Source organism: Spea bombifrons, chromosome 5, assembly GCF_027358695.1.
Source record: "Spea bombifrons isolate aSpeBom1 chromosome 5, aSpeBom1.2.pri, whole genome shotgun sequence".
Classification (NCBI taxonomy): domain Eukaryota; kingdom Metazoa; phylum Chordata; class Amphibia; order Anura; family Pelobatidae; genus Spea; species Spea bombifrons.
Genome location: NC_071091.1, coordinates 74,888,162 through 75,030,862, shown reverse-complemented (window position 1 = coordinate 75,030,862; position 142,701 = coordinate 74,888,162). Strand labels below are relative to the sequence as shown.

At 39.4% G+C, this 142,701-nt stretch overlaps 2 protein-coding genes across 4 annotated transcripts in view; one reads left to right on the top strand and one right to left on the bottom strand.

Annotated features, from left to right (window-relative positions):
• The first annotated feature begins 21,677 nt into the window (after window positions 1-21,677).
• Window positions 21,678-132,776, top strand: GNAL (G protein subunit alpha L). 3 transcript variants are annotated; one of them, XM_053466193.1, is made up of 12 exons: window positions 21,678-22,511; window positions 61,917-61,989; window positions 63,253-63,307; window positions 63,721-63,840; window positions 106,907-107,004; window positions 126,382-126,436; window positions 127,988-128,061; window positions 128,413-128,471; window positions 129,049-129,169; window positions 129,796-129,926; window positions 131,014-131,081; window positions 132,195-132,776. In XM_053466193.1, the coding sequence occupies exons 1-12, from the start codon at window positions 21,992-21,994 to the stop codon at window positions 132,339-132,341; spliced, it is 1,521 nt and encodes a 506-aa protein (XP_053322168.1). In that variant the 5' UTR covers window positions 21,678-21,991; the 3' UTR covers window positions 132,342-132,776. The 3 variants fall into 3 exon arrangements, with proteins under 3 accessions (XP_053322168.1, XP_053322170.1, XP_053322169.1); XM_053466195.1 differs by lacking the exon at window positions 21,678-22,511 and adding an exon at window positions 60,416-60,503; XM_053466194.1 differs by lacking the exon at window positions 21,678-22,511 and adding an exon at window positions 60,843-61,348.
• Window positions 132,777-136,421: 3,645 nt separating this feature from the next.
• Window positions 136,422-142,701, bottom strand: part of MPPE1 (metallophosphoesterase 1) — an 11,371-nt gene continuing 5,091 nt past the window's right edge. The window contains exons 6-10 of the mRNA XM_053466197.1: window positions 142,380-142,488; window positions 142,020-142,094; window positions 140,981-141,103; window positions 140,382-140,522; window positions 136,422-136,734 (exon numbers count right to left, since the gene is read on the bottom strand). Coding sequence (XP_053322172.1) covers window positions 136,561-136,734; window positions 140,382-140,522; window positions 140,981-141,103; window positions 142,020-142,094; window positions 142,380-142,488 — 622 coding nt within the window. The 3' untranslated portion in view covers window positions 136,422-136,560. The remainder of the gene's footprint in view (window positions 136,735-140,381; window positions 140,523-140,980; window positions 141,104-142,019; window positions 142,095-142,379; window positions 142,489-142,701) is intronic.

Genomic DNA, 142,701 nt, shown 5'->3' with positions numbered 1-142,701 from the left:
CATTTAACCAGAAGGACTCCAGGGAAAGACTAACGGGAGGAGAAAAGATACAGTCAGACTATAAATCTATATTGTGTTCTTGTTACTACAGGTACAATATATAGACAAAAACATTGAGACACCTGACCATTACACCATCAGGGACTCTTATGCCATTGCATTCTAAATACATAGACATTTATATGAAGTTGGTCCCCCCTTTGCAGCTATAACAGCTTCCCCCTCTCTTAGGGAGGCTTTCCATAAGATGTTGGAGGGTTTCTGTGGGAATTTTGCCCATTTATTCAGTAGAGCATTTGTGAGGTCAGATACTGATGTTGGACGAAAAGGTCTGGCTCGCAATCTCCGTTCCAGATCATCGTTTGAGGGGTTGAGGTCAGGGCTTTGTGCGGGACAGTCAAGTTCTTCCACACCAAAATCATCCAACTAGATGTGATTGGATAAGTCTGGTGTGGAAGAAGTTGACTGGCTACACGGAGACCCGACCTTAACCCCATCAAACACCTTTGGGATGATCTGGAACGGAGATTGCAAGCCAGACCTTCTCGTCCAACATAAGTGCCTGACCTCACAAATACTCTACTGGATGAATGGGCAAAATTCCCACAGAAACACTCCTAAATCGTGTGGAAATCCTTCCCAGAAGAGTGGAAACTGTTATTGCTGCAAAGGGGGGGATAAACTACATATTAATGTCTATGTATTTAGAATGTGATGTCATCAAAGTCCCTGTTGGTGAAATTGATTTTTTCCCATATAGGGTATATATATATATATATATACATACATACATATGTGTGTGTGTGTGTGTACACACATATATGTATATATAAATAAGTGCCATGTTAAGGTACAATGAACATTTCTTTGCACAAAATTTACTGTGATCAGTTTAACTGACAGTTCTTTCTTCGGCTTGTACAAATGCTCTGATAATTAAACATTATACATACTAACTGACCATAAATATCAGCTTTATACCACAATGACCTCTTAGAAATCATCATGCAAGATCCTGTCTCCCATGGAGGATATTACTGGGTCTGAAATCGGTAATATTTTTCTCAACCACATATAATTTAGAACTTTCTCTGCTGGTCGCTATTTCAGATACTAAATGCATCTCCATCCCACAAATGCATAGTAGATCACTGAATGCATTAAGATACTTCACCGTCATTAACATAAATCATTCTAGCATTTAATATTCATTCAGAAATGATTGACAGTACTTCTCATAACCACAACTTTACATTGACATGAAATAAATATTAACTAAAATATTTGTCACGTGCGGTTAATACCTTGCTGCTGTCACAAATGTCAACAATCTTTCCAGGGGAGTTCGGTAGGAACAGGCCTTTGTATAGATCACTTCTTCATATGCTAAAGAGACAGTCTCACCAAGGTTTGCTTTAAAAGCACCGGTAAATCAAGCTGTAAATAAATGTTAGACCAAAGGAGTTCAAAGTTGAGGAAACTAAAAGAAACGAGGTATAGCTCTTCATTGCTGTGATGATATGTCACCACAGCAAGATAGATGACATCATGAGTAGTGCAACATGTGTAATGAACCAAGCAATGCTATAGCATCCACACACAAAGCAATATATTTGATGAGGCAGCCAATGGAGAAAGCGCCTACTTTCAGTGTAAACCTAAAAGGGGGACCCTCTCTCAATGTTATTTAAAGGGGAAAGGTGACCAATGGTAGAAGTGCCTACCTTCTCCTTGTTATTCTATGGGGATTGATAGAGGTGTTGTCATTAAGTATATATATATATATATATAGAAAAAACTGCTACATTTGATTTAATCAATTTAAACTGCACTATACTGTGTTAACTGTTAATGGCAAATAGCTATGTAATTTACTCCCTCACAAAGATCCATTATTAAGATCCAAATAAATCATCATCAAAGAGATGGAGTTTTCCAACATATTTGATCTCCCATCAGTCTTTATTATGATTTCGATGCACCAATAACTTTCCAGTTCATTACTGATAAGCAAAAGGTAAAGGAGAAAGTTTTCTTAAACTCGCCTCTTCGTGGAGAACGGTCATCTAATTTGTGCTGACAGCGATACCATGGCATTGGCTTCATCTTTGAAATGTTATGTCATTCTAGAGTCAACACTTAGGTGTCAACGGTCTAATTTCTCATAAGCTTTAAAAGTTCATTTAGCTTCATTCATGGGTGTTCTACTTACATTCCCCAGTAAAACTACTCTGAGAAGTGAAAAAATATATAAAAAAATATATTAAAAAAAGGGTAAATGGTATAGGGTTACACTGACATCTTGTGGTCTAGTTGATGTGTTACAGCTGTCATGTAGTAATGCAAATGTGCAAATGCAATAATAATAATAATACACACATTTTTGCTGAGAGTGACACATATCACTAATATACTAGTATAAGTTATTTTAGAGTTGTTGGGGATACAGGAATAGACAAAAGATGTCCTTCAAAGAAACCAAACATTCCAGTTTACATTCCAGATCACCGGCTTGCCTGCTATTCTTTAACCCCTTAAGGACAATGGGCGGTCCCTAAACCCATTGAAAACAATTCATTTTGAGCCCATACATGTATGGGCTTTGTCATTAAGGGGTTAAAATGATAAGCAAGTGCTCTACAGCGGTTGCAAAAAACTTTTTTTTGATTGAAAGAACATTCGTGTACTGCGATGTGCATGGGAAGCGATCAAAAGTGTTCACGTTCTCTTTTCCCATTCCAACTATTGGAATTCTCAGCTTTAGCCAAACAAAGTGTTGTCTGAAATGATGACTCTGGTGTAAAATGAAACACTATCAAACGTATTGTGATTGTATATATAATTATAAATTATGAAAGAGTAGTGTGAAAAAACTCACAAATATTGTATTTTGGTGAAAGTGCAAATCATACATTGGATTTGGAGATTGAGTTGCTGTGTAGTTAAAACTCACTGATCATCTCTTACCTGAGAATTTCCTTTCCTTGTCACTTCCCGGTAGCATAGGAGATGGCTCCGCCTATCCGAATAGGGCAGGAAAGATTTAAACCCCCAGAACCTCACCCTTACCCACAGTGAATACAAAAGACTAAATACAAAAAAACAAAAAAGGATTTTTTTAGGGAGGGCAACAAAAGTTGCTACCCGGAAGTGACAAGGAAAATAAATTCTCAGGTAAGAATGTAATGTTTCCCTTGTCCCTCCCGGTAGCATATGAGATAAAAACAGACACTTAGGGAGGGAAAGAAACAACGGACGCCAACAGACGATAATGCTTGCTCAATAGGAACTTCGGCAGCCTCAGGCCAAGATGTTGAGACTGCTCGGGTGGAATGAGCCTTGAGACCAGAGGGAGGTTCTCTATCAACAACTTTAAAGACGTCAGAGATAAAAAGTACAAACACCTGCACACATCCAATGGAGCCGGCGTTCCTTGTCATTCATAGGGTAAGGACAAAAGACCGGAAGGACAAAGTCTTGATAAAGGTGACATGACCTTAGGAAGAAACTCTGGAGGAGTACGGAGAATGACCCTATCCTCAAAGATTTGGAGATAAGGAGATAAAATGGAGAGACTGGATCTGAGCTGTACCTCCAGCTGATGTACCTTCTAGGAGAGAAACTTGATTGGGATGTCTACGAGGGGCTCAAAATGAGGAGTAGGTAGTCTAGAGAAAACCAAATTCAGGTCCCAGGAGCAAACCAGAGGCCTCTTGAATGGACAAAGTCTAGAGATGGTTTTCATGAAACGAGAGATCCAAGGGTGCACACTAACTGTTCACTTGATAGAGCGCAAGATTCTGACTGCTGAAACGCTGACCTCAGGCACCCCCGGCATCATTAAAGTATAGGTTACATGTATGAGCTGTATTACAATTTCATTCCAACAAAGTGGCTAAGGGCAATACTTTACAGTTAGGAATGCTTGGAACATGCATAAGGCAAATGTGTAAGTAGGTATCGAGGGACAAAAACAGACGAGAATTTTTATTTTCAAATCTCCGTTTATTGAAAAAGTAACATTGCATAAGAAGGTGTACACGGCATATCAGGCGCACAACACAATCGTACGCATCGGGCAAATAGTACACAAAAGGGTGACAGTTCGAAAAGACATGTCCGGTGACAAATATACAACAAAGTAATATATAAAAATATACAGTGTGCATAACAGTAGAAGCATAATGTCACAGCGTACGGCGGCAGATGAGCTCGCAACGGAGAGTTGCCATGATGAAACAAAAAACATGCGAGAGAACAAAAGTAAAAGTAAGAAAACATAAACAATAACGAAAACCAAATTGCACGTGAATAGACGGGTGAATGGGTGGAGTGCCGTCTCTAAAAGCACATTAAAGGGACGGCGACAAAATGGAGCAAAATAAAACAAAATGAAGCAGAATGAAACAAAGCGACAGGGCCAGAGGTAGGTCGTACGCGTAGGGTCGGCGAGCAGCTCTAGTCTAAATCAGGGGGGGCTGCAATGAAGCAGCCCAAAACAGCCTGAAAAGAAGGGGAGGCCAAAAACTCCCTCCAGGGCAACCACTTCAGGCCGTTCCTATATCCAAAACCTCTAGAGGTCATGACCAAATCCTCCATCTGACATATGAAGTTAACCTTCCGCAACCACGCAGAGACAGGCGGGGGTGAAGCCTGTCGCCAAAAGCAGGGGATTGTAGCCCTGGCAGCAGTGATAAAGTGAATCGTGAGTGACCTCTTGTAAGAGCCCAGGCCAGAGGAACCGTGAAGTAAAAGCAGTGCCTCGGGGGAGGCCTGAAAGGAAGGGTCGTCAACAGCCCGTATCACCGCGACCACGGCTGTCCATAAGGGCTGCACCAGGGGACAGGACCACCACAAATGCATATAGGAGCCAACATCAGCTCCACACCTCCAACACAGGGGGGAGACCCGTGGAAGGAAGCGATGGAGATCAGCGGGCACCCTATACCACCTGGTAAGGAGTTTATAGGCAGACTCTTGCAATCTACTGGAAGTAACAAAAAATAAACGAGAATTTAAGTAAACTATTGCTTTGAACACAAGTAGTTTTAACCAGTTCCAACCATTTTTATTAAGTTGCCAGTGGAACCCCTTGCCCTCGACCCCTTGAGCTTGATAGCAATTACCTGGTTTTCTGCATTAATTCATAAGTCACAAGTATAGACGAACACAGTGTGTTTTAGCTAATAACAAACAATGACACTCTTTCATGTCTTTATAGAACACACCATTAAACATTCAGCAATGGTGGAAAAAGTAAGTGAACCCTTGGATTTAATAACTAGTTGAACCTCCTTTGGCAGCAATAACCTAGGATGTCTGGTGTGAATGGCTCTCTTGAGGTCATTACACAGCATCTCTAACGTGTTAAGGTCTGAGATCTGACTGGGCCATTCTGTAGTCGAATCATTGTCCTGCTGCATTCACAACTTTTACTGAGCTGAACCTGGTGGACAGCCATCCTGATATTATCCTGTATGATACCTTGATAAACCTGGAAATTCATTTCCCCATTGATGATGTCATGCTCTCAAGGCCCTGAGGCAGCAAAGTAGCTCTGAATTCTGATGTATGCTCCCTGCTCCATACTTCACCATGGGGATGAGGTTTCCATGTTGGTAAGCATTGCCCTTTTTACACCATATGAAGTGCTGCGTGTTCTTCCTGAACAATTCAACCTTACTTTCATCAGCCCACAAAACATTTTCCCAGTAGAGTTGTAAAGTGTCAAAATGCTCTTTGGCGAAATTCAGGCAAACGGCAATGTTAAATTGGAGTTCCAATGATTCCTTCAAACCTGTAGGAACAGGTTCTTTTTTACCTCATTGAGCATTCTGTGTTTTGCCTTTGAATTCATCTTGGCTGGGCACTCACTTCTAGGGAGAGTAGCCACAGTATTAAATGATCTCCATTTATAAACAATTTATCTAACTGCAGACTTAAGAATATGTATATTTCCATATTTCCAGCTTTATGCAAATCAACAATTGTAGAGGTTTCTTTTTTGTGAGGCATGGTTCACATCAGCGGATGCTTCTTGAGAATAGTAAACTCTAATTGTTTGAATGTTTTTATGCCAAAGTAGCTGTAAAACACCACTCCAATCCAATTTTAATGATTGTACTCCAGGTTTGCTAACTTCTAATTCTAAATAGTTTTTGTTGAAGTCATTATCCTAGAGGCTCAGATACTTTTTCCCAACCCACACTGCGAATGTTTGTATGACATATTCAATATGCAATATGGACAACAAAAATACAGTAATTTGTGTGTTATTAGTTAAAAAGATTGTGTTTGCTCATTATTGTAACTAGATGAAGATCATGTAGTTTAAGACACATTTATACATAAACTCTGGTAATTTCAAAAGGTTTACTTTTATTGCATATACCGTATTTGCTCGATTATAAGACGAGGTTTTTTCAGAGCAAATGCTCTGAAAAATACACCTCGTCTTATAATCGGGGCCGTCTTATAATCAGACCTCAAATAGGTCTGACTATGAGACGACCTGGATCCTCCTGTCTCCCCCGCCCCACTTACCGGTACTTCTGAGTCCCCGGTGTGTAGCTGGGGCAGCGTGTAGATGTCTACGCGATTCGCGTAGACAACTTCCGCTGCAGCAGGAAGGAGGTGTAGCTAGCAGCGGGGGTTGTCTGCGTCCATCGCGCAGACCTTCCCCGGCTGTCAGAGATCAGAGTTCCCCGCACCGGTGCCGGGAACTCTGATCTCTGACAGTCGGGGGAAGGTCTGCGCGATGGACGCAGACAACCCCCTCTGCTAGCCACGCCTCCTTCCGGCTGCAACGTAAGTGCGTGGGATCTACACGCTGCCCCGGCTACATGACAGTGAAGTCAGAAGCACCGGTAAGTTTGAGGGGGGGCGGGGGAGTGTTAAATGGGGGGCATAAGGCATTTCTGGAGGCAGAGTGCTCTGTGAAATGCCATTTAACCCCCTTAATGCCACTCTGCCTCCAGAAATGCCTTTTTTTAACCCTCTATACGCCACTCTGCCTCCTGAATGCCTTAATCCTCCCTATATGCCACTCTTCCCCATAATATGCCTTTTAACCCTCTAAATGCCAGAGTGGCATATAGGGGTATAAGGCATTTCTGGAGGCAGAGTGGCACATAGGGGGTCAAAAGGCATATCATGGGACACAGTGGCATATAGGGTTAAAAGGCATATCATGGAGCACAGTGGCATTTAGAGGGTTAAAAGGCATATCATGGGGCACAGTGGCATATAGGGAGTATAAGGCATTTCTGGGGCAGATGTGCATAACTGGGGGGCAGGTTGGAAAATAGAAGGAAATAAAACCAAAATATTTTTCTCAATCATAGCTTTTATTAAAAAAAAATAGTTTAGATGAATTAACATTTACTGGTAAAACTTTTTTCCTATAGGGTCGTCTTATATTCAGGCTTTTTCTTTTTTTTCCTAAATTAATATTCAGATTTGGGGGGTCGTCTTATAATCGAGCAAATACGGTAATATAAATAGTAATTGCTCATAAATATTTAACAAAGAGATTTTAAAAACTGATTTGTTGTAAAACGTCCCCGGAAGCATTTATATATAATTTAGATTACGGACTCTAAGGACGTTTTTTATTCTATTTTATTTGATTTTAACATTTGTTGTTAATTGTCTCCTGAAGAAGCCGACGTGCTATCGGCGAAACGCGTCGAGACTAATAAATTGAAGATTTTTATGGCTGTTTACCGGAGTATCCATTCGATTTAGCATTTGCACATTACTCTTTGAGTTGTGCTACTTCATCTCTGTAAGTGCAATCTGATTTACTTTTTTTGGTTTTGAAGATACTGCACCATTTTGGTTCTCCTTGGTCTTTACAGCTTTCAAGATCTTTTAATACCTGAGTCCGTTTGATGAGCCTTTTGTATCCAGCCCGTTTGTGAGTGGATCTTACACCTTATTTAACCATTTTTTATTTTACATATTACACTATTGGTATTTGTTTTTGTTCCCCCATGTATATGCGCTCCATATTTTGATGTTGGATGTCTGAGAGTATACTGGAGTTTTCTTATTTCATGAAAATTAATGTTACCTATTTTTCTACGTTGACCCATTTAAAAGGTATAACCTTCACCTAAATACTTTATTGGGCTAATACAGCTATATCTATTGTTCCTAAAATATACCCATACAAAAGAATACATCAATATAATTTATACATTAAGCCCCAGCAGGAAATAATGCTGAAAATAAAAATATAGTAGATGTGTAAATGTATAGTAGATGTGTAATGTATGGCTGTAAAACAGCCATACATTACTCTTTAAAGAATTTGAAGACCTATGGGTATGACATTTGTCCCCTTCATTACCTGACCCAGAGAACATAACAATTAATGAAGACATCTCCCAAGCTTAGTTAAAACTTCATTTTCTCCTTTGAAGTCCCACCAATTCACAATTTAGTAAATGCACCCATCTGTCAGAGGCATATATATGCGTGGCCTTGGACTCACTGAAGGTGAGAGTCAAAATGTGGAGTAACTATTCCTCATGTGATGGCCTTATCCTGCACTTTATGTATTGACCCTTTATGAGCATCGTCTACACCAACGCCAAAGTCGTAAACATTATCAGAAATTTGTTATTCCTTCCCAATTAATTCAGTTTTTTATTCTGCTTTTGTTTAGGTCAACAAAAAATCCACCCCACAAATAATTTTGTAATAACATATAGCACTGATAGACATTATCACACAAAACAGGTGTAGTGATTCCAGGAAGGCGTAACATCATTATGTGTAAATAAAGAAGCAGGATATCTATGTTTCAAAAATGTAAGTCTAAATTGAAGTAATAATTAATCAGTTCATATTAGCTAATTTAATTTTTTGCAGCCTCCTCGTCACCCATTGAAAAAGAGCAACATCATATTCTACTTCAATAGGTCACAAGGTGGCAGCGTGTGACCAGAGAGTGAGGTCTGTACGTCAGATAAACATTATTTGTAACATGTAGGGGGCAGTTTGGGAAGATCTTTGATGGCAAACACATCTATGCCTGGATATTTGTTATGAAGCTCTGATATTTTCTAATAGTCTTATAATATAGTAATTTTGCAACGACTTTTTCTGTACAAAGACAATCATTCTGTTTTGCATCTGTAAGAACACATATAATATTTTAATAAGGATTTACCAGTTATCAGTGCAACTAAATAATTCCTATAATTACATCATACAGTTAATATAATACATATGGCTAACATGCCGGTATCCGGGAATCATCGTATTAAATGTATCTGTTATTACTATGATTTAATAATTGGTTCACAGTAGCAAACAAATTTACAGTAAATAAGTATCACACAAATGGTGGTGTTTAGCAAATAAAGCTGGTTTTACTGGAAACTGAAATCCATAAGCCACAGAGAGCAACTGAATAATCCTCCATTTTGAACTCCACTCAAAGCACCAATCTTGAGCACGATGACAATTACTGATAAGCTTGACATTCAGTGCTTTACGCTAGTTGTGCTTTAGTCTTTCTAAAGGCCATGATAACCCAGCCTTCAAATTGTATTTCAATAATATTAAACGGCATCTACACAAAAAGTTAACTGAACATAGCATTGCCACATGGCGTAAAAGCTCATTTGTAGTCAGGTAGGCACAATATTTCAGTGGGTTGCGTTACCATTTGTAATTGCAGCAACTTGAACAATATATCCTTCATGCACATCTCAAGATGTATTGATGACGTACAGTGCATGGTGCAGACTATACTTCAACCAAAAGTATTATGTACCTCGTCTGATTGATTATCCAGATTTTGACCTTTGGCTTGGACTGTGACTATTCTTTGGATCATCGTTTGGGACCTTGAATTGTTTTACCTACATGCGGTCTTGGCTTGTCTGACACCATCTGCCGGCCTTTGCTGCCAGCCTCTGCTGTCGTGATATAATGTTAAAGATATTAATGAGATAAATTAGGCCAAACCAATATTCTATCATAGACACAAAATTCTGGCGCTATTAGTTATTGTAGGACCACGCTCACAATATGAATTTAAGAAGATACCTTATATTTTATCTCTGATCCTAAATTCTTTCATGTCACACCAAAATGTATAATTAAAAATTATTATTATCATCCCAATATTTAATAAAGATATTTATTGTGAAAACAAAATCTACAAAACATCTATATGATCTGTGCAGTGCAAAAGATAAAATTATCTTGAAAATGTGTCAAAATAACTCATGACAAAAAAAAAAAAACAGTGTTTTTGTCATGCACAGCAAGGTAGGAGATACCGGAGTCAGGGGTAGCAAAAACGTAGCCAGCAAGCCAAGGTCAGGATACCGGAGAGTCAACGTAGTTGAGGAGCAAGTCAAGGTCAAACACAAGAGACAACCAGAGATAAAACACAGTGAGGACTAGTACTATGAACATAGGCAACCATCAAAGGGCAATGAGTTTTGGAAAGATTAAATCGGAGCCGGAAGGAAACGGGCGTGGTTTCCCATTTGGCGCCCAAACGTCACTTCCGTGTGTCAGGACCTGCGGCCATCTTGAGTGTGGCGTAACCTTCCAGTATAAAGTCCTGTAGTTCCGGAGATGACCACCAGCGGGTACCGAATCCTCGGTCGCAGGACCAACCTGCTGACAGGAGGAGAGTCTCCCTTTCCTCCGTGGATGCTGCGGCTGGAGCAGTCATGGAGTGGAGGGGGGTCTCCCTCTTTTCTGTGGAGGTTGTGGCTAAGGCGGACCTGGAGTAGAGAGGGGTTTCCTTCTTCTTCTCTGTGGAGGTTGTGGCTGAGGCGGGCCTGGAGTGGAGATGGGACTCCCTCTTCTCTGCACCGGCACTGCTGGAGCGGTTGTGAGGTGGAGGGGGGTCTCCCCCTTTTCCGCAGCGGTTGCAGTGGCAGCGAGGAGGAATGGGGTCCCCCCCTTCCTTTAGAAGACGTTGAAGAGGAGCACCCGGATTGCAGGTATGTAACAGTGATTCATTCTTGATAACTAATGAATAATACTGACTTATGGATCCCTTATGGATCGGATAAAATCTTCTATATTGAAACAGACAAAATTAATCTCAATTCAGAATAATAAAACTGGTCCCTGTTGATATTAATCCAGGTTAAGTAGAAAAATGAAGTGGAAAGACAAATAACTTTCTTGATATTAGGCAATTGCCATTAAATTCCAATTAGCCAGGAGAAGATAGTAAATACGAATATTATTAGATAATCAAAGTCATTATGAGAGTTAAAATACAGTCTAAAATCTAGGAAGCCCAAAATCAATTATCCAGCACCCTTCTTTGTCTCATTTATAAACTTTTAAAGACAATGCTTATTGCTATTATTATCACCTATTGATTGAAATACTCCAATCAGAATTATGGATTTTGCTCATTATAATTAGAAACTTCATAGCATATTTGCACAAATTTATTTCCATGATTTACTGCTTAAAGGCGCTCCAGTCTAAGAAATTATTTTAATAAAATTATATAAAACAGCTGGTGTTTGTCCTTGACCACATAGTATATTTCTAGAAGAAAATACCTTCTGTTATAAATCTGTTTCGGTGGTCTTGCAGTTATACCTGGGGACTTTCTGTGTCTGGCCCGGAGAACTCCAGGAGAACTCCAGCTTTAAATGGCTGTGTTTACCCTGATGTCAGCAGGAATGCCCACTGATGTCCGCGGGAAAGCTCACTGATGTCAGCCAGACCACCCACCATCCTGGCCGCGTCCTGCAAGGGTAGGCTCGAGGTAGCCGGAGCCCACAAATTTCCAGGTATGCTTGCTGTGTAGCAACCTGTGAAATTCACATTCATTGAGATAAGTAGCAGTAGTAACATTTCTCATACTATTGAAACTATTCATTTATTTAATCAGGAAATACTTGCTGAATCAGCATTTTCATCAAAGTTTCTTTCTTTTCAAATAAAAAAATAAAAATTCTTGATGGCTCTGACTCAATTTTGTGTTTGTGTGCGTGCAATATGCTGTATAATGTATATGTATAATACACGTGTTCTCCTAAAATATCTGACAACAGGGGCGTACCTAGAGTATTTGGCACCTGGGGCGGATCCTGTATGTGGCACCCCTCCCCCCAAACACTTTAAAACTGCATAGCTTCTATCGTTATATACTGGCGCAGACATTGAAGGTGGTACAGCATTACTGTTATCATTATATACTGAGGCAGACATTGACGGTGGTACAGCATAACACCTACCACTATATACTGAGGCAGACATTAACGGTGGTAAAGCATAACACCTAACACTATATACTGAGGCAGACATTGACGGTGGTACAGTGTAATCCCTATCACTATACATTGAGCCAGACACTGATAATAGTGCAGCATAACTCCTATCACTATATACTAAGCCGAACATTGATGTGGTGCAGGCCTACCACTTCATTGTCTGGCTTAGGGATGCACCGAAACGAAAATTCTGGACTGAAACCGAACATCCAGCATTTACCTGTCCGAAACCAAATATGACCCCCTACCATAAAAAAAATCTCACACTTTTATTTAAAGTAAGTAACACAGCAATATATATATATATATATATATATATATATATATATATATATATATATATATATATATATATATATATTGTTAACAGCAATCACACTCCTATCATGCCCAGGCATACCCACATTCCAGCATGTACTAGCTGACTTGGCATGATAGGAGTGTGATTGCTGTTAGCAATTTATATAAATATATATATATATTGTTATTATTATTGTTCACATGTGAACTCAGCACTGGAGGCATAGAATCAGACATACAAATCCCGTATTTGCAGGTATACAATAATAATGTATGGAAACATAGCAAGAGATAAAACTACAGGCATAGATGATAGGTTGCACAACCCAAAGCCAGCCCTGGCGTCCACACTGCCCACATAGAACCTGACCAGCACTAATTCACACTTTCATTCACATAATTAATTCACACAATCATTTATTCTCTCTCATTCACACAAATTTACACATTCATTAATGCAATCTCACAAACTCATTAATTATCTCCCTCATTCAGACAATTCATCCACACATTCATTCTCTCACTCATTCTCACTATCTACCTTTCCCCCTTTTCTACCCCTTCTCGCTATCTACCCCCTCTCCCTCCCTTCTCACTATCTACCCCCTCGCCTTCTCACTATCTACCCCCCTCTCCCCGTTTGTAGAGGTTTTTTTACTTACCACCCTGCGGTGGGAGCACGACGCCTCCGTTTTCCTGCTCTGCCGCTGCTTCCTGCTGTGCTGCTTCACTGCTGAGCGCCGAAATATGACGTCATATTTCGGCGCTCAACATGACATGGCGGCACCGCGACGGAGTTAGAGGCCTCTCTCTCCTCCGTGTAAAAAAAAAAAAGACGATGCTGCCGGGGATCCGGACATGTGGTGACTCTAGCACGTGGCAACCCCCTGACGATCGGCACCCGGGGCGGACCGCCCCCCCGCCCCGCCCCGCCCTAGGTACGCTACTGTCTGACAATATTTAACCTTGGTTGCTACCCTAGGCCCAACCCAGTGGAGCTTCCCCAGCCACCCCCAGCTATCTCTTGAAGGCAGTGGGACATAGACTTGATTGCCACTGTTTGACACCACACAGGCACTCAGTTATTCTCTCCTGCCTCTTTTTTCTGTCTTTCATCCTCTCTTCATCTTCCTTTCTGTCTCTCACCCTCTCCACGTCTTCCTCTCACCTCTCTGTTTCCTTCCCTCCCCTTCTCCCATCTACAGTGCAGCCTACACAGCTTTCACTCTCCCCCTCACTCTGAGCTTTTATTTTTATCTCATTGCGAGCTGCCACTACTACCATGGTGTTACATAATTGTTAGCACCTGGGTGCCATGCACTAAATGCACCTGTGATAACGTGGGTGCATGGAATAATGCTGTCTTCGTAGTACCTTCAGCAGGAAATCTGACTTTTCACCCAGCTCTAATTCCTACATCATACCATTTTCAAAGCACTATGTATAATACATCGACACGTGGCTATAATTTAAATACAAAAAAGTCACATTTCTTGATATAAGCCACAATTAAAGTGGTTCTGTAGCAGATCATAAAACGTTTTGTATAACTTTTGTTGAAATTGTTAACTAATATAGCACTTAACACATTATTATATCCACTGGTTGTAAGGCACTTACAGTACCTAGCAAGAATGAGAGGGCAGCGGAATGCTGGGATAGGTCATCTTCAATGCAGAAAATGCAGGAAGAATAAGTGCAAGGCATTCAGCTGGGGAGAGTGTGGAAAGGGGTAAATGCATATGTGAGATTCTGCAGAACACGCTAACGATCCATTCACAAAATGGAATACACAAAAATGCAAAGAGACGCCGCAGCTATCATATGCATTAAAGTGCATATGGTGGCCGGAGTGTCCTTTTAGGTACTTTTTATTCTTGATCTAAACAGCATACTATACCACTAAATCCATAAAGGTTTAGAAGTATGCCATCAAGACAATGTAGTTCCAGGTTTTGAAAAAACAATAGGTAAAAGTGTACATGCGCTACAACACTCTGTGGGAATCCCACAGAAGTAAATATAAACGTAACTCACCCTCACCGGTTTCAAACCGACTTGAGGAAGCCCACGGGCGAAATGCCTATCGGAGGATTCACAGAGACAGGCTCTAGGCAAGGTGAGAGGCTAACTGTAGCCACCTGTTTCTGGTCCATTTTGGATGTGTTGCAATACTGCTCTATGTGATTTTATCCATTTGTAGATATCGCCATTCAAATACAGTTGGGTGTGTGATCCCTAATCACACCAGGCGTTGATGATTTGAGTCAGTCTTTGTCTGACTCATCAGAATGTGAGTTTTTTATACATTTTTTTAAAAAAAAAATTGCTATATTTTATCATACAGAGTGCACTATTATTATTATTATTATTTTTATTTTTTTCATGTCATTTATTCTATATAACCCATTGGGGTGAGGGTGAGTTACGTTTATATTTACTTCTGTCGCTCCTCTCACTGTTGGTGGGTTGCACCACTAGTTCCAGGTTTTACTTAGATGCTTTTTAACAAAGTCACGTTTTAGTCAAGCTCTGTAACTGCATTTCATACATTTATTTGACCAATTGTTATGAAAGCATAGGTCACATACCGTATTGGCTCGGATATAGGCCGCCCCTGTATATAGGCCGCACCCTAAAAGTTTGGTGCATTTTTAAAGAAAAAGTTTTTTTAATAGACATGCTGCCACTCTGTCCCCCCCCTGAGATATGCTGCCACTCTGTCCCCCCCTGAGATATGCTGCCACTCTCCCCCCCCGAGATATGCTGCCACTCTGTCCCCCCGAGATATGCTGCCACTCTGTCCTCCCCCCCGAGATATGCTGCCATTCTGCCCCCCCCCCCGAGATATGCTGCCACTGTCCTCCTCCTCCCCCGAGATATGCTGCCACTCTGCCCCCTCCTCGTCTTACCAGAGCAGACTCCTGGGTGTCTTGCGGGGCCGGCGGGGGACATCTACGCAATACGCATATTGCGTAGATGTCCCCCGCCGGCCCCGCAAGACACCTGGGAGTCTGCTCTGGTAAGTCTTGGGGCAGAGGTAAAACGCATCGTGCGGACGGTCACCGGCTGCGGCGATGCGGGTAAACAACCTCCGCTGCCGGGACATCTGCACGATGTGCTTTAACAATCTCCCTTGCCGGGACTCCCCCCGTGGAAAGTGCTGGCAGGGGAGGCTGTCTCAGCGTATCGGAGGATACGGGTCCCCTGCACCGCTGGGGGGGATCTGTATCCTAACCCTGCTGCCTGCCCGGCGCCCAGAACTGCATGTCCCGGGCATCGGGCGCTAGACCCCGAATATAGGCCGCACCCCCACTTTAAAGACTTAAAGTGGGGGGAAAAAGTGCGGCCTATATTCAAGCCAATACGGTATGTGTGTGTATTGCTTTGAGCCATACATCCGTGTTACAATAATGAAATCTTAATAAAATAAAAACAGCAAAATAATTACACAGATTTTCACTGGTGACCACTACATATCTAAATGTCTGCACTAGATTTAAGTGATGGAAAATGACATATTATGGAAGCTGTGTATATGATGGTATAAAAGAGCATAAACTTCTTAAATCAAATTATGGGATGTTACTGTGATGCTGTCTATGCACTGATTATCAGGTCAGAGATATTTTAGCTGAATGATAGTTCTGGTGGACGGATGTTGAGTCAGAGCAAGTATCAGTGGGAGGCAAATATCTTAAGTACAGTTCCCACTATGTGGCTGTGAATCCACCATAGCAACCAAAAGGCTAAAAATAAATGATCTATATAAACTCTAACTCTAGAACACAGATAAAATTGGGAACAGCTCCAAAACTACGCTGGCAGGAATACAGAAAAGTTCCTTCGGCAACCCATCTCAGGATTTTTATACACATTTGGCTCACTATGTATCACGACATCTACATGATAAAAGAAAATATCACGTCCCTTTTTATCATATAGAGTGGCCTTTTAAACTGTGCAAAATTATTCTTCACTGTTATTTGTCTTAGTTTCTATTTCAACATGCTTCCTAAAAATTGCCTTCTGAGCATTATTTATTGTTTTATACATATAAACATATTCTGCAGCTCTGTACAAAGGGGTAGGTATTAAAAAACATCACACGTACCACAAAGCAGCATACCCTTACAAACTACTAGGTGAGAGTAAATTATTAAGACTTGTTCTGGCGCAAAGTTTTAAAAGTGGTTTTATCACCGTAGCAATAAATAAAACGGCCCTATCAGTGGAAAAATGCCATTGCTTGCTATGCTGACTCTTAGAATGACCAAGACCGGGGCAGGCCAATACAAACTGATTTGGGTACATAACCTTTTGTATGCATGGGTACTGCTAGATGATGTCTGAGAAAGGGAGGAGAATACAAATTAATTATTTTTTTTGCCATAAACAGAACAAAAATGTCACAAATACATAGCCCATCTTTTTTTAAAGTTCACGTGTGGTTATCTTAGGGCAAAATGGTGGAGCTTCCGGTGATGGCGTCTCCCCGATCCTCCAGTCAGGGGGAGAGGATGTCATGGGAAGCTCCGCCATTTTGGTTGAAGTTTACACAGGGTTATCTTATGGCAAAATGGCGGAGCTCCTGGTGATGTCCTCTATCCCTCCCCAGGAGTTCACTTCAGTGGTGATGCAGATGGAGAAAGAAGAGAGAAAAGAGATGAACAAGAAGATGCAAGACACAGAAGCAGAGCCATGAAATACAGAAGAGGTCAGCAGAAAAGGTAGGGAGACATTCAGAGACTGTGAGAGATCACTCAAATTTCAGACTTCTTTTTCGTCTGTTCCGTGGAGGTCTGGCCTCGTTTTTGAAGATTTGTATGAATTACCAAAATCTGCAAATTTTATTACATTTGTAATTTGTATGAATCTGAATGCACAATTCTGTTACATACCTAATGCAGATGAGCATATTTACAATACTAGAGGATTAAGGCAGGCGTGAAGACATGCTGTAAAGTAAGAATGCTTTCAAATATGAGCTTTCATATAATGTTAACCCCTTAATGACAAAGCCCGTACATGTACGGGCTCAAAATGCATTGTTTTCAATGGGTTTAGGGACCGCCCATTGTCCTTAAGGGGTTAATAGTTTATTTTTATCATTTAACAAAATGCAAAGCAAGTGAATAGAAGAAAAATCTAAATCAAATCAATATTCCAGAGTCCAGAGAACCTGGTGCTATTTTTCCGCACCCTAGTTCCTGTGTTTTAGTGAATCGTTGGCCTTGCTTCCACGTCTGAGGGTGGCTTTTTGGCCGCAAGTCTTTCATAAAGACTTCTCCGGACAGCAGATGAGTGTAGCAGGGTTCCACTGTTCTTTGCCAATGCTGATGATGTCACTGCTGGATCTCTTATGATGGTGAAGGGAAGTAAGCATAGTGTGTCTTTGGCCGACCACTGCATCTATGGTCCTCAACATCGCATGTTTCTTTGTGCTTCTTCAAAAGAGCTTAGACAGAGCATTTACTCTTTGTACATGTGCTGCGGAATATCATGGTACTATATAAAACAATAAATAATGATAAATAATAACATCTGGAAAGCCCTGCGTGCCTTGGAATTTCTGTCAGGGAAAGACATTACAAATGTGGTATAACTGCCTTGTGTCTTGTTGCTGTGCTCAGTCTTGCCACAGTATCTAACTTTTTAACATTAAACTGCCCTTGGCAACCTCACCTTGTTAGTGAGTTTGGCTGTTCCTCACCTATTTTATTTCACCTACACAGCTGTTTCTATCTCAGTTAATGACTGTGTTTCAACCTACATATGAAATAGATGATCATTAGCACCTTTTTGGTATAATTGTTTAAATGCCTAACTATATGCCTACAAAATCCCTGACTTTGTGCAAGTGTACCTAGAAGAACTAATGCTGTTTTAAAGGCAAATGATGGCCACACCAAATATTGTTTTTACTTATAATTTTCTTCTGTTCACTCGTTGTGCATGTTGTTAACTGATTAAAACAAGCTAGAACATCTACACAATAATATATATATATATATATATATATATATATATATAAAGGAGTACAGGATCAAAATAACCTAAAACTAAACAACCAATTAGGTTGGCGCTAATGTTATTGTGAACATTTGAAAGGATCTTGTGTGATTTAATTTGATTAATAAAAATTTTAATGGTAACTCGTTTGAATCTGCCCCTCTCAATGCAAACTACTTTCTAATGCATTCATTGTCCAGGGGCCTGCTCAGACAGTAGAGTGTCCTTTTTAAGAAAACCTATGTGTCAGTTACAAAAAAGTACTGTACATTATTAAACCCTTCTACAACTACCTCTAAGAAACCCTATGATTTTGTGTCTAGGTCTTGGCTGGTGCTGGAACCACAGCTGCTAAGGGGTGAGCCTAGAGTCAGTGGCAGCTAGGTGGAGTATTTCCTCGGTACATCGCCCCCCCCCATTCTGGCTAAAGAAACACACGTACATGTAAACATACATATATACACACACTCTATCTTTCGTTTCTACTTCTCCACCATGCCATGGAACCTAGGCTCATCCCTGACACTTTACCACCATACAGACAAGCACATGCTAACATTTTACACTAACATACACACACGCTCATGCTAACACCATACATTACCACTCCTATTCTGACACCATACAGTCATACGTTAACACCATTCACTCATACCTGGTAACACTACACACTTCCACACTCATGCTAATGTCATATAGTAACACAAATGCTGACTCCATGGAGTAACACACCATACACACACACTATACACTAATACACATGCACACAAACTCACTCAATTTATCTTCCCCTTGCGCAATTGTAGCTTGCACCCTGTGCATGAGCTGGCAATACTAGACAACTGGAGGCGAGTATATCACATGTATGGAGATGTGTTCATCTAAACATTTTCTGCAGAGCATCTAGCTGGGGAGGTGAGGATATTGGTATATGCATATGGGGTTCTGCAGAATCCCTCCATGCATTTGCAAAAGGGACAACATGGAAATTTAATAGTATAAACACCTTTGCTTTAACACTACTATTTAATATTGCCCACAGCGCTAGAAAAAAACCATACCCCTGAGTGTGTGTTTTTAAGTGAGTTAGTAACACCCTTTTTTTTACTCTATTATACACTTTTCATTTTTTTCTTATCAGAATTTACATTTCCTGGTTTGGCCTGCTACCTGTTCAGGACCCGTGACCTTGGATGTGAAAAATAGAATTTGTTAATCACAATGTAAAATACTACGGTATATCTAGATATGATACCAAATACCAGATGACAAATTCCAGAATTCCATAGAGGGGAATGTATAGATGATTTCTGTACAAGAAATAGGATTACCATCAACATTATCAACATTCAAACAGTAATAAAGCAGCTTAAAAGACATCTGTATGAGAACATGCTGTGTGTGCAAGATATATTGCTAACCAAAACACACTTACAGAAACAGAATTTAAATAAAATCAACAGAACTTAGCATCAGTCACCTTCCCTGGGTTATTTAATAATTGTGGCGCAGCCCCGAGGAGCAATTGCCCCCCTGCCCCCTGGGCCAGCCCCCCTGGGGTATTTAGCACATTACTGTAGAGAAGAGAGTGATATATAAGTACTAATTATACCTTGGTATAATTTCAAAGTTCACCCCATGGAAGCTGGGATAGGTGATATATTATATCACATAATCAATTTCCTTTCACAAAGCACTCTATCCTTACAAGGAGTGCCTGAACTTCTCAATAACAATAAGCAACTTAAAAGGATGCCGCAGCCCTAACTTAAGTATTGCAGGGACTCTAAAGTAGTTAGTAAGTAATTTAATATGCATTCACTAAACTAAAAAATAAAAATGATATCTTTCTGCTTAGAATGAGGAGCGCTGCTGATCCTCAGATCCATCTGCATTATTCTGGCCTCTTGGAGAACTTCTGCAAAAGGGTGGAGCCACAGCGTGCCCCCCATGCGCCCCCCTCTCCACCGAAAAAGGGAAAGGGTCCGCGTGGAGGCTCTGCTCTTTTGCGGAAACGCTCAGGTTAACAGGACGGATAGCGGCGGGAAGCAGAGCACCGAGAGTGAGTGAAAACAAACTTCGATTCAGAATGAAAAAAGCCCTCCGAATTTCTTCTGAACCGAACGGGCAGGAAACATCAGGAAACGAAATTCGTTTTCGGAAACTAATGGACCAAACACAAAATGAAAAATTGGTCTGAATCGGCTTTGGTCCATATGCACAAGACTAGTCAGTATTTTAGATTACATTAGAATTTAAGAGCGAGAAATTGACTTTTTACATAATATAACGTATAGCAGGCAGCTGCATATTAGCCATTTGTATGTGATGTAGCTCTGTCACCTTGCTCCAGTCTTCTAGACAAACACCTTGACTCCTTATTATACCGCCCGTGGTAAACAATGCAGTGGCTCAATCGCCAAGCCGGACACAATAACTAAGAAACATACTTCATTGGCATGGAGATTGTTTTTTCTTTTTACATGGGACTTGCTCTTTAATCTCACTGTTGGCACATTGGCCAGTGACTTGCGTTATCTGCACCAGTGGCAGCATCTGGTACAGCTGATGTGCCACCATGATGCACAGCATGCGTGTTCGTCATAACACCAAATGCAGGTCATTGTAACCAAAACATGATGGTCTGGGGCATTTGCCCCCCCCCCATCTAGTCTCCACATTTTCCCTGCTGTAAAGACTATAACATTTCCCTCACTGTATTGGCCTCTACCATTTCTGCTGGGTGGCCGTGTTCTTTGAGTACAGTATTAAATGAGTAACAAGGAAATTATAGTATATAACCTGCAATCTATTAAAGCTAAATTGTGAATAGATCCTTCTCCTGAAGGAGTTAATGAGAGTAGCTCTGATTTCTGGTTCATAGCACCAGTATTATTATTGCTTAATTTGTGACAAAAAGTAAATGAAGCATGTCGTATCTCTCAGTAAAGCTGCGCCCTAGGGATGCACAGTGCCGCCAGTCCGGGTTTTGCATACGACTAGCGCTGTGATAGGCGCTCATGCTGCGGTTTTTACGGTAAGTTGGACCGGCTGGCTCAGTCCGCTAGTAGCGAGCTCTTAGTGAGTGTTGTGTGCGCTGCGGACGTCAGGTGACCCTCCAGCCGGCGGTGAAGATGCAAAATGGAACGTTGGGGATCTGAGGATCACCGTCATCTGCTGTGATTACTCCCGGGATCGCCGGTGGGAGGATGAAGAACTAAACCCACCGTGGCTCATCCTGCTTATTGATACCGGCTCTTGGTTTTTGGCACCTGGGGTGCGCCCGCCGCCTGCTCTCTGCGCGCCCCGGAGTATTGCCTTGCAAGCGGCAGCTGTTAAAGTGATATCTGGCTTTCGAACCGTTGCTATTGATTTTCGGGGCACAGCACGTGTAGGTGGCCAGCGCCATGGGGCTGTGCTACAGCCTGCGGCCGCGGCTCTTCGGCGATCCCAGCGGCTCCATCTCCAATGCAGCTACCAACTCGGACACAGAGCAGCCCCCGGAGCTGTCTGTGCCCCTGCGAGCCGGGGATTTAAGGCATGGAGATTTGCACCGACCGGGGGCATCTGCAGGGGATATGCCTTTGCAACAGCCTCATGCCCTTCTGCGGGATGGGCAGCCGCGGAGAGGGGAGATCTGCAAACCCTGCAGAGGGGACAGTCCGGATGGTCTGATGCTTTTATTGCAGAATGGAGGAGGCAGCGGCAGCAGCGGGGACAGCAAACAGCAGCACAAGCCCAGCAAAGTGCAACAAGCACAGCAGCACCCAGGGCAGCAGCAGCATCCTCTGCAGAAAGGATGGGACAAGCTCAGGCTGGAGGAGAAGGAGGCCGAGAAGGAGGCCAAAAAAGTCAGCAAAAGCATAGACAAGGTGCTAAAGGAGCAGGAACGGGAATACAAACAGACACACAGGCTGCTGCTACTAGGTAAGGCACCTGCGCTCAGGGCTGGTCCGTGTGGCAGATCTATAGCATCCCGTAAAGAACATGCTCGGGGGTAGTGTAGATGGCAGCCAACCGGGGTTTGTGTTGAGTCAGCCATTTTTAAATCCCCTTTATCATAGATCATTATTGGACGCTCTATTCTACAGAGCAATGGCTTGGTGACACATATGATGGATTGTGTGTGTGTTGGTGGCTGTGTATTGTACCCCAAGGGGGGGAGGCCCACAACTCCAACCTGGGCTAGACTTAAAGAGGCAGCACAGGGGATGTATACCTTTACTCCACCCTGCCTGTGGGTGCTTACATTACATGCCAGTCATCGCATGTGTATGTTCCCTATGCCTCTTGGACTTGTAGTACGCGATCCATCTCGCCGTGCAGATGCTGGTACCCCACCCAAGTAGCAGATATGGGGTGGGTGGATCACGGGCAGCATCAGAGGAAGGCAGGTCTTTGTATGAAAAGGCGGTGGTGCGTTAGCCATCAGTGTAGTAGAGGAGCCTGCGTGCTATTTCTAGAATGTATAAATAGATAGAAAGATACTGACACTCTGCTCTACATACTCTCTCCCTTCACTGTGTCCGCCTGTAAGAGTAAAACACCTCTACCTAAACCAAACGTGTAATTAAAGCGTCAGTTCCCCATGTGATGCATGTCTCTTAGCCACACAAGGGAAATAGGTGAGTGTGTAATTGATAAATCTCTAGTAAAGTGATCCTCTGGGACGTGTCGGTGTGCTGTGCGCTAAGATTTCAACATTGAGGACAATAACCTCAAGAGAAAGCGGCTGTGCAGTCGAGGTGTATTCAACCTACAACAACCGTAAGGGCAAGCAAGGCTGATAAATCAAGTGGCTAATCCTCAAAAGAAAATTCTGTAACAACTGAAACGTATAAACATGATCTTTCATAATCACGGCACAGCAGCATATAGTTAAGAGCAATTATATCTGTGTCAAGTTACAGCATATATTTATTCATTTTTTATGTCTGTTTATAAAGAATTGTTTGGACAGGCACTATATGGTGTACACAGTGTCGACATACGCACAAAATATTCACACAAATGTTTAGAAATGTAATAGATGCTATTGTGGCATATTTTTTATTTTGAGTTTGTCATAAGTTGTTAAACACTATCCATTTGTTTTATTTACTTTGTATATATGTATTATTTACCTCCCATGAGGCTATTTTGATACCCACAGGAAGTTCCAAATTGTAAAGCAAACCTTGTCTTTAAGGATTGTAGTTTCTTATATATGGCTGGTAATTAGCTGTATTTAATATATATATATATATATATAAATTTGTATTTGGTTGAAAATTTCAGGTTTTAGGGTGGGACACAATATTCTATGCATGAATTTTTTAAAAAAAAAATTGTTCTGCATTTACATTAATTTTATTATTGTGTATTCATCCCTTAGTCTTTTTTATTGAACATCCAACTATTAAAAGTGTAATATGTTGATGGTCTACTAAGCTCTTTCAAATCAGGCGTCCCCATACCATGTAGTAAATGGTGGATGTTGATGCTCCAGGGAGGGGCCACATGGGGGTCAATGCTGCAATTCTCGATGTTGCTGAATGCCTCGACATTGAGGTATTATAGCAGCACAGTTTAGGTTAAGAAAGCAACCTTTGATCACTTTCTAAGCTTATTTAATGTCATAAAGTGCCTGGCACGTCATTGGTCGTTAAGGGGTTAAAAAGTCATATTTGGTTGACCAGGAAAGCCATGGTGCTCCCAGAAGAAACATTCTGACCTATATTTTGGTGCAAAAGTGGAGCAATCACCATAGCACCCAATGAAATATCGCTACTAATCGCACCACCTTTGATTCTTTGCATTACAATGATTATTTATATCTCCATTGTTTTCATAGTGGAGGCCTGTGGTAGAGATCCCCCATCCTACCTAAAAAGCCTACGTATTAAACCTTTTATAGTGCCTACCCCACAAACTAAAATTGCGTGCTGCTCCCCTAACAGTTAGTAAACCCAGCCCTACAAAATAGTTTTGTGTTTAATGTTTGATCTTAATTAAGTCCATTTTTAATTTATTTTTTATTTTATTTTTGTACTGTTTGCTTATTTTGGAAACAACATAAATCTCACCGAAACACATATTAGCTGGGTTGTTTTTTGTTTTGACTCATAAGCCATTTTCTTTTTGTTATTGTTTTATATCATTACGTTATAGCTTAACGTTTTCACGTGTGGCTACATGTATACACAATAGGAAGCGTTGAAAGTGTTTTTCAATCATGACAGCGAGGCATGATGTGGTTTACTTATATATGAAACTGCAGCTTGCTAATGGAACCAAAACGAAGGAGAGTTATCCTCAGTAAGACTTGCAATCTAAGTCTTTAACGGGGTAGTTTACTTCCCTGCTAATTACTTTAGTGCAATCTATTCATTGAGAAAAGCTGCTAATTCGAGGCTGCTGGCTGTCAGTCTGTCGGTCGGCAGTGCCGGGTCACAATGCATACACACGTGTGCTCAGGTATTGGCAGGTACTGAACGTCATCTTTCCATCTAAGATCAGGTTTCAGCCAGCTGTGACTTGCTATAAAGAGCGCTAATCCATGTACATCGGAAATGTACAGTTAGTGTATTCCGTTATAAGGTATACTAATTATCATGCAACCTGTAGACGAGATCTGTGCGTGTGAATTGGGTTACAGTTACAGAACCCTGAAAGATTTGTCACATTTCCAAAGGCCTACAATTTACAGCTCTGTACTTTTAACAAATAAATAAATTCAAAGATAAACATTACATTTAAAGCCTCAGAAACCCACCAAATCTTAACCATGGGACAGGTGTCTTTTATTCCTTGTTCTCAAGATCTGCATGGTTATGCCTCCCCGTTACCTTCTCTCCCCCTTTATGTTACTGATTGTTAATTTCTACAAGTTACTTTAGTTGAAGTTGATCCCTTTTATTGATCCAATAGAAGGGGGGAAAAAGATGTGAAGTCACATAAGTTTGAAGAAGAGACTTTGAAGGTCCCAAAACCTTATGCGACTTAACTTTTATTCGACCAAAAGGAAAGATGTAATCAACTTTTAACTAAAAACACTTTTTTTTTTTTGGACTTGTATGGCTACATCCAAAGACAGATAACTTCAAGCCAGGAAATTAATTGGGTACTGTTAATTGTGTCACTTTGAATCGGCTTGCTTTAAGGTAAACTTTTAACCCTTTCACTGCCAACCACATTTTTATACATGGTTGTTAACAAGGACCCAGGATGCCGACCACAGAGACACCGATTAACTCTCAAGCCCATCACCGACCATCTCCTCCTCTCGCAGTGGAAATCTTGCATGTATAACTAAATTGCTAAGGATATACAAAAATCATTAACCCCCCCCCCCCCATAAAATCCAACAGAAGCCCAACATGGCAGCTTGCTACCATGGCAACATAAGCAGTAAAAAAAAAAATTAAAAAAAATGGCAGCATGCTTAGTTTAGTTAGGGTAAAAGTTATGAAGGAGCCAATTTTCCATTTAAGTTTCAGGATATCCTCTATTAACACTCCATTTATTATGGAAACTTACCCCATTTGCTCGATTATAAGACAGCTTTTTCTCTTGCACTCTCATTCACTCACTCTCAATGTCTCCCTACCTTCTCAGCTGACCGTTTCTGAGTCCCTGTCACCTTTTTCCGCAACTCCACTTCTTCTCTTCCGTCTTCTTGTTATCTATGTACTTCTGCAGACAGATTCACTGAGAAAGAGAAGCGTTTCTGCACCTCTTCTTCCCTGCGAATCCGTCGGCACTATTCTGGCCTCTAGAAGTACTTCCGCAAAAGAGCAAAGCCACAGGTGAGAAGGGGTTGCACGTAGGCTGCACACTTTTGCGTAAATACCTGAAAAAGTACGCGGATGACGGAGCTGATACTGGGGAGAAGCGGAAGAAGAATGAAGAATTATCAAGAAGAGGCAAGACAAGAAGCGGAGGTGCAGAAAAGGAGGCTGGGACAGGGAAGTGGTCGGCCTTGACATTGAGTGTGAGAGCACCGAAATGCTAAAATTCGGAGCTTCATTCTGCTTCATTTCGTAGGGGGTTCTCTCCTCGTATGAATTTAATTTTTTTTTAACTTCATACAAATCCAAATGCACAAACCTAGTGATCACTGTGAAAGTTAATGAGAGTGATTACATGCAACACCGAGTTCACAAAATCCTTCATCTCTTACCGACACACTTTGATCTTGTTTCAGAAAGAGAAATACTGTGTTCTTGAAAAGAAAGTAATACAACTTCAAGCTATAAAACTTTCATTTTATTGCATTTTAAACAGTAAACAAAGGGTTAAGTCTCTAAAAAAAAAAAGTCTTTAAAGAAAGCCCTATGGTTCCTTCAAAAAACCCACTTTATTACTCCCACTCCTGCACATCCTTTATGTACATAAATGTATGTATGAATGAGTGGGAGAGTGTAAGTGTACATACATACGCTATGAGTGTGTGGTAGAGTGTAGGTGTGCATATGAGTGGCAAAAAGAGTGGTTTTGATTTTTCTCTCCCTCGATAGGATCGTCTTATATAAAGATTTATAATATATATATATATATTTTTTTTATACTAAGATCCAAAGTTTAAGGAGTTGTCTTTTATAATTGAGCAAAATACCATACTAGAAGTAATCCTCCATATTTCCAGAGACCACAAAGCATATATAAGGAAATATCCTTCAAACCTGCCTAGCCTGTTTAGAACTTCATTGTCTTCTGTTTTCGTGAACTGTGGACACTCTCTTTGTTATACCTGTTGTCCTTCTATGGAAAATAAATAGTGGATCGTGTGGAAGGAGTTAATGTTTAATCTGATATCATGTAGTATAGTCCAAGACTCGGTAAAACAAAGAGAATGTTAAACATGTGGCAACCAAAGGCTCCTATATATACAAATCTGCAGGTTTGTTCAATAAAAAAGTGCCTAAATAGATGATTGCAAGAGATTTTTCTCTGCTAACGACTCCTACAGCTTCTGAAATACTCAATGCTGCCAAAGTTAAAATATTTATTTACATGTAGGTCCTATAGGTAGCTGCTTTTGTTTATTATTTTAATATCCATTAGTTTACTACTACTTTTACATAATTACAGATACATATTTTCTGAAATTGTGAAGAACATGCCCGATTGTTCATTTAAAGTCACTATTTAACGGTTTAATATAGTTAATATATGTGCATTGGCGAAAGCATTGTAATAAAAGTGAGATGATACTGGTAAGACTTCTATTTGTTTTTTTAATTAGTTACTTATTTGGTTTGAGTGCACATTGTGTTTATCTTTTTTATTTGACTGACAATAAAAAATAAATACTATGTTTTGTGATTATGTCAACTAAATTGTAAAATGTTACTCTGCTGAATTGAAATGTGCACCCGCTACCGTGATTCCTGCTCGGCCTGGACTGGATAAACTGCGTGTGAGACACATCTTTTAGTGTGCCATGCGTGCGGCTACCCTCAACACTGGGTCTCTAATGAACTGAGAATTCAAACTTTCATTTGAGGGGGTTATGAAGATTGGGAAACATTCAGGACCTGGTCTGCTAGAAGTTCCAGAATTAGAAAGCATATACTGTTTTTTTTTTTGTTTGTTTTTTTTTTCTCCATACCGTAAGGACATTGCACACCTAGAGGACATGGGTGGTGTGCAGACCGTGGGTGTACTCCGGTGTGACTGTTTTATGGCAAGAAAGATAAACATGGTGGAAGAAAAACAGTGAGTGTTTGTGAGAACAGATGGAAGGACGAGGGGTATCAGGGAAGAAACTAGGTTATTTAGTAATGTGATGTTTTAGTTTGTCTATTTTTGGCCTTCGGCTGATTAGAGTCCAGAGTTTGTTTATTTAGCAAATTACCAACAGGTGCATGTGTATGCCTTTGGATCACACTCAGTGCGCGTGTGCAATCAAAGCAGCGAAGGAGAAAATAATGACGGATTAAAGCTTTGAAAATGTAACCACCGAAATAGAATGCAAAACAATTGGTAACGTTCGGTCTTTTCAGGACCGCTATGTTATATAGATTATATTATTTGGCAGATTGGTACTGTAATGGTACATCTATCCTGTTTTATATACTAAAATAAAAAACGGACGCTCCAGCTGTTTAAAGCACTGTAATGCATATGATAGCTGTTTGGTCCCTTTAAATTTTCATGGTGTTCCCCTGCAGAATCCCACTAAATGCATTTGCTTCTTTGCCCCCCCCCCCCCGCTATTTTCCATTTAGGAGATCTAGTGTGCATATTCTGCCACACGCCGAAATGAATCGATTTTGAGTAATTTCTGTAACACCACAGAGGTTTAATCACTAAAGCTGGAGCTGGCAGGTGAGTTTGTAGGACAATTGATATTTGAGCTCCCTGGCTTCACAATGAATTGCAAAGGGCCAATCCAAGTGAACTTGTGCTGAAGAAAGTGTAAACTAATAGCGTATAGATCATTAAGTTAACTACGCATTATACAAAGCCCGCAAAGCTCTTCCTCTTGTGGATTCACGTAGCGGTTGTCTTAATGCAAACTGAAGTCAGGGAGTCGAGAGTCGCTCACCTGTCAACCTTTCCAATGAAATCAACAGCAAGAGGGGTGACATCACTTTGCCATGAAACACTTACTACATTGGAGCTCTGGATTAGCTATTTCACTCTCTGGGTGGGGTGAATGGTGTTTGGTCATTCTCACTCCCTACTTAGGTTCCACCAACCCTACCTACAACCCAGCCCTTCAAATTCTAACTGGTCCCCACCTCGATGCATGGTTAGCCCCACTCCATTCATAAAGTGTCAAGATCGGAGATTCGGGCCCATCCTGCCAAGTTCTCAAGTATGGGTATAACAAGGACAAGAAGGCAAGCAGGCTGGGAGGCCACATAATTGCTTGTTGTCAAAGTGGTGTAGAAATAATTGCATTTCGCTTTTGCAGTAATTGACCAATCGTCTCTGTCGCTGCTGTTACATTAGAGAAGACTGCTTAGTAAATGTGGTACTGTCTGGAAGTGCTGGGTGCTCCACATTTGCTCCTCTGGAGTCTATGTATTATTTATTAGGAGCCTTGAAGTAGGTTGAAGCTGTGCAGTCGTATGTTAATTCTGCTTCATGGCAGGGAAGCCTGACCCAATTACAGATGTGACAACACTGTTTATGATGGGAAGTAATATTTCTTACTGTTTAGCAGAGAAGACTTCATTAAAAATGAAATTTAATAAAAATGTTTTGCTTCCCTGTACTGATACTTGACTAGATCTGTTTACCTAGAGGTTTATACAATACAGCATACATACATACATATAGATTTTTAAACTGTTCTTATTATATAACCCCCACCCTTCAGGAGCAATAGCTGTTCAGCGCAGCTCCGCACCATGTATGTTTAGTACATGGTTTTAAGTATTTTCATGCTAGACTGCTCAGGGCTTATGCTTGTGATGACCCCATTGCTTAGTCTCAGTTAAAAGATTTTAAGAGCAGGACTGTCTGCATTTGGAATTGCCAAAAGGGTGCGTGTTATTTTTGCATAGACAGTTTGCAGTCTTTTTTGTTTATTTAAATGTCGGCATTTACAACTTTGGAGGTATGCTTAGGATCATTGTCCTGCTGGAAGACCCAGTTGCGACCAGCTTTCTAGTCATGAGCTGCAGACTGCTAGATTTTCGTCCTGGTGATCACCTACAAACCTTATTCTGGCTTTTTATACAAGAGCTCTTCCCTGGAGTGACAGCCTTTTGAGGCCATGGCGATGTAAATACTTTGGTACCTGATGCCTCCAACCCCTTCACTATCACCTTCGTTGTTGTCTTTAGGTTCTGTTGAACCTCTCGGACAAAAGTAGGCCCAGCTGGCAAAGCAGTTTGAATGTCTTTAGCCTGAGTGTATGTAAACTTTCGGCCTCTACTGTAATTCTTAGAACTGTGTAAGAAGGAAGGATCTCCATGCATTGTCATAATTTCAAAAAGTGACATCAATGTTCTCATAAGTCAAATGTAATTTAATATGTTGTCCTTTTCATTTAGAGAATCTCATGGACAGGTATATTTTCAGTAATCGGCATTGATGTTACAAGATGCACAGTGATTGGTTTTGACAATGGAAATGTGTATACCTTAATATGAAAATAAATGGTAGAGTGAAACCATAAGTTTTCCATTGTCAAACTACCTGGAGGTGGGTATTTAAATGGGTGAAGGCAGATGATTTCAGAACAGATAGGTTAATTATTTATTTATTCCTCACCAAAGTTTTAGCTGAGAAAAATTTGACAGGGAGTGCTATGGGGTTTAGAAATTACGGTAACATTAACTAATTCTAAATATGGAACTAAATTCATCATAGATGTGTATACAGACTGGCACCAGTAGGACACCCAAAATAACCTTACATTGTTCTTTACATAGAATGGTATTCCTGTATGTGTAAATTCCAGATCCCTGCTGTGTCTCATGGTATCCCTTAATTTGTCCTTAAGGAACAAAAGTTTCCTTACTTCTATTTAAGATGATGCTGTTCAATGCATTTAAAACTGGAATTCTTACTTTGTTTTTATTGCCAGTAAACTTAGATTTCAATAGACCAGACATCTTAAGCATGATGACGAGGTCCTCTTCTAGTAAAGATTACACAATTTATCTGCACATTGTGTTAGCTAGTTTGTATGCCAACTTTAATCCAGCAGTTGTTCATGTGTACACCACTCAATTGCCATATTTTCTTGGTGAGTGAACTTTCTTGTATCAAGTATAACAGTTGTCTACAAATCTGGATTTGGATCAAGGAGCGAGTCAAAAAAGTTAGAAGTTTTCTTCTCCAATCATGTTTTTATTTATTTTCCATGCACCTGGGGTTTGTCAAGCCTTGCCATACACTAACATACATTTACACAATCCACACGCTAACATTCTGCGCGCATGTACAGACATGCTAACATCACAGACTAAAACACACACTCTAACGCTATATGTTGATATACGCTCATGTTAATGCCATACTGTAGCATAAACAACACCATACACCCAAATACCAGAAACACGCACACACAGGCTAACACTATGGACACATACACACTGAATTTTGCACTACAATACAGTAGACACACTGACTCCAGCACTATACATATACACATTGACTCTGATGCTACAGTATACATACTTTTTGGCGGCGCACCATCCATCATTCTTATTGTTTTGCTGTTCTGTGTTATTATTCTCCATACTTACATTATACTACGTAACCATGTATACCGGATACTGAATTTGGTCAAAGCTATTACATAGATTGGTATTTTAGTGTACATCAATAACCAATCTGCTTTATATCATATGAGGCTTGTAGAAGTAATTTGTGCTCTAAAAACTGGGTGCGTCTTATACGGTGTTTGTAGATTGCAGTTACTACGGTACTTCCCAGTACCTCCCTGCCGATTGACCCCGCCCCTTTATGACTCACTGCTGATCGCCCCCGCCCCTTTCCTCATAGCATCCACACTGCTCAGACAGCAACTCATCTAACAGTAAGTTTAAAATTAATATTTGGGCTGCTGAAAGTTAGGGGAGGTGGGGGTTAATTTAGGGGCAGTTACGATTGATGGGGTCTTTAGGGTTAATTTAGGAGCGGTTATGGTTAATGAGGTGTTTAGGGTTAATTTAGGGGCAGTTATGGTTGATGGGGTCTTTAGGGTTAATTTAGTGGCATTTATGGTTAATGGGGTGTTTAGGGTTAATTTAGGGGCAGTTATGGTTGATGGGGCCTTTAGGGTTAATTTAGGGGCAGTTAATGGATAGGAGTGATGAGGATGACTATGAATTTTATGATACTTGTTTTTTTCAAATTTTAGGGCCCAAAATTAAGGTGCGTTTTATACATGGGAGCGTCTTATACATAGGGAAATACGGTATATGGTTTATATTTATGCTGTAATCTTACAATGACCATTGTACCACTACGTTATGATCTATATTGTAACTATATGTCATTACTCTTTTCAATAAACGGAGAATTGAGTCAGTATACATACAGTCAAAAACACTACTCCATTCTCACCATGCTGGACATCAGGAAGTGGCTTCAGGTCGCCATGGTGATGCAGCTACCTCAAGTCGAACCCTGAAGTATAACATAATTAGTAACTACTTCTAAAGCAATCGGCAGCTGAATAATAGATGTTATTATTAGCCAATCAGTGGTACTCTTTGAGCTGAGTTGACCCTGCCGGGATTTGTCCCTGCAACCCTAAGGTTTAAACAGGCGCTGCAGTCAGGGCAATTACCAAATGAGCTATCTCACCGTATTGCTTTGATGAGGAGGCACTTTTTGCTCCTTGCAAAGTTGTCAGAGGGAGCAAATGCAGTTTGGGCTGTACACACAAAATGCAGCTTTTAAATGATCATTTGATTTATTGAAGGTATAGAGTTAATCAAAACCTATATTACCCATGTGTAAAATTTGTCTCCCTAAACCCAACAATTGGTTGTGAGACCGTTGGCGGCAACAACTGCAATTAAATGTTAGCGATAACTGACAAGGAGTATGTTATTCCTTTGTAATTCAGCCACATTGGAGAGTTTGAGCATGAACTGCTTTCTTAAGGCCATGCCACAGCATCTCAATCGGATCAGGACTTTGATTAGAACCCTTAATTTTGTTTCTTTTGAGCCATTCAGAAGTGGACTTGTTTGTGTTGTTCGGATCATTGCCCTGCTACATAACCCAACTGATGGCCGGACAAACTCCTTCAGGATTTTCTGGTAGAGAGCAGAATTAATGGTTCCGTCACATATGATAAGTCACCCAAGTCGTGCAGCAACAAAGCAGCCCCAGACTAGAGCCCTGCGCGGGACTGCTTTTTGAATCCCGCTCCCGCTGTTTTGAATCCCGCTCTCGCAATGTGGGTGTTCCGCTCCCGCCACATTTGTGGCCAATCCCGCCCGCTCCCACCACATTTGTGGCCAAACACGCCTGCCTCCTTACCTGATTTCCCGGGCAGTCCCGCAAGGCTGCCCTCGAGTTGTTCCCTCACAGCGTCTCTTCTCTCGCTCCGCCCAGGAACAAGACGGAGTCACAGGAAGTGACGTCACATCACGTGTCCGCCTTGTTCATGGGCAGAGCAAGATAGGAGACACTGTAATGGAGCAGCGAGAAGGCATCCTTGCGGGACTGCGCGGGATTACCGGGACCCGCAGGTACAGTGTCTGACCACCCGCTCCGGCCTGCAGCCCCAGAAAGACCGCCCGCAAGTTTTTTGGTGCGGGACCCGCCTCCCAATGGAGTCCTCTACCCCAGACCTACCACCACCATGTTTGACTGTTGGTATGATATGCTTATTGTGGAATGCTGAGTTTTACACCAGATGTAACAGACCCATGTCTTCCAAAAAGTTGCACTTTTGACTCGTCGGTCCACAAAATATTATCCAAAAGTCTTGGATCATCAAGATGTTTTTTGGCAAATGTGAGACAAGCCTTTGTGTTCTTCTTGGTAAGCATTGGTTTTCTTCTTGCAACTCTCCCATGGATGAGATTTTTCTTATTGTGGAATCGTAAAGATTGACCTTAACCAAGGCAAGCGAGGCCTGTAGTTCTTTACAAGTTAGTCTGGGTTCACCATTGTTTTGTCCATTTGTAGATAACTACTCACGCTGTGGTTCACGGGAGTGACAGAGCCTTAGAAATGTCTTTGTAACCCTTCCCAGACTGATCAATGTCAATGACTGTTTCTCATCTGTTCTTGAATTTCTTTAGATCGTAGCTTCGTGAGCAGTTTTTTTTAAAACATTTTAGCCTACTCACTACATGAAAGCGTAATCTAAAAACTGCATTTTGTGTTAACTCTGGTTATCTTTGTATAATGTTAAAATTATTTGGATGATGTGAAACATTTAAGTGTGACAAATATACAAAAATAGAAATCAGGAAGATGTAAATACTTTTTCACAGCACTGTCTTTATTTGTCCTCATTGCGCACAAAGTTGTAAAGTATTCCTGGATATTTTACATAACGTTCCAGAACTAGCCTGCTCTTATAAGGCCAACTCTTCTCAGCTTCTGCCGGTAAGGGCTATTGCCATTATAATTGCTCTATAATTAATGTGATAAAAAAAAATAATCAGTGAAAGCCTTGTATACGTTTACGGAGTTTCAGTAAAGGCTGACATTCTTCCAGCTTCAGGGAAACATTTTGAATGTCAAACTTAACTAATTATGTTATGTAGTGAATAATTTAATGCGTTTCTGTGTTGACTCTTACCACATTCAAACTGGATCTACGCACGCATGCCCGGGCTTCCCTGAATGAAAACAAAATTAAAAAGCACATTATTCTGTCAGATACAGCCTTATCATATAGCGGTTACCTCTGTGTTTTCAAATCTAGGTTATAATGCCATTTTACTTCGTTGCGCCATGGAGGAGACTGAAGAATGTTAAGAAGGCCCTTTTATAATGACCCTGGCTCCGTCAGACCGCTTTCTTTCTCTTTGGAAGCTGTGAGAAATAAACATTGGGATAAGTATTCCATGTTAAACACACATGTGGCAAAATATATCACTACGGAACACACAACACTTTTCAGTGTTGATAATGGTTGTGGCTGTGATGACTTAACACCTTGAATGCCAGAGATATGCAGTTGTTCAATATAAATCACACCCTTCATATTATGGTGTTGTATAGGTATTGTTAAAGTAGCAGTAAATGAGGATTTGCTGTTAGTAAAATGATTAAGCAAATCTAATTATATTAAAACTAAAGGTTCTAAAGTCCTACTAAAAAAAAAAAGTGACCTTTATCTACTAATGTTCACTTCCTTTTAGCGCCCCTTCTCCCTGTTCAGTGCATTCATAGACAAGAGTACAGCAGTTGATTGTGTCCATAAAGTGATGTCACATGTAAAAATAAAGTCTTGAATAATTCAGTATCTTTAAAAGAACAGCTAAACCCCATTTTTGTTTTTTTATTTATTTAAAACATAGCCCTGCAGCATGTGCCTAACACACCAGCTCCACAGCTTATGACAACCTTCTCTTCTGTAGAGTATGTATCCCCATCATCATTTTTTTCCTTTTTTCACTCACTCTTATTCATGCTCTTTCACGTTCACTCACTCTCTCTAATTCATGGTCTCATGCTGTATCCTTTCCTGAAGATCCTCATCTTCCTCTCCTGTCTTCTTTTCTCTGGTACCCGCTCCGCTGATCTAGGTGTGTGTGTGTGTGTGTGTGTGTGTGTGTGTAAGCTCCACCCCTTTGAGGAAACGCTCCATAAGGCCTGGCCGACAGAAAGAAGATGCGCATGTGCATTTCAGATACAGCTTTACTGAGTCTTTGTGGCTCATTGAAGAGAGGCGGGAGACGCATAAACCGGGACACATGCCAGGACAAGATTCTGAGGGGACCGTGCATGAAAAATCAGGACTGTCCTGGCAAAATTGAAAGCTGGAAAATATGACTATGGGTCCCACTATACGGCTGAGTGACCTTTACTACTTTGACGTTCTATAGAGTACTACTATTAGTATTGGATATAAACAACATAACTACAAAAATGTCAGCAATTTATTTTTGCCTTTTTATTTGGCTACCGGACTTACCTAGGCTTGTCCTTGTCACGCTGTTTGGCATAAGGTGAAGCGTGTGATGTGTTATCACTGAAGTTGTCCTTCCCAGCTCAGCGCTTTATATACAAAGGAGAAGTTTGGTTTGCTACCTAGGTATTAGGCAGTAACTTTTTTTCCAGACCAAATGGATTAAACATTATCTGACAGTAATTTTGTGTATAATATCATAGTAACCATATATTGTCAGATGATTTAAACATAAATATTCGCTATTTTATGTATTGAATTGTACGTTTGACAATTAGAATTATTTGAATGTTTTTAAATCCCCATACGCTGTAGGTGTAGTATTCCAATTGTAAAAGGGATTAACACTTTTTGACAACGTCCTTTCAGCTGCGGATTTTATCCTTCAAAAGAACAGGCATAATAGGCCTCCGGGCAGGTTTACGTACATGAGGTTTTTAAAATCTTATCTTGCGCAAATACATGTTTGAATGAAAATTACAGTGGTCCGATGTCTTGCTATTTTTAGCCTGGCGCCTGTGTTTTTGCAGATCAGACAGTGAAAGGTAGTACATTATCTGAACTGTACTCGCGGATCACTGTGCCCTGATGCAGTGGCCTCATATTGTTAAAAAACACCCACAGAAAAGGTTACTTTGTGTTCACCTGCATCCAAACCATGCTGTTACTGCTGAGACAAACTGTATTTTTATATTCATACCTGGAAATGTCCTATCTATAGCCTCGAGCGGCTCCTCTCCTGCTCCCTAAAGGAGGCAAGAAGAGGGCATAACTGTGATAAGAGCCAAAGGCTATCCCCATGAATATAAAGGGAGTGGGCAAAGGTATAGATAGGGGGAATCTGGGCAAGGAGTGGGCTTGACCAAAAGCTGCTCCCTCGACTGGAGGTGGAGCCCTATGGAACTAAATGGAGAAAGTATGCTATGTAGAACCCTTGCAAAAAGCAAATGCTCTGTGTTCATAAATGCTGTTTCCTTCTGTGCTTCATTTAGACTGTTGATGGGACTTGGCAATCTGTATATTTATTTTCTTCGTACAGATTTATGTGGGGGCAACACCTAGCCTAATGGACCATTGATAAAACAAACCAAACCTTGCCCTATGCCCAACAGGTCAAAGAAACCTACATTGAAAGGGACTGGGAAAACTCTTAACACAAGAAGGAGGAAGGTAATGGTAATGACACTTGAAGAACTTATGTGCCCCTTAAGCTAAATCAGGAACGTGGGTTTCCTGCCATCATTGTTTGCCTTATGAATAATAGGAGAGTACATTGCAATATGCTGTTAAACCCTCACACACCAGGGAACATGCCTAGTTGACAAAGGACTAACTTCTTTACACAGTGTGCAAGAGAGCAGAGGGTTAAAGTTGTATATTAATAGATGTGTACCCCCATCAGTATGAAATGTAAGTACTTTCAACTGCATTTGGAAAGATAACTTATTCCCCAATTTTCAACCTGCATTGTATCGTACTGAAATGTTTCTAAAGCACTTTTAAAACTGCTGTGGTCATTTAAGGACGCACAACGCCAGATGGAAGTAAACTGTGGAGGCTGAGCCCATTTGGTGTTGATGGGCCAACTGGGCCGTTTTAACTGACCTATTGAGAAGTGGTGCTACAGGGAGCCTCATCGCGGTTGGCGCCTAGGCCAGAATAGACTATTGCTTGTAACTATATGCACGAAAAAGACACCCGACAAATGGAGAATGTACTTTAATGTGCCTTTTCCAGTGTGGATAAAATAGTCAATTGCCTGGAGGAGGTGACACAGGTCCATTGCTGAAGGTCACAGCCCCCGCTGTGGTCTTACACCACTGTTGTCTACTTAAAGCAGCTATTCAACGGCATGAAGGATCTCCAGTTGAAGTTAGTGGACGAGTGCTTTCTGTGTATAGGGTAGGAGGGGGGGTACTCATTAGGAACTTTCACGCAAGTTAGCAATGGAGCTGGCTGGTAGTGACATGAGGTTTAGCAAGCAGAAGATGCAAGCACATCTCCTCCAAGCATAGTAGCTGTAGCCAGCAAAAAAAGAGGTGAATTCATATGCATGGGGAACCAAATGTAAAGAAACTTCTCGGCTGTCATATGAGGGCCAGCGTGTACAACGCGACTGTATACTTTATTCCATTAAATGGAATGCTCTCTGCTTTTTAGATAGAAGCCCATCATTGTAAACGGCAGTTCCTTTGATCATCTGATACCAATACTTACAGCAGACACACTGCACTGTTTACTAAGGTTTTAAAATAGGACTTGGCATCATATTTTTCCAAAACAAAGTGTTACAGGAATTGAGCTAGGGAAGCATGATTTACACAAAATAAAATTAAGGAGACTAATGCTTTAGTTTTCTTGCCCAGACTATCAACACAGTGCTAGATACAATAAACGAAATCATAAATAATTAACTTGCATTTCTGTGATCCTTTGTGAAAGATGCCTTTTTCTTTATAGCCCTGTCCACAGTGCCAAATTCAGGGTATTCAACCAGCTATCAGCAGGTGCAAGATCAGACCACTAATAAAGGAGTCTGTTCATTTATTATTGAATATATATGTATATAAAGTCCCTTTTTAACCCTAATGTTACAAACCAGGGAAAATTACATGCTTCACAACTAGGGTGACCATTAGGGCATGACTGGGAATAAAAAGCAGCCTTGGAAATACCTGAATAGCATTATTCTTGCACTTACACAAAATAACACTTTACAGGAACACACATACTAACATACACTGATTTACACATATGCTAACACCATACACTAATACACACACTCAGGGGCCGGGGGGCAGGGTGGCAATTGCCCCCCAGGCCGCCCGAAATCTAATCTAAACGGCCGTTGGGTGCTGATGCCGCCAGCCGGCGCTACTTTAATACTTTTTTTAAAAATTTAATATGGCAAGCCGGATCGGCTATTAAATGAAAAAAAAAGTATTAAAGCAGCGCTGGCCGGTGGCATCAGCACCCAGCGGCCATATGCGATGGCCGCGAAGTGATGGGAGCAGCGTGAGGGGTGAAAGGTGAGTGCGAGGGGGCGGAGCTTTCACCCCTCACGCTGCTCCCATCACTATGCGGCCATCAGACTGCTGGAAAACTAATCTAAACGGCTGATGCGTGCTGATGCTGCCTGCCGGAGCTACTTTAATACTTTTTTTTTTATTTAATAGCCGATCCGGCTTGCCATATAATTTTTTTTTTTTTAAAGTATTAAAGTAGCTCCGGCCGGCGGCATCAGCACCCAGCGGCCGTTTAGATTAGTTTTCCAGCAATCTGATGGCCACATAGTGATGGGAGCAGCGTGAGGGGTGAAAGCTCCGCCCCCTCGCACTCAGACTGCTGGAGCACCGGATGTCGTGTCACTGACATCCTGTATACATAGAGAACAGTCTGTTGCTACCAGGGGATGGAGGTCTAGACGAAACCCCCCAAAAGTGGAAGTAGAAGGTTAGTAAACCAATTTGTTTTTGTACAAGCTATATAATATTTTTTGTATTCGTTAAAAAAAAAATAGGTATGTGTGTAAGTGTGTCCCCAGTGTCACTTCTGTCCCCAATCAGCCCCCCATGTCATTGCTGTCCCCAATCAGCCCCTCCCAGTGTCACCTCTGTCCTCCTTCAGCCCCCGTGTCATTGCTGTCCCCATTCAGCTCTACATTGCCACCTCTGTCCCCAATCAGCTCCTCCCAGTGTCACCTCTGTCCCCCTTCAGCCCCCGTGTCATTGCTGTCCTCATTCAGCTCTTCAGTATCAGCTCTGTCCCCAATCAGCCCACTTTAACGTATGATCCTGGTAGGGTACTCATATTAGCCTTTACAATTTTCCTGCTGCTGTGTACTATACTTCCCATAATCCTCAGCCAGTATTATGGGGGGGATTTAACTGGCTGAGCATCAGGGGGACATTAGGTTTTGCTTTTTTTTTACCATCCTTTGTTGCTATTAAATTTACTTATGTTGAACCACATTTGAATCATATTTGTATTTTTATAATGAATATGCGTTCAGGAAAAGATGTATGGTGGGCTGATTCGTGGCACAACGGGCCACTTCACTTGACTTGCCCCCCAGGCCTTAGGCTGCCAGCCCTCCCCTGCACACACTGACATACACCCCTATGCTAATGCCATACTGAAAGATACACAACACAATACACACTAACACCACACTCTTATACACATACACACACTATTCAACAATATAAATACACTGGCTAACATTATACATATATAAATAAATAATCTGCACACAAACACACTACATCTGGCACTACAATACAGTAGACTTACTGACTCTATATGTATACATTCAGCTACACATTTGTTAACTCCCGAGTCAGCCATGATGTGCATCTCAGCAAATCATCTTAAACTAAGTGCCCGCTGAGCAATGTTTTCTCACTGATGGTGTTGTGATGGTAGGAAAGATCTAGCTAAGATCATCTTTGTTGCTCTTGGAGGAAATCTACAAAGACACCATAACAAGCTGAGATGTCATATCCTAATGTGGTGCATTTTAAGGATTTCTTCCGCATATAACTTTGCTTTGGCGGTTCTGCTAGCTATGCACAAAACCATAGTGTATGTATGTTGGACATCCATGTACAGAAATAGTGCAGGTTGGGATGCAACCAACTCTTGTACTCATTGATTCATATATTTCCCACAGGTAGTGCAGGTGGCTTCACACACTGGGTCCCACTTCATTGAGCTTCAAATCCATCACCATACCTGTGAACTTGTAGGCTTGGGCTACCTGGAGCCTACCCTTCCGGACAAGTTTTCAACAATATTTTGCCTAATATTTTCAGGAATCAATTCAGGGATTTCAGGAATCAAACATTTTGGTTTGAGCGAAGCAAATGCAGTTGGGAATATTTATTAGGCTATTTTTTCCCCTATGAAGAGATGTGAGCTATATTGGCCTTAGCACATACTAATTAGGGTTTAATGCATTCTGCTTTGAAATTGAGAAGACCACCATGTTTTGTATCATTAGCTACTAATGTTCTGAAAGTTTACTTCAGTAAGCCAAGGAGATCTTGGGGATTTCCATTTTTATGCCTTTTTTCCAGCTATTATGTACCACATTTTTTAAAAAAATGGCAATTCCAACTATACTATATTTTTAGTTTGTCATACGAGGTCACACATGGCCATTAAAGAAGCTAAAAACGATTTACCAGTTATTGACTTAAGAATTGCCTGTATAACAAACAACTATATATTTTATATAATTACCCCAGTAGAAGGGAAAATGTGAATATTGTCTACTGTAACCTAATTAGTAATTTATTTCCTTTTAATGTACAAGCTTGGCCCTCCCTTACAAAAAGAATTACTGCAGTTTTTCTGAAGTAATACTGCAGTTTTTTGGACATGAAAAAACTGCAATACTGCACTTTTACTGCAGTATTACTGCACATTTACTGCAGTTTTACTGCATTTGTAATTCACTGTACTGCAGTTATTTTTGTACGGAAGTACAAATGCAATAAAGCCGCAGTAAATTGAAGTACAACTGTACGTTTGCAATATAAAAAAAAGTGCAGTATTGCAGTTTTTTCATGTCCAAAAAACTGCAGTATTACTTCAGAAAAACTGCAGTAATTTTTTCGTAAGGGGTTTTGCTGCCCATCTCTTTAGATAGTGCACCCTTAAAGGAAGCTGTTCAGTGAAGTAACTAAGGACCGTTTCTGGCACCCACAGGTAATCCGTAGGGATAGCTGAGGCTACTGGATTCTCTCAGTCCAATTTACAAGTTGTGCTTAACACGTTTGCTTGCTATATTGCAGCACGTACATATTCTACCAGTTCTCTGGTTATGCAACAAAACACAATCATTTTTCATGTTAACATAAATATGGAAAAGAAGCAAGGGAAATACACAGTAAATTTTGTTTCCGTTATGATATCAGCTTATGGCTGTATTCCATGTAGACAAAACATAGTGCTTCAGTATTTTAAGCAAAGGCATATACGCAGATCTGTTTTATTTGTTTGTCTATGAAGATATACAATAGAATTTTTTATAACTGTTTCCAGTTCTTGCAGCATTAAATCTTGGTGCCTGTATGCTGTATGGTTTCCGATATACATTAACAGTGCTGTAAAAAAAAGTATTTGCCCCTTCACGATTTTTTGCATAGTTGTCACACTTCAGATGATGTTTAACATGATCGAACTAATTTTAATATCAGATAAAGATAACCAAATAGCACAAAATGCTGATTTTAAAAGATGATTTTATGTATAGAAGGAAAACTGCTATTCAACCCTACCTGGCTCTATCTAAAAAAGTAATGGCCCCCTTAGTTATTAAATAAACCAATTAACCAAATTTAATTGATAATTGAGTTCAGTTTCACTAGACACATCCAGACGTGATTACTGACAGTCCTGTTAAATCTAAACATCAATTAAATGGAACCTTGCAAGGTGAAGTAGGTTAAAATGTCTCAAAAAGCAGCGCACAATGGAGTGATCTAGAGAAATTCAAGAACAGATGAGAAACACAGTCATTGACATGGATCAGTCAGGAAATCTACAAATGGAGAAAACCTTTCCAGGAGTGGTCGGCATACCAAAATGACTAATCCAGCAGGTCAAAAAAAGAACCCATGCTAACATATAAAGTACGGCAGGCCTCGCTCGACTTCGTTAAGGTCGGTGTTCATGATTCCACAGTAAGGAAGAAACTGCAAAAATGGCATCCGTGTGAGAGTTGCAGGGTGAAAATCACTGCTGACCAAAAAGAACACAAGGGCTCATCTCACATTTGTCAGAAGTCATCTTGATGACCACAAGAATTGTGCACAAGGCCCAAAACGATTGTTTTAGTTTGTGACTCGTTCGTTCATATAATAGTTTTACTTTATGGGTGCTGGATATGTGAAACATCCTCCCAGCAGAAGAAGCTTGAAGTCCACAGGGCCGCTGAGATTTGTACTTTTATTTAATGTAATAAAGTCCTAATGTAACAACGTTTTACTTTACTAAGGGGTTGGTGGATATGTGCAACGGCTTTCCAGCAGAAGTAACTTGAGGTCCACAGGACCCTCGAGAACCCTTTTTATTTTTTCATTCCTCATCTTTGTACCTCTCTTTTAGAAGTTGCTGTTTTAATATTATTATTATTAAGTTTAGTTTTAGAGTGATGTCAGATATGTTTTCTTTCAGTATCGATATGTCTGGTATTGCAGTGGTTAACTTATTTTTTTTGCTGTATGTAACCTCATGCACCCTTTCTGGCCATCAGTTTCTGACCATCGGATTTTAGGGTGGCCTAGTCCAAGTCTTGAATCTGATTGAGATGCTGTGGCATGACCTTAAACAGGCAGTTCATGCTCCAAAACCCTCCAATCTTGCTGAAAACAATGCTGCCAAGAAGAGTGTGCCAAAATTCCTCCACAGCCATGTAGGAATAGAAAAATATAAAAGAAATCCAGAAGGGGCAAATAGAGTCGGGGTGTCCTCTATCTTTCACTCGAAAAAATAAAGCTTTATTTTGATAGGCATGTGACATCACAATACTCGTTATACAATGTTCATCTTGAGAAATAAAAATCATTACATTTGAAGAGGGAAAAAAAAAAACAAACATGCACAAGCTGGAATATTCTGAATAACACCATAAATTGTGAACATTCCAACATGTGAGAAAAAAAAAAAGGTTTTCTATTGTTTTCTATTTTGAAGGTTTGCTCACATAAAACCAAAACAAAACGTTTAAGTTGCCTGACAATTAAATGTCCCTAGCAAAAATGATTAATTATATATATATATATATATATATATATATATATATATATGTGTATGAGTGGCTACTTGAGTAAGTGGAACTGCACAATTTGAATATATGTGTACAAAGATACAATTTTAGATCTGCTTATTTAAATCACAGAATATGGATCTATGTCTCAGGGTATACTATGTTCAGTACCCATACTAATAACTGGGAATCCATACAAATGTTGTGCAGAAAGCCTTTTGGTGGCTGCACACACCAGGTCCCACTTCATTGAGCTTCAAAGCCATCCCCATACCTGGGAACTTGTAGGCTTGGGCTACCTGGAGCCTACCCTTCAGGACAAGTTTTCAACAATATTTTGCCTAATATTTTCAGGCAGCTCCACTGACTCCTTATAGAACTGCCTGTTGTAAATAGAATGGGCCCCATCTTAATCACCCAGCCAGACACTCTCACTAATGAAGGTCTATGTGACGTGTGTAGATCATCAGAAATTGGTCGTTACTAGTGTGCCCTGTGAGACTTGTGCTCATAGTGGTACCAGCTTTATGTCTCAAGTATAATGGTTTGAAGGTGCTGTCTCGCATAGATACTTTTTTCCCAACATTTCTAGGTTTTGTTTATTATTATGTACTAATGTGGAATGCATCTTAACCCCTTATCATTGATCGCCTTCTAAGCTCTATTAAATCGGGTGTCCGGCACCATACAGTATATGGCGGACATTGATGTCTAGGGGAGGGGCTTGTTGACAATTTTGGTGTTGCTGAATGCCTCGACGTCGAGGCATTACAACAATACATTTTAAGCGATCTTAGATGCCTGGCACGTCACTGGCCGTCAAGGGGTTAAATAAGCATATATCTGGATTGTAATTTCCTTTGAGCAGGGCCCTCTTCACCTGTTTCTAGAAGTCAAATTATGTTATATACAGTTTATGTCCTGTCTAACCGTTGTATAGCGCTAAAGATTATCATGGTGCTATATGAAACAATAAAAAAATTATTTTTATGTATTTTTTTGTTAAAAACATTTCATGGCCTCTGAATCTTGTCGGTCTTCATTGCTAAGAATGCCATGTGTGACATCAACGAGGAGGCATTACCTATAAGCTGTTCTAATAATTCATATAACACAACACCTCATTCAGACGCACACTCACTGGGCATCACTGTGTAATGTGGGTCTGTAAAGCCTTGGTGTTTCGCATGCAGGAGGATGAAATGGCATGTGGGATTGGTTGGTGGTGGTCAGACTGCTGTGATGTAATACATAGGGGAGGGCTTTGGAGGAATCACAGGACTCTGTTTCTAGGCAACTGTAGTATTTCAATAAACTTTTTCTACACGGCTTTTAAGTGACAGGGAACATTAAAGAGAAAAACACAATGACAGATTAAACTGCCCCTAAACTGATACGCATGTTACAGTATCTGAAGCTTAATGTACACACCTGGATATTATGTAAAGATGTAAATGACAATTTTGCCCATATGGTGGCAGCAAAGACTTAGAAAGAAGACCTAAAAATGGCTGCTATACAGTTGCTTTGTAAAAACTTCAAGAGTGAAAGTGTTAAAATGCATTATTTATAACAAGATAGTTCATAATTGTTTTTGGATTTGCTGTAGTCCTTTTAAAGACTAAATTCTGTACATATTTTTATAATTGTGGTTTATTGTACATTTTTATTTTTGTGGTGCTTATTTGCACGTGCACATATGTTTAACCCCTCAAGAGCAGTAATATTCACACTACAGTTTTCTTTTTTTTTTATTCACTCTTTATTATTTAGTTGTACCAACACAAGTGATGTTTTTATACATATTACACAATAAACAATGTTTCTAAAATTAAGAAAATAGGCAAAAATATGGGAAAACAAGCACATTTATTTAATGGAAGTACATCTTATTTGATCTAAGCCACTTCTAAAAACAAACCTAATTAACATTCAGAAGCACCCCTAAACAGCATAATACCCCACATGCATAGTTTATCAAAATAATACACTATAGACTACCCTGTTTTAAGCTTCTACATCTCCCATATGTGCCAGGTACATCACTGCTCTTGTAGGACCAATTGGTTGTGTCATACTTGCTATGTCAGCGTTTGCAAGGGCTAATTTAGCCAATGCTTTTCTGCATTATATGCTATTTCCCCATGTTCAAATAAAAAATCTGCTTTGTCCCACATGCACCTAGTTGTACCTAAAGCAACCTCTATATATGTTATATACCTCCAATGATCAGTAGAGGCAGGTCTAGGTGGAGCACTCATACATGAGTAACTACTAAAAGTGTAAAAATAATGTGTTATCGTCTTATCTAGGCTATTGGGTGCATTGTACTCTGATCTGTCACAAAATTTCATTTTTGCACATTTAGATATTCAAGAATACACTCCAGTCACCTTGGAGGGCATATTTTGTTCTTGTCATTTTCAGCTTTTTTATGAATCAGGCCTCCTGGACACTGCTCTTCATCGCTAAGGATCCTCTTACTTAGGCATGGGTTTCATAAGGTTAACTTATACTCTGGTATCTTGCATAGTACCCATGCCTCTCAACTGTCCTTCCTTGCACGGGACAGTTCCAATTTTGCTACTCTCTTCCCCAGTCCAAGCAAGCTGTACCTCTGAGGTAGAGCTCAGCGGGATTTGGGATTCCAACTCCATGGTCTCGATTTAATTCTTGGTGGTCTCGGACACCGGAGAACGCATACTACGCGCTCTACCTCCAAAATTCCGTCCCCCCACCATACCGTCCCCATTTAATGGGGTAGAAGTCTGGAGGTATGCATAGGATAGCTGTACATACAAGAAGAAAACAAGATATTTTTGACTATGTAACGATCCCACAGCACAGATATATTCTACTTCATTTACACAGGCTGGTTTTGTTTGCATACGGATTCCAAGCAACACAGAGCGCAAACAGCAGATTAGTGTGCTATCTTAAAATGTGTTTTGAAAAAATCTCTGAAGAATGTGCTTTTGTGCTATTTATATAACATACTTGTTTGCTGGGGTTTTGATTTTCTTCATGATAAAAGAGTCAGCTGTATTTAATGGTATCGGTGGTTTAGCTTAATTGTATAAATTTGGAAGATGGTATTTGTGGCTTAGTTTATATAAAAGGGGAAGCTATCATAACTTGCTATAATTACCTCTGGTAATAGAAGCAAAAAAATACTTGTTTTTTCCTCCTGGCATCAAAACAGATAATGCTAAATGTCATGAAAACACTTACCGTTAGCCATCATCCTCATGGTATAAATTGAATGAATGATTAGTCAGTCGAATAGATGGATCATTTGGTATGTGAATGCAATAAAATCAGGGGCACCCTGTCCGTGACGACAGAAACCTGGAAACTAAAAGTGCAATTTTGGTTAAGATGATACCTTTATTGGCTAACTGAAGCATAATAGATTGCAATTTTTGAGACAATCTATCTCATCTTCAGGTATCATATGCCTGAAAATTCAACATAGTCTCAGAAGATTGTGTTATATAAATTTTATCGGCTAACCAAAGTATTATAGATCACAAAGTGTGGCCCCCGTGCCAAATGAGGCCCACCAGACATAGAGGTGCGGCCTGCCTGTGATCGGCAGCGGAAATCGCGCCGACAGCGGCATCCACGACTTGCCGTATTCACCATAATACAGGTTACAATAAAATACCAAAAATGAACACATTTTAAATAAAAATGTGTTGGAAAAAAATAATAAAACTTACTCTGGGCCTGCATTCAGGCAGGTTGTAATATGGAGCACACTTGAGGCCTACTGAGGTTGGATGTGCTTTAAATCATCCCAAAATACACAATAATATGCAGTATTATTAATATGCAGAGTGTATAATAAAATACAAAAATTTTATGTACATATATTTCTATACATATTTTGTGTTTTAAATATAGTATGCACGGCATAATAATACTCTATTATTGTGAATTTAGAGAAGACTCCCAACCTCAGTAGGCCTCAAGTGTGCTCCATATTACAATCTCTAATTATATGGTTACTGGTAACTATTTGATAAAACTTTCATTAAATAGTTACCAGGATTCTCATGGCTTTGTTTTACTGTTTATTTAAATCGTTTTCTGTTACATGGCTAGCATGCTTCAGTAAAAACAATCTGTTGGCTGCGTTAGCTTAATTGCTAATATTACCCTGTATTAACATGCATTACACGGCTAAAAGGCCATATTTTCCCTCGATGAAAAATGAATGCATCCCACGCGCCACATACATACATGATCAAGTGGACCCCTGCGCAAAAAACTTGGATGCCCCTGATCTAGGTCACTTCTTCAGATATTATATGCCTGAAAAAGAAACCTAGATAGTTTCGCTAGCTTGCAATCTATTATACGTTGGTTAGCCAATAAAAGTATCATCTTTACCAGATTTGCTTTTTTTCTTTCAGCAGCCGACACGGTACAACCATATCACGTGAAAACTGGGCAGACTGGAGTGTTTAAAATGGGACCACCTACTGCGTCTGCTTTTGCTTGGGGAGGTGAAGGGTGCTAACACTGTGAAATAAGGATGGGCATTTATTAGCTTTATTCTACTAGTCACTTTCTTCTTTTCTCTGTATAAAAGAGAGCACCAAGGGTACAACGTGAGCAGGGCATTTCAAACTCAGAATGTGGATGTTTCTACACCCCTATAGAACAAACACCCGAAGATGTGATCAAGCTTTTTTGTTTACAAGTTATTCTAATTGTTTTGAATATATTTTGAAGTTAACCTTTCTCGCTTATACTGTTTACGGACTAACCGGTAACTGTTATGTGGTTACTGTTGTGCGACATAAAAAAAATGTTGGCATGGAAGTGTACCTTTTAGTTATTCCCATGACAAACATGTTTACAGATTTCCGTGTAACCTAGGATACTTTACAGAGTCATAGAACAGAAGCTTAAAAAGAAACTGCGACTATAACTACAATACTGGACCCTTAACAATTAACCCGAATGCTGTATTGGGATCTTTTGGTGGTCTTTTGAGATATTAGTTCAAACGTTATCCCTCCCACCTTAGTTTTAAAACAAGGGGATAGAAAATTAAGCTTTTCTGGATCAGCTCTTTATTGAGGCATGAAAATTAGTATTTTACGTCTGCAAATAATCTTTCTAAAACACAACATTTTTTTTTGCTTTTTGGCTTTCTTCTAAAGAGCTTTTAGGCTAGGTTTCCACTTGGTTTTTTTTTTTTTTTTTTTGCTAAAAACGCCCATAAAAACGCCAATTCAGCCAGATGTTAGCTGTTCTTCAATAGGAAATCGCACAATGCCATATCCACTTGGCATTTTTCTGTTTGGCGTTTTTTCAGTCCTCTCTGCTTTTTCGGGCTCTGTGGCAGTTTTTCAAAATTGCAGCATGTTGACACTATGGCGTTTTTTGCAAGGAAATCTTGGTGTTTTTCTCCAATAGAAGTCTATAGGAGAGAAAAAACGCCATGAAAAAGCCATGTGCGTTTTTTTTCCACAGTTACAATGCAGAGGATGGACCCAGTATCTGTGTGTCCTACGAGAAATAGGCTGAAAACAAACAGTTTCACACAAAACAAAGTTCATATTGAATTTTACACCATTTGGAACAAACATGCCATTACAAACAAACATACCCGACGCATTAACTGGATCCTGCATGCCAAAAGCAACAGCAAACAATTTGCACCATCATTTGGGGCCAATCTTCCTAGAGGAGCAGACATTCGGAATAAAGCATGCCTTACAAACCACAGAAAAGAGACAAAAGGGTCCGCCGGGGCGTGTTTAAGTAGAACTCTACCAAGGAAATTACATCAGGAGGGGGCAGATACTTGCCTAAGGTCAAAAAAATGCAGTGGCACTTTTCTTGGCGTTTTTCCTGGCGTTTTTCTTTAAGAAAATAACGCAGGACAAAAACCCAAGTGGAAACCTAGCCTTACACAGATATCAAAAGGAGTGTGAGAGAGGGTGACAGGCATACAGTCTGACTCTGTATTGGTATTGCAAATTACTATCATGCTTTCATTTTTGGTATTGTAAATTACTATCATGTTTACTGCCATATAGTCTGGGAACAACTAGATTGCCTTTCTTAAGAGTATTAAAGCGAAAAGGCAATTTCTGTACCATTTATCTGTTTCGGACTCGCTCCCTTAATTTTCTCCAGATCTCTTTCAGAAACGCGGCTTTCTCTTTGTCTGCTTCGTACCCCTTCCATATATTTCAGTTCATTTTCATCACTCATACCCCTCTATCTCGGCTACACCGATGTAAACATACATTTCAGCAAGTTTGTGTAAATAAGATATGTTTTAAGGGACAGAATTACAAAAGTATGATTGGTTCAGCTCTCTTTAACAAAGGTGACCTTTCTTAAGTGGTATGTAGGACTCTAGTAACGTCTCACTTTGCAGAGATTTTGTCTCAAATGAACAGAGAGCATATCTTTCAGAAATCTATTTGACAGTGAATTAACCCCTGTGTAATAATGAATTGTATATAATCCTCTGTAAACATAATGGGACTGCAGCTATGTTATAAAATCACTCCCGTCTCTCCTGCGCCGTTATTCGTGATTACGGTCTCTCCTGTTTTTGGTTTGTAGCACTGTCTTGCTGTTTAAATGTTTCCCATGTGTCATTGTACTCGGTATCCTGGTACTTCCTGTGAGCTCTTGGAACAACGCCAGGTGGAAATGACATTGTAAATATCCAGAACTAGATTTTTGTTTTAAACTCTAAGGAAACAAAGGCTATGTATAACGTGAACTTTTTTGTGGTTCTGCTGACCACATTCGCAAATCATCCGTGCGTATGCAATGTGATTAAACCATGCAGTTATAGCATGCAACTATATGCAACAACACACAAATGTACATAATTGTGCGATTTACACACCCACATATACATGCGCATTCACATATATAGACACTCCATATACACACACATGCTCGCTCATTGCATATTGTTAAATGCAGCCTACTTCTCTCCATGCCAAATTCTAACAGAGCCCAGCTTCTGTTGATACTCTGTTTCTATGCATTTTTATGGTAGGGGGCTGCTGGGACATGGTGTTCTACTTTACTGACTAGTTGGAAGCCTGGGATCCCATCAAATACACAGAGCTGTGATAATAGGGACACATGGCGTAATTTGACTGGAGTGGGAAGTCTGAGCTGGACATCACCAAGGATAAGTGGCTGTGTCCTGCCCTGTTAATTAGCGGAGTAGCCACCATAGTCACGGGCATTTTTACAGTGGCCACTTGCAACTGAGCTGGTGGCTGCACCTAAGATACTAATCTGAATCGCAGTGCAGTGGTACTCTTTCTTTAATATATTGTTAATAGTGGAATAACAGTTGCTTTAACAAAAAAGCACAGCTTTGCTCAGCGATATACTATAAAATATTTTTCCTTCATATACATTGCTGAAGTAGACTTGCCCATAAATCTACATACAGTCCATTTGGATTTTGCCATGCTTGTTCGGCTCACACCCTTACCCCTTACTGTTGCACTCTGTAGTATACTGAGCCAATAAACCTTAGCAGATTTGTCATGTTCATTATACCAATCAACATTTAATATCACAAATGAACAACCCGTATATTTTTAAGAAGCCATTTCAGTTTCTATGGCTACAGCTTCTGGGTACCTGCTTTTGTGTCACCTGACAATTAAATGTTTCTGGCAAAATTTCGAAATGATCCAAAATTTTACTTGATTAAATAACTATTTCTAGGAAAGGTTTTGGGTATTCAGCAGTACTAGGCATGAGGTTTCCGCATACGGTTCCAAAACTGTTAAAATTAGAGTTGGTAGAACAATGCCAGCTTGAGCCGCTGGTTTACCCAGCTGTGTTACTTTTTATAACTCCTTCATATTAAATAAAGAGGGTATAAATCTATATGTGTGTGTGTATGTATGTATGTATGTATATATACTTTCTAACATCTCAATCAGCCCTTAATGAACACCTGGCAGGTATTGAAAGACAGAGACAATTAAGCAAAGTTTGCATCATTGACACAATATTCATCATAAGAAAAACAACTTGGTTAGATGGTTGGTGTCTCCCCATTGGTGTCATAAATTTTGTATATTACCCTGTTTAATCATGGAGCCATATATCCGCAGTAAGCATAAAAGTATGAGCTGTGGGCTGTGTTCAAGGACACATTGGTATGTAAGTTACCAAGGTTAAGTGTTGATATGAGCGATTTCATATATACCGTGACTAAATAATAATCAGAGCTTTAGGAAGAGGTCAAATTGCGTCAGGGCCTTATTCTCCAGACAGAAGAAGTTGAGTGAAGATGACGTAAAGAGAGCCTCTGATCTAGGCTGTTTTGAGATCTGCTCTTTCGGGATCTGCTCTTTCTGTAATACTGCATATTTTATACACTGCTTTATACATTTCTATTCAGGAGTATTGAATTAGCCTTCAGAATGAGTGAAAAGCCACAGGTTGTATAGACTTCAAGAATAGAAGAATACGAAATCCAGTGGGGATAAATATACAAGTTCAGTCTGCTAAAACAATATGCAGCGCCTAGTAAATGATTAACAACCTCCTATAGGCTGAGAGTAGGATTCCATTGCAGTGATCACAAAGGTATCATGGGAAATGAAGATAAAATTCCATTAAGTGCCCTCACGATGCCTTTGGTGGACAACAGTTTAACAATAGAAACACTTATATAAGGAACAAATAAAAATTAATACAAATAAAAGTGATTCATGATTTTGATTACAGGACACAATTTATGATTTTATCTAGATTTAAACAGGCTCTGACTAGTTATCTGGCACACTGGCCAAATGTCCAGTGGGCCAGTGCCAGGTGGCGCCGTTCACTGACACTGCAGACCTGGTCTCTTAACGTGCATCCACTGGGATGGAATGGGCACATAGGAGTACATGCAAGAGTGTCGCAGCATAGTGTGTGGGCACATCTATCCAGCAGGCAGTCACACATATCCCTTACGAAAAAATTACTGCAGTTTTTTGGACATGAAAAAACTGCAATACTGCACTTTTACTGCAGTATTACTGCACATTTACTTCAGCTTTACTGCATTTGTACGTCACTGTACTGCAGTTTTACTGGAGTTATTTTTGTACAGAAGTACAAATGCAATAAAGCTACAGTACATTGAATTACAACTGTAGGGTTGCAATATAAAAAAAGTGCAGCATTGCAGTTTTTTCATCTCCAAAAAACTGCAGTATTACTTCAGAAAAACTGCAGTAATTTTTTCGTAAGGGATGTCCTTTATTGGTCACTGACCTGAAAGCCCCAGGACTGATTTAAATCCCTGGTCCGTCCTTGGACATGACAGTTCCTCTTTAGGAGGTGTACTCTGTAGTATTAAAGTCTTTCATACAGTGGCTAAAACATAATTAGAATAGTTGAATGATGTAGAAAGTTGGATATATATTGAACCATCATATAAGGTATCACTAGGATCATTCATTAGAAATGATACCATTGAGGCTACACTATGTCGACCTGTTTTCTTTTGATACTGTGTATGGGTATTTGCCGTGTTTTTACTGCTGGAGGGACAGGAAGGTTAAATATTATATATTTCTTTTGTGCAAACTGAAGGTGTAAAACTGATGAAAGATTTACCTAGACCATAAACACATGAAACACATTGATGGAAGACAATGTATCTGTGTATTGTTATAAGCTGTCTCTGACTAAAAGAATTTGGCAAATTTGTAATTCTTTTAAAGAATGTAATCTGTTCAGAAGGCCTCTGTTTATGCAGAAAGTTTTAGAGCGTTGGAACATTTCTCCTGTTGTCTCTCAAGTGTGAACGTTCATTTGTCTGTCCTGTAAAATCTTAAGATAGAAGAAGATTGTACTTCCTTAAACATTTACATTTTTTCCTGTTCTTTTTTCCAAAGCCACTTCTTTCCCAGAAATATAGCTGGGCTTGAACCCAACGCCAGGGTTGGTTCCACCTCGTGAAGATATGTAAGAACAGGTTCATACTCCTCCCCATACTCAGGATTTTTTATCTCTTAGGATGATTTCAAGGCCTTTTTTTCTTTTTCTATTGTGGCCAGTATGACCACCTCTGCTTAGAAGTACATGTAGAATAGTGGAGAAAAAAAAAATAAAAAAAATATTTAAGCTTTATGTAAAAAAAAAAAAAAAAAAAGTTGTTTAATTGATATACCTTAGATCTATGAATGTAAATTGTTTTGGTCAGTGAGGCCTTCCTGTTTTGTTGACTGATGTATAGGTGAAAGATTAACCTAAAAAGATTGTAGCATACATCTTAGTGTAATGTTAGTATAGCGCTATTTGTTGTATGAGAAGAAGTTTCAGCACATTTGGGTCCTGTGTTTCTTGAAATTGTGGGAAAAGAAATCTTTTAGATTTACTAAAAAGCTGGTCTGTTAAATCAGACATCAAGGGTTAGGTTGAAAATAAGTATCTGCTTAGCCTAATGATGTTTTTAATGTGTGAAAGGAAGCACTGTAAAAAATATGGAAAACAGGCATTCAAAAACACACAGTATTGGTCAAATAAGTCAATTGAGGAAAATTTTAATGAATATGTAATTTGCAACTACTTTGAAATGACTAATACCCCACCTGTGCTATGTGTGCCCTAGCGAGTACCTTTTTGTGCTCTTTAGAAGCAAGAAGTAGGTGTTCTAGATTTTGTTATTTGTAGTATGTATGTATATATATATATATATATATATATATGTGTGTGTATATATATATATATATATATATATATATATATATATATATACACACCGTATATTATGCTATAGCTGCTCTAGGGCGAATTGCTGTATCTTTAGGATTAGATTAATTTTGCATGAGTACTTTTCGCTTAGATAGCACGTAAAAGGTTCTGATAGCGAAGCTCTGGATGAATCCAATAGGGTTGACATGATGACCTTGGAATTTCCCAAAGCGTTATTTAGATCAGAATGGTTGTCTATACTGGCATTGTTTAAGGAAAGTTCCTTCGCAGTCAGGCTCCACCTAGCAGAAGTCAATCACCAAAAGGTCCCGCAGTGTATGTGTGCTGAGTTGCGTGCATGTTTATTTTTGTAAATACCTGAGGTGGCTGCCGACAAACTGTATCAAACAATTATCACCTCAGGATTTTTTCAGAATGATGTCCATGAAATTGGGTGACAGATGGGGACATTGCAAAATTCAAATATTAAATACATATTGTTATTTTGGAACAAGATTACTTCAATGCATACATGTTAGTAAGGAAAGTTGGTCCTTTGTTGTCTCTGGTGCAGTGTTTAGATGTAATGTATGGCTTGTGCGGCTCTGACCAACACAGCTGGTGTATTGCTTGGCTCTGCTTTATGAGCGCCATGGAGCATAAGTCCAGTCTGTAACATCCCGGGTACAGAGCTAGTGCCACCAGTCTTGGTTATACCAGAGACATATAACTTTTGCCTGGGAGAATTCTGGTCAGTGACATTGGAATAAACAAAATTATAATTAGCAAAAGGGACATGGACACCACAACGTATCCTTTTATTGATCATCAGCACACTGTTATTATGACAAAGGTGAGCAGTATCCACAATTAGCCTGCTAAAAAAGCATTAGAGTATGCGGAGGATACGTCAAAGGTGTGTTTGGGGGTTACTCACGCCTTACAGCTCATATTTAACCTGCCTTTTGCTGTTTGCAATAGAAACGGCATCATAAAAGAAATATGCATCTTTTTAGTATATTGAGCTCAGTCTAAAGTATCAGAGTTTTTATTCCCATTCAGTGTCTGGAATGGACAGAGGTATGGGCTGTCAGAGGTGTGGTTTAGGTATATGGCACATATCAGAATCTTAATTTTTTTTTTTTTTTTTTTAAGCAACGTCCACAGGAATCTTCTCATAAAGGGCGAGGTCTGGAGAGCATTATTTGAAATCTGGACAAAAAAAAAAATTTAAAAAAAAATTGAAATTCTGTCAGAGTAAGGCAGAGAACGTATGTGTAGCAAGTCCTGCACAATATCTATATTTATGATTTCTTTGTACTCATTTAATTGTTGGACAAGTAAAAGCACCTAACTAGTGACCTAACTGATCACCAAAAAGATTGCTCAATTAGGCATTTTTTATTCATAATCCAAAACCTCCATGCACTGAAACTCAGACATGAATTTTTTAAAAAAACAACACAGCAATAACAATATATTTCTGCTTATACAAATTCATAGGATTGTTTTATGTGTTGGTATTAAATTATTGATTTTTTTTCTATTGTATTTGTCTAGGGATATGTATTTTTAGGCTAAGTGTCCAAAAGTAAAAATCATTTCCACTAAGAGAAAAAAAATTAACGGCGGTTTATTTCATTAAACATTTCCTATAATAATTCCTATTAAAAGAAAAAATGGATACTGCGGGATATTTTTATCCTTTGATTTCCTATAAGTGAAGTACGGATAAATGATGTGGAATTGCAAGCTCCATTAAAAATAAAACGACCTGCGTTTTATCTCTAGCCCAGTGTGATCTCTAAGCCAAGAGTCGCAAACATCTTTGTAAAAGCATAGATCATGCCGCCGTTTAGGGCATGCTTCCTAATCACGAAAAACGTCAGTCTCTCTACCCCCTCATAGCCTCTAATAATACCTATTGCTCTAGGGCAGAAGTGTTACTAGTAGTTATATATGCTGATGTTAGCACACCCTAGCATTATGTTAAACATTGGAAATGCACTTTCCACGCATCTACAAGGTGGCCTTTTTGGGGGTGGAACTGAGAATTGTATGAGGTTTTGTCCTATTTCCAGGCTCCAAGAAGCAGGTAGACGTGCCAGCTAGTGAAGAAGTGTCACTTTACCCAATAAAGCCTAATGAATGATTAACATAACAAAGGAGGCTTAGTAATAAAAACAAATATACAGCAATTAAATAACATATACATCTAATAAACATACACAAAAAGGTCATCATTGTCGAAATCAGTTTTTCCTTTCCTGTGAGGGACTAGAGATAACAAAATACCAGGTTTACATAATACTATATAAATTGCAGATACAGTACCGGCACTGTTTCAGCAGTGTTTACCGCGGGGTTAACGGCTTTGGACAATTACGCAATGTACCTAGTTAGTTGACCCTATTAGTAAGCTAAGAAAAAACCTCCTGATATGTCTCTCTTCAAAGTGCTTACTGGAAATCTGAGTTTATAACAGTATTAAAAGTCACAATGTGTACAGTGTGTATATGTGTGTGTGATTTGGGACAAATATAATGAAGAACAACACTGTTTGTGTTGAGTTCTTTTAGAAGCTGTGCCGGCTACTCTGCCCAATGAACAATTCTCTAACTAAATGCAGTGTTAGAAATATTATTCCTAGTACAGGCTTACCCCGCTGTCCAAACATGGAGTGATCCTACGAAATGTTTTTGTAAGCTGAAATGACGTAAAGGGAGCTATTTTAGCTTTTCGGTTTTTTTTGGTTTTTTTTGTAAAAGCGAAAATCCTCTTTGGGTTTCATTCATTTACCGAAAACAGGTATTAATGTAGGTCTTTTGTAAAAGCAAAGTGACGCAAAGCCAATTTTTCGAAAAACGGGGGATACCTCTAACTATGTCTGAACCCTTTTTTCTTGAAAGAATTGTCATGCAGCACAAAAGCAAGGACTGGTAGGTCGTTGCCATAAACTTTATAAAAAAAACTTCTTATGGGTCTGTTTTATGCCTTGATTTAGGAATGAGGCAAACATTTATACAATTAAACCATTATTTGCGAGAAGGCTTTAGACACGGAGTTATAAAATTACTAGGAATTATGGTTTTTAATGCTGCATTTAGTAGATTCTAAATACTTAATATATTGCAATACCAGCAACAGGGAATATGAGTAGTTTATTCAGTTTCTTAAAAATTGTGTTTAATCAAGCAAAATTTGCAAAACAACACAGTAATTCTCGTGTGATTATGTCACAGTTACACCAATTTGTTGTTACTAGCATCAAATTCACAGGTTTAAAAATATTGTGCTGGTTTTTTTTTTACTAGTTTTTGCATATTAGCCATTTCAATGTGTTCTAGCTCTGTGACCTCAGCTCAGTCTACTATATTATTATTAATTATTCTTTTATATAGCGCCATAGATAAATGGCTCACCCAATAACTAATGAAAGTCTATGAAGGAAAGGACTTCATTAGCATTGCCGTAAAGAATCAGCTTAGTGGTCAGTGCAGGGAAAGTCACCCAAAATATCACATGACTGACAATGGCTATGACTTGGCTATGCATATGGTGGAAGTCAGACCTCTGAAATATAAAATAAGACATAAGCACAATTTTAGTGCTGCATTCAAAAAGGTTTTATCCTGGATGTAATAGTTCCCTTTTAATAAAAATGCCAAATAAAAAATAGATGTGAAAGTAACAAACTTCAAAGAATATACCAGTGTTTTACTGCTCACGTTTTATATTAAGCATAGAAAAGTTGTATGATTTTTTTATTATTGATTTGATCTAAATGGTATGAAATGTAATCCTATTTTATTTTTTTAAATAGTAACATGAAATTGTTATTTAACAATTAGGCTAACTTTAGAAATGATAAAGACATTACCCTTTATTTTCATTTAACAGGAAATACCCACTTATTATCAGCAGTTAAACCCAAAGGTTTGTATATACCGTATATTGTATATAGATGCTCTCAATTACCTTTTTTTTGCATTTTTGTGATCCTTTTTGTGTGTGCCTGAATGTTGTAGTGCCTAATATGTGTCACAATGCCAGCCAAATCCAATTGCCAAAATAATGTTAACAATGTACACCATGTTTGCAATTTTGTAATCACTTTTATTGGATTTTGGTAAAAAAATAAATAAAACCAAAACAAAAGATGTCTTTATTTGTCTTGCAGGATTAAAAAAAACAGTAGGATCCAATTAAATTTTTTATAGTATTTTGCTGAACAATCAGTAGAATATTTCAGTGGGAAGCTGAAGTACTGAAGCGATTGTGACCTGCCCAGTATTCTCACAATGTAGCACTAATGGTCAAAACATCTTGACCTGCCTGGTGTCATCCACTGTTTCTAACAGCACCTCTTTCTATTTTAGAGGTGCAAATAATGCCTCTTCTGGTATTGATTAATCACAAATCAGATCCAATTTTTCCAATGAAAAGCTCTAATGATTGTGTATCGGTAACACTCTGTATGTTATTATGGACAATTAATTTTTTTTTAACAAATGAAAGTTAAAAAATAGAAAATGACACACCTCTTTAGCAATAGTGTAGTGTTACATGGAAAGAACATGTTGTACATAGAAAAGAAAATCTAGAAAATGTGTAGAAATCTACTTACTGTAATTAGACTGGAGAAAGTAGTGACTAAAAGCCTGTTTGTGTGTCTTTGTTTTACAGATATTAACATTTTGAGGTGCTCTGGTTTAAATATATTAAGTCAGCAGCATCATGACCTAATGTGTCATGACTGGAGCTGCAATTACAAATATTGCCACTAGGGGCCATTGAGATCAAAGGCAAACAGGTGCCTTCATGACAATTACATTTCTTGTCCTAGATGTTAAACTACTCTAATACTGTGAAAAAATAAAGGAATCAAACACATCTTTTAAACTGGCTTGGTTTCACTAACTGTGCCATTTGGAGTCACATCTTGTCACAAAATGTGGTTTACCTACCTGTACAGTTCATAGAAACACCAAACATTGGGAAAACATGGTGAAATATATCACAGTATTATTCATTTTGTTCACAGGTCATATTCTAGCTTGCATTCAGGGAAATGATGTCTTGTTGCGTTTTCAGTAAGGACTGTTTTTTGTTTCATCATCTCATTAAAGAAAAGGATAAATTCTAACATACCGTAATAAAATAGTAATAGATGTAACTTTTGTTGTGTTTTCTTATTTTTGTTCTAGAGATTAATGAATGGCCTTCAAATGTAGAAAATGTTTTAAAAAAAAGGCAAAAAACCTATATATTACCTCTCTGCGTCAATGTGCCACAATCCTATGCCACACAGGCTCTTGTAGTCTATGCCCAGGTACACTCACAGTGGCCCATCCCTCACACATTGCAAAACGCAATAATTGTGAACCTCCTCTGTTCCATTGAAGTTATGACACATTTTTTTTTGTCTCTAATGAACTATATATTTGTTAGCCTTTTGGTTACTTGTGTATACACACCATATCAACCATTGGAGGATCAAAAAGGATTGTGTTAATAGAAGAAATGTATTTCCTTATTACGTTCTTGACATCTAAACTGGAATCAAATGATGGTGCAAAACACGTCGCCACTTTCTGGCATCTAGGGGTTAATAATATAGGCAAAACAACCCAGACACTGTCAGTGGACATGGTGAGCCAGCAGTTCTCGGTGGCAGCCACTAGATGGCGCATGTCTGCGGCAGTAAAGGTGCAGGTCCACTGAGAATGTCGGAAGTGAGTGGAGCGCGCACAGCAGCGCATAGCACCGGGGCAGTAAGGGTTAGTGCAGAGGAGGAGGAAGAAGTAGGCCACACGCCCCTTCGGCAGCTCGGGAAGAAGACTTAGGGAAGCCCAGCATGCACTGTGTGCTGATGATAGGCTCTAATACAGTAGGTGCATCCTTCTCCCAGGGGCTGAGATGTGTCTTTAGTGGAGGAGGAGGAGGGAGAGGAGACACTGCATGTGTGTACATATGCATGCTCGGGGAGGAGTGGTCTTCCGTCTATTTCCTAGCCTTGCAGAAAGAGGCAGTGCTGAGTTGGAATAGCACTGAGACAAAAATAGCCCGAAATTTGCAGAGAAATATAAGCAGCATTAGGCTGGTTTCCAGGAGGAGCCCTTCTCTTTTTCTCTCTCTCTCCCCTTTTCTCTCTCCCTCTTTGTGTTATTTATAGACTCCTGATTTTCCCTTCATAGCAATTTTCCCTTTTGTTTTTTTTTTTCCTTTTTATCTTTTTTTTTTTTTTTTTTGCGACGTTATGTTTCACCGGCATTGCTGACACCTGGAAGAGAAGAAAGGGAGGGGAGAAGAGGGGAAGAAAAAAACCGAGAGAGAGAGAGAAGCGAACTGATCAGAGAAAGAGAGAGAGGCACAGTGACTATTTTTAGCGGCGGTCTTCCCGTCGCAGGAATATATAAATTCCTGGCTTCCCCCCCTCCCTCCTCTGCAACCCAGAAATCCAGGGAGGGTGTTTATTGGGATACAGCGCACGGAGAGATCGCCTGCGCCTTCCGACTGCCGGAAAGGAAGCCGAGACATTCTATTTATTTATTTCGAACGTTGGGCACAAGTAGACATACACGAGGAGAATAAATATGGGGTGTCTGGGCAACAGCAAGACGGAGGATCAGCGCATTGACGAGAAAGCCCAGCGAGAGGCCAATAAAAAGATAGAGAAGCAGCTGCAGAAGGAAAGGTTGGCTTATAAAGCGACACACCGGCTGCTGCTGCTCGGTAAGGGAGGAAGGGGGGGGCAAGGCGGGGTGGCACGGGCACAGGGGCCCGAGCGGGTCTGCAAGGGGTTAATCCCTAGCACTACTACACACAGCGGCGGGGTGGGGGGGGGTTGGCTGGTGGGTGTCATTTGTATGTATATGGGGGAGGGGGATACACATGTACACAAGGATTTGGGGGGATTGATCACCAATGGATATGTGTATGTGATATATATGTATATGTGATCTGTGTAGCATTATCATTAGAACACATAGGACATGTAGTATGATATTGTGTGGTAAGCAGGATACCGTGAATGGCATGTTTCTAGCACACGGTGCGGACATGCAATGCTGTAAACGGTGCGTTATCACGAAGTGTTGCATTGTTTAACGTTCACCTCGCTGCTGTTTTCTTCACGCACGCGACGGCTGTGAACGTCTACCGTTTTTATATAACGTTTTATGCCCGTGAGCCCGGCGGCGGCGGTGGGCATGTAGAGGGCCTCTAGGTGTTCTGCGCTCTCGCGTGGATGCTGTCTATAATTCCTGTGCCTAAATGGGGAATTTTCTGTATTTTCTGACAGGTGCTGGCGAGTCAGGAAAAAGCACGATTGTGAAACAAATGAGGATCCTCCATGTCAATGGATTTAATTCAGAGTAAGGAGAACCGCACACCAGTCTTTTATTCTATGTCTTGTTGTGTTGTTTTTTTTTTTTAGGTATTTGTTCCTTTTGCGTACCCGGCCTTGCTTTTTAACGTGTTGGCGAATTGACGGCGGTGGAAAACGCCGAGCGTTTGCATCGTGCATGGATGCGTGTTTTTTTTTTTTCCTCCCCTGTAGGCTTCTGTACTGTATTTTATACCGCTGCTACTGCAGTGTTTGACAGGCCCTTGTGTAGCAACAACATGGCGACTACACTTTCACATAGCAGCAAATATCTAAATTCTGTGTCTGTGTATCAGCGAAGCGGTAACTAACGTGAGCTGAGGATGTGGCAGCTTTTTTTTTTCTTCTTTTGCAAGCACACCGCCGTTGGAAATATGTATAATTAAATGACAGCCACAGAGGCCGGGAATTTCCATATCTTCTCTGTATCTGTTTATACATTATGCCCCGCCGGTATTGGTACCTGTGCCACTTAGCCATTAGATTTCATTGTCCGGGGGGCAGCGATAACGATGGGACACGTTTAAGTTACGTCGTCTCTGTCGGCCACATTAAAACTTGGAATGAGAGGGAGAACTCCATCCAAACACCTAGCCAGCTTTTGCGGCCCCCTTTCCTGAGAATGTAGCCCCCGTAGATGACCAGTGGGCCTCCATATTGTTTTCATGTTAATAAGAGTATGGCAAAAAGTTGGCAGATTAGTCAATGTATGAACATGTATATAATATGTTTATACTTCATGGCTAAATAGAAATATAGTGCGGGTAGCTGGTTATACTGTAAATATACAGAAAGGGGCGCAGAAAATCTAAAAAGCATAAAAGGCATACCCATTCAGATTCCCGGGTTGCTGCTAGAATAATAATGACCAATAAATACACAAAACAAAGCAAGAATTAAGTGCTACACAGTGAATACCATTCCAAAAAACACATCTACGGCATAAATATTGGGGATTCTCTATGGCCATATATTGCTTAGCCCCCCGCTACGTCAAAGTAGCCCTAGTTTGGCGAGCCCTATCTAACTTTTCAATGCCACGTTGCTTACCAGGGAGCTGAATCGGTGGGACTACACTGCATTTTAGCCCAAACGAGACTATCAAGCAATTTAAAGGAATTCTTGCTTTGGTTTATATTAAACCGTGTTGTCCAATCCTTTGGACACTTGTAGGATAATAACTAAGTTCATTGCCTTAGTTTTCTTAGAAGTTTATAAAAACAAAACGTAACTTTTTGTATCTGTACTGCAGAGAAAAGAAACAGAAAATCCAGGACATTCGGAAAAATGTAAAAGATGCCATTGTGGTAAGTTTCTGTGTTTGCTTTTTTTATTAATTGCGGAATAGGTTGGCCCATTTTGTAGTTTTTCCAAGGTTTTCGTTGATCTTCAAGCCTTTTGCTGGCCGGTCTTACACTGAGAATATTCTGCAATGCCTCGGTATCCGTTCATATTTGTGAAGTCGCTGTATTTTTGTAGCTCCATAAACTTTCACTATCGGCAGATGACAGCTTGAGATATATTACAGGACTCTCTGGCACCATGAGAGCTGTTCATGAGACCTTATAGGACTTTAACACCATCCGTGACATACCTGTGTTTTGTATTTTATGGGCCTCTCGGTAATGCTTTGGCTTTTCATGTTTACATGCTGTGTTAGATGCGCTCTACTCGTAACTTAAAGCTGTTCTGTTATAAATTCTGACCCATGTCTTCGCAGACCATAGTATCTGCAATGGGAACATTAATACCCCCGGTTCCACTGGCGAATCCTGAGAACCAGTTCAGACTTGATTACATCAAGAGTATAGCTCCACTCTCTGACTTTGACTATACACAGGTAAGACATTGATTTTAATATTAATAAAAAAAAAAAATATATATATATATATATATATATTTATTATATATATATAAAAAAGTGGTTTATGGGATTTAGTGTCATGGGTCTGGTTGACAATCAAGCCATAGTGCAAACTCAGGCAAATATAAGCATTTTGGATGTCAATAAGTACATTATGAAAAACATAGCATATTTTTCAAAATAAGACATCCCTAATTTTTAATTAATAATTAAAAGCCAATTGGAAAATAAATAATTGGGGGGTTTTGGTGTGCATTTTTTTCCCCTTAAAATGCTTATGTTTGATTAAATATTCCACTTGTGGATTCCATATTCGAAACCTAAAGTTTACAACTCAGCTCTGGCAAAATGGCTTGTAAATAGCGTGATCGATAAATCTACGTGGTGTTTTAGAGTGTGTATGTATATATATTGTTTATTATTATTATATATCTGATCATAGATATTCGATACTGTATAATGAATTAGCCCGGGCTTCTTGCTTGTGCTGTGTCCTTGTTGTAGAAAGTGTGTTGAGTTTGCTTCCTTTTAAGTCATTCTTTTGGGGTCTGATTGGTTTCAGGAAGAAAAGTTTGCAAATGTAGGTAACAGAGTTGCAGTTGATGATGTGTATCAAAAAGAGCTAGAAATGGATGGGCTTAAGGGTGACCTTTAAGTAACTGTGGCTTTTAGATCTGGAATAATCATCATTATTGTACCATGCTCCTGGTTCCAGAAATAATGTAACCTCATGTTAGCGATAATTGTCATACAATTTTAATATATTAAACCTTTTTTGGTTGTTATCATCCATTATTGTAGTTTGTATCATTTGAGGGGTTTTCAGTTATATCCCAGCATGATCTTTGTGGCTCAATCTTTACTGTCATCCTACAAGTTTAGGCTTAGGAAGAACCCAATAGAACAAATGTTTTTTTTTTTTCATAATGTTGTTTTGTCGCTTGGACGGTTTGGTTTTTGAACGTTTGTTTTGATGCTTCTTTGACGTTATTGTACAATAAACTATAATGCCGTTTTGTAAACTGGCTTTTTGGACTGTTGCAAGTAACGCTTTTGTCTTCTGTTTATTTATAATTTCTTATGACTGCCCCGTTAATTATAACAGTAAAATATTTTTGTGGTTTGTTTCCAAGAAAGCCATTCCTTTTACTATGTGTGATGTCTTTGGAAGTGTCTTTATCCCCAGCCCACTGTACCAAAGGTCATGCTTTAGGGACCACTAGGAGAGGATGCACACTTTTTTAAAGTTAAGCGATATTATATCAATGTATTAACGAAAATCTGTTTTGGAAGAATTTCTTTTGTTGTATCGTGAGAAACTCCAAGGAAAATAAATGTGTGCTTCAGGATGAGAAGTTTTGATGTGCTATATGTTTGCTTGTAGGACATTCATGAGCAATGTCAGATTTCAGTGTGTTCTTTGGGTAGATTACCCGATGTGAAATGCCCTTATTCTGCTTGTCAAATCATCAATTCTGTCTTAATAACTTGGAAATGCCAAATCATTTAAAGCCTAAAGAACTATACTTTGCTATTGCTAAAAATATAACAATTTGTTTTGCACTCTTTGTATTTGAGAAAAATAAACTAGATATTATTCTTTTAAATGCGCTGATGTGCTTTCAGACAGAGAGGGTCAAATAACGGCGGTCTTCCATGTTCATTATTTATTATTAAAGTACTCTCCAATTTTAAGAGGGTTGGGATTTGGGAGCACAAAAAAGTAAAGGTCTCTAGCTAGACATTCCAAAAATATAGTACCACGTTCAGTGAATTGCCACAAAATGTTGATGAGTGACTTCTTTCATTTCGTTGTAAAACTTGTGCAACCTGGCAGTTATGTCATAGAAGTAATCTTGCTTTATAATGTTGTAATGGAAACTTATCTGGCCTTAGTTCCTTCCCCTGTAGTACTCATGCGAAGATAAGTAACTTCTCATTCCTGTGTGCTGATATCTGTGCAAAGAAACATTTGGTGATCAGTTCAGTTCATATTTGTTTTTTTTTTTTCTGGGGGAAATCGTTTAAAACCAAAAATGAAAGTGTTTAGCTGTGACTTAGTGTCACGTACTTCAATTTTTTTGCAGACTTTGTGATGTTCATTTTAACTTGCCACTCCGCTTTCTTTATAATTAAATCGGTATCGTGTGTGTAAGAGGGGGAAAAAAAGCTTTTTACCTAATTTTATTCTCAGTTTTTCCATTATTTTTTCATTCTTGCACCACTTATTGGGGACATCGGTTTCACCACCCAAGTACCATTTGTAGTCTTGGACGAGGCCGACGACTGATTAAAAAAAATATTTTTATAACGGGAATAATAGGCAGACTAGATGGGCCAATCGGTTCTTATCTGCCATCAAAATTCTATGCTTCTAGCGCTGTGTATTCTGCATTCCTGCTCCATGTTTCTCTGTATAATTGCCAGCTGTAATGCTTATCTTCACATGGATGGAATATAACTTGGTGGCTACAACAATTGATTGGGTCTGCTTTTATCTCATCCTTAATTTCATATTATATTGTCTTTTAAAGGGACAATAGAGAGGTTACCGAGCAAGCAATTAAACAGTTATGATGATGATGATAACATACATAGTATGACTTCGCCTTTTTGAAGTTGTGCATATATATATATATATGGTGCTTTTCAATAGAAACAGTAAAATTAGTCCCAAAGGTAAAAAAAAAAGTGTTGTCAGCATTTGTTAATGAAAATAAAATCCAAGGACATTCTGATTTCTAAATCAGAGCCACAATATGACATTAACCATTTGGTTTTATGTCCATTTTTTTAAATATAGGAATGTGAAGAAAGCATACAAAGTATTTCAGCTTTAGATATCTTACATTAGTCTATTAAGTATGAAAAATGTTTCAACTTTGTTTTGCGGATCCGTTTTGCAACCTCAACTGAAACCAAACATCAATCGGTACTTGGTCAACATAGCAGGGATTGACTGTTTTCAATTTTAATCCTGATTTATTGATCTTTTTTATGGCCTTTGTGCGGTACAGTTAATAGATTAGGGACACATTGAGCTAGGAGCTGTGGAAAGTGATCATGGCGTGTTACATAATCGCCTATCTTCATTTACATGGCATGGTCCGACTCCATCTGCTGTGTCTACTTTTAGAAATCCTGTCGTCCGGAGTTTCCTGATTCTTCTTCTTCTTCTTCATTCGTTTAAGTTTGCACTTTACCAAGCCACGAACGTAAGGTTTTGTTACTCCGTGTTATAGGAAGTAGGGACACAGAGGAAGCTTAAGGTGATAGGTTAAGGTGCATGTGTATGGAAGGTTGGAGTATGGAACGCCCGCTTGGTTATAAACATTTGCGCTGCAGGTTTAAAAGGAGCTTGCTGCAAACAGATTAGTTATTGCTCATGACATCAAGCAAACAAGAATGACACAATAGTTTCATGATGGGACTTGGGAAAACCTGTGTTTTTGATAAGATTTTCAAGAATGTACACAGGCAATCTTTTTTTTATCTCCTATTGTTGCTTTTAATTAAATACATCATTTTGCACGTTGTAGGATTGACGTAAAGTCTTCGTTTTTTTGCCCAAAGTAGAGAATTTAAAATGATGATTTTGGAAGATGTTTTCTCTTTGCTCCTGCTAGAGGCATATTATGTGTTCTCCTGTCAACTTTCTACAGAAATGTTATCCAAGTAGATTGAATGTTCTTCTTAATTGTTAGGGGAAAGGCTGTTAAGGGTTAATCGAAAAAACACAATTTAAAGAGATATCACAAACATAAATTGCAAAATTAGCAAACAGAAGATTAGGGGTAATGTAAAAACCGTTTTGTATGGCCTGGAAACATATGAGATGTCGGCAGAAATGTTCCAAATGTTGCCTTAATACTTTTTTTTTTTTGCACTGGAATCACTTTTTAAAAATCACCCCATTTGTTTGAAAGTCATCCAAAATTTTAAGAAACCACTATACCTTTTTTATGGTTTTCAGATGCTTATACAATTTAAACCTGCTTAGAAAAGTTAACTATGTGTAGTAACATTATGCTTCGTTCCAAAAAGTTAATTCTAAAAGTTTCTGAAACTTTTGGTGCATTCTTTAAAATTATTTCGAGAACGACATTTAAAAGAGGTGTATAAAACCATCAGTTCCTTGTTGCTATGAGGGTTTTCCAGACCAATTGACAAAGTCAAAATTTGGTTTATCTGTGAAGCTTTAAAACATTAATATCTTAAAAGTTGCTAGTGATTTATTTTTTATTTTATTATTAAACATTTTTGAAAAAAAAAATTCATTTAAACTAATTTCGTTAGCTTTTTTGGGTTCCTACTATTTAGCATCTTTCCCATCTGTGCTGTAGTGAAAGTGTGGCTGACTTTTCCTGGTCATTAAACGAAAAAGTATTTGCCATAATCTGTGACTCGCTTTGCATCTAAATTTGATTTTAGTAAAGCCAGTTAGCCCAATTTTATCTTCAAACAATAATTATTTCTTTAATATTTGCCATTAAAATATAGAACACCTTCACGGTTTAAAATTATATTTTTTAAAGTCTATTTTGTGGACTTTTTATGTTGTATAAGTTTTTATAGGGTTCCTAACTTTTATTGGTATTTTTACCGTAAATCCTACATTAAATGAGCATTTTTTATATCTATATATTCTTGGCATCCTAGGCTACAGTGTACACTTTGTTTTTTGTGTATTTTAGAGTATTTACCTTTATAGTTAGCAGTCAAATTTTATTTATTCTAATAATAACAATAGCAAATAATATGTGACTTCTGCATAATTTAGAACAAACATTGATCTCTCTGTGGTACCGCTTGCTTTGATAGTTTCATACATGTAACCAATACAACTTGGTGGTTGTTTACCACGCGATTAGGGTAAAAGAGTCCCAAGTGTTCTAATTAGTAGACTTTAAAAAACATTTCAGGTTTAATGGGCAATTCTGCATGAAAACGTGTCCCATATGCCTTTATGTCCTGAAATAGGTATTTTTTTTTTAATATTTCATCATCTCTTTACTATACTTTAGTTATGTATGATATGTTTTCCCTACCATGTAGAAAGTGAAATACTTAAGTCTTAATATGAGTAAATAGTTATAGGTTCTGTGATTAGAGATGGCAAGGTCTGGGGGGGGGGAAATGGAAAAATTGAGGAAAAAAACAGCTTTTTTTTTCTGGAAAAAATGAAGCAAAATGGTGTGTGCCTTATGAAAGATGCACAAATAATGCCACTTACTCAACTTTAACATTTGCAATTGGTGCTAAGGTGCGATTGTGATCGATCTCCTCGTCCAACTCCTCTTTCCTGAGGGAAAGAGGGGGTTACCTGATCTCATGTACAGTTGAAATGTTCTTAGCATATACAGACCTTGCAACAAGAAATAACGTTTTAAAAAGCCAATTTATTGTATTATTTACTGAATAAGCTGGACTCTCTTATTTCAAGCATTTTATATACACTGCATTTCAAGTTTCCAGTGTAACCCAAAAAAATAAATTTGTAAAACTACTCCATTCTGCTTTATTTTTTTATTTTTTTTTAATTTTTCTGAAAATTTCATTTTTTTTCTCTGTCTTTTTCTCATGGCTTAAACATTTCCAGAAATTATCTGTGATCCATACGATCCTTAGATGTCGATGGATCTTCGATTTTCTTGTCGAGTCATAAATCTTCTCCAGCTTGCCGGGCACGTCACTTTATGTAATTCTACCACGTGTATTAGATTTGAACAATAGTTCTGATTCTCAAATTTAGAGGAATTTGGGATTAAGTCAACTAAAAGCATCTTCGCTGCTGTGATCTAGTTGCAGCAGCAAATTGCACTAAATTCCAAACTTTGTTTACTGACTGGCCACAAAGTCACGGGAAAATGTGTTTCCAATGATTTAGCTGGAATCGCACACAACAAAGCCAGTCGCACATAGGCCAATATTTTTTATTGCCCAGCCGCCCCTTTCTAATCCCACATGTGAAGTGCTGCAGCTTGGTCTTCTAGCAAACGCAATGTGTGAGGTTGTATTAATCTGTATCTGTCCGTATTGCTTTTATGTTACACGCACACGCACACACGCTGTGAACATTACATGGTTTAGTATATTGCATTTACGTTTCCAGAGGGGTTATATGTTTCTGGCTTTTATCTTCTATCCAAAAGGGTTTTTTTCTTTTTCTTCTCATTCGATTTTTTACATTTGGAGCTAAGGATTATGTCTTGTTGTTTACAAAACTTAATATGGTGTTACATACAACATGCCAGGCCTACGCCCTACATCAAATCATAATAAATCACCCATTAGGAAGAGGTAGCATCCCTTCTTTAACCCATTAAGTGCCAATGATGGGTGATACATCATAAGGAGGCAATAAAAGGTTAAGATTCTTAATATTTGGGGCTTGTTGGGTTAACATCCCAAACTGATGTTCCTCCTTTGTACTGCATTATCTGTAGCTTTTACAGGACTTTTTTTTTTCCCGCAGGCAAATCTGTTTCATGTTTCATTCATTCACAATCTGATTTATAAACCAGGAGCTGTTACTTATTTCTATGTATTTTTGTGGTGTAAAATAAAAACGTTAACGGATGGTGTAAAGACGTGTACTTTGCCTGTAATGATCTGCTTAATGTTTAGTTTTGCACCAGGTTTTTGGGCATAGGGTACAGAGCCGGTAGACCGCGGTATTTGTTTGTATATGTCGGCATCGAGTTTTGTGATGGGCCTGGATCAGGTAACCGTTATGCGGATGTCCTCCTCAAATAATAATAATAAAATGTAAATCACAAGTTGATCAAGAAACTCCTGAATCTTTTTTAAGAAGGAACCCTAGTCAATTTGCGTGGCTAGGCATATTTTAGGCTAGGCATATTTTGGTTTATTATATATTTAGAAAAAATGTGTTTGTGGTATGTATGTGTGTGTGTATGTATATGTATATGTATATATATATATATATATATATATATATATATACAAAACAATACACTTGCATTTTTGCGAAATAATCATTTAATCAAGCTAAAAAGATTGGCACGTTCATAACTTTTTTGTGGGGGTTATCTTTTCTTTTAATGCAGGTTGGGGGGAATTACTTTTGCACTCTCTTAGGTGGCGTTCGGCTAAGGACCCCCCAGCTAGGGTGGCCGCATCAGCCATTTTTTTTTCTTTCTTACCTTAATCTCACAGTAGTTAACTTACGGCAGTACATAGTGATGAACAGAGGTGAAATCGATAACATACACTACCTGGAATTTGGAATAGTGCACTAATACATTTTAACTCATTGACTAACTACTTGAGACTAAAAATCTGGTAAAATAAACTAATTTAGCATTAATTGGGTTGCACGGGTAAGAGCAAGTTGAACTACAGATTTTGGGAGTTAATTGCGGATAATAATCCCACTCGCCTGGAGGCTGAGGCACCTGGTTCTTAACATCGGATGGTTTATTTTTTATTTTTTTGTGGCTCATGTGTATGGATGTAGTCTTGGATGTCAGCTAGCAGCCAAACTGCCATAGTTTACATGTTGGTTAATGTTGACCAGCTAGGTCTGGGGCTTGAAACCTGGGGTGGCGGAGATTAAATACTATGTTATGTTTCTTCGTCATACAGAATTCAAATGTACAATTTATACTGTTTCACGTATGTCTGTCCTTTAAATGTAAACGCAAAAAAAAAATCGAAAGACAAAATGAAAGCAGTAGATTAAACCTAGTAATAATACATTCACTTAAGTGCAATGGTTTAAGATATACTTTTTGATTTCAGTAGTATTCTGGCAACCACCTCTCAACTGGGAATTGAAACTACGGAATGTTAGTGTATGGAGGGTTAACGGTTAACCAGCTCTGGCATTGAAAGTGTGTGAAAGTGTTCTAGAAGGGGTGTAAAGGTAGTGGAAAAACTGGATTTATGAAACTTTATTTGAAGAAGTTGATCGCTATGAACCAACAGCAAGCGCGTGGAATCAATTTCTAAAATTAAAATGTTATGTCTATATCCTAATCTCTAACAGGCAAAATCCCAGCGATCATCTCTTGTGTTGTGTTGTCCGGTTTTGCTCGGAGGTTAGCCGATTTACACTAAAGTGTTTTAATTCAAGTAGGTAGAATTTGATTTAAAGTTCATAAAAGGTAATGCTAGAGGAAAATGGCATGACCTAACGTTGCAGGGTGAGGTGTCAAAATATTGCTCGAAAAGATTACGTTATCTCTAATGGCCTTCAAGTGAAAGTAGGCTTGCACAGTGAAAGAATTTAAGAATGCTTGGCATGTAGAGAAAGCGGTCCTGAAGAACAAGTACGTGAAATACGAACAAGGTCTGAAAATGGCCAGAGTGGACAGACCAGTTGGTCATCCGCTGTTAGTCTTTGTTTCTATCTTATACGGGTCTCTATGGATATATTCATTGCTGGTTACCAAAAGATCAAGCAGGCTTCCAAATTCTTCAAATATTTGGGAATAAGTAAGGCGATACAACGTTGTCCTTATTCCTGTAGAAATAGAGAATTATCGGTTATACCCTAAATCACTTTGTGAACTGTGGGGAAAGGGTGAGTTGGTATGTGTGATGTTACAGGACATTCTGGCCATGGATTGCCCCTTCGCTACCCTCATTTTGCAGTCCCTGTTTGGACTGCCATGCTGGGGTATAAGCAAATTAAGGACTCTCGGTAGCTGTGCAAATCATCCAGATTACTTTGTCATATGCCCTAAATTTATAAGGTAGAAAACCTAGGGGTACAAAAGTAACCAAGCTGTGAAAATACTTTAAAACGTTATAGCCTTGTTAAAAAGCTGTGTGGTCTCAATCCAAGTAATAAACTTATATCCTAATATCGCTTTATACTTTACACATACTGGCCAGTGCACGTAAGTGCTGCGCAGCAACACGCAGGGCGAAGAAGGCTCACGGGAGGCTGATTAGTTTCTCACTTATATATCCAACATGCTGCAGGGCAGCACTTTCTGGAATGGAATTCTGGGAACACGAGGGTTAATGCATTTTGTGTATTGTTTACAGCAAATATTTTCTTCCATTCTCTCTGCCGCCTCCCTCAAATTCCACGAAAATTTTACGCACACCTGCTTGAAAAACAAAAACAACGTAATAGTGAAAGATCAAATGGCACCTCTTTGCAAAGTGGTGTTTTTTGAATGAGACAATCTGTTTTCATTTTTTTCTCCCAGGTACAACATGGAGCTTATATGTGCTTCTCTGAAGCAAAAAAGAGCCCAATTCAGGCTTTTCCCCCTGTCCTTTACCTCTTCCTGAACAACTTGTCAATTTGTAATGAATTAACATATAATCATTTATATCTTTGTCAGGATGTTTCTCGTTTTAGTAAACTATAAGCTGTTAATGAGAGATCTTTTTTGTTTATTGGTGATTGAACCTTTATGACAATTTTATATATTAAAAAAAAACACAAAAAAAACATCCCTGTGGCTAACGCATTTTAACCACCTTGTAGAATAAAACCTCTGATGATATTATTCATCTGTATTTGAGTTGACTTTTCTCGCCACTCCCTTATTGTTTCTTTTCCCCTATTTTTAATATATGGTCATTTTTCTTTGTCCACAGTATGGTTCATTTTTTTTATTAAAATAGAACTATGAAATAATCACCTATGAAATAATAGTGATTGTATTTTTAATTGATCAGTAGGTATATCAAAATCACCGTCAGTATTAGATGATATGGTTTAAGCTCAGTGTTGACTTAGGTTTCACTCTTGCTCATTGATGTTCCATGTTTTTACTATGGTCTTAAACACTGATATTTCCAGTTTGGTTGCAGGGAAAAACCCTCGCTAATATTCAGACCCAACTCTTGAAGAGAAGGTCACCCTCACGTGCTGCTCCTCAGCCCTGCACATAAACATACGGTAATATGCCGGACATGTCTGTCTGTTGCCCGAATTCTTGCATGTCCTCATCAGTAACATTGATTTCCAGAAGAACCAGAAAATGTATATATTTGTACATTGGTGGGACTGAGGCCTCTGTTAGCTCACTGAGTATTTTATTAGCAAGAACATAGGAAGCAGCAGAAATTCCTAAGAATGACTTTTTTTATTTATTTATTTAGAATTTTAGTATTAATGTAAAGCAGACTTCCTCTCGTAAGCGGATTGCTTTGCTTGCTAAACTCATTGGCATCAAAGGGTTTCTATCCAAGTATAGGCTTTGTTTAAATATAGATAGAGGCTGTGGCAGATTGGCCTGCCATGCTAGATCCACTCATGGGAACAATTTGACTGAATTGGCTTCTCCCAGTGGATTTCATTTTCAGACTGTATAAAAGGAGTTCAGGATGCGGTTTATGAAGCAAGAATTTGTATGGGAATACAGACTATACTTTCTAAGTAAACGCCGTTGGTTAGCATTTAAAGGTGCCTCAAAGTTTACTAAACAACTGAACACATTCAACACTTTGTTATCACAAAGGTCAGGAGAAGACTTTTAACTAAAATCATTTGCAGTTGGTAGAGGAAATGTATTTTGCTTGGCATTATGCCTTCTTATGGGGCGTATAGGAGACCTTGTTCCCATTTGGATGCATTGCCTGGCACTACACTCTATGGCTGTGTTTGGTGAACAGAATGGAACTGGCTCTTGCCCATCACAAACCTACAAGTCTTCTTGGTCGCTTACAGCAGCTAAACCTAACCTTAAAAACTTAAAAAGATGTATCTAGTTTCTTTCACAGATGTATGCACTGGCCGGTTAGCAGTTTGATCATTCCAGAACTGCTGTCCTCGTTTGTGGTATTGTACCTTTACCACTCCATGGCGTTGGGTGTAGAAAGCGGTGGGTACACCTAGGACATCCTCGGCAGATGGGCTCCAGCTTTGGGTTCTTTACAGCCCACTGAGGATCTCCAATTGGTGCTAAACTTAAAGCTCCATGGGAATGATGAGGTTTGCTGGCTGCTTTGGTGTATACAAATAAAACTGTTTAGGTTGCTGTGCCTATGAAGGTATAACAGTAGAGAATATTCTTTAAGATGTATAGAAGAGCTGCACAGTTTGCTTGCATGTATTTTAAAAAAACTTCTACAGATTGCATGCAGAAGCAGAGATAACGATATTATCGTTGTTTACAATTATATCATCATTTTTATAGAGATTGACAGCCCTTAAAGAGTTAAACGTAAAATAATGATGGTCTGTCACAGCAGCATCAGTAACTAGGTCACGGCTTTAACAATCTGGGTACATGCTGACCCAAGAGCGTGCCAGAGGGTTAAGGCTATTTGTGGCTAGATAGTTTGCCTGCCTTGTTTTATTCTACTTATACAATAATAGAGATGTTACATAATGTGAACGCGTTTCCTGGACCTCCCTGCTTTGCATTGTGTAATGATTAGGTGTTCACGGCTGTCAAGTAAACTGTAACATTTGTATTCACACCAGTGCAACGAGGCACTGGAAAGCTTAACTGCCAATTCCTTTACATAGCCCCCCTAGGGCTTCATGGTGGTCTTTTCACTCCTTGCCTTCCCCGTGCATACAAAGACTAGGATGCTTTGGAGTCATTTTAAAAAACGAGGAACCACAGAGGTCTCCTCTAGGGTACGATATAAAGTGTACTTTGTGTACCCTGTAGCAGATTGCCACATCCAGCCATAAGGTACATGTTCATGGTCAGCTATTAAGGTTTTCTTAGTCTGTCCCATATGTTGTAAGTTCTGTACAGCTCCCCTGATAAGTTCCCTTAGCGGTATCCAAGTGAAGCGCTTCCTTCAAGAGATGTCTACTCTGGGCTTCATTGAGTCATACAAGGAAGTCCCCATTCTTATATCTCATGCTGGGGGGGCTCTTCTTTGTGCCACCATACTGTAGCCAGGCTGTCAATGCGGGGTAAGGCACGATGCACCCCCATGGCTAGCCTTGGACTTTCTCTTATGCACCTTGATTATGTAACCATGATTATTTTTAATTCTGATTCATAATTTAAAATATTTTCCTTACCATTTCAGTGTAGTATTTATAAAAGTGGAACAGTTTTGTGGGGCTAAATTTCGAATCCCCTTAGAAACCATCAGAATGTTTTTTTGTTGTTGCTTCTAATGTCTACCAATGCTTGTACCGTGCTTATTTACTATGTAGGCACAGCACTGCCTATGTGTATATTACGATTTTATAAAGTTCATCCCAGAAAGGTAGAACAATTTACCTGTATCTGTAACCTTCTGAAAGAAGCTTATTCAATTAGAATTAAATAAAATACTAATTTTATATTGTATAATTACATGAGTGTGTGTGTATGTGTTTGTGTGTGTGTGTGTGTATATATATATGTGTGTATATACACACACTGTAACATGGGCTTCTAGTTGCACATATATATAGAACCAATAATACATGTACATTTGGAGTAGCAGCAAAAACAAGATTATGCCGATACTATAAATCAAATGCAAAGAAGTAGCGTTAGCGTATCGGCAAGTTCTTATAGACAGACATTCTAAGTGTATGCGTTTTCTTGTGACCTTCAGTTTCTTGAGGAGTTTGCATAGTGACCTTGTACTGTTTGCAAAGAGAAATCTCAAGATCAGAAATGTAACCAATAAGACAAGTACAGAAATGACCAATGTTATGAAAACTTCAAAGGGAAAAAAACCCTCATTTGGTCCTTCCCCATTTCTGTGTTTCTTTGTTGACGTATGATCTGGACAATAGTGCATATTGCATAGAGAGGAGAATTATCGTGGAGCTTCTCCTTGAGATCAGTGAAGGTTACTTTTTCATAAACTATAGGTTTACTGTAAATTTGATTTCCTTGGAGTAATTGTGGCTTCGTCTTTGTGCATCATTGTGGAAATCAATGAAATGGTTGTGATACACAATGGAAAGCGCATATTGGAGAATTGGAATTAGCGGTTGTTGTTGGTGAAATACAGCGTTCATCATGGGATCTTAATTTCTATGCTCACGTACCGAGCATACCACGGGGCTACAGAGAGCACCATTAGTCATGAACGGACGCTGCCAGTTAATTCTAGTCTCACAGGCGGATGATCTTACCATGAAGGTGTGGGCAAAATATATTCTTCCAGCTATCATGAACAGCAAAAGCCATAGGGGTTAACTGCTTACGCTCACTGTTATTGTGAGGGCCGCATTGGTAATGCGGTTATGGCAGAATACGGTATTACCTTCTTGGGTTTGTCTAATAACCCCTGGATAGACGCTACCTTGTAGATTTTGCTGCGGTTTTGTCTATGACCCGAGAAATGATGGGTATGCACTTTCGTGTGTCTGTGTGCTGAGATTACAAAAACAAACTTTGTAATGTTGTGTCACTACTCTCCGGTTGTGTAATGTAAGCTATGTGAACGTGTACTACGCCTCATTTTAGGATTAAAGTTATCTTGGAAGTTTTAAAGGTGCTCGTACACCACCTCTGCTGAAATCAACATTTAAAGGGACGCTCCAGCCATCGTATCCATTTTAGTGCAAATGATAGCTGTGTGGTCCCTTTACATTCTGTGTTTTGTAAATAATTTTGGGGGGATTCTGCTTAGGCTCTTGTACTTTTCCTCACTCCCCAGCTAAATTCCCTGCATTTAATATATTTACCTTCAGTCGGCAGCTGGCTATGGGAATGCTGCTTGGGTGACTGATCCACATGCTCATGCGTGGAAAGCATTCCCATTGATTTCGGGCAGGCGGGCTACAAGGGCTTATTTAATTTTTCCTTCGTTTTGGAAGAATGCATGTTAAAAGTACTCTGAGTGCTTTAATATGCATTCTTCTATAGTGGAGGAGTCAAAGTATCTCAATGTACTAATTTAAACATCATTCCTACTATGACTTGATGCCCAACCCCTCCCCAGAAATACTTCTTAAGCCTCTTTCCTTATGTTGCTGGGGACACAAATGTCATGTGACCCAAAAGCAGGCGCTTATACCTTGAAATTGAAAACTTACAAAATATGTGTGATGACTCAAACACGTTTGTCATGGTTTATTTGCTTAATATACTAGAGGTTATAATTACTATTATTAATGGTCCAAGTGTAAGAGCATCCCAGTCACATGGCCGTGAGGTTATGTAATATTTATAGGTGAAATCTTATTGAATCATACATTGGAAACCGGTTTTGCTGATTCAGTGATATAACTGTTGGTGTTAATATTCCTGTTGACTTCATTTGCTATTATTATCATTATTGTTACTTTTTACTTTCCTGTACATCTTGTTAGTTTAAACTCATGCCAAGAGTTAATTTATTTATTTATTTAGAAATCAGGAAGAAAACATTGAGATTTTGCTTGTTTCCAAGTATATCCTGGAGAGCATAGACATGTACAGTTAAAAACCATGAAAATAATATAATAATTATAAATGATGTAAAAATAACATTAACGCTTAATACAATGGTACAAACATTTTGTGAAAAAAATGCGTTATTCTGAAGAGGTCAGTGAATTCAAGCATGGTACTGTGATAGGATGCCTCCTTTGCAATAAGGCAGTTTGTGAAATGTGATCCCTGCTAGATATTCCACGGTTAACTGTGATATTATTGGAAAGTGGAAGCGCAGCAGAGGACCACGCAAAGTCAGACTGTGGTCGCCAACGCTCTGCTGATTCCATAGCTGAAGAGTTCCAAACTTCCACTGGCATTAATATCCTCATAAAACTGTGCGGTGGCAGCTTCATGGAATAGGTAAAATTCCATGTTGTATAAAGTGGTGTAAAGCACGCTGCCAATGGAGTACCGGGCAGTGGAAACGTGTTTGGAGAAGACCCTTTTCTATTCTAGTATGACTGTTCACCATTGCTCAAAGCAAGGTCCAAAAAGACATGGTTGGATGAGTTTGGTGTGGAAGAACTTGACCGGCTCACAGAGCCCTGACCTCAACCCCATCGAACACCTTTGGGATGAACTGGAACAAAGTTTGTGAGCCGGGCCTTCCATACCAACATCAGTGCCTGAAAAATGCTTTACTGGATTAATGATCAAAAATTCCTGCAGAAACACTCCAAAATCTTATGAAAATCCTTCCCAGAAGAGTGGAAGCTGTTATAGCTGCAAAGGTGGGACCCAGCTACATATTAATGTCTATGTGTTTAGAATGCGGTGCCATAAAAGTCCCTGTTGGTGTAATGGTCAAGTGTCCCAATACTTTTGTATATATAGTGTACGTATAATGCAGATACAGAGACGGATTTGTAGGCCTGGAAGAATCTCTTTTTACTTCTTTTCTTTGTGTATTAATAATAATAATATTTATATAGCGCCAACAATTTACGCAGAACTTCTTACAATCCTTATGTTCAAGGGAAACATAAGTTGACAAAACTAGAATTGATAGACAAACCGATGCATTAGGTAAATCTTAGAAGAATGTATACTTTAACACATCCACCCCTCCAAAAAAACTCCTCCTTAGCTGAATAGTAAACAAGGAGCATGTTTGAGTAAGATTGTTTAATCATTTTTATATTTCACTGGATGTTTTGTGTTTCCTATTTAAACCATTTTTTGTCTTCCAAGGTCTTTGCAACCTCTCACAAGGGTACACACTTTTTCCTAATGAGGTTACGCTGATAATCTCATGGGTTTGATTATGCAATTTGTGTTTGCATCATTTTATACAGGGGTACTTTTAGGGACAAAATAGGCAGCTGCCCCAAGAAATCTGTCCTTTTGGTGGGTTCATCAGCTGCTATAGTCCAGTGGATATCTTTGCACCCTCCTGTGCACCCAAGGCTATCAGAGAGCACTGGAATATGGCATTGAGTGAACGGTAGTAGAACAGTGTGGCTGCGAGGGGGAATTGTCCCAGGCCCCTTTATTTTTAAAGACAGCCCTGAGTACTAAAGTATTGGAACCAATCTGGGGAGATAGGCATCCACTACCCCACCAATTCGACTGTAGATTCCTAAAGAGATAAAAAGAAGGAAAGAAAACAATTTGGATTCTAGATCTTCCTTAGAATTGTCTAGCCCTGGGAATGGTGGCTTTCTGGCATATATTATCCAACTATGATTTATTATTATTTTTTGTTTTATATAGCGCCATCAAATTCCGTAGTGCTGTACAATGGGTAGACAGGACATAACAAGTAGTATGTAACATAACAAATTGACTTACAGAGACAACGGGTGAGGAGGGCCCGGCTCAAACGAGCTTACAGTGTGTAGATATTGTATTGTCACTGTCGTACTGGAGATGTTGAACATCTGTCAAAGGGAACGCAGTCGGTATTGCATGATGTACATTACTATCTTGCTTTTGATTGTGTTGATTACTGTATAATAATATGCTACGTGGACTTGCCTTGTATTCCCCCCCATCTCGTGCTGTGTGCCAGTGTTTGCAATTCCCATTGCCTAATGTGATATTAGTTGCTAGTGATGAGACAATCGGGGTATGTGGTCATGTCTTCTGGCAGAAGGTTATTTATACACGTAACACTTTAATTTGTTTGTTTTGAAATTTCCTCCTAGAACAGTTCTAGTTAATCGTTAACAGATAAATGGTGTTTGATGAAGTTTACGAACTATAGAATGCACCAATATATTCAGCTAAACTCCCTAGTAAAATCTTTTCCTACATCAGAACATGGTTAATGCGGGGACACTTTGTTTTCCAGCCGCTTTATTTTTATATATATATATATATATAGTAAATAAAGGTTAAAATAAGGATAATTTCCCTCTAACACATGTAAGTGATGTACAGCTGAAATGGTCACCACTGACAGATGATGACATAGTTGTTGTATTTGCAAATATTTTTCGAACACCATCTCTTGGGAGTGCGTATACTCTTGGGAGCTCATTAACATAGTCCTTTAGTTGGTGCTGTTCTTGTTAATAACCCTATTTGTGTTTTTCTGGTTTGAGGTATTTAAAAATAAACATGCTTAATATGACTGTTTGCGTCTTGTTAGATTTTCCTACTTTTATGGATTAGTATACATGTACTGAGATATTTAGATCATCTGTTTGAAGAAATGTTAGGTGCAGTGATTCTTTCTAAAAGTTATGTGAAGTCCTACATTCATATCAAAAGTGGACAGTGGCCAACAAACCTACAAGATATGAGACTGCGGTACTGTATTTTGGCCAAAACCACTAATTTAACCCGTTAAATTGAGGAACCCCATAGAAGACTGGGGGTACGGTACTACTAAGAGCGCATGTAATACAGCTGTATACTCAGCACAATTAATCGCTTGAAATGGGGGCTCATAGCTTAAAGGAGGTCAAGGGCTGAACTTCCAAACTGAGCGCCCACATACTTTTTAAAGAAGCATATTTTAGGAAGCTTAAATAAAAAATGACAAAGGTCTTTGGATTCATCCAACTAGTTTGAGGGATTTGATGTGCTAATATCATTTAACCCCTTACAATGGGCAGTCCCTAAACCCATTGAAATGCATTTTGAGCCCGTACATGTACGGGCTTTGTCGTTAAGGGGTTAACTGGACAAGGAAATGCAAATATATTTATATAAAGTAAAGTGTATACTATGTATATGTCTATACATGCACATGCTTATGTCTGTTGGGTGTCATGCTTTGTATATTTGAAGGTGCAGAACAAGTGATCTAGTTTAAGCCAAGTTTGAATGTCTCTTATTATTGCCTTCTTGTTTACTTAAAGGACATCTTTGAACTGTTAATATGGACATTTGCTAGCAATTTATATATATATATATATATATATATATATATATATATATGTATTTAACCACTGAAAAATACTTTATGCACTTATGCTATGCTTGTATTGGTGACTAGCCCCAAAGAGAGGAAAATCAGCCACAGTCCTACGGTTATATTGATTGAAGGTGACAATGGGGGCTAGTTCTTGGAAGCCTAATGATGGTAGCCATTATTATGAGACCTTGTATAGTCCTAGTAGTAAAAACTTAAACATTTCAGTGTTTTTAGTTGCAAGTATTAAGTTAAAATGGTTACGGCTATTAGGACTACAAAATATGGTAATAATAATATTCTTATAGGAAACTTGCAATAGCGCTCTTAATGCATATCTAGAAGCACAGACACCTTGCACTACTGATTCCTGCGTTATCTGACTAGGAGTCTGAACCAAGTTTAAGATAAAAAATTCTAACTAATGGGGATGTTTAAGTGTTTCTTTTTTGACCTTCTTTGCCCCGTCCATGTGTATGAAGGCTTTCGTGTCCACGAGACCAAATAACAATACAACTGCTGTAAGCCGGGTACCCTTTTTACAGAACGTATTTCCTGTTGTCGGTTTACTTTAGTTCATAACGGATGTTTGTCACACCATTAAAAGCTTTCATATGCGAGGATCGCATGAGCACACATGGTCACCTGCAGTTTTATGAGAAATAATTAAAAATATTTAAAAAAAAAAAAAAACCCCACTTAATAGTGCACAGTATTGAGAGATGTGCGTGAATGTTGCTAGCAAGAGTGTAGTTGCTTACCGCGCATTGTGTAACAGAACAGAGCATTTTCTCAAGAAGGGAAAAGCTCTTGTAAGTATACCTTGTAAGTATACCTTATCTGCACCTTTGCTTGCTCAGTGTAAACAAACGGATTCTGCTTGAAATGTGTCTTGTCATCCTATGCTTTTGCGGGTAACAGTACCCCTTTTAAGTGTTGTTTTAAACAGTGCTGTATACGTTCCCGGAACAGTAATTATTCACAATATTTATGTTGAATACAGTCCTTTGAGAGCGAACTTTGTACCTCCAGAGATTGAAGAGTTTCATTAGTTCCTCGCTGAGATCTCTGGGGTGTCCAGAGCGTTGTTTATCGCTGTTATGCCAGAGATCCATTAAGGAGGGAAAGTTTGTCCTCGCGTTGTGCTGTGCGTGTGTGTGTGTCTGTATACTAAAAAACACACGGCAATGCAAATGAGCATCATGGTAACCAGAACAATTGAACATGTTATATTAAATTCTCAGCAATTGGCTTCTAACTTTGATTAGACTTTGTGTACTCTATGCTTGAAAGTCCTCACCTCTGCTAAATTTCCATGATAAATGTTAAAATCTATCACTAAATTACATTCCTGGCTAATCACGGAATGCCGTTTATAACCCCAAATCTTATCTACCAGCTGATATCATCAATTGCTAGCACCAAATCTCAACACAAGCACAATCATGCACAGTTTTTTTATTTTTTTTTGGAGGAGGCAATGTTTTTAAAGTTTGAATGGACTAATAGAATAGTCTTTCTCACTCTCTGTCAGGAGATCTTTAGAACCATATCGAGCCACTTACGATCGTAGTACATCAGCAGTTTGAGAATTACATTATGCCCTCTTGCTATCTACAGATTTTTGCAATCTTTTTTGTGTACCTATTGTTTTTGTGTTAGAACTAAAAAAGGGAGATGTTTTCATGTGAATCCAACTTTTAATAAAAATCATGATCTGCAAAAGTAGTTAAATGCGGAAGTGGAAATGTAAAACAATTCTGGCCAAAATGAGTTGCCGTAGGTATGCAGAGTCATCTGTTTTATCGCATTTAAGCTTACAAAGCCCTGAAATATATCATTTATTAGACACATAATCATGGCTGAAGGTATGTAAATATGTTTTGTTACAGAGAAGTCCTTGGGCCTTTTTGCCTTTTTTTTTTTTTTATGCCGTTTCTTCAAGGCCCTTCAAGTTACAAAGTTCTCAGGGTATCCTCAAGATACCTTAGTTCTCATTTAATTATCACATGGCTCTTAAACACACTCAACTCATCTTCGGTTCCCCAACGTGTATCACAGGGCTCTGTACCGGAGTTTGCAAATATACCCGACTTCCTCATGAATATTTTGCCAGAATGCAACTAGCACGGCTTTGAGTGATTAGCAAAGTAGAAATGCTCTGTTGAATAAGAGCACACTTTGAACTGTTTGTAACTGCCCATAACTTGGTAACCAAGAATGCCAGTGGTAGTATATTCTGCTTTCAAGTTTTCAATTCCTTTTTTTTTGTCATAAATTAATGAATAATGGCCAGTAAACCATTGTACTTATCAGATCGGCTACATTTGCTTTGCGTTGCTATAACTACAAGCCATACATTCTGCCTGTAATGTTTAAACCGTATTGATTTCCTGTTAAACGTGGCTTTTTGGGAAGACAATCATTTCCCCGGGCATGCTTTGTGTGGAAGAATCTTAGATGTATAAAATTCATCCAAGCTATTGTGATCTGGGTATGTAAACCCGAACAAAGCGTTCGCTCGGTGGCTTTGTGGTAGATTTGAACTGCATGGCTGAGGGTAGGTGTTTAATGACGGCTCAAATCACTGATGCTCCTTTTCGGTTACCTCGATGTATCCTCACCGGACTTTACCCAGGAGCCGCGGTGTGCCAGATGACCTATGCTTTGCTCCATTCGAGGGAAACCTATGAAAATGTTACCTGTATCTTTGGAGCATAAAAACTGTTTGGGTTTTTTTGATGGAATTTTTCTGTTGAGATATATTAATCACAGATTACCTTATGTTTACAAAATTAAACTGGATCAAAAGGGTTAAATATGACGCAATACATTTTTAGAAATATAGACCCAGTCTGAACAGTGCTACAAGACATGTTAATTTGACTTGGTGGACCTGTTATTTCATTGATGGATAAGGTCTTCTACACTTTACTTATAATGTACATTCTCCGTGAAATTGCAAGCCCGTGCACACGCAGGATCACTTTTTTTTTTTTTTGTAACGGGGGCACTTACTGCCCAATAATTCTTACTTGGAAAACTTACCAGCTTACTTATCTTTGCCTCCTGCACTCCCACTGCTGTATAAGTCTCATTCGTTCATTGATGCCCTCTGCATTTAGTTTTAGTGACCATTCCCTCGTCTTACATTGTGAATGTAGAATGAAATCTTTCAGGCAGTGTTAATAGTGTTCATTTGTTATCAAGTAGTACATGGCGATCTTGCAGCTTCTATCTGCGTTAATCGGAGCCCAGAGATTAACAGTTGTGTAACCTGTTTGACTCACCAAAAAATATCATCAAAGGAAAACAAATACATTTTAACATACATAGTTGTGTTGATTACATTAAAATGAGTGTATTAGGAACCCACTTTAGGTTTATGCCATGTGCGCAGCCATCTTAACTTCTGTTCTCAGGATCATCATTGTTATTCTTCCTCATTAAGTTGTGGGAGGGCCGTTGGTTGAAGCAACCCTTGAAAGTTGTGGAAAGGGGAAGAGAGAGAGAGTATAAGATCCGACAAGTGTAGGCTGGCTTTACCATTAAAGTAAAGTTTTACCTGAATTAAAATAGTACTTTTTTTTTTTTTAACCTCATATCACCAAAAAATAAATCTAAGTAGCTAAAAGCTACATCGATAACAACTGTTTCATGTGAAATATAGGTTGATATACAGTCGTGTGAATTGTTTGTGAGTTGTAGGTTTTGGATCTGTCTGTTGTGATGTCAATGTGGCCATTAAGATTAGATTTCAAAGAGTGTGAATGGTGAGGAATTTAATTTCCTTTTACCCCCATAACACTTCTCTGTTCAGAATTCCCCTCTCTGTTATCTTCACCGTCTTCCGTCGTCTGTGTCATAGTGGTACGCCACATTATAGAAAATTAAACACGCTACATATACAGAGTTAGCGAGCTGTGTGTGGCATTCTGGGGATTTCTGTTGCAGCAGACTTCAAGTGTGTTATTTTAACTAGTTAATTAAATGAATAGCCCAAAAATGTTGTATTAAACCACACACATTCATGATGAAACATGACGGTTTCTGTATTAAAAAAAGATGGTCCAAACAGCAGGCAGTCTGTATGCAATCTTTATTGAGTTTGCAAGTTGCTCTGGGAACTTGTTGAGTTTGGCCCAGAGTCACCAGGGAAAGCGGTCCTTCCCTAGGGCTCGGGGGTGATATTGTCAAGCAGAGGAAGCTGTGTTTGGTCATGCCCACTGTCCACCTACCTCTTTTAAGTCTAACTAGGGCCTGTCCCTTACCCTTCTTTGTGCCTAGCCTTGCCTTCTGATCTCCGCCACAATCCCAAGAGAAACAGAGCTCCAAGAATCCAACCCCGGTACGTTGTCAGGTATGCTCGTGCGCCTGTGGGTAACATAGGAGCAGGGATTCCATCACTTAGAAATTTGGTCTAGCTGTGATCTATCTGTGTATTCTATTGTATCTATAACTTAACGTATGGTGGTGGTGAGTTTTTATTTTCTGATTTCTTTTTTCTGCACATAACCTCATTGTGCATCACATTTTCCCAGATCCTATAGTCTATTTATAATGTGTCTGTTTCTGTTTTCGCCCCCTTTTTTATATATATTAAAGGAATATTTATCTTGTACCTACATGATTTTTTGGTACTTTCCAGAGTAGTATTTAAAGCTAGTATTTAAATCTGGCTGTAGTTATGGGGGGAGACCAATTTCCTTTATCATGTAGCTAATTTGTAAACTTTACGTAATAAATCATTGAAGTGTGAGTTTACAAGCTCGTTTTCAACTTGTGAATTTAAATGCAATGTCCTGTGTCACCCCTGCAAGGTACCAGTTAATTATTTCACTTTCTTTTTCATTTAGTGTTGTAATACACATTTTTTAGCACTATTCCTGTGTATGAGGTCATGTGCTTGTTAAGTGTTATTACAGCTTCTCTACGCTTGTCCATTATGGTCAAAGGAATAAGTCTTAGAAATAGTAGACGTTACTATAGAAAGATGTCATCAAGCTTTTTAATGACAGCCACTGTTGGCAACGTCTTTTGTTTTTAACATAGAACAGACTGACACAAACCAAGAGCCATAGACAGGGAGCATCATGGTATCTGTCTAGATATAGGTCGTTCCAGATTCCTTTGTGTAGTAAGTTAATTCCTTGTTTAGATTTTTCTATGACAGCCGTCCATATACTTTTATAACTCTTTCTTACTAATGGAATATGTGACTGATTGTGGACTGAGTGTGTAGTCACCAGTGCCAGTTGTTACAGTTGATGCTCTGCACTGATTATAGTATGTTAAAGTTAGGGAATGCAACTTAAAAGGACAATACTCCATGCAGCCGCACTAATGAAGAATGCATATTGAAGTACTTTGGAAGTAGTTTTATATGTGTTCTTTACCTGTAAGGGCGAGGATAATGGCCACTTTTGGATGCTTGAAGGAGCCTGTCATTGGCAGGAAAGCACTACAGTTGAAATCCATGGAAGCATTTTCTCCTCCTGCAGGCGGGGGTCACGGTCGATCCCCTGGAACTATTTGCAGATGCATAGGGGCAATTCTGGTGCGTTTGCATGGGTGGAGGGAAACTGTGTTTTAAAGGGGACATTAAAGTGCATATGGTGGCAGAAGTGCCCCTTTTAATTGATCCACTTTAGATGCATTATACCAAACCGTAAGTGTCATTTTAGATCCGCGACATTGTATTATACTGTTGTGTTAAAAATGTTGCATTGTACTGGAGTAGACTCTTGTAGATCGGGCTGTATTTGCTTACACTGTAGCCCATCTGTCATGTTACAATGTTGCAGGGATATTGTTTCCAGTTATGTAAAAGCTTACAGCAAGAGTGTCCCACTTCCGAGGAGAAAGTGATTTGTCTCTGCAGACAAAAGGCAATGTAAGTCAGCTCTGCTGTCTCACCTTCTCGTACGGCGTTGGTTTCCTATATTTGTATCCTGTCCATCTCAACCTCATCACTTTTTTTCCTTGTGTCCTGTCTCGCTTTTTTCCTGTTTTTTGCTTTCAGCTTCACCTGTTTCCTCTCAAAGCTTCTCTCAACATACCTGCGGGTATGATAACTTTAACATATTGGACACTGGAAAAATACTAGGAAGGGTGATAGAAAAAATATTAGGAAAATATAGATAAAATCTACCAAATGGAGCAAGGTGAGAGAACCAATATTATTAGGTATAGGATATATTATAATAATATAGGTTCTCTCACCTTGCTCCATTTGGTAGATTTTATCTATTTTTTCCTAATATTTTTTCTGTCATGCTTCCTAGTATTTTTCCAGTGTCCAATATGTTAAAGTTTTATGGCAGTTTTTCAAAGCAGGTGTCCATTCTGAGCTTTTCTGCACATTTCACTGTTTGACCAAGTCAGACATTAGAACATCATCATGGTGTCCTGCATCCTATCAATCCTTCAGAAGACATTTGGATGCATGGTGCCCAGTGCAACCAAAGGTAGTTTTTGCCAACTCATTCTGTTACTTGTGACTGTATGAGTATATTATCATTATGCAACATACACTGTTGGTGGTAGTAAGTGTCATGGTGAGACACATTTTATTTATATAGTTATGTATAGGCAATGTTGGCTTACAGGTTAGCTTAGGTTGACTCGGACAACTCCCTGTTCCAAGGTCATTGGATAGAACTTTTTTTTTTCTTCTTCTAGCACTGTAACTTTTAGAAAGTCTAAGCCCCCCCCCTTATGTGCAACTAAATTTAGCTAGTATATTTCTGTTTGGTTTGTCATTTTTCCCACAGATGTTTTTTGGTCATCAGTAAAATGTATTCTTCATGAAGTCAGCAACCAAATTCATTCCTCTATTATGTTAAGTGAGTTTAGCACAGAAGGAGCTAAACATCAGCTTTAAAACAAAACTGTTGAAAGAGCATTTCTACAGAAATTAATTTTCATGCCAGAGAAATTCAGAACATTGTCTTTTGTGGCATAAATACCATTTATACTTTACTCCACTTTTGGATTGTTAACTTAATGAAGGTCAAGATTTCAACTACTTTGGGGATTCGTTGTGTTTAAATGCCACCGTCCATCTATTTGAACAAGATGGCAGGAAGTCCTTATAGATGTATGGGATGGGATTTTGGCATGTTAAGAGAACATGTTATATAGACATATTTACCTTCCGTGCTACCTTAAGCCCGACCAATCACTGGACCTGCTATCCTAGGCCAGGATATGTCCCTGTATAGACACGTTATTGGTTTCTGCTCAAAGCATACTATCATGTAAGAGGATAGGCCCAAAGTAATATGATATCCAAATTTAATAATCATGACAGATTTGCATGTTTTTTTTTGTTGTTTTTTTTTATAACATAACCTTTAGAATCTTTGTGACTACTCAGGCCAGACAGAAGCTACCTTTTAAGAATATACTGTTCAGAACTGGGCTTGGTGTCAAAAGGTAGTCCGTTTTGAAGTTGTAGACTGTCCTACATCAGGTGGTAGTTGTGATCAGCAGTAACTTTCCCTGTTTCCCTACCCTACTGTATTTACAAAATGGTGTCACTGGTTGTAATATGTATATATATACACACACATACACACACACCCGTGGACGGCTCAGATAGTAAGGGGCAATATTTCCAACATAAGCCTATGTATTAGGCATATGTATCCAAAGGTTTCAACCCCAGCGAGTAGGTATGTCCTGGTAATCTTTGGAACATGTTGTAAACCTTGTCTATGGAGTTTGGGTATCATTTGTAAATGAACTGGTGCTCAACGTGTAAAAGCCAAAGAGATGCGTGAGTTGGAGACCAGTGTTTTGCTAACTATTAGGCTATGTATGCATCATTGGGCTTTGATAATGTCATCTTTTAACCCGGATTAGTGTTTCCTACCTGAGGAATTCCTGCCTATTGCAGCAACACCTAACAACTGTAACCAGCTATAATCTACACAAGAGTTGTGTAGTGGGAGTAGTTGTCTGAGTAACTCCAGCAGGCAGCTTGATTCACAAAGATGTGATAGGAACCTACAATTCACACCTACAATACATGCAAAGAGTCATCATTATTCAGTGTACAATGTAGAAGTTGGAATTCCCTGCACAAATCTTCCAAAATCTTTCAAGCAAAAGTCTTGATTTGCTTTAAATAGCTGTCTGGCTAAAGCGCATGTCCCTTTCTATCGGTACAGTGTTAGCTGCCTTTCGTTTTAATGTACATTAATGAGCTTGCTAAACTTGCCCTTCATTCTTGACTTTTTGGTTCTTCTTAAAAATTGAGCCACCAAACCAGGACATTTGGTTAGCTGAAATACTTTGAGAACTATGCATGATGAAAAACCAACCCGAGAGTGATTGCCCTTTGTAATGCATAGGTAGATAAACACGATCGCGTTATAGATTTAGCTACGCATAGCCAACATGGCTCTTCTTGCATGAGAAACTTACCAGATATCATATATTGTGTAGAAATAAATGACTTTACCGCCATTTATCTGCAACTCGGTTTTATGAATGAACTGCTTCTGGAGTAAGGTGATAGCTATAGCTGATCGTTCAGAGGATAAAGCCGCATTGCAAACTTGGATAAAAAGCTGGGTTGTATTTTGCTACAACTGTATGGGGCAAAGTAATAAAGGCAGAGGTTAAAATGGAAAGGTGAAATATAAATAAACTTTTTTTTGTTTGTTTGTTTTTTTACCAGGCATGGCTGTAAACTTAGTCTTTCCAATTGCTCTTTCAAAATCCAAGCATGGAATTAGACTTCTTTCCTCTGCAGATTCTGTTTAAATAACCATAAATATATTGATATTTAAAAGAATGACCGGCTTATAAAGAGGGAATCTGGCGCTAGGTTTTTAAAGTGGTCTTATCGGTGTAGTTTCTTGACCTGTTTTTAAACCTTTACTGATACTATGATCAAGTGTTACAATTGAAAAGCACTTACAGGAATTAAAGCAGCACATCACCCATATTTTCATGTTAAATGCATGCAAGTAGGTGCAGGCATTCTTTTTAGACATTGGAGTTTGAAAATGAGACTTCTTCAGTTTTACTTGACTGCCTCTACCAGAAACAGCATACTGAAGTATGCTTGCTTCACATGCTCAGTTTAGCTTACATTCTATGGGAGTAGCAGCAGCCAATCACGTGTATGCTGTCTTAACAATGATGGTTTGCCTGCATATATGTGATTGGCTGACTGAGACTGAGCATGTGCAAGAGGATTGCATACTAATGCTTTGTGGTTTCAATAGAGGAAGCCAGGGGAGGAGGAAAATGACACGTCTGTCTCGTTTTCTGCAATAACTGAAGAATGCATTGGAGTCCATGCAAAGTAGATTCCAAAAATAAAACCAGGGAACGAGACTGTTCATCTAACAACTATCTGCTAGTTATTAATATGTGCTCTAGGTGTGATATGTCCATGTTCTCGCTGTAGCCTTTCACACAGTTCTGGAATCTAGAAAAGCAAAACCTCACAAGTTGAATGAACAACAAATGAACGGCTCTTGGTGACAAACATTTGGCCTGATCACATGTGTTTTATTAACCCCTGGACACAAATTAATTCAGTCTCCCTCCCAGAACCGCCCAGAACGACCCTAGTATCTAAACCTGTGGAGCCTTGTGTATTAGCAGATTTTATAGACTTCCATTATGCAATTCCATAATACAGTATGTACATGATCCTTTGTGTAATAGTTATACACATTTGCTTCTTTTTAACTTTTGTTTAGCCATAGTGAAGAGATGTTGCTAAAAGGAAACCAATGTAAAGTATTTAGTATTTACTCTAGAATGGGATCTATTATGGGTTTCCATGCATTCTCCTTTATATTCATCTAATACTTACTAGAATTATATCTGCACTGTCATACTATATGCAGCGTGACTTCAAGCTCCAGGGCAACGTGAGGACAGAAAGAACAAAAAAAAAAAGGTAATGATTACCATAACAAAATGGTGCTTTGATCAAAGTAAACATAATTGCAACAAATGTAGGTTACAATTATACCAACGTTTTCTATTGTCCTACTTTACCACTTTTTTGGGGTCTTTGGAAAAATAATTCTTTTTTTATTACCTGAATGCCAGTAGAGTTGATACATGTAGATCTGTTGATGATTTATTGATAGGGAAGTGGCTTTATCTCGCTTGACTTTCCAGCCTGACACAGCAAGTCAGTAGACCTAAATAGCCTGCAATTAGTGTGTTGGTTTGGAAAAGTTATCAAGCAATACGACTTAACCATCAGCTTCTGGTAATGACCCCGATACCCAATTTGCCACCAATATTAGTGAAATGCATCTAAATGGTAAAGGTCACTTAGACTGGATGTTGGAGCCAGAGACTTTTAGAGAACGAGTACACCCAGTGTACCCTATTTTTAGGAAGGTCTGAAATTCCTTGCATTTATTCCTGTTGTGATATCACACATCAGAAATTATTGCAACATGTTTAAATAACATCTAGAAGCCCACCTTTAATTGACACACTAGAACCGCTGCATACTTGCTTTCATATAAGAAGCTTCAGGCCATTGTTAGGAAACGGTACTGAAACGGTACTGCTGATGGGATCGGCAGCCCCACTACACTACTTATACATCTTTTCTTCTGGGTCTGATTGGCCAACTGCTTCTCCCATACATGGTTGGCTCTCAATGGGTGACCATCCCCATCAAAGGGACCATCCCCAGGTGGATGGTTTCTAGGTCTTTCATGTTTAAGAGGGGTTCCTTAAGACTTGAAATGATAGGAGACTAGTATTCTAAGTAACCTCTGTTTACCCACTTGCTATCAACTCCAATAAAACCTTTTTCTGCACACTATCTCATAAAGGAGTCATTGAAAAGCGCTGGCCTCACTGAATAAATGTACAGCATGTAAAGTAGCCTGTTACCCTTTTTTTTCCTAAACATTGCATTTCAGGAATGATCCAGTTCCCAAGACATATTTGATAGCCTCTGCAAGTGCCCCCTATGATTTATTTTGACTGGTGTTCTATTATCGGGATTTTTTCGATTGGACAGAAGAACTCGATGAACAGATCACAATAATAACCATCAGTATCGCCACAACACTGATCCTATGACAACCGGGTGCATCTGACTAATAAAAATGGTGTGACTACATATGGCACCAGCTTTGTCTTGTTGATCATTACAGCAATAACTTATCAAGCAGTGCTTCAACGATTCCCCTCTTAATGGGTATTTTATGGTGGAAGATTATTGCTTAAATATTAACTTACAGAAAATTCCTTCTTCTAATCTTTGTGTGTGTCCATGGCAGCGCAATGCTTTGATCCACTTACCTGGACATGTACTTTGCAGTAGTCTGTTATCTGTATTGAATTTCCCGACCTCCCAGGTCGGCCTTCTTATTTCTGTCTCTTTCCTAGTTGCTTCCATGTTTTAGATTTGTTTGGCCATTCCAGGTCCTTCACCCTTTCAGTTTTGGTATTTGAATTAACCCCTTTGGTGTCGGAAGGTATTCATTCCCTCTGGCATGCAACAGGAGACGTTTCAAAAAAATCCCCTACAGGATAAGACTAGGTTGTCCATTTAGCCATCTCTGTAATCTTTGACAGATGCCTTTTTATAAAATTCATTAAAGATGTGTGTTTAACCTGATGGAGCCTGTGCTCCTCGATTTTGAGTTTTGTCTCTCTTGTATAATAGATATGCAATTTACAATACCGTACTACAAATATTTGTATTAACATTGCTTGTATGTGCCCCTCCCTAACACAAGATGCAACCAAACCTCTTGAACTCGCTCACTCCAGCTTAATCTTAGCTGATCTCTTTAATATCATCTTTTCCAAGCTTATCTTCCTTACCCATGGCTTTTGGCACGGGTGCCTGCACAGAAAGCCACTACCTCCCTGCCCTCACCATGATTTAAGGAGTGACTTGGGCATGAAATGTTAGCAGGAGAACTAGCCTGCAGGCTCACTTGTCACTCTTGCCACAGGGCCCAAAGCAACTTCACCTTAACCCCAAACATGTTTGCCCCACGACCCCAAAACTTCAAAATTCTCTGTCGCCATGGCGACCTGGCGCCTGGGGTTTGTCGAGCCCTGTTTTAATGTCATATTTTGATGTTATGGTACCTTGTACATTAATAACTCTGGGGTTGTTGTTGTTATAACCATACACCCCTTATCTACCTATGAGCTAGATGACCCACTCTTATTTCGTAGCCCCTGTTTAACCCCTTCCTGCCATGTTTCCCATAATTTTGGGGGTTATACTTTCAGCACACAGAACGTCTTCATGTTATGATTCTTTTATGGAAACGTACTCATATTTCTCATATCATAACTCTGAAGATGCTAGTTGCTGCGCTAACCTGTGTGGCCCCAGTGCCTTGTTCCCTGTAAGAGTTTATGGCATCGTTGAAAGGTGCCCTGCTTGAGTTCTCCATGTTTCACTGCTTTTATGATGGGGTCTGGCCAGGTCTCCAACATTTATGGAATGTGGCCTAAAGTTTTTTTTCTGGTATTCATGGAAGATGCCTTGTTAATTCTTAAATATAAGCCTAAAACCATTCCCCTCTGTCAGTCTCTTTCTGCTGCTATTCTGTACGTGTCAGGATTCACTGTAATTTTCCACATGGAAAGCTCTTCATAACAGAACCCCTTACTCTTCTCCTCGCTTATCTCCAAAAACATCTGTACTTGGTCTCTCCACTCATCTGATGATCTTTCACCTCTACTCTGATTCCTGCCTCTCATGAACCCCTAAACAGACGTCTTAAATAAATAAATTACCTATAAATATTCACCTCCATCCAACTAGCTCTGGCTTTCCTTGTGTGGCTGATCCACCACATGTATTTGCACTTTCGCCTCTTGTGTAATATTCCCCACCCTGTTGTAGATCATTTGAGCAGAGCCCTCCTAACTTTTTGTTTCCATAAGTCTAAATTGTTAGGGGATGCATTGCTCATTATGTCTTGTTTAGACATTGTATATGATGGTGCTATATAACTCCAAATAATAGTAATGATAATAATCTGTGTTAATGACCTCGGTAGCTGCACGTCACATCCCAACTGTTGGAGCTGCCATCTTGGAATGTCTTCACCTTGTGGAAATACAGCGACCTCGCTCTTTAGGAAGACATGGTGAATGGAGTGAAATTTTGCATTTATTTATTTATTTTACAAGATGTATTTCCCCCAAATTCTACTGTTGGTCAAGAGGGAATCCACATCTTTTTAAGGTTTGTTTTTTGTCTCAAAAATGGGGAGTTATAAAATAATTCACTTCTGTTAACTGTAACGGTAGCAAGGCCTTGTAGAAATATACTGCAGAATTCCTAAAAAACCAAATATATGGGTGGAGACATTTTAATAATTTGGTGTTATGCCAATAACAATTTTGGTTTATTTGGTGTTCTGTCTAGAAAAATAATAACATTAAGTATAATGTTGGGTTGCAGTGTTTAAATATTTGTATTATTTGTGAAAGCTGTTCCTTTATTGTTTCGGCCATTTTTATATATAACATATGAACTATGACAGATAGTAAGACAGCATTACGAGTCATGGCAGTGACAAAGATTTCCAAAACCTCTACGTTTACTTCCAGTGTGATTTGTTTATTGACCTATTTAATAGGCCGTATTTTGCTGGAAAATAAGTAAGTTCGACGTAGGCTATAGATCTGTTTTATAGCCTTACATGTGTTCCTTGAAAACGAATGCATTGGGTTGGTTTGGACTGTGGAGACTTTTTTTTTTTATGATGTTTGTACAAAAGGTTTTTTGTTCTTCGACTTGTTTATTGTGATAGACACTACTTTAAAATTAAGTATAGTTACACACAAGCCCCTTTAAGGGTAAGAGCTTTAGTGAATACACTTAGTTTATATGTCCGACAAAGAATTTGTCATGTCAAGGCATCTATTTAAACGGTTAAACCACTATATTGCCAGAAGCGCATTCATTGCCATGCGGTCCACAAAGTTTGATAATTTAAGGGTTTACTTGCAATTTATACGTCAGTCCCCCGAAGAAAAGGAATTAGTGTGGATTAAGTAAATGTTAACGCTAAAACAGTATAACGTACTTGACCTGATTTCACATTGCTTTTGACTTTTATTTACATTAAAATGTACATGTAAACAATTATTATTAACCAACATGGTATTAATAAACTCTTCAGAACAGTTGTATATCTCCTTAATCTGAACAGAATTGTTTTTAGTGAGCGTTTTTTTTTTTTTTTTTTTTTTTTTTTATAATACCTGCAAATTACGATAAAACATTGCTTGTAACGAATATACAATGATGGTGGATGTCTATTTCATATGGAAATATTATATAAGTGAAGATGAGACACAAAACCCCCAGAATTTCTCCAGCTTTCTGGAGAATTAATAAATGAAATGGAGGAGATGACGCTATGTGCTGAATTTTGCATACCTGAGACCTATCGCAGTTTGGCCCTGAGTCTCAAGGTTTATATTCCAATCTCAGGGTCCAAGAATAAACAGCCAAATTCCCAGGGTCACTCTGGCTGGCTGTTGCTGGCTTATTCATCGTCTGTAGAATGAATGATGCTTCATTCGCTTTATTGGAACTTTCCTTACTAGTACACCGTGGTTTATATTCACATTTTATTGAGTACTGGGCTGATTTAGGTAACCACAGCAAGCCTTTTAGAGTCATTAAGTGATTCTTAGACCCAACTCATTCAGTAAATTCCCAGATACAAGATAATCTGGGAATACGAGCTAATCATTAGGATAATCTGTTAATATACGTCCATTTTACACAAACAATGGGCTGATGGTTTTTGTTAGAAGTTTTTGGGGAACTAAACATGGCTTGGTGCGGCCACGCGTTTAGCTTTATTGTGATCCCCGCTAGCATCTGTATTTGGTGTAGTTGTAGTAGATAGAAAAACCAACACAGAGGCCTGGAAGCGTGATCTCCCCTCTGGCACATCCTCAGACACAGCTCTGTATGTTGTTTTTCTAGTTGAATAATAGTGTTACATAAGTGACGAGTTTAATGTATGCAAGGAAAGCAGGAGACCATAGATTTGTATAAAATTAACATTTTATATAACATTTATTTTTTCATGAATTGCATACTGTGTGTGTGCTGGGTTTTATACCCAGACCTGGTTATCCACCAATGAGAAGCCATAATGATATTAAATGGATTACCATCTTCACCATACATTTATTATTATTACCGGTAATATTGATTTATATAGCGCCATCATATTCCGCAGCGCTGTGCAATGGATAAACAGGACATAACAAGAAGTGTATATAACATAATGGTTTGAAAAACGAGGTAAGTAGGGCCCTGCTCAAGCCAATTTACAATCTAGAGGGATTTAGGGTGTACAGGCGTACCAACATAACACACATTAATGAAACACAAGTTAAAGGCCGTGTTCTTTTATTTAACTTAAACAACTATATTCAACGTGAAACAAACCAACCATCAAGAATACATACAACACGCCTGGCCCAAACCCGGAGCGTCGCTAACATTTAACGCATCCTTAGCCATCTGTCCTTAAGTCAGAAGGCCCATTTAAACAATTACTCCAGTTCACCCCCTGTAATAGAAGATAACTAATTTGTTTTATTTTATTTATTTATGATGAAAGAGTGGGATGGTGGCCACCTTTTAATAAGCTCCACCATGGCTTTACCGGCGGCTCTCCTGCAATGCTGCTGACCACCAGACACTCAATGAGGTCAGTATAGACATCTGCAGTTGCCTTGAGGCTCTGAATTGGGCATCAAAAATTATAAAATTTGTTTGCCTAGGCGGGCAAACAGATGCACGCATTCCCCTGACATCTCCTACCCCACAACGACATACAGCCTCCACTCCCCATAGTTGCAGCACAACCCTTCCCCTATTTACGTACACTAGAGATCTGGAGGTCCCCAGAGCTGACTATCATGCATTTGCTATCTTCTTTTTTTTTTTTTTTTTGGGTGCTATTAAAGTCTTTATTCCTAAGAAATTAGAAATGAATTCTCTGATTAATGTCTAAGCCCCAAGCGCCACATAGTTTCTTACATAACATGTTTATGGAATTCGATGCCTTGCTCCAATATTTTCTCCCTAGCCATACAGAGCTTCAAACACGTCTTAAAAGCCGATCTATCCAAGGAGACCCATAAATCACTTTATAGTAACCCTAGAATAGTTAGTTCAGTGCCGTTGCAGTATTTCCCATGATTTTCTTCACTTATCCATGGACAAAAGTGGATAAGCGGGTCAGAGCAGCCGTTATTTACAATATAGGGAATTTGACTTGGTTAGAGCTCCCATTACTGCAATGCCCCTGGGAGACTATACAAATGTTCTCATTAACAGAATGTTTTCTAAATAGTGATTGTTAAACAAAGCGATGTTCTGCAGTAGGCGAGCCGCACGGTTTTACTTCTATAAGATTATACGAGTGTTTGCTACAACTATGTTCTTCTCTGCGTGTATAATGGAGCAGTGACATGTCGAATAGCTCGTATCTATCTCAGATATTAGATCTATATGAGGACTTCGTGGTGATGCAAACCCACCAAAGGGGGAATAAGGAGAAACACAACTGGACAAATCTCTGTGGAATTTGGGAGCCAGGCAGCATGTTTCAGGTGTCAGGAAGGGATGGCTACCATATTTTGCCCAGGTTTGGTCACTTACAAAATCCCTTGTTTTTGAAAGAAAATCTAGTTTATCCACATAAATAACATGGTGGATGAGAAACACAGTGTAGACGTTGGTAATGTTGTAAATGACTATTTTAGCCGGGTGAGGCTGATTTTTTTAATATAATATCTTCATAGGCGTACAGAGGCCCTTTATCACTCCCATCACTCCTGTGTTCCAATGGCACGCTGTGTTCGCTAATCCAAGTTTAGGTTTAAAAGGCTAATTGATTAGTAGAAATCGCTTTTGCAATTGTTACAGCAAGAAATTTGTTTTCCACAAACCCAAACTTTTGAACATTAGTGTGTGTGTGCATATATACAGTATATATATTGTAATATAAATATGGTTCTCCATAATTTGAATCTTTACCATAACTAGGACTGCAATTGTCATTTCGGAAATTGAATAAAGGTACAACTCATTCCTAGGTATCCCCATCTGTTCCACAATGTTTAATGTAGTATCTGTGTAGCCAAGAGTTATTGGCAGTATAAGAACACAAGGCAATGGCTGCCTATAATTAAGGCATGTGTGACGCTGGTCTGGATGGTCATATCTGTCCGCGTGTACAGAGTATTCTGAAGCTTGCATCATGTGTTCTTCTAGATCAGACCTGGGCAAAGCACGGCCCGCGGGCCACATCCGGCCCGCTGAATAGCTCGGACCGGCCCGCAAAGAGTGTCCTGGTGACTCACCAATGAGTCCGGTGTCCCCCCCCCCGCCCCGGTCACTTACCTTAAACTCCTGTGTTGGAAGCGTTTGTCTCGGGTGCCGGCGCTTTACGCTGGGCGCCGGCATATGACGTCAGACGCCGGCGATCAGCAGTGAAGCGCCGGCACCCGAGACAAACGCCTCACGCTTCCAACACAGGAGTTTAAGGTAAGTGACCGGGGCGGGGGGGGGAGATCCTGAGAAGGGGGGGTTAGGGAGTTAGAGGGGAGATACTGAGAAGGGGGGTTAGGGAGGGAGGTCTTACTGTGTGTGTGTGTCTTACTGTGTTTGTGTGTGTGTGTGTCTTACTGTGTGTGTGTGTATCTTACTGTGTCTGTGTGTGTCTCACTGTGTCTGTGTGTGTCTTACTGTGTCTGTGTGTGTCTTACTGTGTCTGTGTGTGTCTCACTGTGTCTGTGTGTGTCTTACTGTGTCTGTGTGTGTCTTACTGTGTCTGTGTGTGTCTCACTGTGTCTGTGTGTGTCTTACTGTGTCTGTGTGTGTCTCACTGTGTCTGTGTGTGTCTTACTGTGTCTGTGTGTGTCTTACTGTGTCTGTGTGTGTCTTACTGTGTCTGTGTGTGTCTTACTGTGTCTGTGTGTGTCTCACTGTGTCTGTGTGTGTCTTACTGTGTCTGTGTGTGTCTTACTGTGTCTGTGTGTGTCTTACTGTGTCTGTGTGTGTCTTACTGTGTCTGTGTGTGTCTCACTGTGTCTGTGTGTGTCTTACTGTGTCTGTGTGTGTCTTACTGTGTCTGTGTGTGTCTTACTGCGGTGGTCTTACTGTGTTCATAGCTTATTCAGTTATTGTAATAAATATTTTAGCCCATTTTTTAGCTCAAAATATTTTTTCCTTTTTTTTCTCCTCTAAAATCTAGGTGCGTCTTATCAGCAGGTGCGTCTTATAGAGCGAAAAATACGGTATGCACTCCGAAGCCTTGTTCATTTTGTTCACTTCTGTGCTGTGCTAATAGTTATTCAGGCCTTACTTATTCAAGCACCTCTACCAATGACGTAGGCTTGAATAACTTTATTAAACAGCACATAAGTTAACAAAATGGACAAGGCTTCGGAGTTTGTAGTTTGTAGAGGTCTGGCCCTCTAAAACCATTCCAATTTCTCATGTGGCCCCATGGGAAAATTAATTGCCCACCCCTGTTCTAGATGGTCTCCTGGGCTCAAGCTGGGCATTCTTTAGCATGTAATGAATCCTAAAGGATCTGGTGTTGAACAGATCTTGCACTGCTATGCTGATTTACTTTGATTATTGATCCAGAGGGAAATGTTGTTTACAAACCTTCTTTTTTTTTTCCACGCAACAGGTTCATGATTTTAGTTAGGAGTTCTTGGAAAAAACGGCTTGTATGTGAGAAATGATAAGGCAGGTTATTTATCTGTAATATTTATAGCAACTGGTTGACATATGCAACAGGGCCCTCTTGCATACGTTTGTTTAAGTAAGCAGAGGTTTGTGTTTTCTTCCTACTGCATAACAAGAGTAAGTCTGATCGCCTTGTGCGGAAAGATGGGATGCTAGCACTTTCAACACCAGTCTCCGGATCTATGGCAAACACAGACCTCGTGTGAACGAGTTGGTGCGGTCACAATGCAGCTATTGACTTCTTTTTTGGAGCAAGCAAAAGCAAGACTCGCGTACCATAAATCCTGAAATCTGGCACATATGTTGTTAAATAAATTCTACATACCTAGCAAAACTATGATATGGACAAGCTGGAAGTAGCCTGGAACTGATGTTGCCTCCATGTTTCTTCTGAATGCAAAACATAGATTTTTTTTGTGTTTTTGACATGGTGAAATTCTTAGATTAATATTTGTGACTTCATGATGTTTGAGCCGGATTTTATTAGGCCTGTTCTTGAGGAATCAGACCTTAATTTGTCCTTGACCTTGTCTAAGATTCAAGATACAGTAGCGTTGTGCCTATCCCATACATGTTTAAATCCCCTTGCTGTATTAGCCACTAAGTAGTAAAGTAAATCTTCCTTACACTAGATCTAACAAATATAACAAAAATAATACAAAATAAACCACTCCTGTTTTGTCTCACACTAACTGATATTATGGTAAATGGTTCTTGAAAGCCGCAAGCATGCCAGCTATTATTTTTGCTTGTAAAAAATCCTAATTAGTTAGGTAATTGCATGATTATTCCACACCTAGAAGTTACAGCATGAAAAAACCCTACTCTGTTGGAGGGTGCAGTGTAACTTGTCCTCTCCCTAGGGTGGCAATTTAATGAAGCTTGCACCATAGCAGGTGTATGAGGAGGTTGCGATTGTTATCATTAAGCCAATCCTTTGGGTTCTAAGGTGGCTTCTCTTTAATGGCTATAATGATTTGTATAACGAATAGTCTGCTGATGAAAAACTAAACACAGCTAATGGTTTAGTTTTATTTTAAGTGGCGAAACTCGTGGTGGTGTTCTAGTAGCTCGAGCAGTTGGGAGTTTGAGGGTTGCCCAAGAAGCTTTCACACTTGGCAAACCAAAGGGACTGATCAGAAGATCTGGAGGGTTGTTATATAAAGCCACAGGGGACAACTCTTCTTCAACAAAGGGTTGATAAGCAAGGGACCTTATTTGTTGTTTTCACTATCAAATTAATGGATTTCTCTTGTTTTTACAGAGCATATGATAGAAACGTATTTTTTTTTATTGTCGTCACTGGTTGAAATGCTGGGCTCTTTATATGTATATGCGCAGTGGGGGGAAAATCAACTAAAATAACGTTAAAATATTATAAGGAAACAAATAAGCGGATCTTGAATGTCTTTATTTGCAGTTCACTTTCACACTTTGTTCTATGAAGGCTTAACATGCTGTAATGTAGATTGTTTCCATTCTGCAATTACCCCTGTTTATCTAAAAGAACTAAAAAAAATGGCAAATATCTTGTCCTGAAATAAACAAAGGCCAATTTGTGTGTTATTGCACTAAAAAGAACAAAGTGTGCTATTTTTCTGGAACGCTGTATGTTTTACAAACGTGTTTTTCGCCCAATCGTAGCAAATGTTTTGGGGGCCAAAGAGCTTTGACGTCTAAGCACCATTTTGACAAATTAATGCTTCGAATTTGGATTGGTTTTATATATAAATATATATTTTTTTCATTTGAAAGGTTTCTGAGCCTTTGTGTTTGAACTCTAGAATGGTTTACTTATCGTTTGTCTGGTATTAATGGCTGCTTGTAGTTGTAAAATCTCGTGTAGGACTTGTGTGTGTGTTATACACAGATAAACATTAATTTTATACATGGGTGCGTATAACACCAGAGATTTTACAGTACTTGATTTAATTATCTTATAATTGTAGTTTTACATGTAAGCCACCTTTCCGGTTCACGTAAATGCTGGGTTGCACGCTGGTACCATTTTATGCCCGGTTTGTAATCGTGTCTATTGATGGCCAGATATTGGAAAACAAGGGTGGCAGAAGTTGAAACACCTTGGTAGCGCAATGTGTGTCATGTATAAAAGGGGCTTTTGAGAAGTGCTCTTATCACTATAGCAATCAATGGAACCCTCTGTTAGACAGGAACACCTCATTGGTTTGTGTGGTGATAGGGCAACTTGTCGAAGTTTGCACCAAAATCACTTTTTATACATGATGCCTAATGAGATGAGCATAGCTAAGAACTCCAAACAAATTCATTCATGATCCAAGGGTAAGTCTGATCGCCTTAAATTAGTGGAGAATAGAAAGGAAAGTCGTTGTGACCAAACAGTGCCCCTTTGCCCAGAGAAAAAGGAAGGTGACCTAGAGACTCAGGGATACAGCTCTTTTGTCTTTGTGGAATATTTCGTACATGGGTCTTGCTTATGGAGAATAGTCCTGTTTTTTTACGAAAAGATGTAGCTAGGTGAAATGATTCACTAGATACATTTATTATACAGGTCCAGTATATCTTGCTTGCATGAGTTCCAATTTTGGAATATCCTTAATAAGGATGAATAAAGGTTTTATCAGATGTGTGATACAGATGCTTCTTAAAGACAGTAAATGTTAATATGTATATTATAGGCAAATTAGTGGTAAATCAAATATAAATTAGAATATTTTAGAATATTATTATTACTGACAGCAGGTAGTTCTAAATGCTTCTGTGGGCATCATGGAATTTGGTACAAAATGACAACGTTGTGCAACCCAACAAGTTCATCAACACAGGGGAAAAAACACTTTTGGTAAAATATTCACTAGTGTAATATACAAATCACATTGGTTAGGGAATACACAAAGGAGGCCTTTCACATTCAAGGGAGATACGGTCAGCTTGTGCAACTTTTGTTTTTGGCCAGCCTCATAACCAGGATACTGTGTTTAGCTGGGCTGAATGTTTGTATCAGCCTGTACATCATAATTCACTTTATTTATAGCATTGCTGGGTACGGGAAGCGCAAGAAGCAGGATGGCTTTGTGGCATTGTCGGGATTGTTACAGGCTATCGCTTTCAGTAATGTTAACTGGCAAATGAGGTTATACCTGCTGACCTCTTTTGTGATTTCCATCCCTTTTTGTGTTTTTTGTTTGTTTGTTTTTTTTTACTACTAATATTACCATTATTCATTATTATTTTCACCTCTCTGACCTCAGATGAACCTTGTGAAGTGCTGAGCAGTTGGATAATAAACACTGTTGTTTGTGCAGTAAGTGAACTGTTGTAGGGTCCTGTTTTTAATACCGTTCCTCATCAAATGCCTGTTTACGGTGCCCACACTGGTGAAGCTGTCAAGAGGCTCATTTGCTGTTGGATGGTCAATGTTTGATTATTGACATTTTGAACACCGAGTTGGCCTACTTATTCGCAGCCATAAAGCATAAATAAGGTGTCACTTATTTTATATGCGATGGCAATTTGAATGTGCACCCTACCCAAATGTTGCAAATTGAGGATTTTTTTTGGCATTTGGGGAATAAGAACCATCCTCCTTAAACTAAATATATGGATTATTTCCTAGTCTATATATGAATCATGGACCTTCATGAATAGGTTGCAATTGATGCATATATATGACTTTCTTACAAACCTAAGCTGTTAACTCCAATAATCACTTAATACCCTTACATACAGACAGCTTTGATGTGGTCCTGTCTACCTGGAGGTCCACATACCCCTGCCTTACCTTATAGATATATACATTTAGAATCTCCAAACCATGACTTTGGCAATACTTGCAGTTTCTTGAAGCAAATGTCACTATTCTCGGTTTCATTTATGCGGAAAGCTGGAACGGCAACAGATCTCCCCCTAATTCCTCCCCATTTACCATTCTGTAATGGTACGCCTCTTTCTCATCTCTAGATTTAGAGGGGCACAGCACAAAGAATGCACATTAAAGTATGTAAGTACTTTATTGTGCATTCATTAAACCTACTATAAAAAGCCTCCTCATAGTCTATGTTGCACGACTTATTAGCTGAAGCAACCAATCAGTAGCATGAAAGCACTCGCATTGAAATGAAAGGGAGCGTTTTCTGTGCATTAGAGGTCCCATTAGACAACCCAATGCCAAAATAGCAGGGGCAGAGATGGGGCAGATGTGTGAAGGGGATTTCTGCAGAATCCTTCCATGCATTTGCAAGGAGGGACCCACATGAAAATTTAAATGGAGCCACTCAGCTTTCAATCAATGGAGGATTGTGTAGAACTCTGTTGTAGCTCCCACAGTGGCTATTCAGGAATGGCAGGTGGTCACTTCTTGGGCTCACCTTTCCCTATAATATTGGGCTAGCCTGGCTCCTTCCTGCCTCTTCTAACTTACCCCAGCACAGGTTTCCTGATTCAGGCACCTGAAATGTTGGGGCATGTTGTAAGGAGGCCACATGGGAGCTTTGATTGAGGCATGTGCTGCAAAAGCATAGACCCCAATTTCATGGCTTGGTGGGCTTCTTTGGGGAGATCTCTGTTGTCCCTGAGAGACCCTTGATCCCCATTGCCCACAAAAGTTTGACTACTTATAATGAGGAACGCATTTTCCTACAGACTTCTTTTATCTGCTGTGCCTGTAAAAGGCATTTGTTGATTTAGTTCTGGGGTGTCTGACAACGCTTTTGTGTCAAAGAAAATTCTTTGGCAGCATAGCAACAATTATTTTTTGTGTTGCAGAAGTGGAAACATCAGTTTTGTGCCGACATACAAAAACAAACTAGATATACCGTATTGGCTCGGATATAGGCCGCCCCCGTATATAGGCCGCACCCTAAAAGTTTGGTGCTTTTTTAAAGAAAAAGTTTTTTTTCTTTAAAAAAGCACCAAAAAAAACATGCTGCCACTGTCCTCCCCCCCGAGATATGCTGCCACTGTCCTCCCTCCCCGAGATACGCTGCCGCTGTCCTCCCTCCCCGCGATCCGCTGCGCTCCCTCCCCGAGATCCGCTGCCCTCCCTCCCCGAGATCCGCTGCCCTCCCTCCCCGAGATCCGCTGCCCTCCCTCCCCGCGATCCGCTGCCCTCCCTCCCCGCGATCCGCTGCCCTCCCTCCCCGCGATCCGCTGCCCTCCCTCCCCGCGATACGCTGCCCTCCCTCCCCGCGATACGCTGCCGCTGTCCTCCTCTGCCCCCCCTCCTCGACTTACCGGAGCAGACTCCCGGGTGTCTTCAGGGCCGGCGAGGGACATCTACGCAATACGCGTATGCAACTTCCGGTACCGTTACCGGAAGTTGCATTTGCGTATTGCGTAAATGTCTCCCGCCGGCCCCGCAAGACACCCGGGAGTCTGCTCCGGTAAGTCGGGGGTGGGCAGAGGTAAAACGCTTAGATAACCTCCCGTGCCGGCACCCCCCCCCCCCCCGTGGGAAGTGCTGGCAGGGGAGGCTGTCTGAGCGTATCGGGGAGAAGGATGCAGGTCCCCTGCACCGCTGCGGGGGATCTGTATCTTAACCCCGCTGCCTGCCCTGCGCCCGGGACTGCATGTCCCGGGCGTCGGGCGCTAGACCCCGAATATAGGCCGCACCCCCACTTTAAAAACTTAAAGTGGGGGAAAAAAGTGCGGCCTATATTCGAGCCAATACGGTAAATAGAATGTTGTATACTTGTTTGTTATGTACTACAGAATGTTGTATGAGCAGACCTTAGAAAATTGTATAGATGTTACTGTATCACATATGTGTCTTTTGTACGTATTTGCTTTAAAATATTACCCTGCATTTGTCCATGTAAAGTGATTCTGTGCTAATGGTTCAAAGATTACGGTTTCGACCTGCTTCAGCAAATCTCATCACAATAACTTGATGTTCGACAAAAGCACAGCTACTATATTTAAAATGATTTTCAGTGCTTGTTGGTATGTATTTATACAACCGAGTGCATGATGCCAGGAAAAGCTGCTTATTGCGATGTAAATGGGTGGTTGTGGTATTCATGGTTTGTTTTAATGAAGGGACATAATGAGTTGAGACATGGCAGCATAGTGTTGATGGAGCCATCATTGTTGGGTAGATTGGCCAGATCTAGTCTGGACTTTATGGTCCCCAAAAATAAATTCTTGTGTCTCCAGGTTGATGTTGCTCCCAGCATGACGATTATTCAGTCCACTTTAAAATATTGACCTCAAATTAATTTTCTCTCATCTTCTCCTAATCTCTTTTGGCCACCCAGTGTATTTAAGTAATGTTAGCGTGTAGCCCCTACAAAACATGACTGCATTCTGTAGTATTCCTGAATAGTCACAGAAATGGATTCTATATATATTAAGTAGATGGGAAATACAATTAACGTAGATAAAAGATTCCACGTGGGTTTGTCATGGAGTATTAATATTTACTACCCCTGAAAAAAAAAATCCTGATCTCGGGCAGCCCCGTTCTCTTGTAGCATTAAGATAGGAGATGACAAATGATGGTAATAGCAAGACTGCATCCATAGTTTGAGTTCATAAAAAAAAATCCAAGGAAAACACACTTTGTTATTAACCATCTATATGCTGTGATGGCTTATTTAATTTTTTTTTCTTTTCTAGGAATTTTTTGAACACGCACAAAGACTTTGGGATGACGATGGTGTGAAGGCATGTTTTGAGAGGTCAAATGAATATCAGCTCATTGACTGCGCACAATAGTAAGTTGGCCTTTAGCAGGGCAAATGTGTATCTCTCATTTATAAAGTGGATCTTTTTTTTATTAACGGTAAATGCTTAATATATAAATATTTACTTGAGAGTGTATGATATATAATAATTTATCTGATAGCCAGGTTTTTGGTTAGTAAAACTTTTTTTTTTTTGGTGGGGGTGGGCTTGTACACTTCAGATAGACTGAGCTGGCTAAGTGGGTTTTGTTTCTCAATGAAAGGACCCATTTTAAACTTGACATTTGGTGACCTGCACTAGGGCAGGTTATGGGAACCTAAATCTTGTGGGAACATATACTTCATCTATTTGGTTATCAGTATCCATCATGTAAAAGTTCAATTTATATGTTCAATTGGGTGAATGAAACAAAATATTTTTCTTGGCGTTTGAACAGAAGACGGAGTGCAGTCAAGTCCGTATGAAAACACAGGTGTAGAATTCTCGCTGAGCTGTCATTTTATTTAGCATTAGCTATCACAGACCACAGCTTTTTCCTGTATTGTTTTACGTGCTCCGTACAGCAGTTTTAAACAATGACTGTCCCAATGAACCAACATCCCAGGTTTCTCCCAAAAGTGCTTGAGGAATATAACACTAGATTTGGCGCACGACTACAAAACATATTTAGAATTTATCATGGTTGTTGTCCTCTGTGCAGTTTTGCTTAGAACACGAGGGACTGACCTATTTAGTGAGTGCACATTGTGGAGGAAGAAGTTGTTAGGAAAAGGGTGTTATCACCAAGGCAACCGTGTAGTGCAGCTGGAATGTTTTCATGTATTGCCATGGTGTTGTGTAAAAAACACATACCTCCCAACAGTCCTGATTTAAAAGTGTACCTCTTGAACACGTTGGGGTTTATTCACTAAAAGGAGAGTTCTCAGGAGAGTTTTGATTTTTGACGCTCACTTCACTAGTCATTACAAAGGGCCAGCATTGGCAGGTTGCTTCAACAAGAATAGCTGAGCTGACCCTGCATAATGCATAATTTAATGTGTAATGCAGCTTTGGAGAGCTCTCACTGGTTTAACTATACATTACACTATACAGGGTCATCCAGACATCATGGGGATGGACCTTCGCAATGTATAGGAGCTGAAACACAACTCTCCTGCAAAACTCTCCTGCAAAGCCTCCTGTGAATCCTTTATTATTATTACTAGCATACTAAATAAACCCAAAGAAAAAAATGATGGCTCAAAAGAAATAGCCTGTGTTATCTTTGTGGTAGACTTCTATGTATGTTTTTTTTAAAAGAAACATTGCACATTAAAAATTGCCCGGGACAAAAATCAGTGCTTGGTCAAACATTCCTTGCATCATGCTGAGACTTCATATGGAACAGCACGGTATATTCTGTGGTGCACACAAGTCCCAAACTTGAACCAATCCGCAATGATCATCAGCTTAACAATAGGCGAGCAATAACGAGTTATGCAGGTCCTGGAAAAAGCAAGTTATCATCATTAATGTTCTCCATGGTTTACACATAAGGTGTGTTGTTTTTTTTTTTTTTAAACATTTGTAATAAGTTATATTTTGTTTAAATATGTTATCACATTGGTTTAAAAAAAAAACATAAAATATACATTGAAGGAAAAAATTATTGCTAATTTTGTATGTTTGCCAGCTGACAAAGACATGATCAGTCTATAATTTTAATGGTAGGTTTATTTGAACAGTGAGAGACAGAATAACAACAAAAAATCCAGAACTCTCTTAAAGGGAGTGCTCCTAATGTCAACTTGTTACCTGTATGAAAGACACCTGTCCACGGAACCAATCAGATTCCAAACTCTCCAACATGGCCAAGACCAAAGAGTTGTCCAATGATGTCAGGGACAAGATTGTAGACCTACACAAGGCTGGAATGGGCTACAAGACCATCGCCAAGTAGCGATGGTGACAACAGTAGGTGTTATTATTCGCAAATGGAAGAAAAACAAAATAACTGTCAATCTCCCACGGGCTGGGGCTCCATGCAAGATCTCACCTCGTGGAGTTTCAATGATCATAAGAGTGGTGAGGAATCAGCCCAGAACTACATGGGAGGATCTTGTTAATGATCTCAAGGCAGCTGGGACCATAGTCTGTAAAGGACTGAAATCCTGCAGGTCCCCCTGCTCAAGAAAGCACATGTACAGCCCGTCTGATGTTTGCCAATGAACATCTGAATGATTCAGATGAGAACTGAGTGAAAGTGTCGTGCTCAGATGAGAACAAAATCGAGCTATTTGGCATCGACTCAACTCGCTGTGTTTGGAGGAGGAGGAAAGCTGCCTGTGAGCCCAAGAACACCATCCCCACCGTCAAACATGGAGGTGGAAACATTATGCTTTGGGGGTGTTTTTCTGCTGAGGGGATAGGGCAACTTCACAGCATCAAAGGGACGATGGATGGGGCCGTGTGCCGTCAAAACTTGTGTGAAAACCTCCTCCCCTCAGCCAGGGCATTGAAAATGGGTTGTGGATGGGTATTCCAGCATGACAATGACCCAAAACACACAGCCAAAGCAACAAAGGAGTGGCTCAAGAAGAAGCACATTAAGGTCCTGGAGCAGCCTAGCCAGTCTCCAGACCTTAATCCCATAGAAAATCTGTGGAGGGAGCTGAAGGTTCGAGTTGCCAAACGTCAGCCTCGAAACCTGACAATGACTTGGAGAGGATCTGCGAAGAGGAGTGGGACAAAATCCCTCCTGAGATGTGTGCAAACCTGGTGCCCAACCACAAGAAACTTCTGACCTCTGATTGCCAACAAGGGTTTTGCCACCAAATACTAAGTCATGTTTTGCAAAGGGGTCAAATACTTGTTTCACTGAGTAAAATGCAATCAATTTATAATGAAATGTGTTCTGGATTTTTTTTGTCATTCTGTCTGTCACTGTTCAAATGAACCTACCATTACAAATAAGTGCTGATTATGTCTTTGTCAGTGGGCAAACATACAAAATCAGCAGAGGATCAAATAATTTTTTCCTTCACTGTAGCCATACCAGGAGCTTCTCAGGGCTTCTCCCACTTCAGCACGCCTGGCTTCATGAAGGAATGGGGCTAGACACACACAGCCGGAGAGTATTTTGTGGGCAAGCGGAGGAAGTCGCAGGATGTAGGCAAAGTGGTCCGGGAATCGTTGCGAACAACAACCGCTCACCCGCCTGGAGAAAGAGGAAAAAAAAAACTACCTAGAGACTCTGGGAAGCAGGGGTTCACCCGGATACTCAGGGCCAACCCAGATTATTCCCAGGTATAATTATAGCATTAGAGAAAATTGGCAAATCTGCTTTACATAATTACTTATTTATACCATTGCACAAATTGTCTGACAGCATCAAAGGGGTTAAGACAAGCAGTCCCCAGAGATAAATATTTGGGTTGTGAAGGTTATCTTTTCAATTGTCTGCAGACAATGAGTCTATTGTCTACACAGGCAGGTAGAGCTTTTTTATATTAGGTGATGGCCAACCTTTGGTCAGTAAAAAAAAAACATTTCCATTTACATTGTGCTTCACTTATCAGGTTTCCTGAACAGTGGGAATTTCCCAAAGCTGCGTTATTATATTTTCATTTTTTCCCCCGCCAATCTGCTATCACCTTTTATTTTTTATTAACATAAGACATTAGAACAAAAACATATAATGATCAATTTTTTGCACTACATAAAGGTTCTGGTAGAAAGTGTGTTATATTATTAGGAATAAATGGCTGCCTCACCGGTTTGGTTGGTTCCCTAAAACTGAGCTTGATGCTAGTTCAGTTGTTAAAGAGGTACTCCCCCCCCTCCAAGTGGTGGTATAGTTGTGTAGTCAGTAGGGAACAGAGTGTTGTGTGCTTTCGTATGTAGTTGTTAGGTGAAGCAGTGTGCTGGGAAACTTACCTAAAGTTTTCCATGAGTGTCCCAGTCAGATGGCCCTCATGTGAAGCTGAGAATAAATCCACATTTTACAGTCTTTATGGCAATACACAGTTTCCATATGGAATGTCCAATGCTATTTATGTATACAATAACATAGTTACACAATTACGTGGCATGCTACATTACATGTGACATAAACTTTACAGTGTCTTGAGCTCCATGAGGCTTCCTGGTCGTGATGACATAGGTTGTAGAGTTCCAGAGGATCATGGGTGGGGGAATAATTGCATGAAACAAACTAACATTAAATAATTATGATTTCTTAAGATAAAGCATTAATTGTGTATGGATGCTTTAATAAAACTAATCTTGGGTATAGTGTTGGAAATTCCCATTTAAGTAGCAGGTTGGCATCTTCAGTATGTAGAGATCAGGCTGTCGGTCAATACTCCATACTGCGATTTTAATGTTGATATTGACTGTTCTGTAAGTGAGTGAGCAGATCTTGGTTTCAAGAACTGTTTTGGACACCAATTAATTTAATGGTGATTATATAATTGTATTATTCGTTTTCCAACCAAAATCCTCTTCTTGTTTTAGACAAAAAGATTACTGTGCAAGCATCAAATATTTTTATGTAAGGGTAAGGCATATGATAGTATGGTTGTTTCCTAAGCTTGGAGCGCTTTAGAAAGAGAGAAGGAAGCCTTGTTTTAAAACTTTATGAATAAACTCACTATAAACTTTATGTAGTTTACGCATGCTATGGTTAACAGACCCTTCAGTCTAGGTGTTTTCTAACATTACTCATTTACATACGGTGATACATTTGTTGAGTGTAGAATGAACCCATCCCTTCAGGAACATAGGTGTCTTGAGGGGCATTTAGACACTTCAGCTTCAACAACTTGCACTTGCATAAGACGTGTTTTACTAATCAGGCTTTTATTAGCATTGCCATAAAGAACTATGTTGGTGTAGTGCTGGTGTAAATAATTTCACCTAAGCATCACATAACTGTTTACAATGGTGACCTACAGGAACAGAAGTTTATTGGAACAAAATCCACTAAAACACATTTTTGTTCAGGGCTACTCTTCATCACTATATAAAAACCTATATTTAGAATAGCAGTCCATTGGACTTTAGATACTGAACACAGTACAACAATTGCTTTGTCGGCCTCAAGAGCTAGACACTTTTTCACCACTCCATAGTCCCTGTTGTAGTGCGACACAACTCACCTGTTTATACATCTTTAAGATTAAAGTACTTAACAAAAATCATTGGGCACTCCTTAATTTGGAAGGTGTTTGGTTTTTTTTATTTTGATTTTTTATCAAATGTCCTTTCTACCATTTTACAGTGTATAATAAGGTTAATTCTGCAGATTTGGGTTTCTGAACATAAGAGTTTCTGTATTGATTTGTATTGTAATCAAACCTTACATCAAAAGGGCAGTATACTTGCCATAGTCCTGGCAAGAACTATTACTTAAGGTTGAAAAATGGGCATCGTAATGGTAGTACAAATACGTCTTTGTATGCAAAGCTTGAAGTAGCTACAAGGAACTTAGTGTGCTGGCTTTATTGCAAAACACCATTCACCGTTCACTGACCTCACGTGGCTTGAAGGCAGTATTTGTCTCCATAGAGGTTGCACCACCAGCCTATAATGTGACCCTCCGTTAACAAATGCTGTTCTGATCATATTTAGTATTTGGAAGCAGAATAAGTTGAAGGTATCAGTCATTCCTTTTCCCTGTGTCTACTATAGTAAAGAGGAAACTTTGTACCTGAGATCCTGTTGTAGTCATGTTCAGTGGGTTCCAAGAGTAACACTTAACTATGCATTCCATAGGTTCTTAATGGCCATAATGTTGACTCTGGTATTCCGTGTTTAAGGTCAAACTATGCCTTGATTGTATAATTTTGTTATGTAAATGTTTTGTCAAAACATGTTCCTTCATTAATAAGTATATTTAACTCGCACGTATACTTCCCAGGTCAACAGATGCCTACAAGATCCAAAACGCTTATTAATTGGAAGGTGTTTTAGTTCTGGCCTCATTTTCCCCATGTTGAAATGACGGACTGGGGATTAAAATTAATCCTGGCCAGCCACCACAAAGTGTACGTGGCAGCATTGCTGCACGTTAAACTACGGGATTGGTTCCACAAGCATTAAAAGTACATGGGAGGTACCTGGCCTACCAGGCATTTTCCTATTGAACCCAAAGGCAGGTCTCGCACTTCTAATTCAACAATGTATTCATATCAGAAACAAGGCTCAACTAAAACATATTGATAATGAATACAAAAGCCTGTTTGTATCAACATGTAGTAGAAAACATGTATCATATCAATGTAAAAAGGTTTTGTTCGAAGAACATTTTTCTTGTAGTGGAGATGCAGCGATTTGACTTGGTTTGCTATGCATTATGGAAGGCCAGCTCCAATAAGCTTCAAGAAAGACCCCAATTTGCCTCACCCCTTCTTGCACAGGCCACACCTATCACATGGTAAACTCCACCCTTCCTCTTCTGGTCCCACTCCTCCTATTTTGGCTCCGGCTTTTCTTTGAACTCCACCTTCTTCCTTTCTGTATATTAAGGGTGGATGTGCGCCATTCAACCATTTTCACTAAGATCAGTCATCCGTATCAACTATGCTAGAAAGATCACATGTGCTTATCATTGATTGGTTGCATCAGCACATGGTCAGGCCATGATGGGAGCATTATGCGTGTAAAATTTTTTTACCCAAACCTGTTTAAATTCCCTCACTGCATCAGCTTCCACCACTTCTGTTGGAGACTTCCATTTATCTACTACCCTCTGAGTAAAGTAGAATTTCCTTCCTTTATATCCCTCTAGTTGTAGACTATGACCTTTTGTTCTAACATAGCTCCTCATTTCAAATAAGCTTGCCTCCTGTACTTTGTGAAATCCCTTTTAAGTATTTAAATGTTTTTATTGCATCCTCCTTTCCTCCAACCTATACATATAGATAATTTAACCTTTCCTGATAAATTCCACTTACCATTTCTGTAGCTCTCCCCTAAACGCTCTCCAATGTGTCCATATCAAAAGGCCTACTCCACCACCAGTTGCCTTTGGTAGATGTTTGTAGTGATTTTAATCTTTTGTAAGCGCCACACACCCACTTCTCAGCCATGGTTAGATGTTCCAGATGTATTATTTTCAGAAAGCTCACATACTTTTTAAGTGTTAAGACCATTGGCTAAACTAGGCCGGTGGAGCTAATGTCTTTTTATCAAAGCGGTGTGGGTTTGCGTTGATATGCTGTGGTAAAGGAAGAGGATGTCATGTAGATATGATGAGTGATTAGCACTAAATATAGCTCTGTATAACTAGCAGAGAAAGCCCTGTTTCATATAAAGAGCCACACAAACACTACTGAATACAAGGAAACGGTTTTAACTCTTTCGTTGCCATAGCCTTAATCATTCATTCTACCGGAACTTCTTGAGAATAAGGCGGATGGACGAAATGGTTGTGTTCTCAGTGAGCAGGCTTCCTTCTGCTGCTAAAAAGCTGGAACGAGTTTTCAAGAAACAAAACATTACTTTTGGATATGTCAACTTGGCTTGTCTCCATGTCCTTAAAGTACTCTCAGCTGACTTTCTTAGTACATGGCGTTATTATAATTATTAAAACAAGAAAAGAAACTATTGTTGTGATGATCACGGGTTTTCCTTTTACATTTCATCCTTGTGTTATTAAAGTATTTTAGAGAATGGGGTTTTATGACTAATAAACCACAAGAGTTTTTGTTGAGGGAATCGCCCTATTGTGTCTGTCACTAGTTATATATCTTAGAACTAAACTACTGTATGACTGAGAACCAATATTTCAATGTATTTTTATGCACGTGTGTAACCTGGTTTTATTTCATTTTATTGCAATAAATGTATTTTACCTGCAGACCACCTGTCATTGTTATCAGTCATGCCATGTTTTGGGTGGCTTTCCCTGCTCAGGAGCCACACTGAGTTTATTCTTTCCTCCATAGACATTCGTTAGTCAGAGTGTCTGACTGGGTGGTTATGGCTGAGCCTTGCTGTTGTTTACCACATGCTGTATGATAAGAACACATAGGAGTATTGAATATACAGCTGCCTGAAAACATACCGTATTTGCTCGATTATAAGACGAGGTTTTTTCCAGAGCAAATGCTCTGAAAAATACCCCTCGTCTTATAATCGGGGTCGTCTTCTAATCAGACCCCAAAAAAATGCTGGCGCCATGCTGCTTACCGGTCGCGAGCAGCGTCTCTTCTGTTAGAAGCAGGGCAGGAAGCTTGCAGCGTCCTCACAGAACTCTATCTCCCCCCTCCCTCCTCTGAGGGCGGGGCCAGAGAAGTTGCTACAGCCGGTCCCCTGCAGAAGTCTGCGAGTGGGAGATCTGCAGTTCAGGTGAGGGGGTGGGGGAGGGTTTTTGAGTATGTGTGAAGTGTGTGTGATTAAGGGAATGAATGAGTATTTAAATGTTTGTGAATGAGTGTGAGTGTGTGTGTGATAGCATGGATGTGTAAGGGGGGTGGGGGTTGTAGCATGGCATATGGAGGCTGTAATCCCACTGCTATCATCCCCAGGTTCCAGCATGTACTGGCTGCCTTGGCTTGATAGGAGTGTGATTGCTGTTAGCAGTTTGATATATATATATATATATATATCAAACTGCTAACAGCAATCACACTCCTATCAAGCCAAGGCAGCCAGTACGTGCTGGGTTAAAAGGCATATCATGGGGCTGAGTGGCATATAGGGGGTTAAAATGCATTTCTGGACCTCCAGAAATGCATTTTAACCCCCTATATGCCACTCAGCCCCATGATATGCCTATATACCTCCAGAAATGCTTTATACCCCCCTATATGCCACTCAGCCCCATGATATGCCTTTTAACCCCCTATATGCCAGAGTGGCATACAGGGGTATAAGGCATATCATGGGGCAGAGTGGCAAATAGGGGGGTATAAAGCATTTCTGGGGGCAGAGTGGCATAACTGGGGGGGGCAGGTTGGCAAATAAAAGGAAATTTAAAAAATATATTTTTCTCAATCATAGCTTTTATTAAACATGAAAATAATTTACATTAATTAATATTTACTGGTAAAACTTTTTCCCTATAGGGTAGTCTTATATTCAGGCTTTTTGTTTTTTTCCTAAATTAATATTTTGATTTTGGGGGGTCGTCTTATAATCGGGGTCGTCTTATAATCGAGCAAATACGGTAATTTGAGACAAAAAACAGTAATGTAAAACGGTCTACTTTTGTCTGATTGCACCATTTATTATACCTGTTTTCTTTTGAGTCCACCTCTTTCATTCAGTGAGTTCTTTTCCCTTACATGCCCCACTTTTCTCCCCTCTATGTCCCAGGACAAGCTTATACAGAAGTAATTGTAGACACAAAGACCCAGTTATGGATGCAATGGAAAATGTGTAATAACCCCGAGCCTTTAGTTACATTTTTATGTCCCACTTCAAACATCAAAACTAATAAATCTTGTATGATTTTAAGTAGAAATATTTGAATTTGTGAACCTCTATATTGTAACAACAATAGTTTAATAAAAATGAGAAACTGGGTGGTCACTGACATCTTCCTTATTTTGTTTACCTTACTTCTGTTCAAGTAAAATAAATCATAAAATGTGTTTCTACCATCCCGCCTAAAAAAAACAAAAAAAAACATTTTGTCATCAGGCTGATGAAAATCCTTGGAAATGTCTTCAAAATTTGGTATTACATTATTGCACTATTTAAGGAATATTTTTTGTATTCCATTTTTTACACATTAAATGTGTGAAGTGATACAATTCCTTAAGATCCCCTTTATAATACTGGAACACACACATATGAGATCACATTTCATTGTTTCTACCAATAGGCTCTGTCCCACTATTATAAAAAGGGCAATGCCAAAATTCCCAATAACATTAACATTGACACACATTAGGCCATACTGGTACAGAAGGAGAATAGGACCCTGCCCCTGTTAGCTTACAATTTGTAATGCAAGCCTGGTAGTTCCAGCAACATGATTTGCATGAAATGTCTGGCTTGTAAGGAGAGCTTAATTGTGTGATATGAAAAAAAAATACTGTATTTTTCCCATGTTGTATTGGGAAGCTAGCCGTTTGGCCAAAAAAATCTCCCTTGAGTAGTCGCTGTGTGTACATGACTTGTGATACACCCTTCTTTTCTGTGCAGCCAAAGTCAAACCAGCCAAGGTTATTAAGTTTGGTTTCTTAATGTAAAATTAATATTGAGATGATTCCTGTGGACTTACATAATCACTAGCCAGTATACCCATCATTAAAGTCACAGTAAGTGTCCCACCCTAGTGAGATCCAGGTTGCCAATCCATTGGTTTACCAAACACCACTCTGTTTCTCTGATGTCAGCATGAATGTAGACTATATGGCCAAAAGTGTGTGGACACCCCTCCTGATCACTTCCTTTAATAGTTTCAGCCGCACCCATTGCTAACAGGTGTATAAAATACAGCACATAGACAGCCATCTCCATAGATAAATATTGGCAGTAGAATGGCTCACACTGAAGACCTCAGTGGTCACCTTTGTCACAATTCAGTTTGTGAAATGTCTGCCCCAGTCCACTGTTGTTGCTATTATTGTGAAGTGGAAGCATCTAGGAGTAACAACAGCTCAGCCACAAAGCGGTAGACTACGCACACTTGCAGAGCGGGGCTGCTAAGTGCAAAGCACGCACAAATCGCCTGTCCTCTGGCATCACTTAGTACAGAGATCCAAACTGCCTCTGGAAGTAACATTAGCACAAACACTGTGTGTTGGGCTGAGCAGCTGCATACAATCACAGGTCACTATGCCAATGGTTGACGAGCGGTGTAAAGTATACCGCCAATGGTTGACGAGTTGTGTAAAGTATACCACCACTGGACTCTGCAGTAGTGGAAAGGTGTGCTCTGGAGCGAAAAATCACACGTCACTATCACGCTTCAGCGTGCAAAGACCTTTGTGGACAAGGCTATGCTTCCAGCTTTATGGGAACAGTTTGGAGAAGACCCTTTTTTGTTCCAGCATGACTCAGCCCCAGTGCATAAAGCAAGGTCCATAAAGTTTGGTGTGGAGGAACACGATTGATCTGAACCTCCCTGGGTTCCCAAAGGGAAATTCCCATTTAAAAAGTGTTAATAGTAAGTATATCAAAGGAAAAGGTCAGTAAGATGCTAGATTGTTTAGGAAGATTTATGATTATGAAGAGAAAAATATATATTAATCCTGCCTTATAGATCCCTCTTAACTTAGAGAACTGTGTCCAGTCTGGAAACCATAGGTTCAGGGAGAAGCATTCCAAGAATGGCCATTAAAATGGTACATGGTCTTACTAACAAAACTTACCAGGAAAGACTTGGAAACATGAAAGGAACACTGTAATGCATGTGATGGTCAACGTATATATTTTTTAGGGTTTATTTTTGTATGCACGTATACATTGCACATACCAGCTACTTGCCTTGTGCGCCCGCCATTCTGTTACAGAGATAGAAATATTTTAGACCAAGCAGTGAAGAAGCTGTAAAGAGCAATTATTTCCTGTGCAGGGGCACACGGAGTACACAGGGTACATCACACTCGGCCACACAAAATAATTGCTCTGCCCCCTACTTTGTACATCTTCTTCACTGCTTGTCACGCTACACACCACCCTTCTGACTCACACACTTTTACACACTCAGTCTCATACATTGTATACTAACACACACACACACAATAGCACTGTACACTGGAACTCCACTAACACGCTCAGTCTAACGCTATATACTGATACCCCGCACACATAGAAACATAGACTATAACGCTGTATTCACACACACACACCTGCTGATTTCAACCCTGTACATGGTCACCCCCAAAACACACACACGCACTGTAACTCTGTACACTCAGCCTCTGCACACTCATTCTAATGCTGACATACATACACACCTATTCATTCTAACACTGTCACCCACTCATTGTATAGATATCATTTTTTTGTGCCTCTGCTGAGACACGTACGCTACACCCAGCTACCTACTGTACACACGGCCCTCTTATGAGCTGCCGTGCTTCTAGTTCATTACGTTGCGTGCCTCAGTAGGCACCTGGGCTCTGCGGCACCCCCATCATTCTGGCACCCCTGGTGGCTGCCTGGGCCTCTTGGTACTAAGAGCGGCCCTGGGTGCAAATCACAGAGGGTCCATCTTCATCCGCTGATTATTTTTACCCCTGCAGGTAAACTCAGTATTTTAATATGCATTCAGTGTTCTTAAGGCTGTAAATTGTCCTTTTAAAATGGGCATCAAATAAGGCAGAGGGGAGACAGAAGCTTTATGTGATTAAATAAAGTCCAAGAGAGCAAAAAGGGAAGCAAGAAATAATAGAGGGCAAGGTTTAGATGGAGAGCTGAGGTGTAGTGTGAGGAGAGACTACTGAACAAGCAGTACAGGCGACCGTCACCAAAGAATTCGAGACCGCTAGGGATGTGCAGAAAGTAAGGAATAAGTAAAAAGGGTAGACTAGAGGGGACCGTTGGCCCATTTCTGCTGCTGCGGTCTATGTATCTGCTTGAAATGAGTCCCGCTGCATATGTGTTATTTTCCCTGAATCAGGGAAAGCTAACCGCAATCATATGTCACTCTCCCGCTCGCTCGGAGAGGCTTTTTCCCTGTGCAAGCCTCTCTAAACTGGATGTGGAGCCAAGGCAAACTGCAGCTATTTTTAGAAGCACTGCAGAGCAGAAACTGGCTGAGGGTCACGTGTGTCAGACTGAATCAAAAGCGAGTATCCCAGCAATATGCAGTAAACAAAAGGTCAGTAACAGAAAAGCCAGCCGTGGGTGCCTGCGGAGCCGCCCCTGAAGCAGGCTTTGCTAAACCACACGGCTAAATCTGCTGGTTTTGTGTGTGCAGCTGCCATTGTTAATGAAACAGCACCCCCCACCCTGTATTAAGCAAACATGAAATTGATCTGCAAATTAACCACTTGGGAGCTGGAATGATAAGGAACAGAAGGGGGGGGCGTGATAACCTTAACTCCTTTCTTGCCAGGCAATACAGTGCAAATGTATGTGGAATAAAGCGCATTTAATGCATTAATTAAAGGCACATTCTTCCAACTCTGTGAATTCATTTAGGTTACCGCGCCTTCTGCGTGCCACTTGATATTTAGTAAGTGTTGTATCATTTTAGCCCTGATTAAGCACAGGCTTGCCTTCCACTTGTAATGGACTACAACTCCCATCATCCCAGACAGTTTCTGAGCAGCTCTGATAAAAGTTATTGTCGCAGGGCATCTAGAAGTGGTCTGAAATATCACGGGGCCTGATCAAATAATCTAATTTATCAGACATGGTGTGCATTGTCATTGACTGCCGAGCGAGCCTTTTTGTGTGCCATGTAGTGGTTACTGCCCTGTTGCTGGGTATCCTGTATTCATGCACTCGCCAGTTCTGTATGTAAGCTGGAGGGTGAGGACCTACAAGCACGGGAAGGATAACGCATGACATAGCTTAGCCTCCCCACCTTCTATCAGCTGCTAATGGGTTAAGTCTAGACAAAGACTATTCTCAATCCCTGGCAGGGTGCAAAAAGGCAGGATTATTGCATCAGTGTTTTGCATTGTGATTACTCCAGTGATACTTCAGTGCCCTTGTGAGTTACTCCCTCTCTTCTAATGAGTAAACTGACAAATGGTAAAAAAATAAAAAAAAGAAACCGACTTATAATGATTAACTGTTTACGTGTCATGCAAGTGGGTGAAGTATCATTGCAATATCCCAGATCATATAGAAAGGCTCACCGATGAATTGTTTGGAGCTGCGTTGCGGCGCACTTGTAACACCAAAATACTCTTGTAACGTGTGCTTTTCGAATGCGTCTCTCTAGCATTAAACCGAAACCTAGTCTGGTAGTAAACTCCATACAAAAGACCCCTCTTCTATGCGCATAGAATTTGATGGATCATCTAGTCTGCCCATTTTTCCTTATGTAAGGGATTCAAACCTACATCAGTCCTTGGTCTGGTCCCATAGTGAGGATAGCTATATGTTTATCGCATGCCTGTTCAAATTCCCTCACTGCATTAGCCTCCACCACTTCTGCTAGAAGTCTGTGCTATTTATCTACTACCCTCCCAGTAAAGTAGAACTTCCTTGCATTACCTTTAAGCCTCTGACCCACTAGTTTTTGACTATTACCTCTTGTCCTAATATTTCTCTTCATTTCAAATAGGCTTCCCTCCTGTACCTTACGAAATCCCTTAGTCTTTCTTGATTTTTATCCTGCAAGCCACTTACCATATCATTAGCCCTCCTCTGTTAATATCCTTCTGCAGATGGGGTCTCCAGAACTGTACACAATACTCTAGCTGAGCTCTGACCAGATATCTATCAAGTGTCAGAACCACCTCTCTCTTCCCGCTACTAATGCCTCTCGCTATACAACCCAGCACTCTGCTTGCTTTCTCTGCTTGCCTTATTGAATTGTCTGCTTACCTTTAAGTCTTCAGAAATATTCTGCTTTGGGTGTTTTTTTACTTGGCTGATCTGGGCTTTTAGTGGTCAGTTAAAATGTGTACATTCACGCTTATTTTATTTTATTCTGTATGGAGGGGCATAATTTAATATTGCAGATCAGCATATGAAGAAGAGGAGCATTGATTATTGTTATTAAAATGAAATATACTTATATTCATCTAATACGTCTACATAAAATAGTGAAGACTAAGTTTTTCTATATGATCTATAACCTGTTCAAAAGTGGGGGGGGGGCATAAAGCATGGGAGTGTATTCATTAAAGGTGGCAATGGTAAGAATTCCATGGGAGTAGCAGCAAGTTGCAGCATTCATCTACAGTCTTAAAGGGTCAATGTGGTCCTCTGTGCTGAACGCATGGCCATCATATGGCATAATATCCTTACTCAGAAGGACAGGCGAGGGAAGAGATGCTATGGAGACTATTGTGGCTGGTGTTAAATGGGTTGGTTACAAGGGAGAGCTTACACGTATTTATATGTAATCCCCCCCCCCAGTTGTAGTGGTGCTGGTAATGCGGCACAGAAGCTGCCATCCTATGCCTAGGCCAGAATACATTGCTGGATGTACACATATAAATCCTAAATGGTTTTCCAGGCGCCTTTGATTAATCGTATGTATTAGAGACGTGTACTGAAAATAACTTGATTTGTGTAAATACTACAAATTTGTTCGTTAAATTTTAAAACTCTAAATGTGAATTTAGGGTTTTTTTGAAAGCTGCCCGTCGGAATTAAGACTGACGCGTCTGTTATAATGGATCCCCCAAATGATTCTGAATCCTTGGCTTGCAGTCCCTTGGAAGCATGGCAGCACCCCTATTAGATCTTAACATAGTCACCTGGAAAAAAAATCTGTTCACCAAGAGTGAATAGTCCAGTGACTCATTTTTTAAAAACTTTTTAATTACAGGTTTTTACCTTCTATGCGCCTGTTAGAACTCTCTGTATGTCATAGAAGTTACCCAAGAAATGAAGGGTCTCCATACGTAGACGCCAGTGTCGGTGACAAGTGTTGCAGAAGTCATTGGTGCCAGTGGAATATTTGCTGAAATATCCACCACAAAGCCTATATTTGCCTACGCCTGGTGTTTAAATAGACACTCCAATCCCCTGAAAAAACTTTAATGTTCATCGGCAACCCACATAGCTGTCTGTATTGTGTTAATATTTTGTGACACAAGATCTATTGGGTTTAACAAAAAAAATAAAAATTCATGGCTTCAAACTACTGGTTTATACCATCTACTGTGTTCAATGGGTAGAATTCATTTTAAAAACAAAAGGTATTTTTAGGAGTTTTTTTTTTCTTTTTAATTTTTATTCGGTGTAATGGATTCCTTATAGAGTGATTTCAGGTTTAAGGATGTGCTAACAGCTGTCATGCGAGAAAACAGGAAGTGCCCATGGCTCATGATAGATGATTGCCTTTTATCATGTGCTGGCACATTTATAGTGTTAATCACTGATCTGGTGCAGGATAACACACGATGGTCCGATGGTCCCGGGCTCATGTCAGTGACTTATCTGAGGTGCGATCCTCAGTGTAACGCGTGCGTTTTTAAAACATTTTCATTCAAAAATGGAGCACTGTGCAAGAATGGTTCTGTTAAGGGCACGGTAGTGTGTAACATACAACGTATATGATGAATGAGTAGTGAATTGTTTTATTATATATCGGTCTATGTCTCAGAGTTCCACAGTACGTCATAGAACAGCATAAACTCCCATTGCTGCCTATCTGCGTATGCATAAATCAAAAAGTAGAAGTTCTCTAGGATCACTGAAAGGCTATTGGATGTCTAGGTGATTAGTAAATGGTAGTTTAGAAGCTCTGAATTGTTTTGACTGAATGATAAATTGATTCTTGGCGAATACGCATGCCATTGCAGATACCTGGGGAGGCTCTGAACATTTCTTCTCATTTGTTACGTTTGTGCACGCCTGAAAACAAGGGAGCTAAGGGGTTAATCGTAAAAAAAAACACCTTATAGCGTAATACAGGCATCTTTTTTAATTGTGATATGCTCCTAATGCAGGCCAGATTTATCCAAACTTTTAGTTTTTTTTCTAAAAAGTAAAAAACAAAAGTGTTAGGTTTTTATCTAGAAGTACCTGGCAGCGGTTGTCAATACGGACGTGGCGTATACAAATGTAGACCGTATTTCATACAAATATATATATGATATAATAAAGCCTGGTACCGACCAACGTCAACACCCGTGTATATTTTGGGTTGGCGGTAGTAACCCATTCTAGGCGTGTAAAACATGGGAGAAGAATGATTAGTAACTCCTGAATGAATGTACTTCCTAATTACCAGGGATGTATATATTTTATATTTAATTTATCCCGCTTTTGGGAAAACTGGAGTTCCATGTTAGATGTGAAGTGGATGAGGAACCCAGCGAGGTTGGCCTGCTTAGTGTATCTCCCCTATTTATACATGCATGGTGAGATGTAGAGCAGGCACCTGTGTTTGTAATTCTCTGTTTATGAAGTCCACTTTTTTTTTTTTTTGTTGAGGGATATGCATTTCGAAGGTTATTTTTGGAAGGTTTGGCCTTTTGTGTCTGTGTCTGCGCATGTATGCATACATTCATCATTTCCAACCTCGCTCCTAAATCTGCTTTCCATAACTGTCAGCTAGATATCCCGGTCTCTGTAAACTCTGCTGCTCCGAATTTACACAACATGGCAGACCGTGGATATGAATGTTAAAACTTTCAGATTCATCTAGCAGCTGTCTGGGCGAAAATAATTTAGTGTTTATTTTTGGCGAGTAGGAGATTACAAAGAGCCACAGTTTGCTAGGTCTCGGCCGGGGTTAACCCCTTCCGTGACAGAATAAATGAGCAAAAGCATGTTTCTTTTTTCTTCATTCATGGGTTAGCTGTTAGAAATGAATCGCATTTCTATGACCGTGATATATACAGTATATGTATCTGAGGTTGGATGTTCCTTGTTTAGGTTCTGTGTGGAAACGTTTAGATTCACAGTTTCCGTGTTCATGGCTGATGTTTAATCACACCTTAACTTGCAGCGTTAAACTTGGTTTCCCTAAATTAGTCGGGCATTTCCAGTGATACGTTTCAAGCTAATGCAGGAATTTGGAGAACATATCTAATGCTAGTCTCAGAAAAAGTCAAGTTATAAAGAAAAACCTTACAGGCTCAGCAACCAATCAGGAAGCAGAGTGCAAGTTCATTACCGACTTGGTACACTTTCTATCGATGGGTTCATTAAAGGTGGTCCTGATGACCGGGGCGATGGGTCCGTTATCCCGTGTAAGGTAGGAAGCGCGCTGAAGCATCTGACAAACGCCAGGAAGAAGACAGTAAATCACAGTGCAGAAAGTGCAAGGACAGTTCTCAGAGTTTATATAACTAATGAGCCCCCCAAAAAAACCTCCTTGTTTCCGTTTCCTCCGGTTCTGTTAATGTTACAGCCATTCCATGCTGTTTAAAGTTCTTCTGTATCAATATTTAGATACCGTGACACATGCGCAGGAATTCTTACGAGATTTAACGATTTCCCACATAAATCTTATGCACACAGAATGCTGTCATGGGGCTTCTCTGTTCATGTGAAGAAAATGAAAGTCCTAGATTGTGCGTCTTTGGGCTCATGTTAAGGGTTAATAGTTATAGTTTAATAGATATCTCTTATAAGTGGGCATTGTGTGGCGTTACATGCTGAAAAGGGACGCCATTTGTTGGTGTACGTATTATACGTAAACAGATGAGGACAATTCAAACATCTCCACGCCTTTGTAATAATGGTGGAGACGCTTGCAGGAATGCATTAAAATGTTTTTCCCTTTGACGTTGAATATCATAATCTTCATGCCAGACGTGCCGCCATATTTTATTTGCTGCTTCTTTGGCATTGAGACAGTTATTGAAACACTACGTGTGGCACTGAGGTGTCTACACAGAGCCAAACTTGAGGGTAACTTTGGATGGAGATCCGATAAGAGGGTCTATAGCGAGCTTCCCCAGTGCTGACCCTTTGGGTGCCTTTTTGGACACTACTGTAGCCATCTCCACGCTGCGTGCCATCACAGAGGCGTATACGGTATTAGTAAAGCCTCTGCATCTCCGGTTACCATTATGTTTGCCTTTTTGGGAGGGAGAGATGTTTTGAACCTTAAACTTTGTATAGACAACTATTAATCCCAGTATCAATTTATCACGAGTAAGTATCTGGTAAACAAATATGATTCTTGCTATAAACATCTCCAGAAATGCTGTGATAATGCTCGAATTATGTAACTACGCCAAGCCTTCCTTAAATAACCTTTTGCTTGTTGGCACGTAATGCAGGTGTGTGATCATGTGTTATTTGGAGCGAACAAAATGTAAAGTAGGATACACCAAAAATGATACAGCAGCAAAATATCTGAATGTAAAATAACCTCTTGTTACTTTTCTTATCACTTTTTGAGGTCAGCGTGTTCTTCCCATAAGGGTGAGGAACATTACGGTGCTATGGATGATCAGCAGTACTTCATAAAATGGCATGAGATAAACAGGCATTTAGTACAAATCGTAGCATATCTGATAAATATTCCTATATTTGAGACTTGTACCAACGTTGGAGAAATGTCACATCAACACAGTTTCCTGTTTACCAGTTGTACAGCGCCGTGGAATATGATGGTGCTCTAGAAAACATAATAATGCCCCCTTTTCCAGCCTAAAGGTTAATTGACATGATGCAAACTGCAGAAATACAAGTGAAAGTATGTCCCGTATTGGGAAGGTTAGTTACCTTGTGAGCAGCTGGGAGTTTACTACACATAATGGTTCCCAGAAAGATGGCGCTACCTAGTGGTTAGTGCGGAGCATTGCAACTTCCTGTTGGAAAGCAATGGAAAGTATAATGCAGTGAATATTAAATCGTTTTTATTTTGTGTTTTTCAGCTTTCTAGAAAGAATTGACCATGTTCGGCAAAACGACTACACACCAACAGATCAGGTAAGCAGTATTTTTGAGAGAAAATATGAATTGTAACATTACTGCAAATAAACAGATTCTCAGGATGATCTCGTACTTCAGTTTACGCGGCTCACCCTGTGTCTTGGGGCCAAGTCATTCACCTATTTCCTTTTCGGCTTACTTTGATAAGTTCTATAGGTCTTAGATGGGCAGTTGTAATCCTTTAGATATGGCAGTAAATGTCACAAGACTCATTTTGAGAGACCTAGATTGCAAAAACACTTTTGTTTGAGAACATGCACATAAGAAATGTTCCTTGTCATGAAAGCTGAATATATTGTTAAATATCTTGACATACCGCATGTTCACTAATCTATCTAGAGCACTTTTAATTTCTTCCTAAAGGTATATGTTGTTAATGTTACAGACTGTTCTAACTATAGTAAAATGTGCAGTTTAGTTTTTGCTCCCATCTACAATCATTACTTATGGAAATTGACGACCGAAGGCTAACATGCATGACTTATAATATATGCTTCAAGATAATTAGAAACTTTGAATCTTTTGTGTGATCATTTTGTTCATTTCCGTAGAAACCTTTTTTCTCCTGATTTAAACGTAAGTTTTTTATTACTGCGTGATATATATGTAGAATGAACCAGAGAGATGACATAGTGCTTCTATAGAGGTCTTCTGGAATACAGTTTCTGACGTGTGGCCGTCAGTCTCATTCCAGGAATTTGTAGGGTTCCATGGAAATAAATGCAGCTATCCTGTCACAGGCTGCACATAGAACTCCATAGAACTCCATAGAACTCCATAGAACTCCATAGAACTCCATAGAACTCCATAGAACTCCATAGAACTCCATAGAACTCCATAGAACTCTGCACTCTCGAACTTGGCATTCATGTAAGGCAACCATATGCCCCTTGTGCAAGTTTTCTTACGAAGTATGACTACCCCACCAAATCGGTCACCGGCTTGGAGTTTGACCCATTTGATGTCGGTGCTGGCTCAGAAATTTCCTGTTACAAGGAGATCACCGTGAACCAATTCCCGCAAAGCCCCATGGTTTCTAAAATGTTAATGTGACATTTTAATTTACCATCGTGTTTATATTGACATGATTTCTAGATGTTTTTTCCGTTCAGCGGAGTATCCACCTTTGTTATAAGTCACACCGTCACTTACATTCTTTATTGATTTTTACGCATTTCTGGGCTTTATTGCACAAACGTTTCTAGCGATAAAATAATAGCTAGACATAGGTTGGAAGGAACAGCTGTTATTTTTTGTTCCATGACTTCCTTTTAAATTACATTTTTTTTTTTAAAGTCCCCCAACCTCCCAGCACCCTGCGGACTGTTTTATTCCCTGCCTTTACTGTCGCACGTGTCAGGGTTCATATCGTCAGTCTTGCGTAGTTAAAACTGACCAGAGACTCTTTGATAGTATTCGTAATTTCGGAGTTATGTTTGTAATGCAAAATGTTGCTGCTTTGTTGGATATTTTAAAAAGAACGTTAATGTTACCAAATGTCTTTCGCGTGTACTTGCTAACCAACTTTTTTTTTACTTGACTTCACAGGACTTACTAAGATGCAGAGTTTTGACATCAGGGATTTTTGAAACGCGATTTCAAGTAGACAAAGTAAATTTCCAGTAAGTGGTGTTTTTCACATTTTTCTTTGCTTTGTATTTGCAGACAATTGTTTTTCATATGCGTTTGGGTTATAATGACTCTGCTACTTGTGCGCCGTAAGTAAAACCGTCATGTATTGGCATCGGTGGCTCAGTCGGAAATACCGTCTCACTACTTTTCTATCTGTGGACAAGAAGGCCCTGAAAATATTCACTGATGTAGCGATCTGGTAATTTGTAATGTTAAGCGCTTTGTTCTTTTTATATACGCCAATATAGACAATACACTCATCTTGTAAGTGCTTTGCAACAACCTTACATATAATGTACAGTCAGTGTATTAACTCCTTTTCTTATTTGTGTTTTAAACAGCATGTTTGATGTAGGAGGCCAAAGAGATGAAAGAAGAAAATGGATCCAATGTTTTAATGGTAAGATGCCATATATCGAGCCGCCTATTTTTATAAAGATTAGTCCTTTTCGTTTGTAATGTGTTTTTCTTCTAGCGTTTTTGTGTCCTATAGACAATTTAACCTAGTACTCCCAAGAGGCCGAAAATTAAGGTTGCAAAAGTGGAGGGGATATTAACTCTGGAACGTACTAATTTATTGGGTCAAATAGTATATAGAGCATTGGGGTTTATGTAGGTTTTCCTGTGCCTTTTGATATATAAATACATTGGCAGTTTCTGGGATGTAGTACTAGACATGGTACAGTAAGAGCAGTAAAGGGGTAGAATTCACATTGAATGGAAATTTTGGTCCCCACAAAACAGATGACTCTAAAGGAACGTCCTCGATGAGGGTTAACAAAAACCAGAGGAGTGTTCATCCATGGCTGGGTTCATATAGACAATGACCAAGAGACATTAATTTATTAAAAAAAAAACATGGAAGACTAAATTAAAACTTTCTTTCTATGTTGTACCTTCACTGTTTTGTGATAACATTTGAGCTGTTAAATTTACTAATTTACATATTTACAACCTTGTATTTTTTTGTGTTCCAGATGTCACAGCTATTATTTTTGTAGTTGCCAGTAGCAGTTACAACATGGTTATACGAGAAGATAACAATACAAACAGACTACGAGAAGCACTGGACCTATTCAAGAGTATCTGGAACAACAGGTAAACTAGTTTAAAAAATCAAGTTGATGATGAGATCCTTGCACAAAAACGTGCCGTTTAGTTTTGGTTCCCGTCTACATTCGTGTCTCCTTTCTTACTTATGGAGATTGATGAGAACAGGCTAACATGCATGAGTTATGATATATGATAAAAGATCATTAGAAACTTTGAAGGTCTTCTGTGAAATGTTTCTTGGGAAATGGTTTTGTTCATTTCCGTAGAAACTCGGGTCATAACCCATCCCCTGATTTAAACTATTATCATTTTATGTCTACCACTGTGTGATATACATGATATTTTGCTGCAAAACCAGAAAGATGACGTACTATAGAGGTCTTCTAGAATCCAGTTTCTGAAGTGTGGCCTTCAGTCCCATTCCAGGAGGTTGTAGGGTTCCATGAAAAAAATGCAATTACCCTGCAATTATTCTTGGTAGAATATTGTAACTATTCCCAAATTCAGTCATAACCTGATAAGCTTTCTGCATGGGATTTTCAATGGACTTACAGCACCTTCTACTTTATGGGCTTTACAGAATTGGAAACGTACTTGTCGTGACAATTTGGCAGTCACCATGACTGTGTTACTTCTGCGTTAAAACGCTCTTCTGTTTTCACGGTCAACAGGTGGTTACGAACTATTTCCGTCATTTTGTTTTTGAACAAACAAGACATGCTGGCTGAAAAGGTCTTGGCAGGAAAATCTAAAATAGAAGACTATTTCCCAGAATATGTCCGCTATACTGTACCTGATGATGGTAAGTGAGCATCAGCCTGTGCGTTACTCTAACCCTGCCCTGTAATTATGACAAGAGTGATGGTCTGCTTTTGTCAACACAATAAAGCAAAACCGGTGGGTAGCCGACAAGCTCCATCTGATACAGTTTTGTAGTCTTCAACCAGCCATAGTAACGTTGCTTTTTGTTTTAGGATGCTGGCTGAACATCTCTGTAGTCTTAGTTCCACAGCAGCCGCAGAGCTAATCCCGCTGTGTATTGTTTGTTATCCCATTATGGCTCATCTGTGTATTATCATTATTATTATTATTGTTTTTTACTACTACACAGTGCTCTTAATGCAGGTCGGACGTTTAGAAAGAGCTGGACTGTGCGTAATGCTTTAAGTGTGAATTTATATGCGAGTGAGTTTTGGCACTTGTGTTAAAAGTGCGTGTGCAGTGTACGCGATGAGGATTTGCACACACACGTTGAAGCTACACAATAATATACAAATATATAATATGTGTGTCCCTTGGTGGATTAAACCCAGTCTTTGATCCTAAGAGTGATGAAATACTTCTATTAACACAGTAGAGCAAACCTTTATTTTATGGTAAGAAAGAAATCCGTAACAAATATTGCATGTGATATAAAGTAATTTGTATACAATGTTGTGTGTGTGTATGTGTATATGTATATGTATGTATGTATGCATGTGTATATTAGATATATATATATATCTATCTCCTTCGTAAGACTTAATTTACGGTGCCTGCCCCCATACCTTATCAGCAGATCTTTACATGATATCATATATCTGTGGTTGGATTGAACATTACAATGTTAATGTCTGTGAGTTAGCAAAGATAGTTGGGAATGACTCCAATTTGTCTATATTAAGCCATAAGTAATATTATATGGCATGAAATAGGTGTACAGCGCTTTTTATATATCTAAGCACAATAGATACTCATTAATCTTTTTTCCCCTTCCCACTAAGTTCTGGATAATGATTAAATTCAGTTCATGTACTAAATTATGAGACCCACCATATTGTTTTATTGCAGAAACGTATATATTCCATATGATATTTCTGCATTTAAAGTTTATTTTGATGTCATTGCAGCAACACCAGATGCTGGAGAGGATCCCAAAGTAACACGGGCCAAGTTCTTCATTCGAGATGAGTTCTTGGTGAGTACATCGTTCACACATTGTGGTGCATTCCGATGGATTGTGTTTGCTGTACCCGTTCCCAATTTTGGTAGAGAATATTCACATAAAGGAATATGAATCGGCTCATACTCTGATGAATGTAAGGTATTAGCAATCTTATGAGCTACCAAAAAGAACATCTCTCTTCTTTCAAGGTGTTTTGGAGGATTGTGAGAATTGTAGTTGTTGTTGGCTACTACAGTCAAAGCACTAGCGTGAAAGCTCCAAAAACACAGCAGCTAGGCATTGATTTTTCATGCACTTTTATCCCCTGGAGTACTGTTTTTTTAATGTGATAAGTGTTCATTTAAGTGCCATGTGTTGCTTTATAAACAGTTATTTGGCCATGTCAGATAATTAAATGACGAACGCTGTATATTAAAGGTACGCCTAATTTTATCAAAGTATTTGCTTTTTTGGTATAGTTTCATTGCTGGGCATGTGCTCATTGAAATGTTTGCATGTAATGGTTATTTTGCAACACACTGGTTTATTCATACTATAATACTGCTTTGTTCTTTTTTTAACAGTTCGTTTCTTTAAGTCCAAGTATTTTGCGTTATCCACTACTTCTGTCCTGTTTACCCATTTTATGGCGCTGCAGTATATTAATGGTACTATATAGAATAAATACATAGTACAACTACTAATAATAATTGTTTTTAGCTACGTGGAATAATAGTGACCTCTAGAGGACAAGCGATGTTCCTGAACACCACACATACAAAAAAATTGTGTATATATATATAATAGCTTTACATGGTTGGAAAAGGTTGAGACAAACTGCAGCGATGTTACATAGTATTTGGGGGTCTTTTGGCAGGAAAGAAGGAGATTGAAACACCAGACATGTATAAAAAATGTAGTACCCTGTATACTGTCATTTTCTCTAAAGTTGCACTTGTGAGTTGTGGTACTTCTGGCACTTACAAGAATGAGTTGTAAGCCCATTCTAGTTTAAACTTAGGTTAAACTCCAGCCCTTAAACTAAGCAGACTTTTCTATTAAGTAGGAGAGGAAAGCAAATGTTTGCCGCCATCTTGTCTTTTAATAAAATGACGCGTTTCATGTGTATTTCTTTTTCTCTTTCAGAGGATAAGCACGGCGAGCGGCGACGGAAGACATTACTGCTACCCTCACTTCACGTGTGCTGTGGACACAGAGAACATTCGCAGAGTTTTCAATGACTGTCGAGACATCATCCAGAGAATGCACCTCCGCCAATATGAACTCTTGTAAACGTAATCACCGTGGAGCCTGTGGTTTAAAATCCTTTGCTGTCTTTCTCTGTATCGCTCCACACAGGGTGGAACATCCCTACAAACGCACCCTTTTTTCCTTTTTTTATGCTAAGCAAGAACTTTTTGTGACTTGCTTTTTTTTTTTTTTTTTTTTTAAATTTCCCTTATCGAGAGAGGGCAGTTGATGTCCTTATTTAATTTCCTTTCACATGCCACTTTTTTTTTTTATCATTCCACTAGGGCCAGGGCTGCTCAATCGTTTATAGACCTAACGTACCCTTAGCAAAACAAATAGATTTCACCCATTCGGCTACTTTGGGTAATAGGTTGGACTAGAAGTGAACGAGTGCCTGTCGCAGATAGTACACCTCAGGCGGTCTCGCCCCGCGATGCATTCCTGCATGTCCCTACCTTCTAGGCTGAGCATGCAGCGGGCCGGCGTCTCTCTCTCGAGGGTAGCCGGGGCTGCCGTTATACGTACATCCACAACATAGATGTGGCAATAGGTTCTACACAGCACTGGTAACTTTGCAACACTTTTTCTTTTAAATGTAAAAAAATATATATTATTATTATTCATAGAAAGCTTAAACAAGAGGTAGTGTCAAAAAAAAAAGACTGTCACGGATTGCACCTTTTCAATGTTGTTTAGTTCTATTATTATACACCACCGATGCACGCCCACTAGGGAGGACTGGCGGACTCAAGTAGTTTGGCTATATAGCTATATGCCTCACCGAGAAGTACTGGTTTAACCCTTTGTCTAGAGAGGTAGATTGCGTAGGCATCTCCCTCTCAAAAGGACAAGCTTGTTTTAACAGCAGCTGGGTTCAAGTAGCTTTTTAAACAACCAAGGTTTGTCCTGTCAATGCCCGGAGGGTGACAATTCACAGCTTATCCCTCTGGCTCAGAAATGGTTAAACTACCGTTCCACTAAGCCTTTGGCTACCTCTGTTCTATGGCTTGTCTCGTTCGGGCAGCATACCCTTAAAAACACGCGCCCACCTGTCAGATGACGCTAAGCTCAGACCCATCCCTGTGTGGTTTTAACTTATTTATTTTTTGTTCGATTTTTTTTTTTTTTTTTTTTTTTTTTTAGCTATTTTTTCAACATGACACTGAAGAGTACTTGATGGAGGAAACAAAAAGAATAATGCACTTTGTATCAGGTTAATAAAAAAAAAACAAAAAATACTGTTGAGGAATTATACACACAATGTAGCAGCACCAGAAATATTTATTAATGTCACAGTTTTTAGCATTGTCGAGTTGCAGGTCAACTGGTAAAGTGACCTCTGCTCTTAACACCTTAACGTGTGAGGGGGGCTCGTAGGACGCTGCAGAGCAGTGACCCCGGGCCCTTTCTTGCACCGCTGAGGGATGAAGAACGTTCCTGGAACAGTATGTAGAATAGGTTATGAAGAGCAAAGTAAAGATAAGCAATTTTTTTACCTTTATTTTTATGGTGTTTTGTGGCTAAATGTTTCTGCACACCTCAGGCATTCAAACTGCAGCTGCTTTCAGCCTCTCACGTCAAGGCAGAGAAAATAAAAACGACACACACACACACACATTCACCGATATTATACATTCAGTCCACGAATGATCTTTTTAGCCTTAGATCATTACTGGACTCTCTAGTCCTTATATAAATATATATATATAGATTTTTTTTTTCTTTTCCTTTTTGATTTTTGTTTAACTGCTGGTTTATTATAATGTACAGATGTAAAATGTAATATTATTTTGTACAACTTTATTGAAAAAAAAATAATACTTGTAGAAGATCTTTGTGCCTTGATTATGGCTGTACCTGTAAAATGAGCTAATATGTAAGTATGTTTTTGACTGCGCTGTACAGCTTGATGTCAAACCTACCTGCGGCTCTGTGACTGCGGGTAGGAACTATCTGTAGAATTTAGTTTTTTTTCTGGTTTATATAAAAGAAGGAAATGCTCTTTAGTACAAAACAAGAAAAAAAAACAAAAAAATATAAATTATGCAAATTAACCACTTACCTTTACAAATAAGGTCCTACAGTGACCAGTTGCAGCAAACATGCCTTTTACTCCTATTTTGATATGTAGGCTAAAGGAGGAAAGTGGAGCGTTTCAGCTTTAAAAACAAAAAAAAAAATTGGAATCCATTTCTGTGTCCACATTTACAACCAAGTTGTGTTTAAGTGGGAATCAAGGATTATATTTTATTTTTTTATATTCACCAATGATTTTGTCTCGGAAAGCCTTTCGTTATACTTGGATCATTCGCAAACGTTTCTCGGTATTTCCACAAGGATACTGCGAGGGTTTAACTCTTTGAACGCTCAAAGGATTGGCCTGGGGCACAGAGGGTTAACCAACCCAATTTATTTAATGGACCGTACATTAAAAGGCTTGTCTACCTTTGAAACAGCAGCTGCTTTGATTGTTGAAGGAAGTAGCATGATGAAGGACGGGAAGAGGTTAAAGAAATATTTAAAGTTTAAAAAAAAAAAAAAGTGTGAACCTTTTTATGTTTAGCCTCGTAAATTAAGATGTCTTTTTTTCCATTTCTCTTTTAATAAAGAGACCCATTAGAAAGCTGGTTTATTTTTAAGATTATAGAATTGATGTGTGAATATTTCCTCAAACTTGAATAATTTATGCAAATGTTCTCTAAAGAAGTTGTGGTACAAAACTATATATATATAAAAAAATATATATATAAATATACAAAGCAAGAACCGCTGTAGCAATAAGGCATGTCCTTTTTAGTGATTATTACACTGCTTTATCTTTTATACTTAGGTGTTTTATGTATGTTAGTCTAGACTTTCTGAGATAACCTGTACAATGTCTGGGTTTACAGTTGCAATAACAGCAATTCAGAGATTTTTTTTACTAGAAAAAACCACTTCTGATGTATAGGTAACACCAGTCCTTAACCACTTGTGTGTGCGCGATGGTAGCACACAATACCCTGCAGCCCGTGAGCATCCGTTGGATTTAAACAATCTAAATTGAGCAATGGGTGTATTCACTAACCCAGTGGCAGTATGCAGGTATCAACTTTAACGTGTGTTATGGACGACCAGTCCATGATAGGAGTAGGAAAGTTTGCCGGGGAGTTGTAGCGGTATCTCCCTGACTTGATTACACGCTATGAGGAGGCAACGCTAGCGAACTTCTGCCGCAGGAAGAGTTTGGCTGGCAATGTATATCACATATAGTAAAATCAGTGAGGTTTATCAAGCCTAAGCACTAATTACATTATACAGGGCCAGCTCAGGTCTTCTAGCTGGATGATCCTGCCAGTGCTGGCCCTTTGTAATGTATAATGAAAGCAACGAGTTGAAATGACAACGCTCCTGCAATTGACCCCAGAGAGGAAATGTTTTAACTCTTATTGGCAAATTCTCTGCCTATTGCATAAACCCTGATGTGCGTACGTCCAAAAAAAAGTAAAAGCGTTACAGCAGTTTCAACTTCCTGAGCTACCCACTGTTTGTGGCTTACAGCCCTAAGTGGCCGATGATGAATTGTATACCAAAGTTTTTTTTCTAAAATAATTAAAATAAAAAAAAGCAGATGTAATGTGTATGTGCAGGAATGGCCTGCATAGTATTGTAAAGCCACTCATTAAATCGCTTGATTCTTTTCTGATGTAGACTTTTTTTACGCTGAGGAGGTCAGTGTGAAAATTAGGGCCACTAGTGTTACCTATGTATTCGCAGAGCAGCCTTTTTGTGTATTTTGATTACTCTTTGTTTCAAAAGCCATTTTTCTTTTAAGATGATGGACACAGGACTTTGTGAAATAGTTTGCTTACTTGTTTAACTTTTTACAATTACACTAAATTTCATTTATTTTAACAAACCATTACGTCATGTAGACCTTTCCAATTCCGAGTAAGAAATTCCAAATTAGAACGCTTGACACCATGGGCTCATCTAAGTCCCCCCCAAAAAAACACAAGGCATGTTCAGTACTCTAATGTGGTTGGTACTGTAGGACTTTTATATCTAGTGCAAACAAGTGGTAAGGCTATAAATTTCATTGAAGTTTTTTTTTCCTTAACTTATCAGTAAGAGTCACATATATTGTACAGGTACATCATTTAATAAATATATATTTGGTAAAACGTACTGGTCTATTCTAGAGAGAAGTATAAAAGAAGGCTTTTCTTTGTGGAAACAGAATGTATCTCGTTTTTTTCCCCAAAGTGCTCTGTTCTGTGTGTTACACCGGTTTGTGCTTTGCCCTGGAGAATGTTCGCAGAAGGGTAAATGTCCGAAGATGATCCATTAAGTAGAGAAGAACGAGTATACCCGCCAAGCTGTAAATCCAGACAACTGTATTCTCTTCTGGGAGGAAGCATTTCTCAAGAGCAAATTCTGTAGCAGTGATGGTGCCCTGCAAAAAGAAAAAAATCGGAAGTAAATGCACACAATCTATAAACCGTCTGACATACATGCGTCCCGTCTGCTTTTGTGTCCCATGACAGTTAAGTCTTCCCAGCAAAATTATGAATGAGGAAAAGTTTTGGAAGTTTGAATAAATATCTCTGAGAGAGCATTAGGTTCGAGACTTGTGCATTCAGATTCGTACGAATTGCAAATTTGGCGACGCAAAAAGCTCTGAGTCTTTGTCCAAATTTGCAGGCCCTTTCGCTCACATGCTCTATTTCCCTACCTTCTCTGACGACCACTTCCTTATCTTCTTGTCCTTCATCTTCTCTCCTGTCTCATCATCTTTCCTTTATCTTTCACCTCATCGCTTCATCCACATCTCTGCAGCCATAATCTGGCATGAACTTCTATCAAAATGGTGACTTTTCCGTTGGCCTCCTCGGTCAGCGAAAGCATCTCGAGTTGGCCGGAAGTTCACCTCAGGGCAAAATCACGGGGTGTCAGTTGACCTCCTTTCCCCCGAAGCACAAGCCAGATTATCTCCACGGAGAGGAGGGCAGTAGATAAAGAATAAGAAGCTGAAATGGTCGGTAGGGAAACATTTAGAGAGCATGAATGAGAGTGAACGTGGGCACTAGACAACAAATTGTTCCCTAATTAATAAACGATCCCCGATTTTTCCCAAACAGGGAACAAAGTTTGTTGACCAAAAACAAACTGAAAAGTTTGTCCGGTCATTTTTGGCCCATTTGCACATGTCTATTGGGCATTTAACAGTGCTAGATGTTGTGATTAGTTAAAGTATTCTAACTTTAGATGTGGAACATTGCCTTCAACTGAGTACTTAGCTATAAACCCACACTAAAATAGGGTACACTTAAAAATATAAAAATTCTGTTAATTAGTTTTTTTAGAAGCAGTTGTCTGTACAATCAATACATCATTAGCTGCGCCAGCAACACTTTTCCACCAGAATGCTTCCCTCTACAGTTTTTGAAAAGGAACAGAACAAGTCTGCTCTTATTGACCTTTGTGGTTATTTTGTTAAATGCATACAGCTGAACTCATAAGTTTCCGAGGTGCTCTAAACAAATATCAAAGGTTAGAATGTTACACGTGCCACCGCCCGCCCTTTAGTGTTCTGCGTGAGTTTACAAGCCTTTTGAAAGGACAGCTACACTTATTACGGCGCCTCACAGAAGTATTCACCGCCTTGGCATTTTTCCTATTTTGAACATCCCACTCCGTTATTGAGAAATGGAAAGAATATGGCACCACACCATACCAGCCAAGAGAGGGCCGCCCGCGAAAACTTACGGAGCAGGCAAGGAGGGCATTAATCAGAGAGACAAGAACGAGGCCAAAGATAACTATATATTATTTCGTTTGAAATGGTTATGGAAGTTGTGGGTCCATAAGGCCTAGTCAAATGTCTGTACATCAATCTACAAAGTCTAAAACTTGCCTTAAATGCAATTCTATTTGCGTGTCATTCAATTTCTGTAATGAACCATCCAGGGATGGTACTCACGTGTTTTGCAAATGTACATCGTACTTTGTTTAAAATGCCACAGTCTCTTACTGTTACATAAATACATACAGTATCTCACAATGAGTACATCCCTCACATTTTTGTAAATATTTTATTGTATCTTTTCATGTGACAACACTGAAGAAATAACTCAACACACAGCCATTAATGTCTAAACCTTGGCAACAAAAGTGAGTACACCCCAAAGCGGAAGTGTCCAAATTGGGCCCAATTGGCTATTTTCCCTCCCTAGTGTCATGTGACTAGTGTTACAAGGTCTCAGGTGTGAATGGGGAGCAGGTGCGTTATATTTGGTGTTATCGCTCTCACACTCATTCATACTGGTCACTGGAAGTTCAACGTGGCACCTCATGGCAAAGAACTCTCTGAGGATCTGAAAAAAAGAATTGCTGCTCTACATAAAGATGGCCTGGGCTATAAAAAGATTGCCAAGACCCTGAAACTGAGCTGCAGCACAGTGGGCAAGACCATACAGCAGCCTCACAGGACAGGTTCCACTCAGAACAGGCCATGGTCGACCAAGAAGTTGAGCGCACGTGCTCAGCATCATATCCAGAGGTTGTCTTTGGGAAATAGACGTATGAGTGTTGCCAGCATTGGTGCAGAAGTTGAAGGGGTGGGGGGTCAGCCTGTCAGTGCACAGACCATACGCCGCACACTGCATCAAATTGGTCTGCATGGCTGTCATCCTAGAAGGAAGCCTCTTCGCAAGAAAGCCTGCAAACAGTTTGCTAAAGACAAGCAGACTAAGGACATGGATTACCGGAACCATGTCGTGTGGTCCAATGAGACCAAGATAAACTTATTTGGTTTAGATGGTGTCAACTGTGTGTGGCGGCAACCAGGTGAGGAGTACAAAGACAAGTGTGTCTTGCCTACATTCAAGCATGGTGGTGGGAAAGTCATGGTCTGGGCCTGCATGGCTGCTGCCTGCACCGGGGAGCTACAGTTCATTGAGGGAACCATGAATGCCAACATGTACTGTGACATACTGAAGCAGAGCATGATGCCCTCCCTTCGGAGACTGGGTCGCAGGGCAGTATTCCAACATGGTAACGACCGCAAACACACCTCCAAGAGGACGACTGCCTTGCTAAAGAAGCTGAGGGTAAAGGTGATGGACTGGTAAAGCATGTCTCCAGACCTAAACCCTATTGAGCATCTGTGGGGCATAATCAAATGGAAGGTGGGGGGGGAGCAAGGTCTCTAATATCCACCAGCTCTGTGATGTCATCATGGAGGAGTGGAAGAGGACTCCAGTGGCAACCTGTGAAGCTTTGGTGAACTCCATGCCCAAGAGGGTTAAGGCAGTGCTGGAAAATAATGGTGGCCACACACAATACTGACACTTTGGGCCCAATTTGGACATTTCCACTTAGGGGTGTACTTACTTTTGTTGACAAGGTTTAGACATTAATGGCTGTGTGTTGGGAAAACCAAATTATGCTCTGTAAATGTATACGATGGCTGGCATGGCCCTTTAACTGGGGACCAGTCCCCTTTAGTACCGGTAGTTCATAGCCAATGATGCTGGTATGTGGTAGCTTTCTCCAAGCACAAGGAAAATTTGGACTAACAGTCCAGAGCCACATTCTTCTGTTTACATTATAGAGCTGCTACATAAATTACAGGATCCAGCTGACGATATTTCTCAGTTACGTATACTTGTGTACTCCATTTTCACAAATTAGGTAAAACATCAGCAACATGCCCCATTCTCATCATGGACCTCTCCAAGATGTTCAGGCGTCTAGATATGCTGAGTGGGTTCATTTAAAATGACTACTCACACACGTAAAACACTGTATATCAAAGATAGTCAGTACTATCAGCGGAGAGTCCATTGGCTGAGCTGGTGATGTAGCGAAACCAGAAGTGTCCCTTTTGGGCAAAACGCCAAAAATATAAACTAAATTAAAAGATTTTAGTTGGCACCCTTCAGAGGATTTTTGAAAGTTAAGTACCTTTTAACTAAAACTGCTTACTTTGCACATATAAAAACATAAACTTTTCTAATATTTCCCTTATTCCTTTTTGGAAAGTAACTTTAAGCCGGTCATTTGATTTTTTATGATTATAATTATAATTTATAATAATACCATGATGAAGCTCGGGTTATTCCTGTTCCGCCAGCTGAAGGAAGGCACGCTGATCTCGGGGATTCTCCCTCGGTGTAACACTTCACAGGCGCTGTGCGTGTGGCCGCTCAAGATCAACCTTGGCCGCAGCAGCCTCAGTAACTATTCCAATCAGAGGGGGTTAACACAATATTACACACTGGGATGTGATTAAACATATCTAACTATTTGGCATTGCTGGCACAATGTGACACGGAGATTAGTATTGTTGTAAAAACAAACATAAGCGTGTACAGTTACGTCACTATGTAAGCCTAATCTTATCAATTATTCCAGATAAAAGAAATAAAAATCACCAATTCATGCCATATACAAGCAATTATATATATATTATAAGCAATTGAGATTGTATATAGTTATTTACTGATTTATATAGCGCCATCATATTCCATAGCGCTGTACAATGGGTAGACAGGATATAACAAGTAGTATCTAACATAACAATTTGAATTACAGAAGCAATCAGTTTGATGGTTGAGTATTAAAAATACAATATAAATGACGTTCTGCACACATGCCTAGAATATTGATTGGCTCGGACATTATTTAAAGCATCCAACCTTTTCAGACGCGTCTTTTGAGAGCACGTCGTATTTTTCCATAAAGAGGACTCTCTTTTCCTCCAGAGAGGCGGAATCTTCCCCGGTGCAACTGGAGTCACTTTCCCGATACAAAGGATAGTGCTAGACATTAAACATAACATCAGTATCGCTTTGTGTAACATGTTATACGGGTTGGCACTTCTACCTTTCTGCAGCTAACACTGTATTCTGTGATGGAAATCGAAGATTTAGAGTGTCCCAATTCTTGATATTTTTTTCTAGGGAAGCACACATTCTAGCGCCATTAACAACATTTATTTCACTTATTGAGTCGTACGTTTTTCTACTTTTCTTACGCTGACTCTTTTCTCTATAGATTTTATAAGTAAAGTACAACACGGCAACCCAGTGTCTAGGTCTGCGGCCCTCCATCTGCTGCAGGACTAAGAGGCTGGCTGAGGAGTATGGGAGATGTAGTCCTACAGCAGCTGGAGGGCCGCAGGTTGGACACCCTGGGTCTAGATAATGTACCGGTGGAACAGTAAGCAGATTGAATAGATCAAGATAAATCCACACAGCGAGCCATTCTTTCCTGGTCATTCAGGAAACAATAAGCCGAAGAAGCCCATAAACAATTCGCCTTGTGTCTATGGTACAATTGGATGGATCAGTTTAACTTTAAGAAGCTCACCGAAGAATACACAGTCTTGAACCACAGGGTTTACATTTTTGATCAGCCCTATTGGTTACTAAAATGCACACTGAAGTCTATTTTGCATGGACTCCAATGTGTTTTATTGCATGCAACTACATGTATAATTATCCAGGTCCAATAATTATTATTATTTATTGTTTTATATAGCACCATCAAATTCTGTAGCGCTGTACAATAGGGAGAATGCATGCAGTAACTGGCATTAAAAGATATATACATATTTAGGCACTGGAACATCACAAAGTGATTTCTTACACGTAAATCACACACAGACAAAATAAAGTTTAATATAAGGAAATATAACTACAGCCTTAGGTTTCTATGCCGCACTGGAGTTCTAACCTGTAAAAGGATGGGCGCTGATGGAGGAAGCCGCTCAACACCTCTGCAGTTCTTCCTTAAATCTGCATCATCTGTCTGTCAAAAGCAAGATGTAGTGGTTGGTCGTTGGCTCTTTAAAGATAGCGGCAGAGCGACCTATGCATATGTTACAAGCGTAAAACGTGCTGCTTAAAAGTAGGACAGAAAGCTGGATGAAAATAAGATCCAACGTCCAAATGACTCCATTAAGGGATATTAACATGTCTGATACCAGAGATGCTTTTAAGTACAGTATAAACAGCGATGATCTGATGCTGTAAAAGCTGCCCCCGCTCTGACACACAGTACTTCTTACATATAATTATACATTTTCATTCATACCATTCTGGAGCAGTTCAGCTTGCGAGAAACCTCAAAGATCTGACTTTCTGCTGCTCTACAAATCACACAATTATCCCCCTCCAGAGCCACACTGTTGACCAGGACAAAGCTGCAGACACAAAGACACAAGTGAAATATAAAGCATATAAAGTAAATAACGGAGGATGTACGGCTTGTTAAGATTTAATGGGCTACCCGCCTATAACCGGAGTGGTGGCCATCGCACTAGCCAATATCACTTCCCGGCCGTCAAAAGTTAAAACCTGCACTGGCTGCTTATGGCTGGATTCAATGAACACAGTAAACCATGTCAAGCTAAAGT

Bases quoted from the DNA above. Each gene is read 5' to 3' on its own strand.
- GNAL (XM_053466193.1), top strand. From the start codon at position 21,992: ATGGGGCTGTGCTACAGCCTGCGGCCGCGGCTCTTCGGCGATCCCAGC. The intron at 63,308-63,720 runs GTAAGTTTCTGT...ATGTCTTCGCAG, and splicing joins ATGTAAAAGATGCCATTGTG to ACCATAGTATCTGCAATGGG. The intron at 129,170-129,795 runs GTAAACTAGTTT...CACGGTCAACAG, and splicing joins AAGAGTATCTGGAACAACAG to GTGGTTACGAACTATTTCCG.